Below are 144,179 nucleotides of genomic sequence, written 5' to 3' on the forward strand. Positions count from 1 at the left end.
ATAAAGATTTTGAAATCAACAACTATTTTTTTATGACAAATTGGCAAAATATTCCTAAAATCCTTGGTGAAAGAAATCACTTGAGATCTAAATGACACATCCGTGGCTAGATTCTCCTCTCCTTTCCCCAAAGGAGAGACTCAGAAATTGGAAATAGGATATTGGATGACCTGGAGATCAAAATTGTGATTTGGTCTACTGGAAGCGACATGGGTTCTGTAGGGATTCATCCTAAGAATGACATTGGTTCACTGGGAACAACATGAGTTCGATAGGTATTCAGCCTAAGAATGACATTGGTTCAATTGAGAATGACATTGGTTCACTGGGAACGACATGGGTTCAATAGGGATTCAGCCTAAGAACGACATTGACTCAATTGAGAACGGCATTGGTTCACTGGGAACGACATGGGTTCAATAGGGATTCAGCCTAAGAACGACATTGGTTCAATTGAGAACGACATTGGTTCACTGGGAACGACATGGGTTCAATAGGGATTCAGCCTAAGAACGACATTGGTTCAATTGAGAACGACATTGTTTCACTGAGAACGACATGGGTTCAATAGGGATTCAGCCTAAGAACGACATTGGTTCAATTGAGAACGACATTGGTTCAATTGAGAATGACATTGGTTCACTGGGAACGACATGGGTTCTATAGGGATTCAGCCTAAGAACGACATTGGTTCAATTGAGAACGACATTGGTTCACTGGGAACAACATGAGTTCGATAGGTATTCAGCCTAAGAACGACATTGGTTCAATTGAGAACGACATTGGTTCACTGGGAACGACATGGGTTCTGTAGGGATTCATCCTAAGAACAACATTGGTTCAATTGAGAACGACATTGGTTCACTGGGAACAACATGAGTTCGATAGGTATTCAGCCTAAGAACGACATTGGTTCAATTGAGAACGACATTGGTTCACTGGGAACGACATGGGTTCTGTAGGGATTCATCTTAAGAACGACATTGGTTCAATTGAGAACGACATTGGTTCACTGGGAACAACATGAGTTCGATAGGTATTCAGCCTAAGAACGACATTGGTTCAATTGAGAACGACATTGGTTCACTGGGAACGACATGGGTTCTGTAGGGATTCATCCTAAGAACGACATTGGTTCAATTGAGAACGACATTGGTTCACTGGGAAGGACATGGGTTCAATAGGGATTCAGCCTAAGAACGACATTGGTTCAATTAAGAACGACATTGGTTCACTGGGAACGACATGGGTTCAATAGGGATTCAGCCTAAGAACGACATTGGTTCAATTAAGAACGACATTGGTTCACTGGGAACGACATGGGTTCTATAGGGATTCAGCCTAAGAACGTGGATCAGGAGGACTTCAACCTACAAAACATATATCTAAAAAATACCAATCCAAAAGGAGTTCGACCTAAGGACTGTAAAGAATATTGGATCAGGAGGACTTCAACCTACAGATCAAAATTTTTGAGAACGAGATTGGTTCGAAAGGGGTTCAACCTATGAGCCGTATTGGTTTGACAGGCGTTCAACCTACAAATCAAATTGACTCTGCGGGGGTTCGACCTATGAACTATCAATTCCATAGGGATTTAACATAAGGATCACAATTTAAGAAGGAAGGGTTCAACTTATGGGTTTTGAATTTGGAAAATAAAAATTCTTGGTTCATGATTTGAATGGACCATCATAGTTAGCTTTTCAAAGCCTGTTTTCAGGATTAACCCCTTCTCCTGAGCAAGGAAGCTTGATGCAAATACAAATGAATGCGAATGAATGCCTGCAAATGCAAATGAATGCAAATGTATGTAAAATGATATAAATGGGTGCACATGCGTGCAAAATGAGAGATTTGTTTGATCCTGCCTGCATACAGGATGTTTTGAAGACAATTTCCAAAGTAATGCCTCAGTGTAATGGGGGCATAAGAAAGGATAAGTAATTGATATTTGATGAGAATTCTATCAGGATAACGAGGTAAAACTGACAATGAGCTTCTTGGTTGATCAGAGAGGCACTTTGAAAAAGGTTACCCCTTATAAGAAGACATTTAAACATTTGCAAATGAAGAATATAAAAGATGACGCCAGGCCATAAGGAAGATTGACAAATTTATTAATGCATTGAAGAAAGAAATAACAAATTGATAGAAGAACTGAGACTATATTGTCGCTTCAAAATGACAAAATGATGAAAGTGACATAGTCTCGACATTGTCAATTTTTAGAAAACTCGCTCAGGATGGTCGACTGGTATTTTCCTCATCTTCAATAAGGATATTCTTGTCGATGCAATCTTGAATGATATTTTTCAAGACGAAACAATTCTCAGTGTCATGCCCTACTGCCCAATGAAATTTGCAAAATCTTTCTTTGAATCTACCCATGATTGTTGCGGGATAAGCTGCTTTAGGTAAACGGATCATATCTTTTGCAAGCATGTATTCCAGAACACTCTCTAGTGTTTGGTCCAGAGGGGTGAACTTTCGATCCGTACTCCAATCCTTGCGCTTTGGCTTTTCTTGATCATTCTCTTTATGCTGAGCACTAGATTGAAGAGGCCTATCATTGTTAGAGAACTTTCCTTTTTGGCCCTTGGATCTCTCTGAATAGTGATCATGATTTTTCTTGTTGCTTTTGCTATCATTGGCAGAAAGAGTGAAGTGAGCCTTCTTCTTCTGCTCACTCTGATTGTTACCTTGTGTAAAGATGAAGCCTTCATAAACTCCATTTTCCATGCTTAGCTCGAGCCACTCGGCTCGTTCTGTCAGTTCGATGAATGTTTTTGACGGTGCCGTGGAAATGAGACCTTTCAAGGGTTGTGAAAAATTATTCAAGATTAGTGACAATGCATGCCCTTCTGATATCGGGTCTCTCATCTTATTGCAAGCTGACCTCCATCGGTGGATAAAATCTCGAGCCTTCTCGTTTTCTTTCTGCTTGAGGCCGCAAAGATGACTGAGAGTCGGGAGTGCTTCAGCATTGAATAGAAAGCGCTCAATAAATAAATTGACCACTTTATCGAACTCTTTCAGCTCTATCGGGTTGATATGCTCTACAAACCACTTTGCCGCAATACCCTCCAAGCTGCGAGGGAATCAGAGAAATAAGGCACGATTGTTCCTCTTGAACCTGGAACATTCTGCGAAGAATAGGGCGAGATGTGCTTTTGGGTCACCCGAACCATCAAACTTGATAAATTTCTTGGGGAGATTATCAAGATCATCATCCCCATCCAGTCCATCATAGAAGTCTTCACTTGTAAAGACTCTTTTGCCCTTGTCACGAGTTTGAAGATCCTTAACTATTTTCATCACATCTTTGAGTTGTGACTGCGTAGGGTCGTCAACAGACTGATTCTTGGATTTGTAGGCCGACCCCTGCCCCTGAGTCGACCTTTTGAATTCTTGCTTGTTTTCATACTCTTTGTCAGTATCATCTGCTGATTCTGACTCATCAGACATTTCCTCATGACGATTCTGCTTTTTACTGATCTTCACATTCTTGACGGCATGACCCTTATCTTTCTGGTTGATCTGAGTCTGTTCAGCACTGACTTCAGCTTGTTCTGCCAGCATCTTGGTCATCATCTTTTTGAACATGACGTACATTTGGGGATCGATGCCATCATCCGCCTGCTGACCCTGACTCTGGATTGATCGAGGTGAGTCCATCTCTTCTTCTGAAGCTACTGAGTACGCGACGCCTTCAACTGATGCGGCTTTCTTTCTGGATCTTGTATCAACCATCGGGTATCGCAAATGTTCTCTTGAATATTACTGATGCTCTCTGCAGGGCAGAACTGATGGTTAGGTTTCTGAAGGAAATTTGGTTTAGAGGAAAATATTTGTTGAGAATTTTGGTAGACAATTGAAATAATATCCCATTACTAGGGATTGAGTCGTCGCTGGGATTACGACAATTGCGTTGCTATTCTTTGCAAGATAAACAACTGAAAATATGCCTTGTTACCTAGGCAAGGTCGTCAAACCAATGTAAAATAAAAGAATTTTTATAGAGAGGAAAAACATGATTTTATCAATAATACACTTGACAGAGGGGAGGGGGACAGACAATTTTCCACCACTCCAGATAATCAGAAGATACACGAGGACCAGGAAAAATAGTAAGACTGACAAAAGAATCCCAGCCATGTCTGGCAGAATGGTATGCTCCGGACCACTGATCTGATGCGAGGTTGAATTTTGGCAGAACCCCGACTAGTGGACGAATCTCTACGCGCTTCTGCCTCTGAGAGAACTGCCTGACACACCGCTCTGGATGATAATATGCGCAGAAAAATGGGCCAAGTAGCCTGAATCGCTTGCCGTATGCATAAGTATATCTGGGAGGTGATTCCTGGCGATCAAAGTAGTCCCATACGACCTCTTCCTCCTGAAGGTTGTCGATCAAGAACCGGTATCGCGCAACTAGAAGAAGATTCTCTCTATTGTATCTGAATGAACTGGCTCGGACTGGCACATGTCGGAGGAACCAAGATTGCAAGGCATAGGTGCACCCTTCGACTAGAATCGATTCTCCGAGTGCGAAATGAGTCAACCCTCGGTATAGAAAAGCGAGTGCGACCATGGCTATCGAGAGGCGGCTGGTCTGTCGACTTCCCCATCTCCTCATAAGCTGAACTATTCTGATATCCATGTAATTTCGTCCGTCGGGAAAGAAAGCTAATCCCACCGTGCACAGAACCATCGCGTGTTGAATTCTCTCTTGAGCTGTCCTAGACAACGAACTGACTTCCACAAATGCCCCATACTGTCTGTAGATTTCGAGCAGGTCCACATATTCGTTTCCATCCTCTTCAATCAGAGGCCAAGACTTGCGTCCTATCATGCGGGCTAAGGCATCCTTAGGGTCCAGACCCTTAACATTAATCAAAAACTGTTTCTCCAATGGATCTCCAGGCTGACCGGCTGGCTCGGGCAATCCCATGATCTCTGAAAATTCATCCATCAGCACTGTCATCTCGCCCCACGGGAACCAGAAGGTAGAAGTGCTCGGATTCCACCGCTCTGCTAGTGCATGGATCAAGTTGCCGTTGACTGTCTGCTTTCCCACTGCGGACGCCAGTTCCAATCCACACTCATCCAGATGGTCCGGAAACATACGAGAGAAGTTTTTGAACCATGAATAATACCACCGGGGAAAGAAGGATCCGGTGCTGAGGACTCGATGTTCGGGAAGACGTTGTCGCACCTCGTAGGAGATGTGACCCTCAGGGAAGACTGAATCAAGTTGACTGGATGCCATCGGACTTGGAAGACATGGAAATTGGAATAAGATTTGAGAAAAATATAGGAATTTTGAGAAAAATGCAGGCAGGATAAAAATAAAGCAGGAAATTCGAGATTCAGAAGACAGGAAAAATGGGAAATCACCTGGAGTTTTGAAGAAAATGGAGGAACTTTATGAAAATCGTCCAGGGTTTAATGAAATATAAGGAAGTACTTTATAAAATGAAGTATTTTGAAAATCATCCAGGATTTAAAGCATGGACAGTACATGGACATGGACTGGGGAATTTTAAAAAAAATCGTCCAGTATTTTAGAAAATTGGGAAAAATATGGAAAATAAAAGGAGATGACTATAACATATTCAATCACATGCTGCACAAACAAGTATGCACAAACAGCATTCTCTAAAAGCTTACTCTAGATGCACAAATTTTGAAATAGCTGTAGGACCTTAATCCTAACTCTAAGGTTCAGATCAACTGTATCCAATCCAGTTATGCCTATATACTCAAGCCAAGGCTCAATGTACGTGGCATAAAATCAATTTCTCCGGTTCTAGGTTCAAGTTTTCCAACATCCTTGAGCACCTGCCGATATACGTTGGACTATGGCCCTTGGTACGTGGCAGGGGGGGTTTTCACCCAAATAGGTGGCCCAGTTGTGAGGCTCTGTCCTGAACTATGGTTCTGGAAGAGAGCCCAGCAACGTGAAGACCGGGACAATATAGGTGGGGTGGTTTTTGAAAACATGAGCACATGCAATCAAATCAGAAGGCTCTAAAACCTAAAGAGATAGAGATTTTGAAAATTTTGAAGGAGCAAACATTGTTTTCAATCAAGCCTAGATTGAGGAGGGTTGTATTAGACCTAAGTCTATGTGAGCATGAATAATTCTCCTCAATATGGTCCTACCAAACCATACCTAGTGTATATGCATTCCATGTCAGCTGGGTTCAAGTCTAGGCTCCTAGGTTCACATGATATCATAAAGCAAAGCTGACATTCCATGGAAATCGATTTTGACAATTTGAACTAAGTAGAGCATTAGATTGATCAGGCAAAGACAGGTCCCATCTCGGTCGCCAAACCTGTTATCATCGCAAAATTTTTAACTTTTTGCGAGTCAAACTGACCTTTGAAAAAGTTTTTGAAAATAACTCGCCTCCGTTTTTTAAAATGCGGGAAAATTCCGAAGAATGGGACTCGCCTGTCGGTACGAGGTTCAACCGTTCCTGCCACCTTTAACAGGGGTAATTGAACCAAGGATCAATCTTATGCTCTACTCTATTCAACTTGTCTAAATCATATTCTAATTTCTAAATGCACATAGAATCAGGCATGTGCTATGAATTTTCAGAAAATGCACATTTGAAAACATGATGTTTGCTTTGAATGATTGAAATATTCAGAAAATGTAAATCTTGAAAATGATATCACATGAGAAATCGTGAATTGGGATTTGAAATATACTTCTGAGAGAAATAAAAATCGATTTTGAGAAATCCTTGACATTTAGTGAAAATCGATTCTGAGAGACTTGGTTTCTCTGAATTCAAACTTGGAAATTGAAATTCTAACTTAGAAAATTTGAATTTGGAACTTGGGAAATACTTGAAATATCCTTTGAAATTCAATGTCTTTGGGAAAATTGATTTTGCTATAAGACTTAGGAGATTTTGAGGAAATGAACTTCTTTGAATTGAGATTGGAATTGGCAAATGCATGAAATGAATGAATATGATTTTGAGGAATTGAGAAATACTTTTTGTATTTTTGAGAAATGCAGTGCATTTTTGAAGTTAGCCTAAGAGTGTAGGCTTAATGTGGCTAATGTGAAGATCATAAATCTAAGTATCATTCATATTCTGACTATGGCCATAAATACAAATTCCACCAAGTTTATAAACTTCATAGAAGCTAGTGCATATGCCATTCGTGGAGACCATGGTGAATTTGTAAAAATATGCATGAATCATCATCCATCACACATTAAAATTATAAACTATATGCAATGCAACCTAAGCTAAGCAGGAAATATAAATTCTTATTCCAAAGTTTAATTACAAGTTACATCACTATTGAAATTTAAATACATGAAAAATAAAGTCTTCAATGTACCTGGAAAACTAGAAAACTTGTTAATGAATATATGTTGGCTTCTCTAGATTTATCCAACAATATCAGGAAATTGTTGGATTTTGCTAGATATAAGCCTTTTCCTTGATTCCCTTAAATCAAAATGATAAAGTATGAAATAAAATTGAATAAATATGAAAAAGAAGATATGAAATTTCGAAATTGGGGTCAAAATGACCAAAATACCCCTAATAACAAGACTATGGCCTTGAAATTAGGGTTTTTAGAAAGATATTTTGATAAAATGCAAATTTTGAAATTTGAATGGAATAAACCCAAACCAAATATGCTATGACATGATTAAAAATATGAAATTAGGGTTAGGGATTTCGAAATTTAGGTCAAATGACCAAATTACCCCCGATAGCAAGACTATGGCCTTGAAATCAGGGTTTTCTGAAATAGATTTTGGTAAAAACCTAGGTTTTATGCACTAAATGAAATCAAATGAGCATCAATTTAAACCTAAAGTATCCTAACATGATTATGAACATGATTAAACCCTAAAAATATATGCTTATGCACGAAAATCCAATAATATCACAAATTTTGTGATTTTTGCAGTGTTTTTAGATCTTTCAGGAACCCGGTTTTGCAATTTGCTTAATTCAGCAATCAAATGGATTTCAAAATCCATAAAAATTGGTACCTGTACTTGTTATAACCCTAATGTCGAATTGGAATTATAAAAATAATTTTTTGACATTAAATTAATCCGAAAATTGCATTAAACCCTAAAAATATGCTATTTTTGACCTAATTCACCAACCAGTTTCAATCCAAGACCTGAATCAGGGGTCAAATCTCCATAGAAATTTATGAAATTTTACAGAGACTAACTAGAAAGGAAAACAAAGATTTCCCAATTTACATATAGGAAAAATCATCTCCGGTTAGGGAGAAACCCTTCCGGCAACCTGGGCTAAAATATATCACTCTTAACAGGGATTAAAACGGCTACTTCAGATTGAAAATACAGGAATAAATAGAAAACCTTAACAAAAATCTCTGAAATTTTTGTGATGAAAAGTAGACAGAAAAATAACAATACTCACTTTTTACAGATCTAAAATCGGATCTGTGGTTTGGGATTTATGACTAATACAAGTCTGATTAGGGTTTTGGTAAACCCCAACGAGTTTAAACTTTAAAAACAGATTCTCTAAAAGGGGAAAAATACTAAACAGTGATCAAAAAATCCGAAAATTTCACAGAAGAAAGATCAACTCAATGTGAATCCATAGCACTTTATATATCTAAAATCGGATATAAGATGAGAGAAATATCATAACAGCAAGTTACCTTCTTGATTTTAACCACGATTTTAAAGCTTTAAAAACTCGATTTGATGTCTGATTTTTTTGATAGGGTTCCCGAGATCCAAAACATCTAATTTTTCTACAGTAACTCAATAACTCATGTATGCACCACATATAAAAAAATCAAAACTAAACAATGAGAACTTCAATCCGAAATAACATTATCTTTACTGTTCTAAACCTAAAACACACAGAAATTTAAGAAACATGACAAACCATGCATTAACTAATGTAAATAAATAAAATAAACCTTAAAACAGTAAATAAAAATTATTTTTATGCTGTAGAACGTAAAACAAACATGAATAAACCATGAAAATAAATTAAAAACAGGGAATCAATGGCTGGAATTTGATATCACCTTTAAAACATAGATTTAACCCATTAAAAAGGGTAAATCATATATTTTATTGGTTAATAATGCAAAGAATCATGTTAAAATCAATTCTAATGGATTAAAATCTCTGTAAATCATCCAAAACAGGGTTAGATCACCTTCTTGGAGTGTTCTTGCTGATTCTTGATGGTTCTTGAGGTTGAATCCATGGTTTAATCCATGAAGGGGATGACACCAATGGCTAAAATTGATTTAAAACATGAAAAAGTATTAAATAAAACTAACAAATATTAAAAATATTACCTTGGTGCTTGCAGCTGCAATGGAGGAAGGTGGAGGTGCTGGAGAGGAGAGAGAGGCCACGAAAATTTGAGAGAAAAGAGCCCTCCTTTTGGCCCCCCTTAGGTCCCTTTTTATAGTTTTTCAAAAAGTCACTTAATTAGGGTTAGATAAGAGGTTTTTCATTTTTTTAGGACTCTTTCTAATAAATCCACTAAAGGCAACGATTTTTTGTGGTTTTCTAACCTAGGTGGGACTCTAATTAATCCCTAATTAGCCCCTAACTAAACCTAGAAAACCCCCAAATGTGATGCCACTTGGCATCTTTCACATTTGGGTTTTTAAAACACCTTTAAAAACATTTAAAAACACTAGTTTTAAAAACTAATTTTCAAAATGAGTTTTCAAAATGGTTTTGACTCTTCTAAACCTCTAACACTAACCAAGACATCAACTAACCCTAGTCTAGCCCTGACTTACTCGAATATGGCGCCACCCCGAGTGGGCCCTACTTGAGTTTTTCAAAAAAAACGATTTTAAAACTTGAAATTGAAGGAGTTTTCAAAAGATTTTCAAAAGTAAACTTAAAATTAGGATTTTTGAAATGGCATAAGGTCCTAACTGAGTTAGAATTCCTCTGGATATGGTGCCAACTGAGTGGGCCCACATCGAGTTTTAGAAATTTTGAAATAAACACTGAAAATGGCTTTGAAAAAGGGTTAAAATTGACATTTGAAATTCAAGATTTTTGAAAATAGGGTCTCATGCGAACTGGAACTCCGGGTTAGAGTCTTGAACCCTTAGGACTCTGAGTTTTTAGATTTTAAAAGCTAAATGAAAGAATTTTCAAAAGATTTTATCAAGAAATGATGAAATAAGTCAGAAAACACAGTCAGGGTTAGACTCCTAACTCGACCGAACTCTAAAATAGAGTCCTGAACTAACTGGACTCTGTAAAATGACCTAAATTTCGAAAACAAACGAAAAAGATTAAAAATGGAAGTAAAACAGACTTCAAAACAGACTCCTGACCGGATCAGGTCTTTGAGACAGAGTCCTGATCGGACTGAAACTTTCAAAATTTTGAGAAATTTGATGAATAGAGGAATTTAGAAGCGACACCACCTCAATGGGTCTCATCTGTGAATTGAAATCGATTAAAATTTGAATTTGAAATGAATCCAGATTGTTTCCTTGAGAAAATATTTCGAAATATAAAGTCCTGGGGTTGGAAAATGACAGAGTATTGAATAAAAACCCAGGTTTTGAAATTGATTTTGGAATAAAAGCTTTAAAATTCAAATCTGGATTGAATGTTTTGAAATAGGAGTGTTGGATCTCGAAAATAAGATGCAATGACATGCAATGCTATGCAGAATACATGCAATGATCTGTAGTGACTTATGAAATGGACAAACACTGGATGAGGGTGAAAATTTGGGGTGTTTACAGATGCCCCTCTTTGCTGCTAAGCCGGTTGAAAGCCGAGCTTAGTGGCAAATAAAACACACCAAATTTGGATCATAAAAATGCCCCAGTTAGATGAATCTGACTGGGTATGAAAGGATTAATTCAAATGATGATGATAGATATGAAATGGGGAATAAGGAGAAAATTTTATTTCAAAAAGAAGTGAGATTCAGGTTTTGCCCTTAACCTGGATGGGACAGGAAATACCTCGTCTGGAACGAAGCTCAGGCTTAACCCTTAACCTGAAAGGGGACGATACCTCATGGAAAAACGAGGCTCAGGCTTAACCCTCAACCTGAAAGGGGACGATACCTCATGGAAAAACGAGGTTCAGGCTTAACCCTTAACCTGAAAGGGGACGATACCTCGTGGAAAAACGAGGCTCAGGCTTAACCCTTAACCTGAAAGGGGACGATACCTCGTGGAAAAACGAGGCTCAGGCTTAACCCTTAACCTGAAAGGGGACGATACCTCGTGGAAAAATGAGGCTCAGGCTTAACCCTTAACCTGAAAGGGGACGATACCTCGTGGAAAAACGAGGCTCAGGCTTAACCCTTAACCTGAAAGGGGACGATATACGGAGTCCTCGAATGAAGAAACCATGATGGGACCTTCGAATTCTGCACAATAAATCCGAGAGGGGTTTGCAAAAGGAAGAAAGGGGGTTCCCTAAAGCTTGAAAAGGGATTGATCTTGGACGTCTCATTGCTAAGACTGAATGGCTTTTAAGACAGATGACCTTTTGCGGAAAATTCAGGTTTAACCCTTAACCTGAACGGGAAATGTCTATGGTGGGATAGTGGGGAGCACAGGGAAGTGTGCGAATCTGAGAGCCCAGGCACTCAGATCAAAACAAGAAGGGAAGGATCTTGGACAACTTCCGTCATCCAATCCTAAAAGGGATAACAACAACGCCTGGATACATCAAAATAGACATCAAGCTCTCACTTCATGTCGGGATAACTTGAAAAGATTGTCAATAAGATAAAAATTGTAGTTAATTCAAGAATGATAAGCACATATATATATGAAAAATATTCCCTCTTTTCTACACGAAGTATTACTTTCGACTGGGCTTAACTCCGTAGAATCAAGATTCGAATTCAAATTACTTGTAATTGACTTTCCTTCAAGGAGGCTATCAATTTCATTGATATGGACGGAAAAGAATGTATTCTTGATATTGCGAGAGCTATTAGCGAAAGGATATTGATAAAAGAATTTCACAAAATTAAAGAAAATTCATGATAGATTCGGCAGTCTGATATCCTGGGATTCTTTTCTCATGATGATCTTTCTGCACTCTTTTTTTTGACAGAATTGGAGCTCTCTTGGATTTTTCGGGAATTACATCATCCTTCATTTTGGAGATGTCCTAGCTTTTTCTCTCTTTATTTTTTTGAAGGGGTACGTCACAAACTCCTTCATCTCAGAGATGTTCCGATCCTTCTTTTCTCTCAGGGATTATATTGACGGTTATTGGCTCATTGGCTGGGAATCTCTTGATGATAGCAGAAATTAAATATCTTTTAGGGTTTGTCGGTAGGCTCATCACACTCGCTTTCATCTCGACGGTGATCTGAACTTTCCCTGGAAGGATCCGTCACAAACTCCGTCATCTTGGAGATGATCCAAATCTTCTTTGGCCCCGGGGGTCGACTCGTCTAATTCGCCTTCATCTTGACGACAGTTGAGAGATCCCTTTTGCAGATATTTAATTGCAGCTTAGGTGATGGAGGAGATGTAGAGATGGTATGGATTTTTCTGTATCACCCAGGATATTTTGACTGCTTATTTTCCAAGAATGGTCTTTAAAAATATGCCATTGACTGCGATCAATATCAATCACTTTTGGCTTTGCAACAACATTGAATTTTCTTTGCTGGCCATATCGCGGATTTATTCTTCATCCTTTTGGTTGGCCAATAGAAAGATTTTGAATTTTGAATCCTTTTTCGCAAAAGCTTTGTCACTTCGGAGGTAATACTGAAGGTATTCTGAGGCACAATTTTATGCGATAAAGATTTTGAAATCAACAACTATTTTTTTATGACAAATTGGCAAAATATTCCTGAAATCCTTGTTGAAAGAAATCACTTGAGATCTAAATGACACATCCGTGGCTAGATTCTCCTCTCCTTTCCCCAAAGGAGAGACTCAGAAATTGGAAATAGGATATTGGATGACCTGGAGATCAAAATTGTGATTTGGTCTACTGGAAGCGACATGGGTTCTGTAGGGATTCATCCTAAGAATGACATTGGTTCAATTGAGAATGACATTGGTTCACTGGGAACAACATGAGTTCGATAGGTATTCAGCCTAAGAACGACATTGGTTCAATTGAGAACGACATTGGTTCACTGGGAACGACATGGGTTCAATAGGGATTCAGCCTAAGAACGACATTGGTTCAATTGAGAACGGCATTGGTTCACTGGGAACGACATGGGTTTAATAGGGATTCAGCCTAAGAACGACATTGGTTCAATTGAGAACGACATTGGTTCACTGGGAACGACATGGGTTCAATAGGGATTCAGCCTAAGAACGACATTGGTTCAATTGAGAACGGCATTGGTTCACTGGGAACGACATGGGTTCAATAGGGATTCAGCCTAAGAACGACATTGGTTCAATTGAGAACGACATTGGTTCAATTGAGAATGACATTGGTTCACTGGGAACGACATGGGTTCTATAGGGATTCAGCCTAAGAACGACATTGGTTCAATTGAGAACGACATTGGTTCACTGGGAACAACATGAGTTCGATAGGTATTCAGCCTAAGAACGACATTGGTTCAATTGAGAACGACATTGGTTCACTGGGAACGACATGGGTTCTGTAGGGATTCATCCTAAGAACGACATTGGTTCAATTGAGAACGACATTGGTTCACTGGGAACAACATGAGTTCGATAGGTATTCAGCCTAAGAACGACATTGGTTCAATTGAGAACGACATTGGTTCACTGGGAACGACATGGGTTCTGTAGGGATTCATCCTAAGAACGACATTGGTTCAATTGAGAACGACATTGGTTCACTGGGAACAACATGAGTTCGATAGGTATTCAGCCTAAGAACGACATTGGTTCAATTGAGAACGACATTGGTTCACTGGGAACGACATGGGTTCTGTAGGGATTCATCCTAAGAATGACATTGGTTCAATTGAGAACGACTTTGGTTCACTGGGAACGACATGGGTTCAATAGGGATTCAGCCTAAGAACGACATTGGTTCAATTAAGAACGACATTGGTTCACTGGGAACGACATGGGTTCAATAGGGATTCAGCCTAAGAACGACATTGGTTCAATTAAGAACGACATTGGTTCACTGGGAACGACATGGGTTCTATAGGGATTCAGCCTAAGAACGTGGATCAGGAGGACTTCAACCTACAAATCATATATCTAAAAAATACCAATCCAAAAGGAGTTCGACCTAAGGACTGTAAAGAATATTGGATCAGGAGGACTTCAACCTACAGATCGAAATTTTTGAGAACGAGATTGGTTCGAAAGGGGTTCAACCTATGAGCCGTATTGTTTTGACAGGCGTTCAACCTACAAATCACATTGACTCTGCGGGGGTTCGACCTACGAACTATCAATTCCATAGGTATTTAACCTAAGGATCACAATTTAAGAAGGAAGGGTTCAACTTATGGGTTTTGAATTTGGAAAATAAAAATTCTTGGTTCATGATTTGAATGGACCATCATAGTTAGCTTTTCAAAGCCTGTTTTCAGGATTAACCCCTTCTCCTGAGCGAGGAAGCTTGATGCAAATACAAATGAATGCGAATGAATGCCTGCAAATGCAAATGAATGCAAATGTATGTAAAATGATATAAATGGGTGCACATGCGTGCAAAATGAGAGATTTGTTTGATCCTGCCTGCATACAGGATGTTTTGAAGACAATTTCCAAAGTAATGCCTCAGTGTAATGGGGGCATAAGAAAGGATAAGTAATTGATATTTGATGAGAATTCTATCAGGATAACGAGGTAAAACTGACAATGAGCTTCTTGGTTGATCAGAGAGGCACTTTGAAAAAGGTTACCCCTTATAAGAAGACATTTAAACATTTGCAAATGAAGAATATAAAAGATGACGCCAGGCCATAAGGAAGATTGACAAATTTATTAATGCATTGAAGAAAGAAATAACAAATTGATAGAAGAATTGAGACTATATTGTCGCTTCAAAATGACAAAATGATGAAAGTGACATAGTCTCGACATTGTCAATTTTTAGAAAACTCGCTCAGGATGGTCGACTGGTATTTTCCTCATCTTCAATAAGGATATTCTTGTCGATGCAATCTTGAATGATATTTTTCAAGACGAAACAATTCTCAGTGTCATGCCCTACTGCCCGATGAAATTTGCAAAATCTTTCTTTGAATCTACCCATGATTGTTGCGGGATAAGCTGCTTTAGGTAAACGGATCATATCTTTTGCAAGCATGTATTCCAGAACACTCTCTAGTGTTTGGTCCAGAGGGGTGAACTTTCGATCCGTACTCCAATCCTTGCGCTTTGGCTTTTCTTGATCATTCTCTTTATGCTGAGCACTAGATTGAAGAGGCCTATCATTGTTAGAGAACTTTCCTTTTTGGCCCTTGGATCTCTCTGAATAGTGATCATGATTTTTCTTGTTGCTTTTGCTATCATTGGCAGAAAGAGTGAAGTGAGCCTTCTTCTTCTGCTCACTCTGATTGTTACCTTGTGTAAAGATGAAGCCTTCATAAACTCCATTTTCCATGCTTAGCTCGAGCCACTCGGCTCGTTCTGTCAGTTCGATGAATGTTTTTGACGGTGCCGTGGAAATGAGACCTTTCTAGGGTTGTGAAAAATTATTCAAGATTAGTGACAATGCATGCCCTTCTGATATCGGGTCTCTCATCTTATTGCAAGCTGACCTCCATCGGTGGATAAAATCTCGAGCCTTCTCGTTTTCTTTCTGCTTGAGGCCGCAAAGATGACTGAGAGTCGGGAGTGCTTCAGCATTGAATAGAAAGCGCTCAATAAATAAATTGACCACTTTATCGAACTCTTTCAGCTCTATCGGGTTGATATGCTCTACAAACCACTTTGCCGCAATACCCTCCAAGCTGCGAGGGAATCAGAGAAATAAGGCACGATTATTCCTCTTGAACCTGGAACATTCTGCGAAGAATAGGGCGAGATGTGCTTTTGGGTCACCCGAACCATCAAACTTGATAAATTTCTTGGGGAGATTATCAAGATCATCATCCCCATCCAGTCCATCATAGAAGTCTTCACTTGTAAAGACTCTTTTGCCCTTGTCACGAGTTTGAAGATCCTTAACTATTTTCATCACATCTTTGAGTTGTGACTGCGTAGGGTCGTCAACAGACTGATTCTTGGATTTGTAGGCCGACCCCTGCCCCTGAGTCGACCTTTTGAATTCTTGCTTGTTTTCATACTCTTTGTCAGTATCATCTGCTGATTCTGACTCATCAGACATTTCCTCATGACGATTCTGCTTTTTACTGATCTTCACATTCTTGACGGCATGACCCTTATCTTTCTGGTTGATCTGAGTCTGTTCAGCACTGACTTCAGCTTGTTCTGCCAGCATCTTGGTCATCATCTTTTTGAACATGACGTACATTTGGGGATCGATGCCATCATCCGCCTGCTGACCCTGACTCTGGATTGATCGAGGTGAGTCCATCTCTTCTTCTGAAGCTACTGAGTACGCGACGCCTTCAACTGATGCGGCTTTCTTTCTGGATCTTGTATCAACCATCGAGTATCGCAAATGTTCTCTTGAATATTACTGATGCTCTCTGCAGGGCAGAACTGATGGTTAGGTTTCTGAAGGAAATTTGGTTTAGAGGAAAATATTTGTTGAGAATTTTGGTAGACAATTGAAATAATATCCCATTACTAGGGATTGAGTCGTTGCTGGGATTACGACAATTGCGTTGCTATTCTTTGCAAGATAAACAACTGAAAATATGCCTTGTTACCTAGGCAAGGTCGTCAAACCAATGTAAAATAAAAGAATTTTTATAGAGAGGAAAAACATGATTTTATCAATAATACACTTGACAGAGGGGAGGGGGACAGACAATTTTCCACCACTCCAGATAATCAGAAGATACACGAGGACCAGGAAAAATAGTAAGACTGACAAAAGAATCCCAGCCATGTCTGGCAGAATGGTATGCTCCGGACCACTGATCTGATGCGAGGTTGAATTTTGGCAGAACCCCGACTAGTGGACGAATCTCTACGCGCTTCTGCCTCTGAGAGAACTGCCTGACACACCGCTCTGGATGATAATATGCGCAGAAAAATGGGCCAAGTAGCCTGAATCGCTTGCCGTATGCATAAGTATATCTGGGAGGTGATTCCTGGCGATCAAAGTAGTCCCATACGACCTCTTCCTCCTGAAGGTTGTCGATCAAGAACCGGTATCGCGCAACTAGAAGAAGATTCTCTCCATTGTATCTGAATGAACTGGCTCGGACTGGCACATGTCGGAGGAACCAAGATTGCAAGGCATAGGTGCACCCTTCGACTAGAATCGATTCTCCGAGTGCGAAATGAGTCAACCCTCGGTATAGAAAAGCGAGTGCGACCATGGCTATCGAGAGGCGGCTGGTCTGTCGACTTCCCCATCTCCTCATAAGCTGAACTATTCTGATATCCATGTAATTTCGTCCGTCGGGAAAGAAAGCTAATCCCACCGTGCACAGAACCATCGCGTGTTGAATTCTCTCTTGAGCTGTCCTAGACAACGAACTGACTTCCACAAATGCCCCATGCTGTCTGTAGATTTCGAGCAGGTCCACATATTCGTTTCCATCCTCTTCAATCAGAGGCCAAGACTTGCGTCCTATCATGCGGGCTAAGGCATCCTTAGGGTCCAGACCCTTAACATTAATCAAAAACTGTTTCTCCAATGGATCTCCAGGCTGACCGGCTGGCTCGGGCAATCCCATGATCTCTGAAAATTCATCCATCAGCACTGTCATCTCGCCCCACGGGAACCAGAAGGTAGAAGTGCTCGGATTCCACCGCTCTGCTAGTGCATGGATCAAGTTGCCGTTGACTGTCTGCTTTCCCACTGCGGACGCCAGTTCCAATCCACACTCATCCAGATGGTCCGGAAACATACGAGAGAAGTTTTTGAACCATGAATAATACCACCGGGGAAAGAAGGATCCGGTGCTGAGGACTCGATGTTCGGGAAGACGTTGTCGCACCTCGTAGGAGATGTGACCCTCAGGGAAGACTGAATCAAGTTGACTGGATGCCATCGGACTTGGAAGACATGGAAATTGGAATAAGATTTGAGAAAAATATAGGAATTTTGAGAAAAATGCAGGCAGGATAAAAATAAAGCAGGAAATTCGAGATTCAGAAGACAGGAAAAATGGGAAATCACCTGGAGTTTTGAAGAAAATGGAGGAACTTTATGAAAATCGTCCAGGGTTTAATGAAATATAAGGAAGTACTTTATAAAATGAAGTATTTTGAAAATCATCCAGGATTTAAAGCATGGACAGTACATGGACATGGACTGGGGAATTTTAAAAAAAATCGTCCAGTATTTTAGAAAATTGGGAAAAATATGGAAAATAAAAGGAGATGACTATAACATATTCAATCACATGCTGCACAAACAAGTATGCACAAACAGCATTCTCTAAAAGCTTACTCTAGATGCACAAATTTTGAAATAGCTGTAGAACCTTAATCCTAACTCCAAGGTTCAGATCAACTGTATCCAATCCAGTTATGCCTATATACTCAAGCCAAGGCTCAATGTACGTGGCATAAAATCAATTTCTCCGGTTCTAGGTTCAAGTTTTCCAACATCCTTGAGCACCTGCCGATATACGTTGGACTATGGCCCTTGGTACGTGGCAGGGGGGGTTTTCACCCAAATAGGTGGCCCAGTTGTGAGGCTCTGTCCTGAACTATGGTTCTGGAAGAGAGCCCAGCAACGTGAAGACCGGGACAATATAGGTGGGGTGGTTTTTGAAAACATGAGCACATGCAATCAAATCAGAAGGCTCTAAAACCTAAAGAGATAGAGATTTTGAAAATTTTGAAGGAGCAAACATTGTTTTCAATCAAGCCTAGATTGAGGAGGGTTGTATTAGACCTAAGTCTATGTGAGCATGAATAATTCTCCTCAATATGGTCCTACCAAACCATACCTAGTGTATATGCATTCCATGTCAGCTGGGTTCAAGTCTAGGCTCCTAGGTTCACATGATATCATAAAGCAAAGCTGACATTCCATGGAAATCGATTTTGACAATTTGAACTAAGTAGAGCATTAGATTGATCAGGCAAAGACAGGTCCCATCTCGGTCGCCAAACCTGTTATCATCGCAAAATTTTTAACTTTTTGCGAGTCAAACTGACCTTTGAAAAAGTTTTTGAAAATAACTCGCCTCCGTTTTTTAAAATGCGGGAAAATTCCGAAGAATGGGACTCGCCTGTCGGTACGAGGTTCAACCGTTCCTGCCACCTTTAACAGGGGTAATTGAACCAAGGATCAATCTTATGCTCTACTCTATTCAACTTGTCTAAATCATATTCTAATTTCTAAATGCACATAGAATCAGGCATGTGCTATGAATTTTCAGAAAATGCACATTTGAACACATGATGTTTGCTTTGAATGATTGAAATATTCAGAAAATGTAAATCTTGAAAATGATATCACATGAGAAATCGTGAATTGGGATTTGAAATATACTTCTGAGAGAAATAAAAATCGATTTTGAGAAATCCTTGACATTTAGTGAAAATCGATTCTGAGAGACTTGGTTTCTCTGAATTCAAACTTGGAAATTGAAATTCTAACTTAGAAAATTTGAATTTGGAACTTGGGAAATACTTGAAATATCCTTTGAAATTCGATGTCTTTGGGAAAATTGATTTTGCTATAAGACTTAGGAGATTTTGAGGAAATGAACTTCTTTGAATTGAGATTGGAATTGGCAAATGCATGAAATGAATGAATATGATTTTGAGGAATTGAGAAATACTTTTTGTATTTTTGAGAAATGCAGTGCATTTTTGAAGTTAGCCTAAGAGTGTAGGCTTAATGTGGCTAATGTGAAGATCATAAATCTAAGTATCATTCATATTCTGACTATGGCCATAAATACAAATTCCACCAAGTTTATAAACTTCATAGAAGCTAGTGCATGTGCCATTCGTGTAGACCATGGTGAATTTGTAAAAATATGCATGAATCATCATCCATCACACATTAAAATTATAAACTATATGCAATGCAACCTAAGCTAAGCAGGAAATATAAATTCTTATTCCAAAGTTTAATTACAAGTTACATCACTATTGAAATTTAAATACATAAAAAATAAAGTCTTCAATGTACCTGGAAAACTAGAAAACTTGTTAATGAATATATGTTGGCTTCTCTAGATTTATCCAACAATATCAGGAAATTGTTGGATTTTGCTAGATATAAGCCTTTTCCTTGATTCCCTTAAATCAAAATGATAAAGTATGAAATAAAATTGAATAAATATGAAAGAGAAGATATGGAATTTCGAAATTGGGGTCAAAATGACCAAAATACCCCTAATAACAAGACTATGGCCTTGAAATTAGGGTTTTTAGAAAGATATTTTGATAAAATGCAAATTTTGAAATTTGAATGGAATAAACCCAAACCAAATATGCTATGACATGATTAAAAATATGAAATTAGGGTTAGGGATTTCGAAATTTAGGTCAAATGACCAAATTACCCCCGATAGCAAGACTATGGCCTTGAAATCAGGGTTTTCTGAAATAGATTTTGGTAAAAACCTAGGTTTTATGCACTAAATGAAATCAAATGAGCATCAATTTAAACCTAAAGCATCCTAACATGATTATGAACATGATTAAATTCTAAAAATATATGCTTATGCACGAAAATCCAATAATATCACAAATTTTGTGATTTTTGCAGTGTTTTTGGATCTTTCAGGAACCCGGTTTTGCAATTTGCTTAATTCAGCCATCAAATGGATTCCAAAATCCATAAAAATTGGTACCTGTACTTGTTATAACCTTAATGTCGAATTGGAATTATAAAAATAATTTTTTGACATTAAATTAATCCGAAAATTGCATTAAACCCTAAAAATATGCTATTTTTGACCTAATTCACCAACCAGTTTCAATCCAAGACCTGAATCAGGGGTCAAATCTCCATAGAAATTTATGAAATTTTACAGAGACTAACTAGAAAGGAAAACAGAGATTTCCCAATTTACATATAGAAAAAATCATCTCCGGTTAGGGAGAAACCCTTCCGGCAACCTGGGCTAAAATATATCACTCTTAACAGGGATTAAAACGGCTACTTCAGATTGAAAATACAGGAATAAATAGAAAACCTAAACAAAAATCTCTGACATTTTTGTGATGAACAGTAGACAGAAAAATAACAATACTCACTTTTTACAGATCTAAAATCGGATATGTGGTTTGGGATTTATGACTAATACAAGTCTGATTAGGGTTTTGGTAAACCCTAACGAGTTTAAACTTTAAAAACAGATTCTCTAAAAGGGGAAAAATACTAAACAGTGATCAAAAAATCCGAAAATTTCACAGAAGAAAGATCAACTCAATGTGAATCCATAGCACTTTATATATCTAAAATCGGATATAAGATGAGAGAAATATCATAACAGCAAGTTACCTTCTTGATTTTAACCACGATTTTAAAGCTTTAAAAACCCGATTTGATGTCTGATTTTTTTGACAGGGTTCCCGAGATCCAAAACCTCTAATTTTTCTACAGTAACTCAATAACTCATGTATGCACCACATATAAAAAAATCAAAACTAAACAATGAGAACTTCAATCATAAATAACATTATCTTTACTGTTCTAAACCTAAAACACACAGAAATTTAAGAAACTTGACAAACCATGCATTAACTAATGTAAATAAATAAAATAAACCTTAAAACAGTAAATAAAAATTTTTTTTATGCTGTAGAACGTAAAACAAACATGAATAAACCATGAAAATAAATTAAAAACAGGGAATCAATGGCTGGAATTTGATATCACCTTTAAAACATAGATTTAACCCATTAAAAAGGGTAAATCATATATTTTATTGGTTAATAATGCAAAGAATCATGTTAAAATCAATTCTAATGGATTAAAATCTCTGTAAATCATCCAAAACAGGGTTAGATCACCTTCTTGGAGTGTTCTTGCTGATTCTTGATGGTTCTTGAGGTTGAATCCATGGTTTAATCCATGAAGGGGATGACACCAATGGCTAAAATTGATTTAAAACATGAAAAAGTATTAAATAAAACTAAAAAATATTAAAAATATTACCTTGGTGCTTGCAGCTGCAATGGAGGAAGGTGGAGGTGCTGGAGAGGAGAGAGAGGCCACGAAAATTTGAGAGAAAAGAGCCCTCCTTTTGGCCCCCCTTAGGTCCCTTTTTATAGTTTTTCAAAAAGTCACTTAATTAGGGTTAATTAAGAGGTTTTTCATTTTTTTAGGACTCTTTCTAATAAATCCACTAAAGGCAACGATTTTTTGTGGTTTTCTAACCTAGGTGGGACTCTAATTAATCCCTAATTAGCCCCTAACTAAACCTAGAAAACCCCCAAATGTGATGCCACTTGGCATCTTTCACATTTGGGTTTTTAAAACACCTTTAAAAACATTTAAAAACACTAGTTTTAAAAACTAATTTTCAAAATGAGTTTTCAAAATGGTTTTGACTCTTCTAAACCTCTAACACTAACCAAGACATCAACTAACCCTAGTCTAGCCCTGACTTACTCGAATATGGCGCCACCCCGAGTGGGCCCTACTTGAGTTTTTCAAAAAAAATGATTTTAAAACTTGAAATTGAAGGAGTTTTCAAAAGATTTTCAAAAGTAAACTTAAAATTAGGATTTTTGAAATGGCATAAGGTCCTAACTGAGTTAGAATTCCTCTGGATATGGTGCCAACTGAGTGGGCCCACATCGAGTTTTAGAAATTTTGAAATAAACACTGAAAATGGCTTTGAAAAAGGGTTAAAATTGACATTTGAAATTCAAGATTTTTGAAAATAGGGTCTCATGCGAACTGGAACTCCGGGTTAGAGTCCTGAACCCTTAGGACTCTGAGTTTTTAGATTTTAAAAGCTAAATGAAAGAATTTTCAAAAGATTTTATCAAGAAATGATGAAATAAGTCAGAAAACACAGTCAGGGTTAGACTCCTAACTCGACCGAACTCTAAAATAGAGTCCTGAACTAACTGAACTCTGTAAAATGACCTAAATTTCGAAAACAAACGAAAAAGATTAAAAATGGAAGTAAAACAGACTTCAAAACAGACTCCTGACCGGATAAGGTCTTTGAGACAGAGTCCTGATCGGACTGAAACTTTCAAAATTTTGAGAAATTTGATGAATAGAGGAATTTAGAAGCGACACCACCTCAATGGGTCTCATCTGTGAATTGAAATCGATTAAAATTTGAATTTGAAATGAATCCAGATTGTTTCCTTGAGAAAATATTTCGAAATATAAAGTCCTGGGGTTGGAAAATGACAGAGTATTGAATAAAAACCCAGGTTTTGAAATTGATTTTGGAATAAAAGCTTTAAAATTCAAATCTGGATTGAATGTTTTGAAATAGGAGTGTTGGATCTCGAAAATAAGATGCAATGACATGCAATGCTATGCAATGACATGCAATGCTATGCAGAATACATGCAATGACATGCAATGATCTGTAGTGACTTATGAAATGGACAAACACTGGATGAGGGTGAAAATTTGGGGTGTTTACAATGGTTAGTGGAATGTTAGTAATGCAGGTAAAGATAACTAGTGGTTAATGAATGTTAGTGATGGGATGCCCTGTGACAGGGAAATGTATCGGAATTCAGCTGCTTTTATTGCAGGAAATGGAAATCAACATCCCGCATCATATCTGCAGCATGGAAATTTAATCACAATTCATCCTTATACATTTTCTTGATGGTAAAGGCAAAACATAGATGCATAAAATCAGACAGACCCCTTTCCACTGTAAGCCTTTACAATGGCAGAAAAGCAATATCATACTAATCTCACAACAATAATATTAGCAAGTCCATTCATCAGTATAGACTTCGCTCATTTGCCTATCAAAATCTAAGCATAAGAAAGAAATACCATGAAAATGAATGTTTGGTAAGAAAAAAAAAGAATTTCAAATGTTGGAGCAGGAAATCACTCATCATATAAATGATCTGGTAAAAGAAGAAATGTGAAAATGGAATAGACAAAACCACTCTCCGCTTTTGAGGACTAATCTGTCATATCTTTCTTCAACGGGTCACCAGGTTGTAATCTTCTGAGGATAGCTTTCTCTTCTTGGCTCTTGTTCAGGAAAACTGAATTCTACCCACAAGAACAACTCTAAATAGGATTATAATCTTTATTCCATGTTCTGATGCAGACAAGCAGATGAAGAATATGAAGTTACTCACCAGGGTAGACAAAATCATAATCTAAAGACTGAAATGAACATTTTGCTAGTTGCATCCTTTCAATCTTCAGGAAGCTCTTCTGTAACCGATGTTAGACAAATAAAACAGGGTGTCATATATGCTCAGTGTCAGCCACCAATGTCGGAGCCTCCGCAATCCGTATTGAGCAATGATCAGAATAAAGGTTTTCGGCAGTATATGCTTGTTGTCAATTTCGATGCTGGGAATTGATGAAAATATCGGTGGCCTAGCATTTGATGCATCGCCTAAGATAGTATTTATAGTCTTGACAGAAATCACAATATCCACAACATGGTCAAGCATAATACTCTTTATTGTAATACAAAGGAGGTCATCTGTATTGCAACCGGACATAGAAGGGAAATTTCCACAGGATAGGTTATTTCGAGCTCCCTTCTCCATCCACGACCTAGTGTATATGGATCATACAACACTAGATAAATACATAATAAAGGTTTTTTTTTTTTTAAAGCTCTTCTCATTATGTCTCTAGGCAACTTACAGAGGTCACTTAAACCACCTCTACATTCTCATTCTTACTTATCCTGCAGATTGGAACAAGTGGAACAAAACAAACAACAAAAATAAAAATGTGCATAACAGAGAAATAATGGATTGAACTGTGAAATATACAAATGGGAAATGGTAAAAGAAACTTATATGACAGATCATCAACCAGAATTCTAATGGCAGTAGCTGATTGACATAAATTGATTATTAAACTCAGGTTTGAACAAGAGATAGATATTCTAAGAGGAATACCATCTAATCATGTGTTCAATATCATGAAACCAAAGTAAATCGCCGAGAAAATAGAGACAACACAAAAGGAATGTCGGGATGGTGAATGGGTATTACTGATGTTTCCTTATATAGATAAGAATGAATTTTAAGAGATTTAGCATTATATGAACACATATATGAAATAAACTGCAGAAAGAAAGAAAAGAAAGAAAGAAAAAAAGAAAAACAAATTGTTGGAATGATAGACTCATCCCTATTACTATCGCGTGTCTGTAGATCAATTTTGCTATGAGCAAAACGATGCTATCAGGATGCCCAAAAAAAAAAAAAGATGAAATCAACAAAGAAATAGAAGGGATGAGGTAAAGTAGAGGCAGAGAAATAGGTTTTTGCAGAAAATCTAAAAGGAAAGAGTCACTGTCACTCACTTGTAGCTCTGCTTGATGGAAGGTCGACCTTTGATGACTTGAAGAGGAGGCTCTCTTGGGCAGGAAGATGGGGATCCAAGGCAGAGGAGAGGGATCGAAGGTGACTATCGACAATGAAAAGGAGCAGAGATAGGCTCAGCGCTCTATGCGTAAAAAGGAAATGAAGACTGATGCGAGATCCCCCTTTAGTGTGAGGGAGGGCTTCCCTTTTAAAGAAGAAGAAGAAAAACTCCAGAAGGGCTTCTGTTAGAGATGAAGGGTGGATGCAGGTGATTGTTACCAATCAATGGTCGAGGATGGGGACTGGGATTCTGTTGGCGATGAAGGGCTTAGGGAGGAGAGGTTGTTGGTAGATGAGGGGTGAAGGAAGCCATGGGGGAGTTCAGTGATGAAGGGGAGAGTGAGAGAAGGCGGTAGAGAGTGCGATATCGGGAACCTTCTAGAGGAAGGGTCTGCGAGAGGGGCGATCGCCATGGAGAGAGAAGGTTCTCGAATGAGAGGGCATGCGATAGGGGATTTTGTTTACGGGGGGGGGGGGGAGGAGGGGTTTCCGAGATTTTCCAAAAGGGGGCTCCTAAAGAAAACACTTTTCAAAAAGGGTTTTTTATAAAACCACATTTTTGCAATTTTCTTTATTTTATTTTTTTCGTTCTTTTCTCAGTTTTTTTTGTGATTTTTTTTTTCTTTCTGTTGTTTTGGAAATAAAAACCTAAGAAAATATGAGGGACAAAAACCATTTTTTGTATATTTTTTATTTATTTTTTTGGTAAGAATTTACAAAATAGGGGTTTTCTAAAAGTTTGGGTTTTGTTTTCTTCAGAGAATGAGTTTGGATTCAAAATTTAAGAAGATTTTCGGGTTTTGAACCTCGAATTGAGAAATATATAGCAATGAATCCAAATGGATGCCGGATGGACTGTCCGAGCCGTTCAAAACTATTTTTTGGTATTTTTATAATTTTAATTTGAAAGTTGGACAACGAGGCTCAGACTTGGATTTTGACAATGGATCCGGAGCCGAAACTGAGTCAGATGTATAAAAATGAACTTAATTTCAATAAAATCTGAGAGATAGCTGGGATTTAGATTTTAAAACTGACTCAATTGCTCAGAAAATTGGGTCAGGGGCAAAAAGAGAATATTTACAACATTTTGAAAATTTTGGGGTGTTCACAGATGCCCCTCTTTGCTACTAAGCCGGTTGAAAGCCTAGCTTAGTGACAAAGAAACACTCCAAATTTTGAAAAATGCCGCAGTCAGTGGATCTGAGCTGGGTGCAGAAGAATTATTTTGGAAAGACATGATTTCAGACTTAAAACCTTAGTCTGAATGGTTATGAGGGGAGGACGAAATCCTTGACAATGATATGACTGAATAATAGAAATGAGGAAATCGTGATGGGACTTTGGATGAAGATCCCGAAATGATGAAAGATAAGCATTTTGATCAAGTCTCATGGGTGAGACAAGATCGACCTTTTGAATGATTCAGGTTTATCCCTTAACCTGGATGGGGAAAGGAATATAAGCGGATCTCGATGAGACATTTTTGAGAGAAATGATCCGTGAGATGAAACTCAAGTATGATCCTTTCCCGGATGGATATACAGAGCATGAATTCCTTTGTGGGGAAAAGCACGATGGGACTGGGAGGATTACCTCAGGTTCAGGTTTAACCCAAACCTGAACGGAAGGTACCTCGTGGAACGAGGTTCAGGCTTAACTGTGATCATCGCAAAATTTTTCCTCTCTTGTGATTTCTCTCGCTTCTTTCTCTTTTACTTTTCTAACCTCTATTTTCCTCCTTTTTGAAGGGAGAGAAAATAAAAGAAAGAAAAGAAGAGAAAAGAGAAAAGAAAGAAAAGAAGAGAGAGAGAGAAACTCTTTTGCGGGGTCTCACTTGACCTTAATTTTGAAAGTATTTGAGAAAATAACTCGCCTCCGTTTTGAAATATTTGCGGGAAAACTATGAGACAGGATCCGCTCGTCAGTACGAGGTTCGACCATTCCTGGCGCCTTTACCAGGGGTAATCGAACCAAGAGTCGAATTCATGCCTTTTGCTTTGCTAAGAAATTATCTAACAATTTATTCTAAGTCTAAATGCACAAAGAATCATGCTTGTGCGAATGCAAAGATGTATGTTCTTTTTTAAAATGATTTGAAATTTTCCAAATGTTTCTGAGATGAATCTGATGATAGAGTGAACAAAGGGTTTCTAACTTAGAACTTAAGATTTAAAGTTCTATGTTTTTGGAATAATCAGAGTTTGAGAATAAATCTTTGACTTTGAAAGGAATGATTATGAAGTTGAGATAAAAGGAGAAGAAAGGAAATTTCAAAGTCATAAATGGACTTTGAATCAGAATAGAGATGAAATAGAATTGAATTCTAACTTTGAAGTTTGAAATCAAAATGAAATGTGGGAAATCTAAATAGAATTGAGAAATGAGATTGATTTGAAAGTCAGAATTCAAGATGGAATTTGAATCCAAAGTCTGGATTTTAAAATTGAGATCAAAATTGAATTCTAGATTTAGAATCTGAAAATGGGAATTGGAGTTGAAATCTCGGATAAAAATGGAATTGGATTTAAGAATTGGAATTGAAAATAGAAGTTGATTTGAAATCGGGAATTCAAAATGGAAATTGAATTCAAAGTCTGGATTCTAAATAGAGTTGAGATTTAAAATTGAATTCTAGATCCTTAACTATTATGCATACATGACAGAGATGTTTGTGGGTAGCATCACTGCAAACCCTCACGAGACCTTACTCGTCCACTGGGGTAACCCAGGGGTTGAAAGGGCTTGTTGCATGAGCTAAATGCAACCGTGATTCCTACGAAAGTGAGTTAGGTGATAGTTTGATTTTGTGCATTTTTCTAGTTTGCTCGAGGACTAGCAAAACATAAGCATGGGGGTATTTGATCATGCATATAATTCAGGGTTTATTAACATTAAAATATGCATGATTTTATGAAATAATGTTTCAAAAACCCAATTTTATGTTAGTTTTTGAGTAAAAGTGCTAAAATGATTTAAAAATAGAAAATGCATGAAAAATAGTTTTATTTTACATTTTTATACATATTTTAGTTTTTGTTATATTCATAGTAGTCTAGTGTTAGTTTTCAATTAAAAAAAAAATAATAATAAATAGAGAAAATAGTTTTATATTCATTTTAAGTGTTTGTTTTTTTTTAGAAAAGAAAAAAATATATAGTTAGATTAGTTTTTGAAGTTTCTTTATAAATAAATAGTTTTGTTATTGAAAATTTTCATAATAAACCGATTTATACGGTTTTCTTGATTTTTGAAAATGAAAAAAAAAAATACTAATAAACACAAACCATTACATGGTTTGTAATTTTTGAAAATTGAAAAATAACTGAAAAAAAATAATAACACAAACCGGCTTGAACCGGTTTGCATTTCTGAAAACTAAAACTATAATAAGCAAACCGGTTCTAGCCAGTTTGGATTTTGTTAAAACAAACAGCAAACCGGTTCAAAAACCGGTTTGCTTGTTTATAAAAACCAGAAAAAACGAGAAGGGGGGCGTCTCCCCTGTACGCCTAAACCTTGCCCTCTTTCCCTTCTTTCCCTCTCTTTCCCTCCCTTCTCCTTCTCCTCCACCAACACCGGCTCCTTCTTACCTCTTTCTTCCTCTTCTACCTATTTCTCTCATCTTCCTCAACCGGTGGTGGTGATGGAATCTCAATCCAGCGACGGCGCACGGTGGATGACCGACTTCTTTTCTAACCATTCCAGGTGTGATTCACGGTAAGTTCTTCTTCTTCTCCTTCAGATCTCCTTCTTCTTCTTCTTCTTCTTCTTCTTCTTCTTTATTTCTTCTTCATCCGAATCTTCATCTTCTGCAGCTTCTTCTTCTTCTACTTCTTCAGATCTTCTTCTTCTTCCAATTTCTGCAGTTTCTTTTTCTTCTTCCTCCGATTTTTCTTCATCCAATCCTCTTCTTCTTCTTCTACTTCTTCCTCCTCTTCATCTTACTCCAATTCTTCATCTTCTTCTTCTTCTTTGTTTTTTTTTCTGTTTTCTTTTTCAATCGATCATCTGTGTGTTTCTGTTTTGTTTCAAAAAGAAAAAAAAATGGTAGTTGTTTCAAATTTGTCTTCATCATCCGATCTGCTGTTTCTTTTATTTGGATTTCTTTAATGCATTAGATTTAATTGTGTGTTAACATTTACGTTTCATTAGTTTAGTTCATTAAGTAATTGTTAAATCATGTCTTTGTTCATTGCATTAAGTAAATTTCTGTGTTCAGTTTTTTTTTAATTTCTTGCTACCGATTATTCATGTTGTGTTACATTTTTCATTGTAATTTCCTGTTTTTTTTTATTGTATCTTTTATTTTCTTTTTAGTGTAATCAATCATTTTCTGTATTTCCTGTTTTGCTTAGTATTCTTTGTTTTTCTATTTGTTTTTTTTACTTACGAATTTCTTGTTTCAAGTGTTCTTCATTTTCTGTATTTCCTGTTTGATTTGTTTGTTACAACATTGCAGTTTATCTTCATAATTTTCATTCATTAGTTGTTTGCATCATGTTTTCATTATCACATTAAATTTCTGTTTTGCATCATGATAAATCTTTCATTATATTGTTTTAGTTTTAATATAGATTTCATTTTACTGTTTTAGCTTTTGCACTGCATTGCATCTAGGTTCTTGAGTTGATTACATATAGTATAGTTGTTGTATAACGTTTCATCATATCTTAGATCTTTGGTCAGTTCTAGATTTACATTGTTCATAATACACTTTTTAGTATCTTGTACTGCTTGTGTTCATCTGAATTGTGCAGGATAGCACAGGACTGGAGTGGAAGCGATTACGTGACACGAAGTACGATGAATAAAGCTTCGTTTACTTTTTAGTTTAGAATTAGAAATTTGAAATTGGGTTTGTAAATATTGCACTTTACGCCCTCTGCGAAGGGTATTCATTTGTTGTAATAGCTAGTTGTTTTTACTTTTCTGAACATTTTACATTTCAATAATTCGGCAATAAAGATTAGTTTAGATTTGCATGTTTGAATACGAAATATTCCCGTTCCCTGAGTTCGACCCGGTCTCATCCACTAGTGAGAACCGGTTTTTATTATTTGATGTCTGGTTTTCACATGTTTTTCATATAAAAATCTTTTCAAAATTACAACGATTGCAAAAAGACATCAATAATCCTGCAAAACAGGGTTAACAAGTTATGACATTCACAAAGTATAGAAATATAGGAGAAAATCATGTTGAAAGCGATATATACATGATCACTATTAAAAAAAATGCCTATGCTATATATAATACATGGTGAATATGTGATGTAGGTGATGGAAAAGGGAAGGATTGTTGTGTAAGAACTTGCTAGAGATGGTGAAATTTAGCAGATGGATTGGGGAAGTGTAGGGGCCATAGTAGGAGGAACACTATGCCTGCCACAATCTTGTGGCAAGTGGCAGCAGTGGGGAGTGTTGCTGCTTACATGTATGTGTGCTGCAGTCAAAAGATGCAGTAACAAATGCTGGTTTATGCCTAAATGCAGACCACAGGAGTGTGGAAATGCAAGGAAATGCGTGAGATGCTAAGGAAAGGAACTGGAATGGCAGGTAAGATGTCGTGTGACAATAGGTGGGGAAGAGGCATATGCACAGTGAAGGATGCAACAAGATGGAGTGCTGGAGCTGGGTTATGGTAGTGACTATCTTATGAGGAAGGTAATAGATGCAATGAAAGGTAAAGTGTTGGTGGACTGGATGTGAACACGTGGGCAGCTGTGATTCCAGCAAGTAAGTAGAATGTAGCGATGGTGACAGGGGATATGTTATATATATAGTGGATGGTTTGAAGATGTTGCAGTGGTGTTGCTGCTGGACCCTTTTGAGGTGGTTGAGGCTGGAGTAAATGGTCTCTAGAATGGGGTTCTGGCAGATTCATCTTTGGGAATGGTCAGGAGATTGAGACTTCATGTTACATACTTGTTGAAGTGTCCAAAGATTTGATTGATGAGACTACAACATAGAATTTGTTTTCAGATTAGACAGAAACCCAAGAGAATTCAAATTCTGGTCATTTCCTATAGGTCCAAAAAGACTTTCAAACCCAAAGATATCAGTGCTATTAATTGTATAACCACCACTCTGTTGTCACTGGTGATCAGATTGCTGCTGGTGGAGGTCTTTGGGAATTCATATGAGCAAGGGAATTTAAATAATTCTCAAAGGGTGCAGTCCCATGCTATTCTCCACTGCTGCCAACCCACCATTCAGAACTCCACCTGAGAAACCATAAGCTGAAGGTTTTTGGATTCATACTAGACCTCATCCCCATACCCATATCGATTTATCTACTAATATTACACATCATACAACTATTTTGACCATCAACATATTGCCTAAGTTGTTGTGGATATATGGGATGCATAGATGCAGAACATGATCCTGCTATGAGGGATAATGATACATTGAGAGACTACAAATGTATATTATATGGAAAGTGCAAATGTTTAGTGGTATTGTGTTGGGTGAGTGTAGCAGAGCACTACTGAAGGGTGAAAGGTGGGTGTGGTTTGTAACAAATATATGGGGCCTATGGGTATTGATAGTGGTGTGCTTAGGTGGTGATGGAGTATTTGTGGAAGGATGTGGAGACATGAAGATGCAGGGATGAAATATTACACTGGTACTTCAGTAGGGAAGGGAGAGTGAGGGGTGATATATGCCAAATGGTGTGGCCAACAGGTAGTTGAATATAGACAATAGATGCTCAACTATAGTGTAGGGAGTGACATACTGTATGTATAATGCATTTTGCAGGAAAAAGAAATGAATGTGTGGTGGTTGCATTATAGTGAAATAAAAACAAGCTACCAATGGCCTTTACAGCAACAACAAAGAAAGAAAGAAGAAAAAAAAAATAAAAAAAATAATGAAACAAAGAGGAAAACAAAGATCAGAATCATGACAATAAAGAAGGGATTGGGACTATTGTGGAGGTTTGTGCATAGTAGGCGTAGCAAGTCACCAACGTGGATCAATCAGGATATAATACAAAAATCAAAGCAAATTGAAGAGGAATCCCAACATGATATGCTGAAACTATTGACACCATGAAATGGGAGACTGATAGGAGGACCTTTTGCTAAAATAAATTCACAAAATCTTTTATATGGAGTTTATTAGATAGCAAACAAGAAGGGTGATCAAAGACAGACTGGTCGTGAATCTCATCCATAGAGGGCTCACGTCTTTCCACTTTAACCTGTGAAATATTGGTTGGCAGGAGTGTTAACCACAGAAATGCAGAGGGGTTCTTACCAATAACACTGTGAGGCCGTTCCATCAACAAGAGCTGGTCGATCTTGGCAGCAGGGGAGCCAACGTATCGATTTTAGCATAAGTCCGTAAGTAGAATTTTTTTTTTTTTTAGAACCATAGAGTGTCGACCAAGCCATTTCATGATGATCATGTTCTCCTTTTGTTTAAGAATCCAGACTTAATGCACAGAGATCAACATCGAAACACATCCAATGCAATGTACAGGGGTATATACATGAAATTTAAAGAGAGAAAAGCAAGGATCATTAATAAAAAAAAATGGTGTTAACAAACAATCAAGAAAAAAAAATGAAAACAAACTATTCGTGATAGATAAGATGTGATCCCCACTGATCAGGGCCTTTTACGGCAGATGCCAACATCTACAAAATATTGATGCTACACCATTTGGGCTTAAATCCAAATTTCATATTACAGTGGATCGATACAATTAAGATTAAATACTAAAAAAAAATGAAATATCGAGAAATGCTACCAATGGGAGGATTAAGATATAATTGAAAACAAGGAAGAAAAGGGGAATGCTGTGAGTGCAATCCATGGCATATTCCTACAACACCACCGATTATACAATAAGGAATCCGATGTGAATCAGAAATGTAAACCCACCATGACAGTCAAGATTAAACAGGTCATCAGAATGAAAACAGACATTTACAAATCGACAAAAGAGGAATCTGAACATCAACATGTGATTGAAACATAAAATTCATTATTAAAAAGAAGTCTGGAAATCAAATGCGAGAGAAAACAAAAAAAAATCGGGATAAAATAGGATATAAATCGGAACTCAGGTAAACTATAAGGGATCGTTGAATCCAAGTAGCACAAATGGAGAGAAAACTCAAAATAAATTATAAAATTAGAGAAGAGATGTGGGAATAAGAGTATTCCTGTTATTGTGGCAACAGGTAGGTCGGTCCTGCTACGAGCAGGTCGATCCTACCCTTTTGCTTTATGAGAAAAAGAAAAAGAAAAAAAAATGAAGAAGAATGGAAATTAAAACGAAGGGATGCTATGAAAGAGAAAAAAAATTCTATAGAGAACCAAAGAAAGAGTTACTTACCTGTAACTGCAACCGGGGTGATCGATCTTTTCTCTACTAATTGAAGAGAATCAGAGGAAATAGGGAGATGAAGAAGAAGAAGAGGAAAAAAAAGGGAAAAAAGGGGACGAAGGAAGAAAATCATGTGTAGATAGGTGGAAGGGTGGTGACGATGAGGAGGAAGAGGCGATCGGCTTCTGTTTTATAATAGAAGGCCGTTAGGCCTTCTTCCAGATCGACCCATACGATTTTTCAGAATTTCCAACTAGGGGCTCATTTTCAAGAATTTTCAAAAAAGGGGTAAAAGGGCTATTTCCTTTTTTGGAATTTTTTATGTTTTTGTTGAAAACTCTAAGATACGGGGTTTTTAAGAGGGATTTTGAGAGAAACGAGACCCGAATGAGGTTTTTATGAAAAATGCAAGACTTGTTTTTAGAACATGTACCTCAAAAATTGATTTGGATCCTAAATTGGGTTTGAATCTCAGATTATGATTTGATCTAGACAGAAACATCCGATAAAAATTCAAAAATGAATTTTTTGAACAATAAGAGATCCGGGACCAGAATTGGATCCGGATATCCGATTTGGATCAGAATTTGGGTCAGAAAGAAAATTTTAAGTCTGGATTCCAACGAATCCGAAAAATGAATGGGAATTTTATAAAAAATTGACCTGATTATTCAAAAGAGGGAGGTCAGGGGCAAAGAAGGAATTTTTGGATTTTTTGTAAAATTTGGGGTGTTCACAGATGCCCCTCTTTGCTGCTAAGCCGGTTGTATGTCGAGCTTAGTGGCATAGATAACACTCCAATTTTTTTTTTTTTTTAAAATGCCCGAGTCTGCAGATCCGAACTGGGTGTGGAAGAATTAATTTTGAAAATATGGCTTCTCATGCTTAGAACCTTATCCTAAATGGTTTTGGGGAGACGAAATCCTTGAAAATGATATGATTAAGTAGAAAATGAGGAAATTGTGATGGGACTTTGGGTGAAAATCCCGAAATGGTGGAAAGTCAAAATTTTGATCAGGTCTCATGGGTAAGACAAGATACTCTTTTTGGAATGATCCAGGTTAAGCCCTTAACCTGGATGGGACGAAGATATATCAAGATGAATTGGATGAGGAAAGGAATACATGAGGATCTTGATGGGACATTTTTTGGAAAATGTCTCGTGAAGTGCGGCTCAAGTAGGATCCTATCCTGGATGGATATACAAAGCATGGATTCCTTGATGGGAAGAACCATGATGGGACTGGAAGGAAACATCTCGTCAAAATGAGGAATCTCATTGGAACGAGACTCAGGTTTAACCCAAATCTGCAAGGAAGATACCTCGCGAAGCGAGGTTCTGGGTTAACTCTTAACCTGAATAGGAAATCTACCATACGGGTTTCTCAAATGGAGAAACCATAATGGGACCTTCATAATTTGGACGAACAAATCCGATAGGGTTTTTTGCGAAAGGAGGAAAATAGGGTTCCCTAAAGCTTCGAAAAGGGGAAGAAATTGGGCGTCTCATTGCTGAGACTGAAATAGCTTTTGAAATAAATGACCTTTCGCAAAAAATTCAGGCTTTATCTTTAACCTGAGTAAGAATCTACCATATGGATTTCTTAATGAGAAAAACCGTGATGAGACGGGAAGAGATATTTCAACTAAATGAGGCAACTCTTCTAGAAGATATAAACAACACTAGGTTGCATCAAAATTGATATTGAACATTTATTTCATTTTTGGAATAGCTAGAAAATTTTGCCAATCAGATAAAATTGTAGTTGATTCAAACACTTGAAAATGTGCACATATGTGCAAAAGATATTCCCTCTTTTACCTAGAGTATTTCCTCCAATGAGGTTAACTCTTCGGTTCTAAGAGTCAAATTCAAAATTTTAGCGCTGATGATTTTATTCAAGGAAGCTATCCATTTCCCTGATATGAGAAGAGAAGAAATATTCTTAATTTTATAAAAGCAAGTAGTGAAGAGATATTGATAAAAGAATTTTGCATGAGCAAAGATGACTTCTGGCAATTTCGGCAGTTTGATATCTGGGTGTTTTCCCATGATGATCTTTTTGCACTCTTTTTGAGTCATTGCACTTTTCTCGGGTTTTTAACATCATCCTTCATTCAGATGTATCCTGACTTTTCTCTCTTTTTCAGGGAAGGGTACGTCACAAACTCCTTCATCTTGGAGATGTTCCGATCTTTCTTCTTGTCTCAGGTATTATATTGATGGTTTTGGCTCAAAAAGGTCTTTAGATGATAGTAGAAATCAAATATCCTTTAGAGTTTGTCGGTAGGTTCATTGCACTCGCCTTCATCTCGACGGTGATCCGAACTTTCTCTGGAAGGATCCTTCACAAACTCCTTCATCTCGGAGATGATCCAAATCTTCTTTGGCCCCGAGGGTCTAACTCGTCTATTTGTCTTCATCTCGACGACAGTTGAGAGATCCCTTTTGCAGATATTTGATTGCGACTTTGAAAATGAATATGAAGACATGAATTAAGTGGATTCTTTTAAAGCTCAAGATATTTCCACTGCCTGATTGCCAGATAGTCATTTTTAAACATGCGCCATAGCCATAATCAATATCAATTCGCTTCTGGCTTTTCAACATCATTGAAGATTTCTTTCACTGATCATATCGAGGACATTTCTTACATCCTTTTGGTTGATCAACAGGAAAAGATTTGAATTTTACCTCTTTTCCGCAAAGAATTTCACCCTTTTGGAAAGAATTACTAGAGGTAATCTGAGGTAATTCTTTCGTGTAGTAAGAATATTGGAGTCAACAACTGTTTTTAGCAAATTGGCATAATGTTCCAGAATTCGTTTGTGAAATAATCACTCAATATAGATTTTGATACATCCTTTAGCTGAAATTTTGGAAGAAATAACATAAAGATATTGAGTTTTATCACACAACATTGGCTCAACAGGGACTCAATCTAAGAGCCGTAAAGAATATTGGATCCGTAGGGATTCATCCTACAGATTGAATTTTTGAAAAATGAAGTTAATTTAATAGGAATTCAACCTAAGAATTTGTAAAAGAATTTTTGACTAGTAAGAATTTATATATAGACTGAATTTTTAGAAGAATAAATTTGGTTCAATAGGATTTCAACCTAAGAACCGCAAAAGAAATATGGATCGGTGGGAATTCAACCTACAAATTGGATTTTTTGAAAAATGAATTTTGGTTTAATAGGAATTTAACAAAAGAATATAGATCAGTAGGAATTCAGCCTACAAAAAAATAAATTTGGTTTGATAGGAATTCAACCTAAGAACTGCAAAAAGAATATGGATTAGTAGGAATTCAACCTACAGATCTACTTTTTAAAGAATGAATGTGGTTCGACAGGAATTCAACCTAAGAACCGTAAAAAGAATATGGATTAGTAGGAATTCAACTTACAGATTTTGGAAAAACGAATTTTAGTTTAATAAAAGTTCAACCTAAGAACCGCAAAAGAATAAAGATCGGCAGGAATTCAACCTACAGACTGAAATTTTGGAGAAAAATGAATTTTGGTTCAGTAGGAATTCGACCTAAGAACCGCCAAAGAATATAAATCAGTAGGTTTTCAACCTACAAGTTTACTTTTTGAAAGATGAATGCGGTTCGATAGGAATTCAACCTAAGAACCGTGAAAAGAATATAGATTAGTAGGAGTTTATCCGACAGATTGACTTATGAATGGTCTGAAGGGGATTCAAAATGAGAACTGCAAATTAGTAGGAGTTCAACCTAAAGATCGCGGATCAGTAGGAGTTCAACCTAAAGATCAACTGAAGGAAAGGGTCGTAAAGGATTTCAACCTAAGAACTGCGAACCAGTGGGATTTCAACCTAAAGCTCACTGATCAGTAGGAGTTCAACCTAAAGATCGGAATAAAATGTCCTAAAGGATTTCAACCTAAGGACTGTGAATCAGTAGGATTTCAACCTAAAGCTCACTGATCAGTAGGAGCTCAGCCTAAAGATCGATGGAAGAAATGGTCCTAAAGGATTTCAACCTAAGGACTGCGAATCAGTAGGATTTCAACCTAAAGCTCGTTGATCAGTAGGATTTCAGCCTAAAGATTGATGGAAGAAAAGGTCCTAAAGGATTTCAACCTAAGGACTGCAAATCAGTAGGATTTCAACCTAAAGCTCGTTGATCAGTAGGATTTCAGCCTAAATATTGATGGAAGAACAAGTCCTAAACGATTTCAACCTAAGGACTGTGAATCAGTAGGATTTCAACATAAAGCTCGCTGATCAGTAGGATTTCAGCCTAAAGATCGATGGAAGGAATGGTCCTAAAGGATTTCAACCTAAGGACTGCGAATCAGTAGGATTTCAATCTAAAGCTCGCTGATCAGTAGGAGTTCAGCCTAAAGATCGATGGAAGGAATGGTCCTAAAGGATTTCAACCTAAGGACTGCGAATTAGTAGGATTTCAACCTAAGGCTCGCTGATCAGTAGGAGTTCAGCCTAAAAATCGGTGGAAGGAATGGTCCTAAAGGATTTCAACCTAAGGACTGCGAATCAATAGGATTTCAACCTAAAGCTCGTTGATCAGTAGGAGTTCAGCCTAAAGATCGATAAAAGAAAAGGTCCTAAAGGATTTCAACCTAAGGACTGCGAATCAGTAGGATTTCAACCTAAAGTTCGCTGATCAGTAGGAGTTCAGCCTAAAGATCGATGGAAGAAAATATCCAAAAGGATTTCAACCTAAGGACAGCGAATCAGTAGGATTTCAACCTAAAGCTTGCTGATCAGTAGGAGTTCAGCCTAAGGATCGATGCAAGAGAAGGAATTTTGGTTCAAGAAGGGATTTAACCTATGAGCCATATTGGTTTGGCAGGGGTTCAACCTACGGGCTTTTGATTCTATAGAAATTCAACCTAAAGATCTCAATTTAAGAAAAAAGGACTCAACTTGTGGATTGAAATAGACTATCATAGTTAGCTGTATATGGTCCGGTTTTCAGTATTGCCCCCTTATTTTGTCTGGGGAAGAAATAAGATTTGTGAAGAACTGGCGAGAAAAGATAGAAATTTATGGAAGATTTGACTAAAGAGGAGAATCAAGGAAATTTATGAAAATCATCTTTGTAAAAGAATTTTCACAGGTAGCATTGTTGCTTCCATGAGTGGTCTCAGGATTATCCCTTATTCTGAATGGGAAAGGAATAAAAATTTTGGCAAAAAAAATTGATAAAAGGCTTGATAAAGAATCAACGAAGTTTGATAAAGAAATAAAATTGATAAAGAAAAAGATTTGGCAAATTAATGAAGCTTTAAAAGATGAAAGAAGACATTCAGGACTATCCCTTATCTTGAAGAAAGAAGGACCTTGTAGGACGAGGTTTCAGGTTTATCCCTTATCCTAAAGGGGGAGAAAGAAAGAAAAGAAGGAAAAAGAAATACCTCATGGGAAAGAGACATCAGGTTTATCCCTTAACCTGAAAGGGTAGGCAAAGAAGGAGAAAGAAATACCTCATGGGAAAGAGGCATCAGGTTTATCCCTTAACCTGAAAGGGTATTTTTGAAATAAGAATTGACAAGAAGAATTAATAAAATGGATGAACAAAAATGAATAAAAGTTGATAAAACTGATAAAGATTGATAAACAAAAAGTTGATAAAAATTGAGAAAAAGAGTTTGATCCTGCCTGCATGTGGGATCTTCAAAATGAGAGAAGAATATGAGGAAAACATTTTTGGGAAGAAAGATTATCCTCGAGAGCTGATCTTTGAAAGGGGATCATTCACGAGAGATCATCATGAGGGTTAATTTTTTGAAGCAATGATTTGAAAACCATTTTTTTAGAAAATATGATCAACATGAGGGTTGATCTTTAAATGCAATGATTCGAAATCAATTTTTTTAGAAAATATGATCAACATGAGGGTTGATCTTTGAATGCAATGGTTCGAAACCAATTTTTAGAAAATATGATCAACACAAGGGTTGATTTTTGAATGCAATGATTCGAAACCAATTTTTAGAAAATATGATCAACACAAGGGTTGATCTTTTGAATGCAATGGTTCGAAATCAAATCTTAGAAAAATATGATCGACACAAGGGTTGATCTTTGAATGTGATGGCTTAAAAAAAACCGATTTTGGAAAATATGATCAACACAAGGGTTGATCTTTGAATACAATGGTTCGAAACCAATTTTTAGAAAATATGATCAACACGAGGGTTGATCTTTGAATGTAATGATTCGAAATCAATTTTTAGAAAATATGATCAACACGAGGGTTGATCTTTGAATGCAATGATTCGAAATCAATTTTTAGAAAAATATGATCAACACGAGGGTTGATCTTTGAATGTAATGGTTCGAAACCAAATTTTGGAAAATATGATCAACACAAGGGTTGATCTTCGAAAAAGGTCAGACTAAAATATGAAAAATTTTCATAATTTTTGAAAGACCCTCATAGGCAATATCATTTCTCTCATGAATAGGATTGTCCCACATTTTGAAAAGAATGGGAATCTGATGGCAAAAGAATATTTTGAAGTGTAAATGAAAATTTAAACAATAAAATATGCCTCAATATTGCGAAAAGAAATAAGAATTGAACCTCAAAGATAGGGATGGAAATTGACATTTCATTTATAAGCAAAAATTGATAGCAAAGACTGAAATATTTACAGGTATTTTTGACCAAAAGGTCGCAAAAGACTCGGGCTGACTTGCCCTTATAGGATGGTTTGGTAAAGAAGATGGAGGATAACAGAAAAGACTCTAGTATCATTGGCTTTTTGAACGATCTGGAAAAAGCTATGCCAGGACGGCGGGCTGCTCTTCAGTTTTCTCTTCTATCAGAAAGTGTTTATCGATGCAGTCCTGGACGATATTTTTCAGAACGAAGCAGTGCTCTGTGTCGTGCCCCACTGCTCGGTGATACTTGCAGAACTGTTCCTTGAAGCTGCCCAAGACTACTGGAGGATCGGCAGCTTTTGGCAGATGAATCATATTCTTTGTGAGCATATATTCCAGAACCTCATCGAGTGTCTGCTCCAAAGGGGTGAATTCGCGGCCAGGACTCCAATCTTTGCACTTTGGTTTTTCCTGATTCTTTTCCCACTGCTGAGAATTGGGTTGGGAAGGCTTATTGTTGTTGGAAGACCTTTTTTGACCTCTGAATCCTTCTGAATTGCTGACATGATCATCCTTGTTACCCTTGTTGTCGGATGAGGGACCAGTGGAAAGAGTGAAATGGGCTTTCTTCTTTGCATCTTGATTTCCCCTTGCCAGGGTGGTACCGTCATAGATTCCGTTATCTATTCCCATCTCGAGCCATTCAGCTCGCTCAGTCAACTCAATAAATGACTTGGAAGGGTATGGGAAAATGAGGCTTTTCATGGGTTGAGAGAAGTTATTGAGGATGAGTTGAAGGGCATGTTCCTCTGAGATGGGGGTTCTCATCTTGTTGCAGGTATCTCTCCACCTACAAATGAAATCTATGGCCTTTTTCTTGTCATCCTGCCTCAAATTGCATAAGTGATTGAGGGTTGGTGGTGCCTCAGTATTGAACATGAATCTCTCTACAAACAGGTTGACAACTTTATCGAAATCTCGCAGCTCGACAGGGTTGATGTGCTCCGTATAGCACTTAGCTGCTACGCCCTCCAAACTGCGAGGAAAGCACAAGAAGAGGGCCCGACTGTCTTTACTGAACCTGGCACATTCGACGAAGAACATTGCAAGATGGGCCTTTGGGTTGCCGGACCCATCGAACTTAATAAACTTTCGGGGGAGATTTTCCAAGCTGCTGTCCCCATCTAAACCAAGGTAGAAGTCTTGTCTGGTATATACCCTCTTTCCTTTATCTCGGATCTGCAGATCTTTGACCATCTTAATCAATATTTGAACTGAATCTTCTGTCGGGACCCCATCTTTAGGTTTGTTGACTGATTCAGATTCTTCTGCCACTTTCTTGGGTTGTCGCAGATGTTTTGGGATGAACACAAACTATTCTTCCTCGGAATCCTCTTCTGCTGATTTTGTGCCCTCAGATGTGTTGTCCTGATGGACACTCTTCTTGTTAATCCTGACATGCTTCTTTATTGGCTTTCTCTTGGTCTGACTTTTAGAGGATGTCTTCTTTGAACTTGCCCCCAGCTTGCTCGAACATCATTTTTGCCATCATCTTTTGAAAGATCTTATACATTGCCGGGTCAACATCATCTTTCTCTGAATTATGTTTTCGGGACAATCTGGAAAAGTTTATTTCTTCCACTTCGTTGTCATTGTGTCGCTGAGCTGCCCTTCTTCCCGCTCTTGTTTGAACCATGATGAAATGTTGATGTTTTCTAAAGAAATAAATGAAGGGTTTAGGACAAAGAATTTTTTTTTAAAGGAAGAGGGATAGTGAAAGAGAATTTTTTTTTTAAAAGATCTCTCGATAAAAAGGATTTTATACGGAGAAGATGGAATGTGCGAAGAAGAATATCTTGAAGATGAATGACAAGACCTTGAATACTTTGAAAAATTGTAGGCAGGATCAAAAGATTTAAAATAAGTAAGAAGAAAAGAAAGAAATATGCCTGGACTTTTTGAAAGATAGGAAGACTTAAAAGACATGTCCAGATTTTTAAGAAATGAAAAATATACGATCCTGGATTTGAGAAAATAAAAGAATTTTTATGAAATACATATCCAGGGTTTTGAAAAATAAGAATTTTCAAGATAATATCTATAAAAGAATTAATTTATACAAGCAATAATGCACAAAATAACACTCCCTAGAAGCTGACTCTAAATGCAATATTTTGAAATGGCTTATAGGACCTTAAACCTAAGTTTAAGGTTCAGATCATCTGATTTTAATCAAGATACACTGATATACTCAAGCTGAAGCTCGAAGTACGTGGCATAGAAATATTCCTCCGGTTCTAAGGTAATGGTTTCCCAACATCCTTGAGCACCTATCGATATACCTCGGACTATGGCCCTTAGGTACGTGGTAGGGGGGCGCAAACCCAAATAAGTGGTCCAGTTGTGAGGCTCTCTCCCGAACTATGGTTCAGTGAGACAGCCCAGCAACGTGAAGACCGAGACAATATAGGTAGGGAGGTTTTCAAAAATATGCTCAATATGCAAGAAATCAGATGGCTCTAATGCAAGTCCCAAAGAGATAGATTAAAATGAAGAGAAGCATACACTTGCATACATTGTTTTCATGCAATCCCTAAAATTGAGGAGAGTTGTATTTCAGACCTAAGTCTAATGTGAACATGGAATAATCTCCTCAATATGGTCCTACCAAACCATACTTAGATCCTATATGAAATGATGTCAGCTTAGGACAGAGTCTAGGCTCCTAAGGTTTGCATGGAAATGAAGCTGACATTTGAAGAATAAAGACTTAGATAATATCAAAGCAAAAGAAAAAGGCATTAAATTCGACCGGACGAAGACGAAAGTCCCATCACGGTCGCCAAAACTGTGATCATCGCAAAATTTTTCCTCTCTTGTGATTTCTCTCTCTTCCTTCTCTTTTCCTTTTCTAACCTCTATTTTCCTCCTTTTTGAAGAGAGAGAAAATAAAAGAAAGAAAAGAAGAGAGAAGAGAAAAGAAAAGAAAGAAAAGAAGAGAGAGAGGAACTCTTTTGCGGGGTCTCACTTGACCATAATTTTGAAAGTATTTGAGAAAATAACTCGCCGCCGTTTTGAAATATTTGCGGAAAAACTGGGAGACGGTATCCGCTCGTCGGTACAAGGTTCGACCGTTCCTGGAGCCTTTACCAGGGGTAATCGAACCAAGGGTCAAATTCATGCTTTTTGCTTTGCTAAGAAATTATCTAAGAATTTATTCTAAGTCTAAATGCACAAAGAATCATGCTTGTGCGAATGCAAAGATGTATGTTCTTTTTTAAAATGATTTGAAATTTTCCAAATGTTTCTGAGATGAATCTGATGATAGAGTGAAGAAAGGGTTTCTAACTTAGAACTTAAGATTTAAAGTTCTAAGTTTTTGGAATAATCAGAGTTTGAGAATAAATCTTTGACTTTGAAAGGAATGATTCTGAAGTTGAGATAAAAGGAGAAGAAAGAAAATTTCAAAGTCATAAATGGACTTTGAATCAGAATAGAGATAAAATGGAATTGAATTCTAACCTTGAAGTTTGAAATCAAAATGAAATGTGGGAAATCTAAATAGAATTGAGAAATGGGATTGATTTGAAAGTCGGAATTCAAGATGGAATTTGAATCCAAAGTCTGGATTTTTAAATTGAGATCAAAATTGAATTCTAGATTTAGAATTTGAAAATGGGAATTGGATTTGAAATCTGGGATGAAAATGGAATTGGATTTAAGAATTGGAATTGAGAATAGAAGTTGATTTGAAATCGAGAATTCAAAATGGAATTTGAATTCAAAGTTTGGATTCTAAATAGAGCTAAGATTTAAAATTGAATTTTGGATTTAGAATCCGAAAATGGGAATCGGATTTGAAATCCGGGATGAGATGGATTCTGAATTTTAAATGAAATTGGATCCGAAATTTGGAATCCAAGACGGCATTTGGATCTGAAGTTTGAGATCCAAGATGAAGTTGGTTTCTATATCCTAGAAATGGATTTTGGATCTGTAATCTGAGATCCAAGATAGAGTTGGACTTTGGATCCTAAGATGGATTTTGGATCTGAAGTCTAAGATCCAAAGTAGAACTGGGTTCTGGATCCTAAAATGGGTTTAAATCTAAAGTCTGAGATCCAAAGTGGAATGGGGTTCTAGATCTAGAATGGATTTGAATCTAAAGTTTAAATTTAGAAGATGAATCAAGAATTTCAAAGTTTTTAAATGAAGCTTTGAAATTTTGGGATGTTAATTTGAATTTGAATTTGAAGCTTGAAAATGAATTTAAGAATTCCAAAGAACTTTGAAATTTGATTTGAAATTTTAGAAATTGAATCTTGCATATACAAGTGAATTTCGAAGTCAAATTAGACTTCGAATTTGAAGTTGGAATTTAGAAGATGAATTAGAGATCTCAAAGTTAAATTGAACTTTGAAATTGAATTTGGAAATGGAATTTTGAATATAAAATTGAATTTTGAAATCTCAAAGTCAAATTGGACTTTGAATTTGAAATCTAAATCTTTTGAAATAAGATAGAAGAATGAATTGAAATAGAGATTGAGGAAAGATATTTGAGATCACTTGGATTTTGAAAAAGAATTTTGAAAATATGATGCAGTTCTATCCTAAAAGATGAATGAATTTAAATAATTTTTTAAATTGAATTTGAAGATCATATCTCATTCTTTAAATGAATTTAAAATAAGATTGAAAATATAATACACCCCTGACTATGGTCATTGAATGTATTATATAATAATCTATATTTAAGTTTAAATGAAGAATAAAACACATTTTGGTGCTTTTATAGAGTTTAAAATGAAATTAACTCTCAATATACCCTGACTATGGCCATTGGTATATATATTGACTTAATTTTAAATTAAACTCTGATAAAAGAGGAAAATATTTAAAGAAAATATGATGAGTTTTGAAAAAGGATCCAGTGTGGATCCAGTGTTATTTTATAAAAGATAAAAATACTAAGTTTTGTTTACATCCTGACTATGGCTATTGATGTAAATCATCAACTTAGAATCAATTACCTCTTACGAAATAGTGCACATGCCATTCGTGTTTCACCATTGTGAGATTTTGAAAAATAAAGATAAAAAGCATGAAAATAAGCAATTTATGATATTTACAATGCACATTCATTCTATCTAAAACAGGAAATGTAAATTCTCATTAAGATCTAACTATTACAATACATAAAATTGAATTTACAACTCCCAATGATGATATCTTCCATATATTTCCTGCAAAACACTTGATTAATATGAAAAATAGAAAGAAATCGCACATATCACAAGGAAATCAATGGTGAAATGCTCATATGTCAAGATATATATGATGAAAAGCATGGAAAATGACATACATACCTACACATATACGTATATATACATATATGAGAGCTTATACATGTACTTACATATGCATGGGTACATACGTATACATATATACATATATATATATTCATATATACATGTATATATGTATATATATATATATCATATATAACATGCACTTAGTGTAGATAGATGAGAATGAAAGCTAATGAAGGAATGAAAAAACATCTAATTTTGAAAAGAAATCTATAATCCTGCAAAACAGGATTAACAAGTTATGACATTCACAAAGTATAGAAATATAGGAGAAAATCATGCCGAAAGGGATATATACATGATCACTATTAAAAAAAATGCCTATGCTATATATAATACATGGTGAATATGTGATGTAGGTGATGGAAAAGGGAAGGACTGTTGTGTAAGAACTTGTTGGAGATGGTGAAATTTAGCAGATGGATTGGGGAAGCGTAGGGGCCATAGTAGGAGGAACACTATGCCTGCCACAATCTTGCAGCAAGTGGCAGCAGTGGGGAGTGTTGCTGCTTACATGTATGTGTGCTGCAGTCAAAAGATGCAGTAACAAATGTTGATTTATGCCTAAATGCAGATCATAGGAGTGTGGAAATACAAGGAAATGCGTGAGATGCTAAGGAAAGGAACTGGAATGGCAGGTAAGATGCCATGTGACAATAGGTGGGGAAGAGGCATATGCACAGTGAAGGATGCAACAAGATGGAGTGCTGGAGCTGGGTTATGGTAGTGACTATCTTATGAGGAAGGTAATAGATGCAATGAAAGGTAAAGTGTTGGTGGACTGGATGTGAACAAGTGGGCAGCTGTGATTCCAGCAAGTAAGTAGAATGTAGCGATGGTGACCGGGGATATGTTATATATATAGTGGATGGTTTGAAGATGTTGCAGTGGTGTTGCTGTTGGACCCTTTTGAGGTGGTTGATGCTGGAGTAAATGGTCTCTAGAATGGGGTTCTGGCAGATTCATCTTTGTGGAATGGTCAGGAGATTGAGACTTAATGTTACATACCTGTTGAAGTGTCCAAAGATTTGATTGATTTGACTGCAACATAGAATTTGTTTTCAGATTAGATAGAAACCCAAGAGAATTCACGTTCCGGTCATTTCCTATAGGTCCAAAAAGACTTTCAGACCCAGAGATATCAGTGCTATTAATTGTATAACCACCACTCTGTTGTCACTGGTGATCAGATTGCTGCTGGTGGAGGTCTCTAGGAATTCATATGAGCAAGGGAATTTAAATAATTCTCAAAGGGTGCAGTCCCATGCTATTCTCCACTGCTGCCAACCCACCATTCAGAACTCCACGTGAGAAACCATAAGTTGAAGGTTTTTGGATTCATACTAGACCTCATCCCCATACCCTTATCGATTTATCTACTAATATTACACATCATACAACTATTTTGACCATCAACATATTGCCTATGTTGCTATGGATATATGGGATGCATAGATGCAGAACATGATCCTGCTATGAGGGATAATGATACATTGAGAGACTACAAATGTATATTATATGGAAAGTGCAAATGTTGAGTGGTAATGTGCTGGGTGAGTGTAGCAAAGCACTACTGAAGGGTGATAGGTGGGTGTGGTTTGTAACAAATATATGGGGCCTATGGGTATTGATTGTGGTGTGCTTAGGTGGTGATGGAGTATTTGTGGAAGGATGTGGAGACATGAAGATGCAGGGATGAAATATTACGCTGGTACTTCAGCAGGGAAGGGAGAGTGAGGGGTGATATATGCCAAATGGTGTGGCCAACAGGTAGGTGAATACAGACGATAGATGCTCAACTATAGTGGAGGGAGTGACATACTGTATGTATAATGCATTTTGCAGGAAAAAGAAATGAATGTGTGGTGGTTGCATTACAGTGAAATAAAAACAAACTACCAATGGCCTTTACAGCAACAACAAAGAAAGAAAGAAGAAAAAAAATAATGAAACAAAGAGGAAAACAAAGATCAGAATCATGACAATAAAGAAGGGGTTGGGACTATTGTGGAGGTTTGTGCATAGTAGGCGTAGTAAGTCACCAACGTGAATCAATCAGGATATAATATAAAAATCAAAGCAAAGTGAAGAGGAATCCCAACATGATATGCTGAAACTATTGACACCATGAAATGGGAGACTGATAGGAGGACCTTTTGCTAAAAAAAATTCACAAAATCTTTTTATATGGAGTTTATTAGATAGCAAACAAGAAGGGTGATCAAAGACAGACTGGTCGTGAATCTCATCCATAGAGGGCTCACGTCTTTCCACTTTAACCTGTGAAATATTGGTTGGCAGGAGTGTTAACCACAGAAATGCAGAGGGGTTCTTACCAATAACACTATGAGGCCGTTCCATCAACAAGAGCTGGTTGATCTTGGCAGCAGGGGAGCCAACGTATCGATTTTAGCATAAGTCCCTAAGTAGAATTTTTTTTTGTTTTTAGAACCATAGAGTGTCGACCAAGCCATTTCATGATGATCATGTTCTCCTTTTTTTTAAGAATCCAGACTTAATGCACAAAGATCAGCATCGAAACACATCCAATGCAATGTACAGGGGTATATACATGAAATTTAAAGAGAGAAAAGCAAGGATCATTAATAAAAAAAAAATGGTGTTAACAAACAATCAAGAAAAAAAAAATGAAAACAAACTATTCGTGATAGATAAGATGTGATCCCCACTGATCAGGGCCTTTTACGGCAGATGCCAACATCTACAAAATATTGATGCTACACCATTTGGGCTTAAATCCAAATTTCATATTACAGTGGATCGATACAAATAGGATTAAATACTAAAAAAAAAATGAAATATCGAGAAATATTACCAATGGGAGGATTAAGATATAACTGAAAACAAGGAAGAAAAGGGGAATGCCGTGAGTGCGATCCATGGAATATTCCTACAACACCACCGATTATACAATAAGGAATCCGATGTGAATCGGAAATGTAAACCCACCATGACAGTAGAGATTCAACAGATCATCAGAATGAAAACAGACATTTATAAATCAACAAAAGAGGAATCCGAACATCAACATGTGATTGAAACACAAAATTCATTATTAAAAAGAAGACTGGAAATCAAATGCGAGAGAAAACAAAAAAAAAAGAAAAGAAATCAGGATAAAACAGGATATAAATCGGAACTGAGGTAAACTATAAGGGATCGTTGAATCCAAGTAGCACAAACGCAGAGAAAACTCAAAATAAATTATAAAATCAGAGAAGAGATGTGGGAATGAGAGTATTCTTGTTATTGTGGCAACAGGTAGGTCGGTCCTGCTACGAGCCGGTCGATCCTACTCTTTTGCTTTATGAGAAAAAGAAAAAGAAAAAAAAATGAAGAAGAATGGAAATTAAAATGAAGGGATGCTATGAAAGAGAAAAAATTTTCTATAGAGAACCAAAGGAGTTACTTACATGTAACTGCAACCGGGGTGATCGATCTTTTCTCTACTAATTGAAGAGAATTAGAGGAAATAGGGAGATGAAGAAGAAAAAGAGGAAAAAAAAGAAAAAAAGGGGGACGAAGGAAGAAAATCATGTGTAGAAGGGTGGAGACGATGAGGAGGAAGAGGCGATCGACCTCTGTTTTATAACAGAAGGCCGTTAGGCCTTCTTCCAGATCGACCCATATGATTTTTCAGAATTTCCAACTAGGGGCTCATTTTCAAGAATTTTCAGAAAAGGGGTAAAAGGGCTATTTTCTTTTTTGGATTTTTTTATGTTTTTGATGAAAAATCTAATATGTGAATTTTTTAAGAGGGATTTTGAGAGAAACGAGACCCGAATGAGGTTTTTATGAAAAATGCAAGACTTGTTTTTAGAACATGTACCTCAAAAATTGATTTGGATCCTAAACTGGGTTTCATTCTCGGATTATGATTTGATCTAGACAGAAACATCCAATAAAATTCAAAAATGAATTTTTTGAACAATAAGAGATCCGGGACCAGAATTGGATCTGAATATCCGATTTGGATCAGAAAGAAAAATTTTAGTTTGGATTCCAACGAATCCGAAAAATGAATGGGAATTTTATCAAAAATTGACCTGATTATTCAAAAGATGGAGGTCAGGGGCAAAGAAGGATTTTTTGGATTTTTTGTCAAATTTGGGGTGTTCACATTAACCCTTAACCTGAAGGGAACGACCATACAGAACTCTCGAGCGAGGAAGCCGTGATGGGACAACAAAATGCATTGCCAAAGCGAGATTCAGGTTTAACCCTTGACCTAAGTGGGGGATGAATCACATGAATTCTTTAAATGAAGAATCGTGGTGGGACTAGAAAGGATATCTAGTCGGAATGAGACTCAGGTTTAACCCTAACCTGAATGGAAAGGTACCTCATGGAACGAGGTTCAGGCTTGACCCTTAACTTGAAAGGGATGACCATACGGAATCTTCGGATGAAGAAACCATGATGGGACCTTCAGAATTTGGATGAACAAATCTGAAAGGGGTTTGCGAGAAGAGAAAAACAAGGGATTCTCTAAAGCTTGGAAAAGGGATGCTCTGGGGCGTCTCATTGCTGGGATTAAATTAGCTTTCTAAAAACAGACGACCTCTCGCAGAAGGTTTGGATGATACCTCGAGGAGCGAGGTAACAGGTTTTAAATCCTTAGCCTGAATGGATACAAGATCCTCAAAGAGCGGGGAAACTATGATGGGACCTCTAGACTTCGCACAACAAGTCCAAGAGTGGTTTGCAAAAGGATGAAAATGGGGATCCCTAAAGCTTGAAAAGGGGTTGATCTTGGGTGCCTCATTGCTGAGACTGAAAATAGCTTTTGACAATAACAGACCTTTTGCAGAAAGTTCAGGTTTAACCCTTATCCTTGTTACGACAATGAAGTCATACATGATACTTCAAGTACAAGGTTTTGATGATGAGCAAGTGAAATCAACTGCATTTCAGCTAAGGCAATGAAGACATTGAAGAATTCGATAAACAATCTTTGAAGACTAGTGTGCAAATGTTAAATTCATTAAAAGTCTTAGATTCTTGTAAGAGCCTTACTTAGAGTGCATATTTAGGTTGCATTTTACCTAAAAAGTCTTTAGAAAAACTTTTCTAAAAGAACCCCTCTTGAAAATCTTTTTAGAAAACTCTTTTCTTTAATTCTCATGTTTATTAGTCGACCAATAGACTCACCAGTCGACTAATCCTTTTGCGCCATATTTTCTAAAAAGTCATTTTTATTAAGTTAGTCGACCAAAGTTTTTATCAATCGACTGGACAAAATGTCTGTTTTCTGAAAAATTAGCAGCAGTCGACTAATGGTTTTATCAGTCGATTGAACAAAACATGTGTTTTCTGAAAAATTAGCAGCAGTCGACTAATGCTTTTATCAGTCGACCGGACAGAATGTATGTTTTTCAGAAGATTTTAGCAACAGTCGACTAAAAGGTTTTTCAGTCTACTGATGATATTATCAGTCGACTAATTTTATCTCTAGTCGACTAAGTTTCAAAAGTTCAAATTTTCAAACGGCTCGATTAACATATCAGTCGACCGACGATAACTGTCAATCTACTAATAACTAACTATTAATCGACTAACTACTGTTCCAGTCGACTAATTTTGTCATTTTTCTTGAAACTTCAAAAAGACATGTCTTTTCATTTTTCAAACGTTTTGATTATTCAAAATGGACTGTTTTGACACCCTTTCCTACGCTCAACGTATGGAAACTTTCAACTATAAATATGAGTGCATTTTACACTCAAAAGAACTTCAATTCAATCAATTTGAATCAATTACTCTTTGCTTTTCACTCATATTCATTTTCTCACTCACGTGATATTTTCACTTCAGTTTTTCACTCAAAATCCTTTGAGAGATAGTGAATTCGTGAGTAGAGTATTTCAACAACCTCAAAAGCCAATTGCATCTTATTTTCATTCAAAAGAAGGGCTCATAGGTTGTATTGTAAGTTGTTACTTATTTTCTGTAAAATGAAGGACTCCTTGGTTTAAAGGAGTTGTTTGCTTTCAGTAGGAGTGTTACTGGAAGTGAGATCGGATTTTGTCTGTATGATCTTGTAGTTACACAAGGTTGATAGTGGAAATCTCAAGCGGGTTTTGCTTGGGGACTGGATGTAGGTCGGGAAAGACCGAACCAGGATAAATTATTGTGTTCCTTTGTATGATTGCTTTTCAAATTGCAAAATACGTTTATATTTCGCAGACAATTTTTAAAAGCACTATTCACCCCCCCTCTAGTGCTCGTTGCCTCGATCCTACTACACTTTCAATCCTGAGCAGGAACTGTCTATGGTGGGACAGTGGAGAACACATAAAAGTGTGCAAATCTGAGAGCGCTCAGATCAGACGGAAGGAAAAGACTTTTCAGTCCTAAGGAGGGATGATGTCAGAATACGTCAAAACGAACATCAAGTTCTTGCTTCATGTTGGGATAATGAGAAAATATTACCAATAAGATGCCAAAAATTGTAGTTGATTCAGAATGATTGAATTTTGCATATATGTGAAAATATCACCTCTTTCTACCTAGAGTATTAGCTCCAATTGGGCTAACTCTGTAGAATCAAGAATCAAATTCAAATTTGTTGGTATTGAGTTTCTTTAAGGAAGATATCAATTTCCTTGATATAATAAGAGAGAAAATATCCTTAGCTTCATAAAAGCAATTGAGTGAAAGGATATTGATAGAAGAATTTCACATAAATAAAGATGATTCCTGACAGTTTTGGGCAGTTTGATATTTTGGGCATTTCCCATAATGATCTTTTTGCACTCTTTTGAGTCATGGAGCTTTCTTGGGCTTTTACATCCTCCTTCAGTTTGAAGATGTACTGACTTTTCTCTCTTTTTAAGGGAAGGGTACATCACAAACTCCTTCATCTTGGAGATGCTCCGATCCTTCTTTTCCTTTTTCAGGAATTAGGCTTGATGACATTGGTTCATTGGTCAAAATCTCTTTAGATGATAGTAGAAATCAAATATCTTTTAGGGTTTGTCGGGAGGTTCATCGCAGTTGCCTTCATCTTGACGGTGCTCAAAACGTTCCCTGGAAGGATCCTTCACAAACTCTTTCATCTCGGAGATGATCCAAATCTTCTTTGGCCCCGGGGGTCTAGCTCGCATATTCGTCTTCATCTTGACGAGAATTGAGAGATCCCTTTTGCGGATATTTGATTGCAGCTCAAATGACTGAGGGGATATGGATTGGGTAGGTCCTTTATTACTGCCCGGGATATTTCCACTGTCTTACTGCCAAAAGAATGATCTTTAAGAATGTGCCATAGCTATGATCATCATCAGTTCACTTATGGCTTTTCAACATCATTGAATTTTTCTTTTGCCGGTCATATCAAAGTTTTTTCTTTATCCTCTTGGTTGTCCAACAGAAAAAGCTTGAATTCAGTTCTTATTTCGCAAAAGTCTTGCTCTTTTGGAGATGATACTCAAGGTAGTTTGAGGTAATTCTTTTATGTGATAAAAACTTTGAGATCATCAATGACTTTTGATAGCAAATTGGCAAAGTATTCTATAAATCCTTGATGAAAAAAATCGCTTGATATCGAATTGACATGTCCGTGACAAAATTCTCCTCTCTTTTTCCCCAAAAGTGAGACTCAGGCTTAGCCCTTACCTGAATGGGAAGTTGGAAATACTCCTCTCTTCCCCAAAGAAGAGGTGTTTGCAAAATGGAACTTTTGAAGAGAAATTAAGTTTTCGTCAAAACTCTCTATCTCTAGGCTTCTCTTATGGAAAGGCGACCGAAAAACAAAGTTGAGAAAGTATCACAGAGGAACGAGTCCATCACACTCTCCCTAGAAGAGGGTCCTCTGTGAAGGGGTTGGCCAAAGATGAGAAACAAATGGGGGCCACAAAAAGAAACGAGCTTCCGTCGAAGCTCTTCCTGAAAAAAGGGCTCTTTTGTGTAAAGTTGGTTGTTGTTTTGCAAACTGTTCGCGAAGAAAACAAGTCACTTCAAACTCTCCCTGGAAAAGGGTTCTTGCGAACGAAAGATGGTTGCATGCGAAAGGAATGAGCTCCCTCAAACTCTCCCTTGTTATCATCGCGAAAATTTTCCCGTCTTCCCTACCTTGCGTAAGAGAGAGGGAAATGCTTTCGCGCTTCAAACTTGACCGGATTTTGGAAATTGTTTTGAAATACACACCTCTGTTTTTGAAATTTGCAAAAAAATCCATGGGATGGGGCTCGACCTGTCGGTACGAGGTTCGACCGTTCCTGCGGCCTTTAACAGGGGTAATCGAACCAAGGACCAAAATTGTGCTTGACTTAGTTAAATTATCGAAATTGTGTTCTATCCTAAATGCACAAAGAATTCAGGTATGTGCTATGAAATTTTGTAAAATGCCAGTTGGAAAACATGATGCATGCTTGAAAATATTTGGAGTTGAAAGATATTTCTCAAGGAAAGTCAATTTCTCAGGAAACTCAGATGAAAGGGGTTTTGAAATCATGAGAAAATTCATAAAGGTGTGGGAAAATCATGAATGGATGAAAATCCTAAGAAATGGAAAGAATTCTTGAGAAAAGGCTAAACATTTGAAGGGAAAATGCTTGTCAGGGAAAATCCCAACTTTGAAAAGTTTCTTTGGAAAATGATTGAAATTCATTGGAAAACCCTTGTGGAGACGGAAAATTGAAACTTCGGAAATTGAAATCTTGAGAATCTTAACCTTGAAACACTTGGAAATTGATTTTGATCTTTGAGAAAGATGAGAGACTTCTTTTTTAAATCTTGGGAAAATAACCATTTCCATGGAAAACTGTGGAAAAACTTGACTTGGGAAAACCGATTTTGAAAAATTCTCAGAGTTTCTTGAGAAATCGATTTCTTGAGAATGAAATTTTCTTAAGAAAATCATGAGAAAACCAATGATTTCATGATGCAAATGATATGAGTGAATGAGTGCACTTTGAAAAGATTTTCTGAGAAATTTGTTGGAAAAATGTGTATTAAGTAAAAAAAAATCCTTTACATATCCTGACTGTGGCCATGAATATGTTCAGAGTTTATTTGAGTTAATTCACAATATTTTGAAAACATTGGAAATATGATGTGCATTTTAAGATAGCCTAAGAGTGTAGGCTCAATGTGACTGGTAGAGAGATGATGGATCTAGGTCTCGTCCATATTCCGACTAGGGCCGTAAATATGGATTCCGCCGAGTTCATCAACTCCCTAAGAGTTGGTGCACGTGCCATTCGTGTACATCCATAGTGCTTTTGAAATAAAATGCATGAATCACATAAACAGGATATTGCATAAATTCAAACTATATGATATGCATCCTAGTCTAAGCAGAAAATCAAATCTCTTATTCCAAAATTTACATTATTACATCACTAAATAAATGAAAGAAAGGGAAATTGCAGACTTCATCTCCTTCTTTTGAATGTCCCTGCCAAACTTGAAATAAGGTTAGCTCAAATATGTGAGTTTTTTCAAGATTTTCCAATAATATTCTGAAATTATTGGATTTAATTGGATATAAACCCTATTATCATGCTTCCTTGATATTTAAAATGATGAAAATGCAAGAAATTCAGTAGAAATAGTTTGAAATTCGAAATAGTGGTCAAAATGACCAAAATACCCCTAATATCAAAGTTATACCTTTAAAATCAGGGTTTTTGAAGGAAATTTTGGTAAAATTGAGATTTTGAAATTCAAATTGAATCAAATGATGATGAAATGCAGTATGAGACATTATGACATGCTGCTTAACACATTAGGACTGTAAAATCAGAATTTGACATGTTGCAATTTATCCAAAATAACAAATTTCGCTTGTTTTTTGCTTGGATTCAGGTCCCGCGGGGCCCTGTTTTGATGATATGGCTAAACCGAGCCTCAAATAAATTCCAAATTACACCAAATTCGGTATGAAGCATCTACCTACTCTCCTAGAATGCTAAAAATCATGAAATGATATGATTTGAATGCTAAAATTTAAAGAAAGTCCTAAAAGGGGTGGATTTCGTCTACGGACCCGAACCAAATACAATGCTTAGTATAATAATGCAAGAATTACACCATAAAAAACTCTGATATTTTGCAGACTGCTAAAGGACCTGAAATTAAACATTTTTGGTTTTTAAAGCCTTGGGATTTTAACTACGGTGAGTTCGGTAACGGGCATTTGGTTCTAACGGAGGTAAAATCGACCTAATCTAATACAAAATGCTAAAAAAATAGAAAAAAACCATGGAAATTTCTGATATTTAACTGAGCTACTCATGACACATACAAAAAACAACTTTCATGTTTATGAATTTGGCATTTGATCAACAGAAACATAAATAAAAATACAACTTTTCATGCCTGAAGCAACAGAACAGACAAATGTGACAAAACAGAAGACTGACAAGAAAAATCCAGAACAGATCTTAAAACTGTTCTAAAAATCAGAAGCTTTCAGATGCAAACAGAGGACATCCCGAACATGACATTCACTTTTTATAGATTTGGATTTGGAGCAATACCCAAAGATAACTCATCTCCTTAAGTCGATCAAAGATCTCAGAGGCCCAAATCAGGCTCTGACACATGTCCCGAACTCTTGGATTTTTGTCAGACATAAAAAAAAATCATAAACATCTGAGAAAATCATGTTAAAAACTAGACATCCTCTCAAGTTCAGAACATCTTTCGTATTGAAAATCGGACCTCACATGAGAGAGATATTGATTTTACAAGTCGGAAATGAATTTTTAAAACGCATCCCGGGTAACAAAACCCGACTTACCATTTTGAATGTTTACCACAGTAAACAAATTCAAATCCTTCCGAATTTTTGGCACATTTCTAGGGACATCTAAGGGCGCATTCCATGATTTTTTTTAAAATTTTTAACGAAAAATAAATGCATAAAATAACGTATAGTCTGACTGACAAAAACAGAGAGTTACTGAAACTGAGCAAAATTGAAATAAACACCGAATTAAACCTAATTAACTTATAAAAACATGCTAAATTAACGAAATAAAAATTAAATCTAACTAAATGCATGAATGCTAGAAATCATCAAAGAAGCATGATTATATTTTTTTTGATATATGTCGTTTTATGAGAATAGCTCGATCCATCATTTGGACGAGCCTTTTCTTCAAAACGAAAATACAAATAAAGACAAAGGCATTATTTCGATAAAATCAATTAGAATAGAGACTCACCTTGTGTTCTTTTGCTGCTTTGACACCTTAGAGACATGCGACTACCTTGATGAGGGACTCCAGAGAGGGCGTGAATTCAGAGGGAAACAGAGAAAGGAAAAATTGGCATTCTAAATTGAAGTTCAGATCTCAAGCAGGGCTCTCTTTTAGGCTGGGCGTGGAGCCTTGTTTTTATAGAATTTTTGGAAAATTTTAAAATTCAAAGAGGCTTAATTTGAGCCCTCCATGTGGCGCCATCTCAGAGGGTGCCACTTGGATTTTTGAGAAAATAAAAAATGAGAATTTTGTGGGTGCGACACCTCAGCAGGGGAATTTGGAATTTTTTAAAAAGCTTGCTTGATTTTCTCTGCAGGAGGCTCCCAAATGGCGCCACCTCAAAGGGTGCTATCTGGGGTTTGAAATTCAAAATTTGCCTTTTTGCAGGGAGCCCTCATGTGGCGCCACCTCATGGTGGGCTACTTTTATTTTAAATAAAATAAAATTAAAAAATGAAGCCAAGTGGGAGCTCTGGAATGGCGCCTGTAAAACCCGTGAAATTTATGAAATTCTAAATGAATAAAAGGGATCCGTTATGTGAAATAGTAAGATTTTAAGTTAGATAGTACAATTTTTATGACTTGTGGTTTCTAGAACGAAACTGATAACAAACTCTCACAAGTGGTTTTGGATCCGGATCTTGGCGAGATCCGATGATCCGACCCGGTTCACGAGTCCAAGTAAGGAAACCCGATGCTTTCGGGATGATAGCGTGAGATCCGAAACACATTTAAAGTAAGCAAGTGCAAGTTTAAAACCAACGGGTGAAAAATCCACTTGAAAATGGAAGAAATCCATCAACAAGGAAAAATGCCCCAATATGACATAAAAAGAATATTTTCGCAAAAGTAAACAATAAGTGGTGAAGTGGAGTTATGGTAGGACGCACAGAGTTGTAGAGTTGCAACCTCAATTCAAAACCCCCTGTGCACAAATTATTTTTTTCACAAGAAAGTGATGTTTTCTACCTTGGTGAAAAGGGTAAAAACGTGGGATTATGTTAAGCCTAAATTTTTGGCTTTTCCATCTAGCTCTACCAAGGATTGAGGAGAATCCCAGGTGACATGGAAGAGGGGTACCCATAAAGCAAATAGTGAGGAAAGTTAGAGGAAATCATGCCAAAGACAGGAGGGGGCATTGTTGAAAATAGACATCACCCACCAAAAATGTAAGATTTGGGTGAAGTTTTAATGCCTTGAAAATTTGGTAACTTCCCCCTAAATAGAGGAGTTAAATGAGAGATTTTTGGTAAGGAGTTACATTAGATGTCTCTCTCTCTCTCTCTCTCTCTCTCTCTCTCTCTCTCTCAGGTGGTGGTCGACCTCCATTAGTGGACTGTGTGGACCTCCCTTGCTGAACGCGTGAACATCCATTATCGACGTGGGTGAAATTCCACTAGAGGGGGGGGGGGGTGAATAGTGAAATATGAAAATGATCGATAAAATAAAATAACTAAGCAATAAGGCACAACACATAAACACAGAAGTTATACTGGTTCGGTCAATATCCAGACCTACATCCAGTCCCCAAGCAAACCACTTGAGATTTCCACTATAACATCCGAGTCACCGGATAAATAGTACAACACCCTCTTCCCAAGAGGTCTTCTTCTCTCAACAGAGAAGGGGCACACCCTCTTCCCAAGAGGTCTTCTTCTCTCAACAGAGAAGGGCAACACCCTCTTTCACAGAGGTCTACTTCTTTAAACAAAGAAGGAATACAGTGGATAAACAGAGTTACAATACTTCCTATAGAACCTTCAGAATGATATGAATGCACGAATGAAGGATTCTAAGAATGTTCTGTTTGTCACTCAGAGGATACTCTTTGTCAAAGAGCTGGACTTGACTTTTTCTCTTTTCTTTCTTTTTCTTTTTCTTTTTCTTTTTTCAAGGCTCTCTTTTCAAATCACGAATAGAAAATTTTTCTCTTTGTAAGCTCACACGTCTATTTCATTCCCCTTGTCTGAATAGTTTATGTGAGTGTGTTTTTATAGCTTATAAAAAGTAGTCGTTATATTTTGGAATTGTAACTTTTTTGAAATGTGAAATGTTAGGTCATTTCAAAAATATCTTTTAGAGAAGTTCGAGAATGCCTTTTTCCATAAAGGTGAAATAGAGGGTACACTAGTCGTTGTAATATTTTCAGGTAATACATATTTTATGTAAAGAGTCTATTTCTTACAATAGTACATTTGAACGTTGGGTTGTAGTTTTGTCTTTATTCTAATTAATGATTTGAGGTACATTAGTACTTCTTTACTTTAAATGAGTGTAAGTACTATGAGTGCTTTGAGATATTTATTTGTATATAGTCATGTCAAGTGTATTCTTTATGTAGTGTATTTCAAAGTCTCCAGAGAGAATGAGGACCAAAAAGAAGGTTGACATTCTTTGGGAAGGATATTTAGAAAGGATTTGTTACAGAAGGCATTTAATGCTTTGTAGAGAGAATGATGACTTCAAGTAAGTCGACATTCTATGGTTATGAAAAAAGGTAACTAGAGTCCTTTTAAAACCATATTTTATTTGTTTTTTTTATGTGTAGCCGATTTATGTTTTTGTCTTCTTCTTTGTATTAAGAAACATTTCATTAGAGAAGATAACTAAGGTCTTTTCAAAAACATATTTTATTTGTTTTTCTTATGTAGTCGATTTTATGTTTTTGTCTTCTTCTTATATTAAAAAACATTTCATTAAAGAAGATAACTAAAGTCTTTTCAAAAACATATTTTATTTGTTTTCTCCATGTAGTCGATGTTATGTTTTTGTCTTTTTCCTACATTCCTTTTTTTCATGTTGTCTTGTATATAGTGTAAGGTACAATGATTATATGACAAAAAGTCTTTTTCATAAAAGGTTGTAAGAAGGTATACTTATTGGTTTTCAAAAAAGAAGCTTTTTGAAACTATCGTATACTTTTATGATATAGTATGTATGAATGAGTATGTAATATGCAAAATGCAAGTTCCTGAAGGTTCTGTTACATATGACTCTAAAGAAGAAAAAATCTTCATCTTGAGGTAGCCGATTTCTTCATTTGAGCTTTAGGAAAGCATGGCTCATCAAGCTTTTTCTTCAAGGAGTATGATTGCACCATAGTTGTACTTGAACAGGAAGTCTCCATCCTTATTGGGTGAGATATCCTTGCATCAAATACTCGTTAGATTTAATGCAAAACATATTCAGTCATAATATAACATTATTTCAAGAGAACATATTATCATATCATATAAAATCAAATAAGACAGTGTATCATATTATGTGACATCAAAACCGAGTTTCTCAACATTCTCCCCCTTTTTGATGATGACAAAATATGCTCCCCCTGTCAAAAAGACATTATGCATAGAAATAATAATATGATAAAAAAGTGAAATAATGTTTAAAGAGAGAATATTTCTCCAATAATGGAGACAGGTTTTCTCCCCCTTTGTCATTGACAAAAAGGAGGGATCAGAGTAAGAAAGTTATTGCAGACCAAATATAATAAAAAGTGAGTCTATCTTGAAGGTGGAGAAGGTGAAGGTGTCTGGGTGGCACGATTCCGCTTGCGAGTCTGCTGCAACAGGGCTTGATTACGAAGGATTCGATCCTGAGTTTGCTCGATATCCATCATAGCAGAAAAGTAATTGAAGGAGGACATTGGATCTGCTTCATCAGAGCCGGGCATGTGCAGGGACCTTATATTGAAGGTGGTACCATCGAGGACGTGAGAGGGATGGAGGATGACTTCGTTGTGAAGTGGTACTTGGAAGTATTTGAGAATGGGAGTTATAAAACACCCAAAAAGAAGAGGCTCAAATTTCTGATAACGAATAAAGAGGTCGAAAATAATGGATGACCAATTTATCGGAAGAGAAGAAAGGATTGCGTAGATAAGAAGAGAGATTTTTCTAGGAACTAATCCCTGGCGGGGATGCTTGGGATAGATGTTGTGGAGAAGAATCTGGGCAAGGAGCTGAGCATGAGGTTGGAGATTCCTCATGTGCCACGGAAGTTGGTAGCAGTTGGTGCAGAGAAGTATTTTTCGAAGTACCGATCGGTCGATTGGTACTATGGTGTTAAGGTCGGTACCGGTGGAAGGTAGATTTAGAATTCTACCTAGGTCGGAAGCATCGAAAATCATCAGCTGTCCTCGGACTTTGCTGGTGATTGAGGTTTGTTCATGATCAGAAGAGAAGTTGGTATAAAACAGTCGGACTAGTTCGGGATAATAGGCAGCTGAGGATGAAGATCTTATGAGAGGTTTGAGTTCGGGGAGATAGGTGTCTAAGTCGAAGAACATGAAGTCGTCAAAGTTGATCAATTTTCCTTCATGAATGGGGCGAGAGCAGAGTGAGTTGTAGGTGTGAAACAAATCAGGATACCTTAGATCGGCGGAGGTGATCAGATTGGTGGAGGAGGAAGCCATTTTCGAGTGTCTTGAAAATAAATCACTAGGAGAGAAAGGAGCTAGAACCGAGAGAAAGTTTGTATAAGGATAAAAAAGTTCAAATGGAATGGTAAGAGATGAACCAATTGATTAAATAGAAGGAAGAAAATAATTGTTGATATGAAATGAATGACATTGGAAGTGAGTAACTTTTAGATTTTAGTCAAATAAGGAAATCCGTGAGGAGTAAGTTAAGAGACTTGTGAATGAAAAATCAAATCAATGTGTGAGGATAGTGTATTATATTAGATTGAGGAGGACATAGTTATTGAAAAATATAGATTTTACTATGGATGAGTTTATCGGCTAGTGAGGGAAACCATTAATAGAGTATGGGGTGTCATGTTTTTACAAAAGGATTGATCTTTTTTTTAAAAATAATGGCCTAACAAGACAAACAACTTGTTACTCTATGTGAAGGGATTCAAAATTCGTGAATGGAGAGTTAAAGACATAAAAAAGGTGATGTGGATATCTAGAGAGGAGAGAGAAGGTAAAGGACAACATTTACTTGATTTAGATATGACATAAAGTAGAGATAGAATAAATAAAGGTTTGCTTGGAGGTAAGACTTTAAAGGTTCTCGATTTTAGAGAGATATACAATAAGAGAGAGACAAGGTCACGGATGGAAAGAAAGGTCATAGGGTGATCATGTGATGTGTACTTTGAAAGATATGACATTTTAAAGAAAAGAGTGCCAAAAAAAATGTTTCATGATTACTATTTGTAATTTTTTAAGAGTATACGTGGATATGAGAAGGACATATTTTGACTTAGACTAGTGGTGAGAGAGATGATGAGACAAAAAAGGAGAAAGAGTTACAAATATATAAGAATTGAAATAAGAATAGACATGGAGGAGTCGGATTCAAAAATATATAAGAAAAATGAATTCGAGAGATGAAATGAGGAGACAAAGAAATATTTATGAATGAAGGGTAATAAATGTGAGTTGTCATAGAGAGAAGTGAGATGACATATATGGATTTTTGTGAAGGATAAAGAAGTAATAAAAGTTGATGAAAGACATAAAGTTATGATTGATATGAATTATTATTTATATTCTTAAAGAAACTCGACAAGGTTAAGTTTTAAACAAGAGTTGACAAGAATGGAGGCTTAATTTGTATACGAAAGAGATGATAATAGATAGTTTGTAGGGCTATGATATAACAGATGATATAGTAAAAAAAATAATTTACGTGAGAATATAGCAACTAGATCTTTTAAAGGAACTAAATAGTCATTCAATTTTAACTAATAAAGAGTATGAGTTCTCATAAACTAAGTAGAGAGGTGAAACAATTTACCGTAAGACAAATTTTCATAAAGGACAAAAAAAAAATATTAAAGGAGTTGAGTGATGTGATCATTGTTTAATATAATTAGTTTTTATGGATATGAGAGAAAGGAGATAGGACAAGGAGTTATAATGGATGTGTACTTGAAAGATGACAAGTTGAGTGACATAAAGAATGTGTCTTATAAGAATACGTGAATATGGAAACTTAGTTTGACTTACTAAAATCGATAAGAAGGAATGCAAATTAAAATAAGATTTAAACAAGACTTATAAGAAGTATTATATTAAGTGTAATTAATTCATAAGTCACTTAGTTTGCATATTCCTAGTTCTCTTCTAATTCGTGTGAAGTCTTCATGTTTTAATGGTTTGGTGAATATGTCTGCTAACTGTTGATTAGTGGGTATGAATTCTAATTTAATTATGTTGTTTAAGACTTGTTCTCTTAAGAAGTGGTGTCTTATTTGAATGTGCTTCGTTCGTGAGTGTAAAATAGGATTCTTAGATAGGTTTATAGCACTCGTATTATCACAGAAAATAGTTGTATTTTCAAAATTTAAACCAAAATCTTTTAAAGTTTGTTTCATCCAGATGACTTGAGTACAAGCTAGGCTAGCAGCAATGTATTCGGCTTCAGTAGTTGATAATGATACACAGTTTTGTTTCTTACTGAACCATGATACTAGTGAGTGCCCTAGCATGTGACATGTTTCACTTGTGCTTTTTCTGTCAGATTTACTTCCAGCAAAGTCAGCATCGCTGTATGAGATTAGATCAAATGTATAGGATTTTGAATAGAATAATCCAAAATCAACTGTGTCTTTTAAATATCTCATTATTCTTTTTACAGCTTTAAGATGTGATTCTTTTGAATTTGACTGAAATCTAGCACACAAGCAAACACTAAACATTATATCTGGACGGCTAGCAGTTAAATAAAGAAGTGATCCTATCATACCTCGGTATACCTTTGTATCAACAGACTTACCATCTTCATCTTTGTCCAACACAGTAGTAGTGCTCATAGGAGTGGATTTTGAAGCAGTTGAGTTCATGTTGAACCTCTTCAGAAGTTCACGAGCATACTTAGATTGATTGATGAAAACTTCATCCTTGGTTTGCTTAATATGCAGTCCAAGAAAGTAGGTGAGTTCTCCCATCATACTCATTTCGAATTCCTTCTGCATGGACTTAGAAAAATCTTCACAGAGAGTGCTGTTAGAAGATCCAAAGATGATGTCGTCGACATAAATTTGAACAATTAGGGTATGATTATTCACTACTTTGACAAATAGTGTAGAATCTGCTTTGCCAACAGAAAAACCAGATTTTAATAAAAAGGTTTTAAGTCTTTCGTACCAAGCACGAGGTGCTTGTTTTAAACCATATAAAGCACATTTGAGTTTAAAAACATGATCTGGGTATTGTTCATTTTCAAATCCTGGAGGTTGTTTTACATAGACTTCTTCATTTATAAAACCATTTAAGAAAGCACTTTTAACATCCATTTGAAATAATTTGAAATCCATATAGCTTGCATATGCTAAGAGCATTCTAATAGATTCAAGTCTAGCAACAGGAGCAAATGTTTCATCAAAGTCAATACCTTCCTCCTGGTTGTATCCTTGAGCTACTAGTCTGGCCTTGTTTCTTATAACATTACCTGTTTCGTCTAGCTTGTTTCTGAAGATCCATCTTGTCCCAATGATTGGATGATCCTTTGGTCTAGGTACAAGATTCCAAACGTCATTTCTTTGGAATTGATTCAGTTCTTCAGTCATGGCTAGCATCCAGAACTCATCAATGATGGCTTCATCAATCTTCTTTGGTTCAAGTTGAGAAATGAATGCCATGTTTGCAATCCGTTCTAGCTGAGCTCTAGTTTGAACCCCCTTTGTTAGTTCTCCCAAAATCTGCTTTTGAGGATGATCTTTGATATCGACAAAGGTTCTTTGGTGATCATCTTCATTAGACTTAGCTGTGTTATCTAAAAATAAATTTGTACTTTCAACATCATCATCATTAGTTTGTATATGAACAGATTGATCAATAGATTCACAAAAACTAACATGCATAGATTCTTCAATAGTATTATGACTCTTATTGAAAACTCTGTATGCTTTACTATGACTTGAATATCCTAAGAATATGCCTTCAACAGATTTAGCATCAAACTTATCCAAGCTATCTTTTGTGTTTAGGATAAAGCATTTACATCCAAAGACTTTGAAATAGTCTATTCTTGGAGTTCTGTCATAGAATAGTTCATAGGGAGTTTTATTTAATAAGGGTCTAATGAGAACTCTATTTGTTATGTAGCATGCAGTATTAACAGCTTCTGCCCAAAAAGATTTTGCAAGATTATTGTGTTGGAGCATGGTCCTGGCAGATTCCTGAAGGGTTCTATTCTTTCTATCTACTACACCATTTTGAGGTGCAGCTCTAGGAAAGGCAAAGTTATGAGAAATACCATGCAAGTTACAAAAATTTTCAAAGAGTTCATTTTCAAATTCTCCTCCATGGTCACTACGAATTTTAACAATAGAACATGATTTTTCGTTTTGTAATTTTTTACATAAGATTTCAAACTGACAAAACGTGTCACTTTTGTTTTTCAAAAATATTACCCAAGTAAATCTTGAGTAATCATCTACAATGACAAAAGCATATCTATTATGATTAAGGCTAGCTACCCTAGAAGGACCAAAAAGGTCCAGGTGGAGAAGCTCTAAGGGTCTTTTACTTGAAATGACATTCTTTGATTTAAAAGAAGATTTTGACAATTTTCCTAATTGACATGCATCACAAAAATAATCCTTTTTAAAAGATATGTTGGGTAACCCACGTACTAACTTATTTTTAGCTAGTTTAGACATGTATTTAGAATTGACATGGCCCATTCTCATGTGCCATAGATGTTGAGTGTCATTATTAGCTATGAGGCAATGTTCTGTGATGTTTTCTAGGTATAGTTCATATATATTATTCTTTCTTATACCTTTTAAGATGATGTTTTCATTTGTGTCAGCTATGAGGCATGCATCATGATTAAAGCTAACATTATAACCTGTGTCACACATTTGACTGATACTTAGTAGGTTATGTTTTAAGCCTTTAACAAGGAGAACGTCTTTGATAAGAGGTTTGTCTATGTTACCAATATTTCCAATACCAATTATCAAACCTTTGTTGTTATCTCCAAAGGTGACGGTTCCTCCTTCTTTATGATGAAGAACAGCAAAAAGGTCTGGATGTCCTGTCATGTGCTTTGAACATCCACTATCTAAAATACATCTGTTCTTCTTCTTTAGAGCCTGCAAAACATTAAGTAAATCTCCTTTTTGGTACCCAATCGGGTCCTTTTTTGTTAGACTTTGGAACCCATATCCATTTGGATTTGGGTTTGTCTATCTCTTTAGAGGAGTTAAAAAGATTAACATTGTAATACTCCTTATTTAGTTCAGATGAACTTTTCACAAACGTGGTCTTTTGATTTATACAAGAAGGTTTTTTGAAATGAGAGTAGCCAATACCATTCTTGTAAAAAGAGACCTTCTGAGAGGATAAGAGTTTATCCAAGTTCTCTTTACCTTTAGTAAACTTGAAAACCGTTTTCATGAGGTTCTCAGTTTTACTTTTTAGCTCTGAAATCTCTAATTGCATATTTTTAGTTTTGGAGCTAGTAGAAGAAATTTCAGACATAAGCAAAAGATTTTTCTTTTTCAACTCAGAATTTTTACTGCTGAGTTTTTCATTCTCTTGAGAAAGCTTTAAATTTTCAGATTTTAAAACTTTATTTTTGAAACTCAATTTTCTAGATTCTTCAAATAGATCTTGAAAAGCATCTAGAAGTTCTTCAAAGAAAAAATCAGAGATTTCACTTACCGAACTTTCGTTTGCCATGAAGCACATATTTGCAGTTTCGGCTTCATCATCACTTGACTCTTCACTAGTGGATGGTTCTGAATCATCCCATTGAGCATGCAGAGCCTTTTTCTTGAAGAACCTCTTCTTTGGTTCCTCAGTTTTGGACTTTCTTTTGAGAAGTGGACAGTCACGTTTTAAGTGGCCTGGCTTATTACACTGAAAGCACATGGGATCTTCTTTAAGATCTTTTCTTTCCTTGTGCCTGTTTGGAAGCTGGTTCCTTCTCATGAAGCGCTGGAATTTTTTGGTAAGTAGCGCAATTTCTGATTCTTTATCTGAGTCTTCATTCTCAGATAGGGCTAGGAAAGCTAGAGTTTTCTTTACTGGTTGCTCTTCTTCCCTTCTTTCTTTCATGTGGACTTCATAGGCCATAAGATTGCCTATTAAGTCGTCCAATGTAAGTTTAGATAGATCTTGAGCTTCTTCAATAGCAGTAGTCTTTTTCTCCCAATCAGTTGTGAGAGATCTCAAGATTTTCTTCACCTTTTCAGTCTGGGAATATGTTACACCCAGAGATTTCAGATCATTGGTGATGTTGGTGAATCTGGTAAACATCTCTGTGATGGGTTCATCTTTGTTCATTTTGAACAACTCATATTTTCTAACAAGAGATGATATTTTGGCTTCTTTTACTTTGTTGGTTCCTTCATGAATAACCTCCAAAGAATGCCAAATGTCATATGCAGATTCACATATAGATATTCTGTTGAATTCATTCTGATCAATGGCACAATATAAGGCATTCATAGCCTTTGCATTTAGGTTTGCCATTTTCTTTTCTTCATCAGACCATAAGTTATAGTCTGCGGATGGGGATGTGTATGGATGCTCAACAATTTTCTATACAGCAAAGTCTATGGATTTGAGAAAGATAGCCATTCTGCACTTCCAATATCCATAGTTGGAGCCATTGAAGAAGGGAGGACGAGATGCGTGTTGACCTTCAATATCACGAGCATAAGAGGTAGATGCCATTTGTGCTGGAAGACTTGTTATGTCGAAACCAGCAAACCTGCTCTGATACCAAATGAAATTCCACTAGAGGGGGGGTGAATAGTGAAATATGAAAATGATCGATAAAATAAAATAACTAAGCAATAAGGCACAACACATAAACACAGAAGTTATACTGGTTCGGTCAATATCCAGACCTACATCCAGTCTCCAAGCAAACCACTTGAGATTTCCACTATAACATCCGAGTCACCGAATAAATAGTACAACACCCTCTTCCCAAGAGGTCTTCTTCTCTCAATAGAGAAGGGGCACACCCTCTTCCCAAGAGGTCTTCTTCTCTCAACAGAGAAGGGCAACACCCTCTTTCACAGAGGTCTACTTCTTTAAACAAAGAAGGAATACAGTGGATAAGCAGAGTTACAATACTTCCTATAGAACATTCAGAATGATATGAATGCACGAATGAAGGATTCTAAGAATGTTCTGTTTGTCACTCAGAGGATACTCTTTGTCAAAGAGCTGGACTTGACTTTTTCTCTTTTCTTTCTTTTTCTTTTTCTCTTTCTTTTTTCAAGGCTCTCTTTTCAAATCACGAATAGAAAATTTTTCTCTTTGTAAGCTCACACGTCTATTTCATTCCCCTTGTCTGAATAGTTTATGTGAGTGTGTTTATATAGCTTATAAAAAGTAGTCGTTATATTTTGGAATTGTAACTTTTTTGAAATGTGAAATGTTAGGTCATTTCAAAAATATCTTTTAGAGAAGTTCGAGAATGCCTTTTTCCATAAAGGTGAAATAGAGGGTACACTAGTCGTAATATTTTCAGGTAATACATATTTTATGTAAAAAGTCTATTTCTTACAATAGTACATTTGAACGTTGGGTTGTAGTTTTGTCTTTATTCTAATTAATGATTTGAGGTACATTAGTACTTCTTTACTTTAAATGAGTGTAAGTACTATGAGTGCTTTGAGATATTTATTTGTACATAGTCATGTCAAGTGTATTCTTTATGTAGTGTATTTCAAAGTCTCCAGAGAGAATGAGGACCAAAAAGAAGGTTGACATTCTTTGGGAAGGATATTTAGAAAGGATTTGTTACAGAAGGCATTTAATGCTTTGTAGAGAGAATGATGACTTCAAGTAAGTCGACATTCTATGGTTATGAAAAAAGGTAACTAGAGTCCTTTTAAAACAATATTTTATTTGTTTTTTTTATGTGTAGCCGATTTATGTTTTTGTCTTCTTCTTTGTATTAAGAAACATTTCATTAGAGAAGATAACTAAGGTCTTTTCAAAAACATATTTTATTTGTTTTTCTTATGTAGTCAATTTTATGTTTTTGTCTTCTTCTTATATTAAAAAACATTTCATTAAAGAAGATAACTAAAGTCTTTTCAAAAACATATTTTATTTGTTTTCTCCATGTAGTCGATGTTATGTTTTTGTCTTTTTCCTACATTCCTTTTTTTCATGTTGTCTTGTATATAGTGTAAGGTACAATGATTATATGACAAAAAGTCTTTTTCATAAAAGGTTGTAAGAAGGTACACTTATTGGTTTTCAAAAAAGAAGCTTTTTGAAACTATCGTATACTTTTATGATATAGTATGTATGAATGAGTATGTAATATGCAAAATGCAAGTTCCTGAAGGTTCTGTTACATATGACTCTAAAGAAGAAAAAATCTTCATCTTGAGGTAGCCGATTTCTTCATTTGAGCTTTAGGAAAGCATGGCTCATCAAGCTTTTTCTTCAAGGAGTATGATTGCACCATAGTTGTACTTGAACAGGAAGTCTCCATCCTTATTGGGTGAGATATCCATGCATCAAATACTCGTTAGATTTAAGGCAAAACATATTCAGTCATAATATAACATTATTTCAAGAGAACATATTATCATATCATATAAAATCAAATAAGACAGTGTATCATATTATGTGACATCAAAACCGAGTTTCTCAACAGTGGGGTGCCGCTCTAACGAACAAAAGGGATTGCAGCCTTGCCGTCGTGAGACTCCAAAGAGGTAAGGAGCATTGTTATTTGTATGTAAGTGGTTGATGCCTTGATGCACATCTATGTTGCAATATCATGGAGTTTACGTGACCAGCACCACCTATATGTAGGTAGGATTTAGGGCCTCGAGACCCAGGTGGCATGAGTTGAAACACCTACTCGCCAATAGGTCAATATGTAGTGGTTCAGCCAATGGTTCTCACCCTCGGCCAACGTTGGGGCACTGTGGTGTTCATGGTAAGGGCGTTATGTTCCTATGTGTATGCCTGGTGATATGTAGTACTCATGTCAAAACCTACAGTCCAAATCTATGTAGGAAAAATGCATATATTTTTGGTGTGGGTGTTAGCCATGACAGATTCAAGATCGAAACACAAATAAAGTAGGTAAATGGCGTGGAACCTTAAGTATCTCAGATTATTATTTATGAAATTATTTTTTGGTTGTATTTTCTTGTTCAATACACCTTTCATACCTTGTAGATTGAATGGTTTTAATCAAATCTGAAGTTATGTATACGTGATTGCTATTTCACATCATGGTAAAATAAAGATATATCATTCCTATTGGGTAATTCGATTGGATTCGATGTTTTTGAGTGTGGAATGCACTCATATTTATAGTTGAACGATTCCATACATTGAGGATGAAAGGGGTGGCAAAACAGTCCATTTAGAATGATCAAAATGTTTGAAAAATAAAAAGATACACCCTTTTAAAAGTTACAGAAAAACGACAAAATTAGTCGACTGAGACAATAGTTAGTCGACTGATAATATGTTCAGTCGACTGATAAAACCTTCAGTCGACCACTGCTAAAATTTCCAGAAAACAGATATTCTGATCAGTCGACTGATAAACCCTTCAGTCGACTGATGCTAAAATTTCCAGAAAACAGATATTCTGATCAGTCGACTGATAAACCCTTCAGTCGACTGATGCTAAAATTTTTCCAGAAAACCGATATTCTGATCAGTCGACTGATAAAACCTTCAGTCGACTGATGCTAAAATTTTCAAAAAATTGATATTCTGTTCAGTCGACTGATAAACCCTTCAGTCGACTGATGCTAAAATTTTTCCAGAAAACAGATATTCTAATCAGTCGACTGATAAAACCTTCAGTCAACTGATGCTAAAATTTTCAGAAAATTGATATTCTATTCAGTCGACTGATAAACCCTTCAGTCAACTGCTGCTAAATTTTTCCTGAAAACGGACATTCTGTCCGGTCGACTGATAAAACTTTCGGTCGACTGATAAACCCTTCAGTCGACTGCTGCTAAATTTTTCCAGAAAACGGACATTCTGTCCGGTCGACTGATAAAACTTTCGGTCGACTAATTTTATGATCAGTCGACTGATAAACCCTTCAGTCGACTACTGCTAAAATTTCTAGAAAACAGACATTTTGTCCGGTCGACTGGCTAATTCTTCGGTCGACTAATTTTAAAAAAAAATAACGTTTTGCTTAGAAGATTTGAAGCCAAAAAGGTTGGTCAACCGATGAGCCTATTGGTCGACTAATAAACATGAAAAATTGAGTAAAGAGTTTTTCTAAATTGATTTTTTTATGAAGGGTTTTTTTTTTAGAAAAGTTTTTATAAAGACTTTTTAGGTGAAATGCAATTGAAATATCAATGAAGGAAATAGTTTCGATGATAAACTAAATATATGATTCACATATGAACTTTAGGATTATGTCCAATACATGGTACACACATGATAAAGTTGGATAATGCCATGTTGCGGCATAACCAGTGGGGGTACGAAACGTACACTCGAGCTCATAAACAAAACTGAAAATGTTGAATGTTTAAGTACTCAACACAAAGTTGAACCAGAATTATGAGAAATTGTGGTTGGTGCCTTTGAGGCATTCGATGGATAATGTGCATATACTAAGATCAACCTGAGTATGAGTTGGGGTTTTGAAAATCCCCTGTGGTGCAATGACTTGCACATGAGAATAAATAAAAAAAAAAAAAATGCACAGATAACCTAAATATGGGATTCTGGGTATACCTGAAAGATGGTATATGTTACTGGTTTCCCAGGGTTCTGGGTACATCTGAAAGAAGATGTATGTTACTGGATCCAAACAAACAAGAATGAAAATTTATACACATATAAATTAAATATGTGGGATTCTAGGTATACCTGAAAATGGTATATGTTACTGGTTTCCCAGGGCTCTGGGTACACCTGAAAGATGGTGTATGTTACTGGACCCATGGTCTACCTTGGAGAGGGTAGGTGGTACAAGCTTCGTAGACATTCTTGTTCTTGTGAGAGCTAGGCGTCTCACCAGGTCCCCAGTTCACGAAGTTAGGGGACCAGGACTACCAGTATGTCCTAGGTGGTAGATCCAAGTCTTCTGCAGAAGTATAGGGTGCATCCTAATTTTTGTTCTAGCCACTGGGGAGCTCTCTCTCGGTCACGGACTGTCCCCTTTGGATATCCGTATGGCTAGTCATACGGGTTATTAAATAATAGACCCCCGTATGGTCTCGGTCCGCTACGAGGTCTATGCCTGTGTGTTCCCACAGGGTAAGAGTAAGATAAGCATTAAATAATTTAAGTTGACTAGAAACTTATCTCTGAAGAATTATATTCTATTGAGTTGACTTTAGAAAAACTTGTGGAATCTACAGCTTGTACTAATGTGGATAAACATACCTCTAGTTCAGTCATCTTTTGCATTGTATCATGAATTAGAAAGCATAATCATCTTCTTAGAATGTTATAAACTTCCATGCTAGTTATATCTGCAGTATTTGCACATATTTGTACAGAGGTCACTGAGCACCACATATAAATATAATGCTTCTTACGCAGACGGAGGAGTCTGACCCTTCTGCTTTAAATGTTTTTCAGGTAGCAACTAATTGGAGCATCGGGGTGTCGTTTTGGATAAAGCCAAGAGATCTCATTTATTCAGTATTTTATGTTTGAACTCTAATTAGTAGATTTACAATTCTGTTATGGGATGTAATTAATGACATTAATGTTTCAATTAATGAATGGTATGTTTAGTACTTCTCTGTTTTACCCTGTAATGCGCCCGACTTGTATTTTACGCACTTCCGCTATTTCAAAAAAAAAAAAAATTTACTCCAAAATTTTTACTATAAAAAGTTGGGGCGTTACAGCTTTGGTATCAGAGCAGGACTGAATAATTTGAGATCTTGGCTCTTCCAGCGACCGCGATGACTCTGTAAGTATGTAGAAAAGTTGTTTTGTAATGTAGAAACAAGAAACATATGAGTGTGTACGATTAATTCACAAAATCATAACTCAGGTTATAATGAATTTTATTTGCTCAAATAGATGGCGTGGGCAAATCGTTGCAACAATATTATGGAAACTCTACATAACCTGGCCGAAGTAGTAGGCCAGCAAGCTATGACAATGCAACAGATGGGCGACAATCTACAACATGTGGCCCATGAGAAGAGTACAAACGGTGGGACTATGTCCTACAAGAAATTCATGGACATGGATCCTCCTGCTTTCTCCGGAAAGACAGATCCTGAAGCTGCTGAGGGTTGGATCCGGGAGATTGAACGTATCTTTCGTGTACTGGAGGTGCCCGAGGAGCGTCGGGTGGACTTTGGGACTTATCGTCTCAAGGATCATGATGAAAAGTGGTGGGAAACCACCAGGGCGGTCAAGTTCCAGGATGGTCCTGTATCTTGGACGGAGTTCGTAGAGGTTTTTAACGCTGCCTACTTTCCGAAGCACGAGAGGGCAAAGAAGATGCAGGAGTTCTTGGACCTACAGCAGGGTGAGATGTCCCTCGCCGAGTACATCACTAAGTTTCACACTTTGAAACGATATTGTCCAAATGTGTATACATTGGATGAAGATCGAGCAATGAAGTTTGCTCGATGCTTGAAGACGGGCTTGAGAAACCGTCTGTATACTCGAGGCCCAAAGGTATCTCCGTCGGGGAGATATGGCTTTCCTGGTTAGTATGATCGGAGGTGAAACAAAACTAACTCGGCTAGAGAATTTGGAAATTGTCCGTGATTTTGCCGATGTATTCCCTGAAGAACTTTCTGGACTTCCTCCTCAGCGGGAAGTCGGGTTTGGGATTGAACTAATGCCAGGTACAAATCCAATATCAAGAGCACCTTATCGGATGGCACCAGCAGAGTTGGAAGAACTGAAGAAGCAGTTGCAAGAACTGATGGAGCGTGGTTTTGTACGACCGAGTATGTCTCCATGGGGAGCACCGGTCCTGTTCGTGAAAAAGAAAGACGGGTCTATGAGACTATGCATAGACTATAGAATGCTGAACCAAGCAACTGTGAAGAACAAATATCCTCTACCCCGTATCGAGGACCTATTTGATCAATTGAAAAGAGCAAAAGTCTTTTCTAAGATTGATTTGAGGTCAGGTTATCACCAGTTGAGAATAAAAGATGAAGATATCCCAAAGTCAGCATTTCGAACCAGATATGGGCATTTTGAGTTTGTGGTAATGCCATTTGGACTCACTAATGCCCCAGCGGCATTTATGGACCTGATGAATCGGGTATTCAGGCCATACTTAGACTCCTTTGTCATCATCTTCATTGATGACATACTGATATACTCGGAAAATGTGGAGGAACACAAAGAACATCTGAAAATCATTTTAGAAACCCTCCAGATGCGAATTCTGGCTTGAAGAAGTCATGTTCCTTGGACATGTGATCTCGAAAGATGGAGTTTTAGTAGATCCTGCCAAAGTTGAAGCTGTGATGAATTGGTCACAACCAAAGAATGTCAGCGAAATCCGAAGCTTCCTAGGATTAGCTGGCTACTATAGGCGATTCATCCAAGACTTCTCCCGAATTGCTATGCCAATGACAAAGCTTCTACGAAAAGGGGTAAAGTTTGAATGGAATGATAAAAGTGAAGAAAGTTTTCGAACCCTAAAAGCTAAGCTTACCACAGCTCCAGTGTTAGCCTTATCGTCTCGAAGCGGGGGATTCGTGGTGTACACGGACGCTTCTGGTACTGGATTGGGGTGTGTATTGATGCAGCACGACAAGGTCATTGCCTATGCATCACGACAACTGAAGATTCATGAGAGGAATTACCCCACGCACGACCTGGAGTTGGCAGCGGTGGTTTTTGCTTTAAAGGTTTGGAGACATTATCTATATGGAGAGCAGTTCGAAGTCTTCACTGATCACAAGAGCTTGAAGTATCTATTTTCTCAGAAGGAACTTAATATGCGACAAAGAAGGTGGCTCGAGTTCATCAAGGACTACGAATTTACAATCTTGTACCATCCAGGGAAAGCAAATGTTGTTGCTGATGCCCTTAGTCGTAAGGCTGGGGGAAATCTTTCTAGCCTAGTAAATCTTGGATGGAAGATGATTTCTGAGTTCACAAAATGGAGACCTTTCTCCGATGATCAAGGCGTACTTAGGCTGTCTAGCCTGACTGTACGATCAGAACTACGAGAGCGGATGGTGATTAAGCAAAAAGAAGACTCGCAGTACAGAAAGATGGAGGCATTGGCGTTGCAAGAAGACACTGCTTTCCAGCGCAAGGAGGATGGAAGTATATGGTTTAAAGATCGACTATGGGTACCGAGTGATCCAGAGACCAGAGAAGAGTTATTGGGAGAGGCACATAAGAGCAAGTATACCATTCACCCGGGCAATACCAAGATGTTCAAAGATCTTCAATACTGGTACTGGTGGAATGGTATGAAGCGCGATGTTGCAAGGTAACCAATTCACGAGAAAAATTTTTGGTGTTCTAATTAGGTTGCTCTTTCTATGATATAAGATCGGGATTATGCTAATTCTTGCTATCATTCTAGATACGTCGCAAAGTGCTTGATATGTCAACAAATCAAAATCGAGCATCAAAGGCCAGGAGGAACGACGCAGCTGATGGAAATTCCTCAATGGAAATGGGAACATATCACGATGGATTTTGTGATGGGGTTACCGCGAACCCGAAAGAACCATGACTCTATTTGGGTAGTGGTTGACCGACTCACTAAGTCAGCACATTTCCTACCAATGAGAAAGAATCCGTCACTTGAGAGCTTGACTGACCTGTATATCTAGGAGATAGTACGACTACATGGGGTGCCTGTCTCGATCATATCCGATAGAGACTCTCAGTTTACCTCACGACTGTGGGGGCAGTTATAAAAGGCGTTGGGAACTAAGTTGAAGTTCAGCACTGCCTTTCATCCACAAACCGATGGACAGTCAGAAAGGACCATACAAACACTGGAGGACATGCTACGTGCCTGTATGTTGGATTGGAAAGGCGAATGGGATGCTCACGTGGTACTAGCAGAGTTCGCCTACAATAATAGCTACCATGCAAGTATTGACATGGCGCCCTTCGAAGCACTGTATGGGCGGCCTTGTAGGTCACCAGTATATTGGGATGAAGTTGGTGAAAGAACAGTTGAGTCACCAATGGTACTTCAACATTACACTAAACAAATACAGAAGATACGAGATCGACTTAGAGCAGCACAGAGTCGACAAAAAAGCTATGTGGATCAGCGACGCAGAGAGCTTAGCTTCGAAGTGGGAGATGCAATGTTTGTCAAGGTATCGCCGACCAATAGCGTTTTCAGATTCGGAAAGAAGGGAAAGTTGAGTCCTAGATATGTCGGACCTTTCCCAATATTAGAGTGGATCGGTGAAACGGCTTATCGAGTTGAGCTACCATCTCAACTTGCCAAGATTCATAATGTATTTCACGTATCGATGTTGAGAAAATACATTCAAGATCCATCACACGTGATTCAGTTTGAGGACATCAGTGTGCAAGAAGATCTGACCGTAGAAGAGAGACCGGTCGAAATCGTAGATCGCAGTGAGCGGGTGATGCGAAACAAGAACATCCCACTAGTCAAAGTGAGATGGAGACATCATGGCTTAGAAGAATGCACGTGGGAACCGGAAGCAGCAATGAAGGACAAGTACCCTCAATTGTTTGATTGATATGTATTACAAATTTCGCGGACGAAATTTCTTTTTAGAGGGGAAGGATGTAAAACCCGTGAAATTTATGAAATTCTAAATGAATAAAAGGGATCCGTTATGTGAAATAGTAAGATTTTAAGTTAGACAGTACAATTTTTATGACTTGTGGTTTCTAGAACGAAACCGATAACAAACTCTCACAAGTGGTTTTGGATCCGGATCTTGGCGAGATCCGATGATCCGACCCGGTTCACGAGTCCAAGTAAGGAAACCCGATGCTTTCGGGATGATAGCGTGAGATCCGAAGCATATTTAAAGTAAGCAAGTGCAAGTTTAAAACCAACGGGTGAAAAATCCACTTGAAAATGGAAGAAATCCATCAACAAGGAAAAACGTCCCAATATGACATAAAAAGAATATTTTCGCAAAAGTAAACAATAAGTGGTGAAGTGGAGTTATGGTAGGATGCATAGGGTTGTAGAGTTGCAACCTCAATTCAAAACCCCCTGTGCACAAATTATTTTTTTTCACAAGAAAGTGATGTTTTCTACCTTGGTGAAAAGGGTAAAAACGTGGGATTATGTTAAGCCTAAATTTTTGGCTTTTCCATCTAGCTCTACCAAGGATTGAGGAGAATCCCAGATGACATGGAAGAGGGGTACCCATAAAGCAAATAGTGAGGGAAGTTAGAGGAAATCATGCCAAAGACAGGAGGGGGCATTGTTGGAAATAGACATCACCCACCAAAAACGTAAGATTTGGGTGAAGTTTTAATGCCTTGAAAATTTGGTAACTTCCCCCTAAATAGAGGAGTTAAATGAGAGATTTTTGGTAAGGAGTTACATTAGACGTCTCTCTCTCTCTCTCTCTCTTCTCTCTCTCTCTCTCTCTCTCTCTCTCTCTCTCTCTCACGGTGGTGGTCGACCTCCATTGGTGGACTGTGTGGACCTCCCTTGCTGAACGCGTGAACATCCATTATCGACGTGGGGTGCCGCTCTAATGAAGAGAAGGGATTGCAGCCTTGCCGTCGTGAGACTCCAAAGAGGTAAGGAGCATTGTTATTTGTATGTAAGTGGTTGATGCCTTGATGCACATCTATGTTGCAATATCATGGAGTTTACGTGACCAGCACCACCTATATGTAGGTAGGATTTAGGGCCTCGAGACCCAGGTGGCATGAGTTGAAACACCTACTCGCCAATAGGTCAATATGTAGTGGTTCAGCCAATGGTTCTCACCCTTGGCCAACGTTGGGGCACTGTGGTGTTCTTGGTAAGGGCGTTATGTTCCTATGTGTATGCCTGGTGATATGTAGTACTTATATCAAAACCTACAGTCCAAATCTATGTAGGAAAAATGCATATATTTTTGGTGTGGGTGTTAGCCATGACAGATTCAAGATCGAAACAAAAATAAAGTAGGTAAATGGCGTGGAACCTTAACTATCTCAGATTATTATTCATGAAATTATTTTTTTGTTGTATTTTCTTGTTCAATACACCTTTCATACCTTGTAGATTGAATGGTTTTAATCAAATCTGAAGTTATGTATACGTGATTGCTATTTCACATCATGGTAAAATAAAGATATATAATTCCTATTGGGTAATTTGATTGGATTCGATGTTTTTGAGTGTGAAATGCACTCATATTTATAGTTGAAAGATTCCATACATTGAGGATGAAAGGGGTGGCAAAACAGTCCATTTAGAATGATCAAAATGTTTGAAAAATAAAAAGATACACCCTTTTAAAAGTTACAGAAAAACGGCAAAATTAGTCGACTGAGACAATAGTTAGTCGACTGATAATATGTTCAGTCGACTGATAAAACCTTCAGTCGACCACTGCTAAAATTTCCAGAAAACAGATATTCTGATCAGTCGACTGATAAACCCTTCAATCGACTGATGCTAAAATTTCCAGAAAACAGATATTTTGATCAGTCGACTGATAAACCCTTTAGTCGACTGATGCTAATTTTTTTCCAGAAAATCGATATTCTGATCAGTCGACTGATAAAACCTTCAGTCGACTGATGCTAAAATTTTTAGAAAACTGATATTTTGTTCAGTCGACTGATAAACCCTTCAGTCGACTGATGCTAAAATTTTTCCAGAAAACAGATATTCTGATCAGTCGACTGATAAAACCTTCAGTCGACTGATGCTAAAATTTTCAGAAAATTGATATTCTGTTCAGTCGACTGATAAACCCTTAAGTCGACGGCTGCTAAATTTGTCCTGAAAACGGACATTCTGTCTGGTCGACTGATAAAACTTTTGGTCGACTAATTTTATGATCAGTCGACTGCTGCTAAATTTTTCCAGAAAACGGACATTCTGTCCGGTCGACTGATAAAACTTTCGGTCTACTAATTTTATGATCAGTCGACTAATAAACCCTTCAGTCGACTATTGCTAAAATTTCCAGAAAACAGACATTCTGTCCGGTCGACTGGTTAATTCTTCGGTCGACTAATTTTAAAAAAAAATAACGTTTTGCTTAGAGGATTTGAAGCCAAAAAGGATGGTCGACCGGTGAGCCTATTGGTCGACTAATAAACATGAAAAATTGAGTAAAGAGTTTTTCTAAATTGATTTTTTTATGAAGGTTTTTTTTTTTAGAAAAGTTTTTATAAAGAGTTTTTAGGTGAAATGCAATTGAAATATCTATGAAGGAAATAGTTTCGATGGTAAACTAAATATATGATTCACATATGGACTTTAGGATTATGTCCAATACATGGAACACACATGATAAAGTTGGATAATGCCATGTTGCGGCATAACCAGTGGGGGTACGAAACGTACACTCGAGCTCATAAACAAAACTGAAAATGTTGAATGTTTAAGTACTCAACACAAAGTTGAACCAGAATTATGAGAAATTGTGGTTGGTGCCTTTGAGGCATTCGATGGGTAATGTGCATATACTAAGATCAACCTGAGTATGAGTTGGGGTTTTGAAAATCCCCTGTGGTGCAATGACTTGCACATGAGAATAAATAAAAAAAAAAAAAATGCACAGATAACCTAAATATGGGATTCTGGGTATACCTGAAAGATGGTATATGTTACTGGTTTCCTAGGGTTCTGGGTACATCTGAAAGAAGATGTATGTTACTGGATCCAAACAAACAAGAATAAAAATTTATACACATAAATTAAATATGTGGGATTCTGGGTATACCTGAAAATGGTATATGTTACTGGTTTCCTAGGGCTCTGGGTACACCTGAAAGATGGTGTATGTTACTGGACCCATGGTCTACCTTGGAGAGGGTAGGTGGTATAAGCTTCGTGGACATTCTTGTTCTTGTGAGAGCTAGGCGTCTCACCAGGTCCCCAGTCCACGAAGTTAGGGGACCAGGACTACCAGTATGTCCTAGGTGGTAGATCCAAGTCTTCTGCAAAAGTACAGGGTGCATCCTAATTTTTGTTCTAGCCACTGAGGAGCACTCTCTCGGTCACGGACTGTCCCCTTTGGATATCCGTACGGCTAGTCATACGGGTTATTAAATAATAGACCCCCGTATGGTCTCGGTCCTCTATGAGGTCTATGCCTGTGTGTACCCACAGGGTAAGAGTAAGATAAACATTAAATAATTTAAGTTGACTAGAAACTTATCTCTGAAGAATTATATTCTGTTGAGTTGACTTTAGAAAAACTTGTGGAATCTACAGCTTGTACTAATGTGGATAAACATACCTCTAGTTCAGTCATCTTTTGCATTGTATCATGAATTAGAAAGCATAATCATCTTCTTAGAATGTTATAAACTTCCATGCTAGTTATATCTGCAGTATTTGCACATATTTGTACAGAGGTCACTGAGCACCACATATAAATATAATGCTTCTTACGCATACAGAGGAGTCTGACCCTTCTACTTTAAATGTTTTTCAGGTAGCAACTAATTGGAGCATCAGGGTGTCGTTTTGGATAAAGCCAAGAGATCTCATTTATTCAGTATTTTATGTTTGAACTCTGATTAGTAGATTTACAATTCTGTTATGGGATGTAATTAATGACATTAATGTTTCAATTAATGAATGGTATGTTTAGTACTTCTCTGTTTTACCCTGTAATGCGCCCGACTTGTATTTTACGCACTTCCGCTATTTCAAAAAAAAAAAAAATTTACTCCAAAATTTTTACTATAAAAAGTTGGGGCGTTACAGCGCCACCTCAAAAGGTGTTTGAGATTTGAATCTAGAAGCAGTAGGAGCATGCCATGTGGCGCCACATTAGAGTGGCTCTTGACACGTGTCAGAAGAACAGGGCAGTGGGCTCAGAAGGTGACACCTCAGAGGAGTTTGAATTCTACTTTTTCTGATGAAAGGAGATCTGGACATGTGGCAGTCCAAGATGGTTCCATACCTGACAAGTGTTAGCTTGATGGAGGAGGTTCTTCAGATGGTGCCACCTCAGAGAGAGTTTGAAATTTAAATTTCTGCTTTTTCTAGAGGAAAGGAGAGACTGACATGTGGCGCCACCTCAGGGTGGCTCCACATTGACATGTGTCAGGAGGCAGGAGCTGAAGAAGCAGAAGATGCCACCTTAGAGGGGAGTTGTTTCTACTTTTTCTGATGCTGGGAGGTCTGGCCATGTGGCGCCACCTCAGGGTGGCTCCTACAATGCCATGTGGCAGGAGGGAGGAAAAGGAGGGAAAGGGACACGTGGCCCCATCTCAAAAAATGAATTTAGGGAGGAGACTTCAGGATTTGCGCCACCTCAGCCTGGAGTTTGAATATTTGAATTGTTGCTTTTTCTGAAGGAGGCAGAAAATGACATGTGTCATTTGCTTTTTCTGAGAAGAGCAGAGAATGACATGTGTCATTTGCTTTTTCTGAGAAGAGCAGAGAATGACATGTGTCATTTGCTTTTTCTGAGAAGAGCAGAGAATGACATATGTCATTTGCTTTTTCTGAGAAGAGCAGAGAATGACATGTGTCATTTGCTTTTTCTGAGAAGGGCAGAGAATGACACGTGTCTGCTGCAGGAGAGAATACCTCAGATGGCGCCACCTCAGAAGGAGACAACTCTACCTTTTCTGGACAGGACAACACATGACACGTGGCATCTCAGGGTGACCTTTGAATGACACATGGCACAGGGTGAAGATGGTGGACATTGACACGTGGCATAAAATGAAGAGGATGTCTAATGACATGTGGCAGCATCTTAATGTGGCCCCACACTGACACGTGTCAAAGGATGGCAAAAGAGAGAAGGTGACATGTGGTGCCACCTCTAGGTGAACCCTATGCTGACACATGGCAGGTAAATGGGAGGAGAGAGAAAAGACAAGTGGCGCCAATCCAGGGACAAGGCTCCTATATTTTTGGGTTTTTCAAAATTCAGTTTTTTCAAAAGAAAAGTCTATGTGACACCACCTCAGTGTGGGTCCCACATTGCTTCTTTATTGAAATAAAGACAAGACAACAAAACCTCTTTTTTTTTGAATTTTCATAAAATTTTGGACTAATTGGCAAAACAGAAATTTTGAAAAGAGTTGGCCCCTGTAGGGCGATTTTGTAAAAGGAAGATATTTGAAATTGTTTGACAAAAGGGCAAAATCTGAGATGAAGTGGCTGAAATCCATATTAAAAACTATCCAGATCGTTTTTCTGAGGAAATATTTTGAAATTTGGAGCCCTGGGGGTAAAATGGGAAGAATTGATAACTTTGAAGACCCGGGGTATTGAAATCAATTTTGAAAAGAGTTGAAATTCAAATCTGGATTGAAAATTTTGAAACCGAGAGTTCTGGACCTCGAAATGACATGTTGTGCAGTGCAGTGATATGAAATGCTTATGCAATGATATGCAATGCCATGTCTTATGCAATATACTCTTGAACCAAGACTTGGAGATTCCTGTCTTCTGTCAGGAATGAAAATTTTGAACATCTGAGCTAAAAATAGAGAAATTTTGAGAGTTGCAGATGAAATTTAGACTTTTGCAAGGTCCGGGTTCAGAAAATGACCATTTTGCCCTCCGGCGATTTCAGAGGCTGGATGCTGATGCTGGGTGGAAATGTCGGGGAGGTGAGTGAAGATTTGGGGTGTTTACATCCCTGAAGAGGGTCCTTCGCAAGAGAAAAGGATTGATTTTGGACAAAAATGGTAACCCGAAGGTTGAAATTGAGAATTTAGAGCTTGATTTATTGATGATTGGCTAGTACAAAGACTGAACCTGGAGGGCTTAACTTGATCAGTCAGCCAGACACTAGCATGAGCGCTAGGTGTACCAGCAAGAGCGCTGGATTTGGAAAATGTACCAGCACGAGCACTGGATTTGGAAAAACACACCAGCATGAGCACTGGATTTTGAAAAAAATACCGCAGTACGAGCATTGGGTTTTTAAAGATGCACACCAGTACGAGCACTGGGTTTTGAAGATGCACACCAGTACGAGCACTGGGTTTTGAAGATGCACACCAGTACGAGCACTGGGTTTTGAAGATGCATACTAGCACGAGCACTAGATTTTCGAAAATGCACCTGTACGAGCACTGGTTTTTCTGAGGAAGAGACCGACATTTGAAGACACTTGAGAATTCAGCGAGAATGATTGTCGGCATTTCAGGATTATCCCTTATCTTGAAGGGGAAGTTCAGGTTTGTCCCTTAACCTGAAAGGGAGAAAGGCAAGGAGAACTTTTGGTCCAATATGAGCATTGGATCAATAGAGGAAACTTGAGTCAGAACTCGAGAAAATAAGAATATACAAAAGCGAAAATCCGAGTCGGAACCTAGTTTTTCAAAATAAAAAAAAGAGTGTGAATCGAGATTGAGAACTCGCATTCTTGACGCAGCAATTGGTTTCAATACAAGCATTAAATCCAAAAGGAAGTCTGAGTCGGAACCTGGAAAAAATTAAGATTATATAAGAGGGAAAATCCGAGTCAGAACCCGACTTTTAAAAAATAAAGATAAACAGAATGAACGAGAATCAAGTTTGAAAACTCGAATTCTCGACATAACAATTGGTTCCAATACGAGCATTAGATCCAAAAAAAAGTCCAAGTTGGAACCCGGAACTTCAAAAATAAGAATATACAAAAAGGGAAAATCCGAGTCGGAAACCGATTTTCAAAAATAAAGATAAAAAGAATGAATGAGAATCGAGTTTGAGAATTCGAATTCTCGACGTAACAATTTGTCCCAATACGAGCATCGGATCCAAAAGGAAGAACGAGTCGGAACCCGGAAAAAATAAGAATATATAAGAAGGAAAATCCGAGTCGGAACCCGATTTTCAAAAATAAAGATGAAAAGAATGAACGAGAATCGAGTTTGAGAACTCGAATTCTCGACGTAACAATTGGTTCTAATACGAGCATCGGATCCAAACGGAAGTCCGAGTCGGAACTCGGAACTTCAAAAATAAGAATATACAAAAAAAAGAAAATCTGAGTCAGAACTCGGTTTTCAAAAATAAAGATAAAAAGACATTTTGTCCGGTCGACTGGCTAATTCTTCGGTCGACTAATTTTAAAAAAAAATAACGTTTTGCTTAGAAGATTTGAAGCCAAAAAGGTTGGTCAACCGATGAGCGTATTGGTCGACTAATAAACATGAAAAATTGAGTAAAGAGTTTTTCTAAATTGATTTTTTTATGACGGTTTTTTTTTTTAGAAAAGTTTTTATAAAGACTTTTTAGGTGAAATGCAATTGAAATATCAATGAAGGAAATAGTTTCGATGGTAAACTAAATATATGATTCACATATGGACTTTAGGATTATGTCCAATACATGGTACACACATGATAAAGTTGGATAATGCCATGTTGCGGCATAACCAGTGGGGGTACGAAACGTACACTCGAGCTCATAAACAAAACTGAAAATGTTGAATGTTTAAGTACTCAACACAAAGTTGAACCAGAATTATGAGAAATTGTGGTTGGTGCCTTTGAGGCATTCAATGGGTAATGTGCATATACTAAGATCAACCTGAGTATGAGTTGGGGTTTTGAAAATCCCCTGTGGTGCAATGACTTGCACATGAGAATAAATAAAAAAAAAAAAATGCACACATAACCTAAATATGGGATTCTGGGTATACCTGAAAGATGGTATATGTTACTAGTTTCCCAGGGTTCTGGGTACATCTGAAAGAAGATGTATGTTACTGGATCCAAACAAACAAGAATGAAAATTTATACACATATAAATTAAATATGTGGGATTCTGGGTATACCTGAAAATGGTATATGTTACTGGTTTCCCAGGGCTCTGGGTACACCTGAAAGATGGTGTATGTTACTGGACCCATGGTCTACCTTGGAGAGGGTAGGTGGTACAAGCTTCGTGGACATTCTTGTTCTTGTGAGAGCTAGGCGTCTCACCAGGTCCCCAGTCCACGAAGTTAGGGGACCAGGACTACCAGTATGTCCTAGGTGGTAGATCCAAGTCTTCTGCAGAAGTATAGGGTGCATCCTAATTTTTGTTCTAGCCACTAGGGAGCTCTTTCTCGGTCACGAACTGTCCCCTTTGGATATCCGTACGGCTAGTCATACGGGTTATTAAATAATAGACCCCCGTATGGTCTCGGTCCGCTACGAGGTCTATGCCTGTGTGTACCCATAGGGTAAGAGTAAGATAAGCATTAAATAATTTAAGTTGACTAGAAACTTATCTCTGAAGAATTATATTCTGTTGAGTTGACTTTAGAAAAACTTGTGGAATCTACAGCTTGTACTAATGTGGATAAACATACCTCTAGTTCAGTCATCTTTTGCATTGTATCATGAATTAGAAAGCATAATCATCTTCTTAGAATGTTATAAACTTCCATGCTAGTTATATCTGCAGTATTTGCACATATTTGTACAGAGGTCACTGAGCACCACATATAAATATAATGCTTCTTACGCAGACAGAGGAGTCTGACCCTTCTGCTTTAAATGTTTTTCAGGTAGCAACTAATTGGAGCATCGGGGTGTCGTTTTGGATAAAGCCAAGAGATCTCATTTATTCAGTATTTTATGTTTGAACTCTGATTAGTAGATTTACAATTCTGTTATGGGATGTAATTAATGACATTAATGTTTCAATTAATGAATGGTATGTTTAGTACTTCTCTGTTTTACCCTGTAATGCGCCCGACTTGTATTTTACGCACTTCCGCTATTTCAAAAAAAAAAAAATTTACTCCAAAATTTTTACTATAAAAAGTTGGGGCGTTACAGCGCCACCTCAAAAGGTGTTTGAGATTTGAATCTAGAAGCAGTAGGAGCATGCCATGTGGCGCCACATTAGAGTGGCTCTTGACACGTGTCAGAAGAACAGGGCAATGGGCTCAGAAGGTGACACCTCAGAGGAGTTTGAATTCTACTTTTTCTGATGAAAGGAGATCTGGACATGTGGCAGTCCAAGATGGTTCCATACCTGACAAGTGTCAGCTTGATGGAGGAGGTTCTTCAGATGGTGCAACCTCAGAGAGAGTTTGAAATTTAAATTTCTGCTTTTTCTATAGGAAAGGAGAGACTGACATGTGGCGCCACCTCAGGGTGGCTCCACATTGACATGTGTCAGGAGGCAGGAGCTGAAGAAGCAGAAGATGCCACCTTAGAGGGGAGCTGTTTCTACTTTTTCTGATGCTGGGAGGTCTGACCATGTGGCGCCACCTCAGGGTGGCTCCTACAATGCCATGTGGCAGGAGGGAGGAAAAGGAGGGAAAGGGACACGTGGCCCCATCTCAAAAAATGAATTTAGGGAGGAGACTTCAGGATTTGCGCCACCTCAGCCTGGAGTTTGAATATTTGAATTGTTGCTTTTTCTGAAGGAGGCAGAAAATGACATGTGTCATTTGCTTTTTCTGAGAAGAGCAGAGAATGACATGTGTCATTTGCTTTTTCTGAGAAGAGCAGAGAATGACATCTGTCATTTGCTTTTTCTGAGAAGAGCAGAGAATGACATATGTCATTTGCTTTTTCTGAGAAGAGCAGAGAATGACATGTGTCATTTGCTTTTTCTGAGAAGGGCAGAGAATGACACGTGTCTGCTGCAGGAGAGAATACCTCAGATGGCGCCACCTCAGAAGGAGACAACTCTACCTTTTCTGGACAGGACAACACATGACACGTGGCATCTCAGGGTGACCTTTGAATGACACATGGCACAGGGTGAAGATGGTGGACATTGACACGTGGCATAAAATGAAGAGAATGTCTAATGACATGTGGCAGCATCTTAATGTGGCCCCACACTGACACGTGTCAAAGGATGGCAAAAGAGAGAAGGTGACATGTGGTGCCACCTCTAGGTGAACCCTATGCTGACACATGGCAGGTAAATGGGAGGAGAGAGAAAAGACAAGTGGCGCCAATCCAGGGACAAGGCTCCTATATTTTTGGGTTTTTCAAAATTCAGTTTTTTCAAAAGAAAAGTCTATGTGACACCACCTCAGTGTGGGTCCCACATTGCTTCTTTATTGAAATAAAGACAAGACAACAAAACCTCTTTTTTTTTGAATTTTCATAAAATTTTGGACTAATTGGCAAAACAGAAATTTTGAAAAGAGTTGGCCCCTGTAGGGCGATTTTGTAAAAGGAAGATATTTGAAATTGTTTGACAAAAGGGCAAAATCTGAGATGAAGTGGCTGAAATCCATATTAAAAACTATCCAGATCGTTTTTCTGAGGAAATATTTTGAAATTTGGAGCCCTGGGGGTAAAATGGGAAGAATTGATAACTTTGAAGACCCGGGGTATTGAAATCAATTTTGAAAAGAGTTGAAATTCAAATCTGGATTGAAAATTTTGAAACCGAGAGTTCTGGACCTCGAAATGACATGTTGTGCAGTGCAGTGATATGAAATGCTTATGCAATGATATGCAATGCCATGTCTTATGCAATATACTCTTGAACCAAGACTTGGAGATTCCTGTCTTCTGTCAGGAATGAAAATTTTGAACATCTGAGCTAAAAATAGAGAAATTTTGAGAGTTGCAGATGAAATTTAGACTTTTGCAAGGTCCGGGTTCAGAAAATGACCATTTTGCCCTCCGGCGATTTCAGAGGCTGGATGCTGATGCTGGGTGGAAATGTCGGGGAGGTGAGTGAAGATTTGGGGTGTTTACATCCCTGAAGAGGGTCCTTCGCAAGAGAAAAGGATTGATTTTGGACAAAAATGGTAACCCGAAGGTTGAAATTGAGAATTTAGAGCTTGATTTATTGATGATTGGCTAGTACAAAGACTGAACCTGGAGGGCTTAACTTGATCAGTCAGCCAGACACTAGCATGAGCGCTAGGTGTACCAGCAAGAGCGCTGGATTTGGAAAATGTACCAGCACGAGCACTGGATTTGGAAAAACACACCAGCATGAGCACTGGATTTTGAAAAAAATACCGCAGTACGAGCATTGGGTTTTTAAAGATGCACACCAGTACGAGCACTGGGTTTTGAAGATGCACACCAGTACGAGCACTGGGTTTTGAAGATGCACACCAGTACGAGCACTGGGTTTTGAAGATGCATACCAGCACGAGCACTAGATTTTCGAAAATGCACCTGTACGAGCACTGGTTTTTCTGAGGAAGAGACCGACATTTGAAGACACTTGAGAATTCAGCGAGAATGATTGTCGGCATTTCAGGATTATCCCTTATCTTGAAGGGGAAGTTCAGGTTTGTCCCTTAACCTGAAAGGGAGAAAGGCAAGGAGAACTTTTGGTCCAATATGAGCATTGGATCAATAGAGGAAACTTGAGTCAGAACTCGAGAAAATAAGAATATACAAAAGCGAAAATCCGAGTCGGAACCTAGTTTTTCAAAATAAAAAAAAGAGTGTGAATCGAGATTGAGAACTCGCATTCTTGACGCAGCAATTGGTTTCAATACAAGCATTAAATCGAAAAGGAAGTCTGAGTCGGAACCTGGAAAAAATTAAGATTATATAAGAGGGAAAATCCGAGTCAGAACCCGACTTTTAAAAAATAAAGATAAACAGAATGAACGAGAATCAAGTTTGAAAACTCGAATTCTCGACATAACAATTGGTTCCAATACGAGCATTAGATCCAAAAAAAAGTCCAAGTTGGAACCCGGAACTTCAAAAATAAGAATATACAAAAAGGGAAAATCCGAGTCGGAAACCGATTTTCAAAAATAAAGATAAAAAGAATGAATGAGAATCGAGTTTGAGAATTCGAATTCTCGACGTAACAATTTGTCCCAATACGAGCATCGGATCCAAAAGGAAGAACGAGTCGGAACCCGGAAAAAATAAGAATATATAAGAAGGAAAATCCGAGTCGGAACCCGATTTTCAAAAATAAAGATGAAAAGAATGAACGAGAATCGAGTTTGAGAACTCGAATTCTCGACGTAACAATTGGTTCTAATACGAGCATCGGATCCAAACGGAAGTCCGAGTCGGAACTCGGAACTTCAAAAATAAGAATATACAAAAAAAAGAAAATCTGAGTCAGAACTCGGTTTTCAAAAATAAAGATAAAAAGACATTTTGTCCGGTCGACTGGCTAATTCTTCGGTCGACCAATTTTAAAAAAAAATAACGTTTTGCTTAGAAGATTTGAAGCCAAAAAGGTTGGTCAACCGATGAGCGTATTGGTCGACTAATAAACATGAAAAATTGAGTAAAGAGTTTTTCTAAATTGATTTTTTTATGACGGTTTTTTTTTTTAGAAAAGTTTTTATAAAGACTTTTTAGGTGAAATGCAATTGAAATATCAATGAAGGAAATAGTTTCGATGGTAAACTAAATATATGATTCACATATGGACTTTAGGATTATGTCCAATACATGGTACACACATGATAAAGTTGGATAATGCCATGTTGCGGCATAACCAGTGGGGGTACGAAACGTACACTCGAGCTCATAAACAAAACTGAAAATGTTGAATGTTTAAGTACTCAACACAAAGTTGAACCAGAATTATGAGAAATTGTGGTTGGTGCCTTTGAGGCATTCAATGGGTAATGTGCATATACTAAGATCAACCTGAGTATGAGTTGGGGTTTTGAAAATCCCCTGTGGTGCAATGACTTGCACATGAGAATAAATAAAAAAAAAAAAATGCACACATAACCTAAATATGGGATTCTGGGTATACCTGAAAGATGGTATATGTTACTAGTTTCCCAGGGTTCTGGGTACATCTGAAAGAAGATGTATGTTACTGGATCCAAACAAACAAGAATGAAAATTTATACACATATAAATTAAATATGTGGGATTCTGGGTATACCTGAAAATGGTATATGTTACTGGTTTCCCAGGGCTCTGGGTACACCTGAAAGATGGTGTATGTTACTGGACCCATGGTCTACCTTGGAGAGGGTAGGTGGTACAAGCTTCGTGGACATTCTTGTTCTTGTGAGAGCTAGGCGTCTCACCAGGTCCCCAGTCCACGAAGTTAGGGGACCAGGACTACCAGTATGTCCTAGGTGGTAGATCCAAGTCTTCTGCAGAAGTATAGGGTGCATCCTAATTTTTGTTCTAGCCACTAGGGAGCTCTTTCTCGGTCACGAACTGTCCCCTTTGGATATCCGTACGGCTAGTCATACGGGTTATTAAATAATAGACCCCCGTATGGTCTCGGTCCGCTACGAGGTCTATGCCTGTGTGTACCCATAGGGTAAGAGTAAGATAAGCATTAAATAATTTAAGTTGACTAGAAACTTATCTCTGAAGAATTATATTCTGTTGAGTTGACTTTAGAAAAACTTGTGGAATCTACAGCTTGTACTAATGTGGATAAACATACCTCTAGTTCAGTCATCTTTTGCATTGTATCATGAATTAGAAAGCATAATCATCTTCTTAGAATGTTATAAACTTCCATGCTAGTTATATCTGCAGTATTTGCACATATTTGTACAGAGGTCACTGAGCACCACATATAAATATAATGCTTCTTACGCAGACAGAGGAGTCTGACCCTTCTGCTTTAAATGTTTTTCAGGTAGCAACTAATTGGAGCATCGGGGTGTCGTTTTGGATAAAGCCAAGAGATCTCATTTATTCAGTATTTTATGTTTGAACTCTGATTAGTAGATTTACAATTCTGTTATGGGATGTAATTAATGACATTAATGTTTCAATTAATGAATGGTATGTTTAGTACTTCTCTGTTTTACCCTGTAATGCGCCCGACTTGTATTTTACGCACTTCCGCTATTTCAAAAAAAAAAAAATTTACTCCAAAATTTTTACTATAAAAAGTTGGGGCGTTACAGCGCCACCTCAAAAGGTGTTTGAGATTTGAATCTAGAAGCAGTAGGAGCATGCCATGTGGCGCCACATTAGAGTGGCTCTTGACACGTGTCAGAAGAACAGGGCAATGGGCTCAGAAGGTGACACCTCAGAGGAGTTTGAATTCTACTTTTTCTGATGAAAGGAGATCTGGACATGTGGCAGTCCAAGATGGTTCCATACCTGACAAGTGTCAGCTTGATGGAGGAGGTTCTTCAGATGGTGCAACCTCAGAGAGAGTTTGAAATTTAAATTTCTGCTTTTTCTATAGGAAAGGAGAGACTGACATGTGGCGCCACCTCAGGGTGGCTCCACATTGACATGTGTCAGGAGGCAGGAGCTGAAGAAGCAGAAGATGCCACCTTAGAGGGGAGCTGTTTCTACTTTTTCTGATGCTGGGAGGTCTGACCATGTGGCGCCACCTCAGGGTGGCTCCTACAATGCCATGTGGCAGGAGGGAGGAAAAGGAGGGAAAGGGACACGTGGCCCCATCTCAAAAAATGAATTTAGGGAGGAGACTTCAGGATTTGCGCCACCTCAGCCTGGAGTTTGAATATTTGAATTGTTGCTTTTTCTGAAGGAGGCAGAAAATGACATGTGTCATTTGCTTTTTCTGAGAAGAGCAGAGAATGACATGTGTCATTTGCTTTTTCTGAGAAGAGCAGAGAATGACATCTGTCATTTGCTTTTTCTGAGAAGAGCAGAGAATGACATATGTCATTTGCTTTTTCTGAGAAGAGCAGAGAATGACATGTGTCATTTGCTTTTTCTGAGAAGGGCAGAGAATGACACGTGTCTGCTGCAGGAGAGAATACCTCAGATGGCGCCACCTCAGAAGGAGACAACTCTACCTTTTCTGGACAGGACAACACATGACACGTGGCATCTCAGGGTGACCTTTGAATGACACATGGCACAGGGTGAAGATGGTGGACATTGACACGTGGCATAAAATGAAGAGAATGTCTAATGACATGTGGCAGCATCTTAATGTGGCCCCACACTGACACGTGTCAAAGGATGGCAAAAGAGAGAAGGTGACATGTGGTGCCACCTCTAGGTGAACCCTATGCTGACACATGGCAGGTAAATGGGAGGAGAGAGAAAAGACAAGTGGCGCCAATCCAGGGACAAGGCTCCTATATTTTTGGGTTTTTCAAAATTCAGTTTTTTCAAAAGAAAAGTCTATGTGACACCACCTCAGTGTGGGTCCCACATTGCTTCTTTATTGAAATAAAGACAAGACAACAAAACCTCTTTTTTTTTGAATTTTCATAAAATTTTGGACTAATTGGCAAAACAGAAATTTTGAAAAGAGTTGGCCCCTGTAGGGCGATTTTGTAAAAGGAAGATATTTGAAATTGTTTGACAAAAGGGCAAAATCTGAGATGAAGTGGCTGAAATCCATATTAAAAACTATCCAGATCGTTTTTCTGAGGAAATATTTTGAAATTTGGAGCCCTGGGGGTAAAATGGGAAGAATTGATAACTTTGAAGACCCGGGGTATTGAAATCAATTTTGAAAAGAGTTGAAATTCAAATCTGGATTGAAAATTTTGAAACCGAGAGTTCTGGACCTCGAAATGACATGTTGTGCAGTGCAGTGATATGAAATGCTTATGCAATGATATGCAATGCCATGTCTTATGCAATATACTCTTGAACCAAGACTTGGAGATTCCTGTCTTCTGTCAGGAATGAAAATTTTGAACATCTGAGCTAAAAATAGAGAAATTTTGAGAGTTGCAGATGAAATTTAGACTTTTGCAAGGTCCGGGTTCAGAAAATGACCATTTTGCCCTCCGGCGATTTCAGAGGCTGGATGCTGATGCTGGGTGGAAATGTCGGGGAGGTGAGTGAAAATTTGGGGTGTTTACATCCCTGAAGAGGGTCCTTCGCAAGAGAAAAGGATTGATTTTGGACAAAAATGGTAACCCGAAGGTTGAAATTGAGAATTTAGAGCTTGATTTATTGATGATTGGCTAGTACAAAGACTGAACCTGGAGGGCTTAACTTGATCAGTCAGCCAGACACTAGCATGAGCGCTAGGTGTACCAGCAAGAGCGCTGGATTTGGAAAATGTACCAGCACGAGCACTGGATTTGGAAAAACACACCAGCATGAGCACTGGATTTTGAAAAAAATACCGCAGTACGAGCATTGGGTTTTTAAAGATGCACACCAGTACGAGCACTGGGTTTTGAAGATGCACACCAGTACGAGCACTGGGTTTTGAAGATGCACACCAGTACGAGCACTGGGTTTTGAAGATGCATACCAGCACGAGCACTAGATTTTCGAAAATGCACCTGTACGAGCACTGGTTTTTCTGAGGAAGAGACCGACATTTGAAGACACTTGAGAATTCAGCGAGAATGATTGTCGGCATTTCAGGATTATCCCTTATCTTGAAGGGGAAGTTCAGGTTTGTCCCTTAACCTGAAAGGGAGAAAGGCAAGGAGAACTTTTGGTCCAATATGAGCATTGGATCAATAGAGGAAACTTGAGTCAGAACTCGAGAAAATAAGAATATACAAAAGCGAAAATCCGAGTCGGAACCTAGTTTTTCAAAATAAAAAAAAGAGTGTGAATCGAGATTGAGAACTCGCATTCTTGACGCAGCAATTGGTTTCAATACAAGCATTAAATCCAAAAGGAAGTCTGAGTCGGAACCTGGAAAAAATTAAGATTATATAAGAGGGAAAATCCGAGTCAGAACCCGACTTTTAAAAAATAAAGATAAACAGAATGAACGAGAATCAAGTTTGAAAACTCGAATTCTCGACATAACAATTGGTTCCAATACGAGAATCAAGTTTGAAAAGTCCAAGTTGGAACCCGGAACTTCAAAAATAAGAATATACAAAAAGGGAAAATCCGAGTCGGAAACCGATTTTCAAAAATAAAGATAAAAAGAATGAATGAGAATCGAGTTTGAGAATTCGAATTCTCGATGTAACAATTTGTCCCAATACGAGCATCGGATCCAAAAGGAAGTCCGAGTCGGAACCCGGAAAAAATAAGAATATATAAGAAGGAAAATCCGAGTCGGAACCCGGTTTTCAAAAATAAAGATGAAAAGAATGAACGAGAATCGAGTTTGAGAACTCGAATTCTCGACGTAACAATTGGTTCTAATACGAGCATCGGATCCAAACGGAAGTCCGAGTCGGAACTCGGAACTTCAAAAATAAGAATATACAAAAAAAAGAAAATCTGAGTCAGAACTCGGTTTTCAAAAATAAAGATAAAAAAAATGAATGAGAATTGAGTTTGAGAACTCGAATTCTCGATGTAACAATTGGTTCCAATGCGAGCATCGCATCCAAAAGGAAGTCCGAGTCGGAACCCGAAACTTCAAAAATAAGAATATACAAAAACTGAAAATCTGAGTCGGAACCCGATTTTCAAAAATAAAGTTAAAAAGAATGAATGAGAATCGAGTTTGAGAACTCGAATTCTCGATGTAACAATTGGTTCCAATACGAGCATCGGATCCAAAAGGAAGTCCGAGTCGGAACTCGGAACTTCAGAAATAAGAATATACAAAAGGAAAAATCTAAGTCGGAACCCGGTTTTCAAAAAATAAAGATAAAAAGAATGAATGAGAATCGAGTTTGAGAACTCGAATTCTTGATGTAACAATTGGTTCCAATACGAGCATCGGATCCAAAAGGAAGTCTTAGTCAGAACCCAAAACTTTAGAAATAAGAATATACAAAAGGAAAAATTCGAGTCGGAACCCGGTTTTCAAAAAAATAAAGATAAAAAGAATGAATGAGAATCGAGTTTGAGAACTCGAATTCTCAACGTAACAATTGGTTCCAATACGAGCATCGGATCCAAAAGAAAATCCGAGTCGGAACCCAAAACTTCAAAAATAAGAATATACCAAAAAGGGAAAATCCGAGTCGGAACCCAATTTTCAAAAATAAAGATAAAAAGAATAAATAAGAATTGAGTTTGAGAACTCGAATTCTCGACGTAACAATTGGTTCCAATACGAGCATCGGATCCAAAAGGAAGTCCGAGTCGGAACCCGGGACTTCAAAAATAAGAATATACCAAAAAGGGAAAATATGAGTCAGGATCCGGTTTTCAAACGAAAGATAAAAGGGGAAAACCTGAGTCGGAACTCGGATCTTCCAAAAATAAAAATAAAATGAAAACAAAGCCTGAGTCGGAACTCAGACGGGAGGGAAATAGATCCTTCCCAAAAGTTAGATTTCAGAAGGATTGACAAAAAGCATGAATAGATTCTGACGACGAGGATGAGAAACTTATTCAAGGTCCTTGACCCAAGATGGCCTAAAATCTGAATTTATTTGTGATGGTTTCCAGGATTATCCCAAATCCTGAAGAGAATTTGACAAAGTCTAAAAAGATTGATAGAAATTGATAAAGGAAAAATGAGTTGATAAAAGAAATAAATTAATGCAGTTGACGATAAAGATTTAGTAGAAATTGACAGAAATTTGAGAAAAATTGATGATAGAAGGATTTAGGATTATCCCCTTTCTTGAAAATAAAAGGGCCTCGTGGGACGAGGTCAGGTTTTATCCCTTAACCTGAAAGGGGAATACCTCATTGAAACGAGGCATCAGGTTTGTCCCTTAACCTGAAAGGGTTAAGAATAAAGGAATAAAATTTAATAAAATTGATAAAACTTGACAAAATTGATAAAATTGACAATAAATTGATAAAAATTTGATTGAATTGGAAAATGAAATAAATGTAATTTAATAAAGATAACAAGACTAACCAAAAAGTTGATAAGATTTTTAGAAAGAGATTCATCTGATCCTGTCTACATATGATGAAGGAAGACAAGTATAGATCAAGATAAAAATGCCCTAGTATCAGGGAGAAAATTGTGAGAATTCAATAGAAGATTATTACTTTATTGAAAAAGACTTTTCAAGAGTACAAAAGGCTATGATGAACAATTCAAGTGTAAAATCTCTTCAAATGCAGAGCATTGATAGGATCTGACAGTTCCACTCCATCTGTGTTGATCAGACGATAGGAATTGCGAGGCAGCGCTTCCTTAACCACATAAGGGCCTTCCCAATTGGGTGACCACTTGCCCTTCGGTCGGTGCTTGAGATGAGTTGTTGATCTGAGCACAAGTTCACTGACTCAGAATCTTCTCTCAATTACTGATTTGGCGTAGTGTCGAGCTATCCTCTGACGATAGGCTTGAGTATGCTCTGCTGCCTTGAGTATTCTCTCGTCTAGCAGATCTAGTTGTACTAACCTCTGTTGCTGGTACTGATCAAGCGGGAGTTCAATGAGTGACACAAACTTGAGTGTGGGCTTCTGAACGTGGAGAGGTAATACTACTTGTGTTTCATAAATAAATTCTGAAGGAGTAGTGTTGGTTGGGGTCTGAATGGTGGTTCGATACGCCTAGAGTGCATCATGCATCTTCTCATGCCAATCATGGCCCGTTTCGACAGTTCTTTCTAAAATGTTGATCAAAATTTTGTTGGTGGCCTCTGCCTAGCCATTTCCTTGAGGATAATAAGGAGCCGAGAAGTGATGATGAATCCTAAACTTCGAGCAGAAGGTGTTCATACTCTCATTCTTGAAGTGACTGCCATTGTCTGACACGATATCATGTGGGACATCGAATCGGCAGAGAAGATTCTTGTGAATGAAGGAAATCACATGCCGGTCTTCTACTGTTCGCAGAGTTACAACTTCGACCCATTTGGTGAAGTATTCTGTAGCTGCGAGGAAATATCGGTGGCCATTAGAAGTTGAAGGAGTGATCGGACCCACTACATCGAAGGCCCGCATTGAAAAAGGCCAGGGAAAAACCACGGACTGTAAGTATGCGGCTGGCGCATGAATGAAAGGTGCGTACATTTGGCATTTCATGCACTTCCTCACAAAATGATGGCAATCCTGCTGCATGGTTTTCCAATAATATCCTGCCCGGATAATCTGTTTAACGAGTGTTTGGTAGCCGACGTGGCCACCACAAATTCCCTCGTGTGCCTCTTGTACAACTTCCATGGCTTCATCCTTATCTAAGCATCTGGCATACTCAGAACTGAACTCACGGCGATAAAGAGTATTGGTCAGGATAAAATAACGGGCTCACATGCGCTGAATCGCGCGTTGCTCCCTTCTTGGCATTTTCGATGGAAATTCACCAGTTTCGATAAAGTTTTTGATATCTTGATACCAAGGCTTCTCTTTCTGAGTGGCTTGGTTTACTTGTTCAGCTGAAATGTAGGCAGGTTGATCAAGTCTGCCGATCTCGAAGAAACGATAGGATTCACTGTCTTTGAATGACAAAATAGACCCTAAAGAGGCTAGGCCATCAGCTATATGATTGTATTCCTTCTTGACATGGTTGAACTGAAATTCTTCAACGTTGCCTATGAGAGCCAAGGCAATCTTCTGATAAGGAATCAATTTTGAATCCTTGACTTGTCATGCAGCATTAACTTGGCTGACAACAAGCAATGAATCACCAAAGGCATGTACTCTCTTGTGTTATGACAATGAAGCCATACTTGATACTTCAACTACAAGGTTTTGATGATGAGCAAGTGAATCAACTGCATTTCAGCTAAGGCAATGAAGAAATATGACAAGCATTGAAGAATTCGATGAAGAATCTTTGAAAACTATTATGCAAATGTTATATTCATTAAAAGTCTTAGATTCGTGTAAGAGCCTTACTTAGAGTGCATATTTCGGTTGCATTTCAGCTAAAAAGTCTTCAGAAAAACTTTTCTAAAAGAACCCTTCATGAAAATCTTTTTAGAAAACTCTTTTCTTAAATATTCATGTTTATTAGTCGACCAATAGACTCACCAGTCGACTAATCCTTTCGCGCCATATTTTCTAAAATATCATTTTTGTCAAATTAGTTGACCGAAGGTATTGTCAGTCGACTCGACAGAACATGTGTTCTCTGGAAATTTAGCAGCAGTCCACTAATGCCTTTATCAGTCGACCGGACAGAACATGTGTTTTTTAGGAAATTTTAGCAGCCGTCGACTGAAAGGTTTTTCAGTCTACTGATGATATTATCAGTTGACTAACTTTTCACTAGTCGACTAAGTTTCAAAAGTTTAGATTTTCAAATGACTCGATTAACAGATCAGTCGACCGACGATAACTGTCAGTCTACTAATAACTAATTATTAGTCGACTAACTATTGTTTCAGTCGACTAATTTTGTTGTTTTTCCTGAAACTTTAAAAAAGGCGTGTTTTTCAGTCAATGAATGAGAATTGAGTTTGAGAACTCGAATTCTCGATGTAACAATTGGTTCCAATGCGAGCATCGGATCCAAAAGGAAGTCCGAGTCGGAACCCGAAACTTCAAAAATAAGAATATACAAAAATTGAAAATCTGAGTCGGAACCCGATTTTCAAAAATAAAGTTAAAAAGAATGAATGAGAATCGAGTTTGAGAACTCGAATTCTCGATGTAACAATTGGTTCCAATACGAGCATCGGATCCAAAAGGAAGTCCGAGTCGGAACTCGGAACTTCAGAAATAAGAATATACAAAAGGAAAAATCTAAGTCGGAACCCGGTTTTCAAAAAATAAAGATAAAAAGAATGAATGAGAATCGAGTTTGAGAACTCGAATTCTTGATGTAACAATTGGTTCCAATACGAGCATCGGATCCAAAAGGAAGTCTTAGTCAGAACCCAAAACTTTAGAAATAAGAATATACAAAAGGAAAAATTCGAGTCGGAACCCGGTTTTCAAAAAAATAAAGATAAAAAGAATGAATGAGAATCGAGTTTGAGAACTCGAATTCTCAACGTAACAATTGGTTCCAATACGAGCATCGGATCCAAAAGGAAATCCGAGTCGGAACCCAAAACTTCAAAAATAAGAATATACCAAAAAGGGAAAATCCGAGTCGGAACCCGATTTTCAAAAATAAAGATAAAAAGAATAAATAAGAATTGAGTTTGAGAACTCGAATTCTCGACGTAACAATTGGTTCCAATACGAGCATCGGATCCAAAAAGAAGTCCGAGTCGGAACCCGGGACTTCAAAAATAAGAATATACCAAAAAGGGAAAATATGAGTCAGGATCCGGTTTTCAAACGAAAGATAAAAGGGGAAAACCTGAGTCGGAACTCGGATCTTCCAAAAATAAAAATAAAATGAAAACAAAGCCTGAGTCGGAACTCAGACGGGAGGGAAATAGATCCTTCCCAAAAGTTAGATTTCAGAAGGATTGACAAAAAGCATGAATAGATTCTGACGACGAGGATGAGAAACTTATTCAAGGTCCTTGACCCAAGATGGCCTAAAATCTGAATTTATTTGTGATGGTTTCCAGGATTATCCCAAATCCTGAAGAGAATTTGACAAAGTCTAAAAAGATTGATAGAAATTGATAAAGGAAAAATGAGTTGATAAAAGAAATAAATTAATGCAGTTGACGATAAAGATTTAGTAGAAATTGACAGAAATTTGAGAAAAATTGATGATAGAAGGATTTAGGATTATTCCCTTTCTTGAAAATAAAAGGGCCTCGTGGGACGAGGTCAGGTTTTATCCCTTAACCTGAAAGGGGAATACCTCATTGAAACGAGGCATCAGGTTTGTCCCTTAACCTGAAAGGGTTAAGAATAAAGGAATAAAATTTAATAAAATTGATAAAACTTGACAAAATTGATAAAATTGACAATAAATTGATAAAAATTTGATTAAATTGGAAAATGAAATAAATGTAATTTAATAAAGATAACAAGACTAACCAAAAAGTTGATAAGATTTTTAGAAAGAGATTCATCTGATCCTGTCTACATATGATGAAGGAAGACAAGTATAGATCAAGATAAAAATGCCCTAGTATCAGGGAGAAAATTGTGAGAATTCAATAGAAGATTATTACTTTATTGAAAAAGACTTTTCAAGAGTACAAAAGGCTATGATGAACAATTCAAGTGTAAAATCTCTTCAAATGCAGAGCATTGATAGGATCTGACAGTTCCACTCCATCTGTGTTGATCAGACGATAGGAATTGCGAGGCAGCGCTTCCTTAACCACATAAGGGCCTTCCCAATTGGGTGACCACTTGCCCTTCGGTCGGTGCTTGAGATGAGTTGTTGATCTGAGCACAAGTTCACTGACTCAGAATCTTCTCTCAATTACTGATTTGGCGTAGTGTCGAGCTATCCTCTGACGATAGGCTTGAGTATGCTCTGCTGCCTTGAGTATTCTCTCGTCTAGCAGATCTAGTTGTACTAACCTCTGTTGCTGGTACTGATCAAGCAGGAGTTCAATGAGTGACACAAACTTGAGTGTGGGCTTCTGAACGTGGAGAGGTAATACTACTTGTGTTTCATAAATAAATTCTGAAGGAGTAGTGTTGGTTGGGGTCTGAATGGTGGTTCGATACGCCTAGAGTGCATCATGCATCTTCTCATGCCAATCATGGCCCGTTTCGACAGTTCTTTCTAAAATGTTGATCAAAATTTTGTTGGTGGCCTCTGCCTAGCCATTTCCTTGAGGATAATAAGGAGCCGAGAAGTGATGATGAATCCTAAACTTCGAGCAGAAGGTGTTCATACTCTCATTCTTGAAGTGACTGCCATTGTCTGACACGATATCATGTGGGACATCGAATCGGCAGAGAAGATTCTTGTGAATGAAGGAAATCACATGCCGGTCTTCTACTGTTCGCAGAGTTACAACTTCGACCCATTTGGTGAAGTATTCTGTAGCTGCGAGGAAATATCGGTGGCCATTAGAAGTTGAAGGAGTGATCGGACCCACTACATCGAAGGCCCACATTGAAAAAGGCCAGGGAAAAACCACGGACTGTAAGTATGCGGCTGGCGCATGAATGAAAGGTGCGTACATTTGGCATTTCACGCACTTCCTCACAAAATGATGGCAATCCTGCTGCATGGTTTTCCAATAATATCCTGCCCGGATAATCTGTTTAACGAGTGTTTGGTAGCCGACGTGGCCACCACAAATTCCCTCGTGTGCCTCTTGTACAACTTCCATGGCTTCATCCTTATCTAAGCATCTGGCATACTCAGAACTGAACTCACGGCGATAAAGAGTATTGGTCAGGATAAAATAATGGGCTCACATGCGCTGAATCGCGCGTTGCTCCCTTCTTGGCATTTTCGATGGAAATTCACCAGTTTCGATAAAGTTTTTGATATCTTGATACCAAGGCTTCTCTTTCTGAGTGGCTTGGTTTACTTGTTCAGCTGAAATGTAGGCAGGTTGATCAAGTCTGCCGATCTCGAAGAAACGATAGGATTCACTGTCTTTGAATGACAAAATAGACCCTAAAGAGGCTAGGCCATCGGCTATATGATTGTATTCCTTCTTGACATGGTTGAACTGAAATTCTTCAACGTTGCCTATGAGAGCCAAGGCAATCTTCTGATAAGGAATCAATTTTGAATCCTTGACTTGCCATGCAGCATTAACTTGGCTGACAACAAGCAATGAATCACCAAAGGCATGTACTCTCTTGTGTTATGACAATGAAGCCATACATGATACTTCAACTACAAGGTTTTGATGATGAGCAAGTGAATCAACTGCATTTCAGCTAAGGCAATGAAGAAATATGACAAGCATTGAAGAATTCGATGAAGAATCTTTGAAAACTATTATGCAAATGTTATATTCATTAAAAGTCTTAGATTCGTGTAAGAGCCTTACTTAGAGTGCATATTTCGGTTGCATTTCAGCTAAAAAGTCTTCAGAAAAACTTTTCTAAAAGAACCCTTCATGAAAATCTTTTTAGAAAACTCTTTTCTTAAATATTCATGTTTATTAGTCGACCAATAGACTCACCAGTCGACTAATCCTTTCGCGCCATATTTTCTAAAATATCATTTTTGTCAAATTAGTTGACCGAAGGTATTGTCAGTCGACTCGACAGAACATGTGTTCTCTGGAAATTTAGCAGCAGTCCACTAATGCTTTTATCAGTCGACCGGACAGAACATGTGTTTTTTAGGAAATTTTAGCAGCCGTCGACTGAAAGGTTTTTCAGTCTACTGATGATATTATCAGTTGACTAACTTTTCACTAGTCGACTAAGTTTCAAAAGTTTAGATTTTCAAATGACTCGATTAACAGATCAGTCGATCGACGATAACTGTCAGTCTACTAATAACTAATTATTAGTCGACTAACTATTGTTTCAGTCGACTAATTTTGTTGTTTTTCCTGAAACTTTAAAAAAGGCGTGTCTTTCATTTTTCAAACGTTTTGATCGTTCAAAATGGACTGTTTTGACACCCTTTCATACCCTCAATGTATGAAAACTTTCAACTATAAAGATGAGTGCACTTTACACTCAAAAGCACTGCAATTCAATCAATTTGAATCAATTACTCTTTGCTTTTCACTCATATTCATTTTCTCACTCACGTGATATTTTTACTTCAGTTTTTCACTCAAAATCTTTTGAGAGATAGTGAATTTGTGAGTAGAGTATTTCAACAACCTCGAAAGCCAATTGCATCTTATTTGCATTCAAAAGATGGGCTCATAGGTTGTATTGTAAGTTGTTACTTATTTTCTGTAAAAGGAAGGACTCCTTGGTTTAAAGGAGAGTTTGCTTTCAGTAGGAGTGTTACTGGAAGTGGGACCGGATTTGGTCTGTATGATCTTGTAGTTACACAAGGTTGATAGTGGAAACCTCAAGCGGGTTTTGCTTGGGGACTGGATGTAGGTCACGAAAGACCGAACCAGGATAAATTATTGTGTTCTTTATGTGTTTGCTTTGCGAATTGCAAAAACCGTCAAAAATCCACAGACAAATTTTCAAAGCACTATTCACCCCCCCCCCTCTAGTGCTCGTTGCCTTGATCCTACTGCACTTTCATTTGGTATCAGAGCAGGTTTGCTTTTATTTTGATTTGACCATCATCTAGCATGACAACTACAACATCTCAGCACAAAGAAGGATGCTCCTCTGTTTGTCCTCCTCTCTTCGACGGAACAAACTATGGATACTGGAAAGTGAGAATGACAATATTCTTACAATCCATGGATCTCGAAATTTGGAAAGTTGTTTCAGAAAAGTACCAAATGCCATCAACTAATTTCAGTCGATGGACCGATGAAGAAAAGAAGACTGCTTCACTTAATGCCAAGGCTATGAATGCATTGTATTGTGCCGTTGACAAGGTAGAGTTCAATCACATCTCTCAATGCTCTACAACAAATGAAATATGACATACTCTTCTCGTGACTCACAAAGGTACGTCAAAGGTAAATGAATCTAAAATTGTTTCTTTAGTTCATAAATTTGAATTGTTTAAAATGAAGCAAAATGAATCTATATCGGACATGGTAACAAGAATGATCGATATCACTAACACTCTGAAATCCCTTGGAAAAGAATATTCACAAGTAGATTTAGTCAGAAAGATCCTAAGGTGTTTAACTCCTGAATGGGAGAGAAAAAACACAACTATTGAGGAAGCAAATGATTTAAACACTCACTCTTGAAGATTTGGTTGGTAACTTAATGGCATATGAACTCCAACTTCAAGACAGACAAGAAGAAGAACCCAAGAAGAAATCTCTTGCTTTTAAGGCTACTTCTGACTCTTAAAATTCAGAAGAAGATGAAGATGAAGATATTTTCCTCGTCACAAGGCAATTCAGAAGATTCATCAAAAAGGAAATATTTCAAAGAAAGGTAAAGAAAGCGGATTCTTCCAATCCCAATGAAGTCAAGTGCTTTAACTGCAAAAAGGCAAGACATATCAAGAAAGATTGTCCTCTTCTCAAAATCAAGCCCAAGGACCAATTCAAGAAGAAAAAGGCATTTCAAGCATGTTGGGATGATAGTGACTCCTCTTCCGATGAAGAATCAAATGAAGAAGTCGCCAACATGTGCTTTGTAGCACAAGAAGATTGAATAAGTCAATTTGAATATAATGATTTATTAGAAGCATTTAATGATTTATATGCTAAATTTAAGAGTCTAAGTTCTAAAAACAAAGAGTTAAAAACTGAAAATTCAACTCTTGACTCTCAAAACAAAGTGTTACTTCAGGAGATAGAAGATCTCAAGAAGGAAAACTCTTGCCAAGCATCTGAGATAAAAGAAATTGGAATTAGAACCAATCTCTTACAAAAAGAAATAACTAGTCTAAAAGAAAAATCAAATGATCTTCTTTCTATAGTGACCGAATTCACAAATGGTCAAGAGAATCTAGAAAGACTTCTTGGTTCTCAAAGATGCTCGGTTAATAAAACCGGATTGGGATATAGCTTCTTTGATACTAAAAATAGACCAAACTATGTGGTAAGAATCAAAGACAATATTCTCAACCATTTGTTCATAGAACTAAATTTTCCAGTTCTAATAGAAATGCATCTAATCATGAAACTTATAATGCTTATAAGCCTAGACATGATTACTCTAGAAATGCTAAATCTTTTTATAGAAAGAATATTTATTATCAAAGGAAACCAAAATCCAAATGGATATGGATTTCTAAGACTAACTCTCATGGACCCAAAAATAGAAAGGGGTCAAATGCTTTGTCTTCTAATTTTGTTGTAGGTACACAAAATAAGGAGCAAATGGATATTGGACAGCGGTTGTTCCAAACATATGACTGGAAGGCCGGAGTTATTTTCCACCCTCCAAAGTAAGGATGGAGGAACCGTCACCTTTGGTGACAATAACAAGGGAAAAGTAATAGGTATTGGTAATATTGGTAATCCAAAATTTCCCTTGATAGAAAATGTTCTTTTAGTAGATGGTTTAATGCATAATTTATTATCCATTAGTCAATTATGTGATAAAGGTTTTCTTGTTTCTTTTGAACATGATTTATGCTTAATTTCTGATTTTCAATCTAAAAAGATCATTTTTAAAGGTATAAGAAGGAACAATGTGTATGAACTTTATCTAGATGAGTTACCCATTTTTAATGAAAAAAGTCTTATTGTTTCAAATGAAATTCAATGGTTATGGCACAAGAGACTTGGACATGTTAACTTTAAAATTATTTCCAAGTTATCCAAGAATGATCTTGTAAGAGGCCTACCTAGAATACCATATAAAAAAGATCACTTATGTGATGCTTGCCAAAGGGGTAAACAAATCAAGAGTTCTTTTAAAGCAAAAGATATAGTTTCAACAAAACGTCCTCTAGAACTTTTACATTTAGATCTATTTGGACCATCTAGAATTCAAAGTTTGAATGGTAGCAAGTATGCTTTTGTTATAGTAGATGATTATTCTCGATTTACACGGGTGATTTTTCTAAAAAGAAAAAATGATGTTTTTTCTGAATTTTCCAAACTTTGTAGAAGAATTACAAATGAAAAATCTACATCTATTATTAAAATTCGTAGTGATCATGGTGGTGAATTTGAAAATTAATTTTTTCTAAAGTATTGTGATTTACATGGTCTATCTCACAACTTTGCTTTTCCTAGAGCGTCTCCACAAAATGGAGTTGTTGAAAGAAAAAATAGAACTTTGCAAGAATGTGCTAGAACCATGCTTCAAGATAAAAATTTACCAAAATACTTTTGGGCTGAAGCAATAAATACAGCATGTTATGTTTTAAACCGTGTTCTTATTCGACCAATTTTACATAAAACATGTTTTGAATTATATTATGATCGTATACCAAAGATCTCATATTTCAAAATTTTTGGTAGTAAATGCTTCTTGTTAAATACCAAAGATAATCTTGATAAGTTTGATTCAAAATCAGATAAATTAATATTTCTTGGATATTTTTCTAGAAGTAAAGCTTATCGTGTTTTTAATAAAAGAACATCTTGCATTGAAAAATCTTTACATGTTGCATTTGATGAGAATTGTGAGCAGGTTATACCTCTAAGCGAAGGAGAAGAAGTAATACTTCAAGAAGAACCTTTGATAGAGAGTACTTCTCAAAATAATGTTCCTCTTCAACTGGTTTGGAAAGAAGTTCGCAACCATCCACATGAACAAGTTATTGGAGAAATAAAGAGTGGTGTCCAAACTAGAAGGCAATTAGAAAAATATATTGCAAATATTGCTTTCATATCTAAAATAGAACCAAAAAATATCAATGAGGCTTGTGATGATGAATTTTGGCTTTTGGCCATGTCTGAAGAACTTAACCAATTTACTAGGAATGATGTTTGGGATCTAGTTGATAGACCAAAGGATCATCCAGTAATTGGAATAAGATGGGTCTTCCGAAATAAGCTGGACGAAAATGGCAAAGTCATTCGAAACAAAGCAAGGCTAGTAGCACAAGGCTATAATCAAGAAGAAGGCATAGATTTTGATAAAACCTATGCACCAGTGGCTCGATTAGAGTCAATTCGAATAATGCTTGCTTTTGCTAGTTACATGAACTTTAAGTTATATCAAATTGATGTTAAGAGTGCATTCTTAAATGGACACATCAATGAAGAAGTTTATGTAGAGCAACCTTCAGGCTTTGAAAATGATAAATATCCAAAAAAAGTCTACAAATTAAAAAGAGCTTTGTACGGACTTAAACAAGCACCAAAAGCGTGGTATGAAAGACTACAAAATTTTCTAGAACAATCTGGTTTTTCCATTAGTCGGGTAGACTTCACTTTATTTATTAAAAATCTTAATTCAGATATTCTTATTATGCAAATTTATGTTGATGACATAATGTTTGGTTCTATTAATGATTCTCTTTATAAAGAGTTTGCTAAAGCTATGCAGAAAGAGTTTGAAATGAGCTTGATGGGCGAATTAAACTACTTCCTTGGACTTCAAATAAAACAAACTGAAGAAGGAATCTTCATCAATCAGGCTAAGTATACAAAATAACTTCTCAAGAGATTTGGGATGGACTCATCAAAATCAAGAAGAAATCCTATGAGTACAACTACTTCTCTTGATAAAGATGAAAATGGTAAAAATGTAGATACTAAGCTCTACAGAGGTATGATCGGATCTCTATTATACTTAACTGCTAGTCGACCTGATATTATGTTGAGTGTTTGTATATGTGAAAAATTTCAAGCTAATCCAAAGGAATCTCATTTAACTGCAGTAAAACAAATTCTTCGTTACTTGAAAGATACTTCAGATTTTGGTTTGTTTTACCCAAAATCATCTTCCTTTGATTTAGTTTCATATAGTGATGCAGATTTTGCAGGAAGTAAATCTGATCGCAAGAGTACTAGCAGAACTTGTCATTTCTTAGGAAATTCCTTAGTCTCTTGGTTTAGTAAAAAACAAAATTCAGTGTCACTCTCAACAACTGAAGTAGAATATATAGCGGCTAGTTTAGTGTGTTCACAAGTACTATGGATGAAACAGACCTTAAAATATTTTGGTTTGAATTACTCCACAACAACTATTTATTGTGATAACACTAGTGCTATAAATCTTTCAAAAAATCTTGTTCAGCACTCAAGAACTAAGCATATTGAAGTTAGACATCATTTCTTAAGAGATCATGTGTTAAAAGGAGACATTTCGTTAAATTTTATTTTCACTAATGAACAACATGTGGATATCTTCACTAAACCACTTAAAAATGATGATTTTATGAGAATTAGGAAAGAACTAGGCATTTGCTCATTTTTGGATTTATAAAATGCTGATTTTTTGAACAAAATCTCAAAATTGCACCATATTAGTCGACCGATAAATTTCTAGTCGACTGATGCTTTAAAAAAATTTTAGAATGAGTCGCATCTTATTAGTCGACCAATAAATTGAAAGTGCACTAGGATCGAGGCAACGAGCACTAGAGGGGGGGTGAATAGTGCTTTTAAAAATTTCTGCGGAATATTGAAGGATTTTGCAAATCTCAAAGCAAACACACAAAGAACACAAGATTTTATCCTGGTTCGGTCAAACCCGACCTACATCCAGTCCCCAAGCAAATCCCGCTTGAGATTTTCCACTATCAACCTTGTAAACTACAAGATCACACAGACCATAACCGGTCCCACTTTCAGTAACAATCCCACTGAAAGCAAACAACTCCTTTACACCAAGGAGTCCTTCTTTTTACACAAAAGAAATAACAACTTACAATACAACCTATGAGCCTTCCTTTTGAATGCAAATGAGATGCAATTGGCTTTTTGAGGTTGTTGAAACACTCTACTCACGAATTCACTATCTCTTAAAGTGATTTGAGTGAAAAACTGAAGTGAAAATATCACGTGAGTGAGAAAACAAATACTTGAATGAATAGGAGTGAAAAGCAAGATTCAAATCGATTGAATTGTTGTTTTTGAGTGTAAAATGCACTCATATTTATAGTTAAAAGATTCCATACGTTGAGAGTATGAAAGGGTGTCAAAACGGTTCATTTCGAACGATCAAAACGTTTGAAAAATGAAAAGACACGCTTTTTTGAAGTTTCAGGAAAACGGCAAAATTAGTCGACTGAAACATCAGTTAGTCGACTAATAGTTAGTTATTAGTAGACTGACAGTTATCGTCGGTCGACTGATCTGTTAATCGAGCCGTTTGAAAATCTGAACTTTTGAAACTTAGTCGACTTAAGAAAAGTTAGTCGACTGATAATATCATCAGTAGACTGAAAAACCTTTTAGTCGACTGCTGCTAAAAACTTCTGAAAAACAAACATTCTGTTCGGTCGACTGATAAAAAGCATTAGTCGACTGCTGCTAAATTTTTCAGAAAACACATGTTATGTTCAGTCGACTGATAAAACCATTAGTCGACTGCTGCTAATTTTCCAGAAAACAGACATTCTGTCCAGTCGACTGATAAAACCTTCGGTCGACTAATTTGACAAGAATGACTTTTTAGAAAATATGGCGCGAAAGGATTAGTCGACTGATAAGTCTATTGGTCGACTAATAAACATGAAAATTTAAGAAAAGAGTTTTCTAAAAAGAGTTTCAAAAGAGTTTCTTTTAGAAAAGTTTTTCTAAAGACTTTTAAGATGAAGTGCAACCTAAATATGCACTCTAAGTAAGGCTCTTACAAGAATCTAAGACTTTTAATGAATTAAACATTTGCACACTAGTCTTCAAGGATTTTTCACTGAATTCTTCAATTTCTTCATATCCTTAGCTGAAATGCAGTTGATTCTACTTGCTCATCATCAAAACCTTGTACTTGAAGTATCATGTATGGCTTCATTGTCGTAACATAAATTTCTAGTCAACTGATGCTTTAAAATTTTTTTAGAATGAGTCGCACCTTATTAGTCGACCGATAAAATTTTAGTCGACTAAAATTCTTTTTAAATTTCAACTAAAGGGACCCGATACCCCTTGGATTTTTTTTTAACACCCGATTTTTTAAAAAAAAAGGCATTGTTTCATTTCATTTTTTACGCACCTTTTCGTTTTTCTTAAAAACAAAACCCTTTGAAACACAAAACCCTCTCTCTCTCTCCTCTCTCTCTTCCGAAAAACCCTCGGAGTGTCGTTTGAACCTCTCCTCGCCGAAATCTTCTAGCCGTGACAGGGAGTCGCCGGAATCCTCTTGCCGTGACCGGTGCATCTTTAGTTCTTGGAATCCCCTTGTGGAAGCCTTCTCACCCGTCGTCAGCCATCGTATCTTCCTCTATTTCTGTTGCACGATGCACGACAACATTTTCCTCCCGCTGAACGTCATTTGGAAGCCGACATCAACTGTTCTTCTCAACAACTATGTTGATCAATCATTCTCTGTAACTGAATTTTTTTTTTTGGGTGAATTTGTTTCAACCATGCCTCGTCAAAAGACTGCATCTACAAAAGGTTCTCCTCCTCCTACACCTTTAGCAAAATATGGATTTTCTCTCAGATTACTCTGAAATCCTCTTTTATATGATACCTTTGGATCGGTTTCTGCACTTCCTATTTTACCAGGCTGAAATGTCCTCTTTCACATGTTTTCTCATTACAAAATCAGAGAATTATTTTCAGGAATTTCACATATTTTTGATGCCTGTGCAGACACCCTTTATTATCCTTTTCTGATCCACTTGTTTTATACAAATTTACAAATTGATCATGAAACTGGGGTTCTTTCCTCTCTTATTCATGATGTTGAAATTGAGTTTGATTCTAAACTACTTGGACAAATCCTAGAAATTCCACCCTCAGACACTCTTTTCAATACTATTAAACTTAATGATGAAAGAATTTTTGAACAAATTCTTCTTCTCGGTGCACCTCATTGTCCTCTTTTCAAAAATACTAATCTTCAAACTCGTGCACGCATTGCTGGACGAATTCTTGCCCACAATGTTCTACCTAAAACTGGTTCTTTTGATTATTATTCCACAGATCTTTCTACGGCTCTTTATGTCTTATTTGGAAATACTTCTTTAAATTGGGCCAACATGTATTTTACTAATTTGTGGAAACAAAAACCATTTCTTCCTTATGGATGTCTTCTTACTCGTATTTTCAGACATTTCAAAGTTCCCTTAACTAATGAAAAATATATTGAGCAAAAGGAGTTCTTTGATCAAACTATTTTTAAACGAATGAAAATCAAATATCTACCTCCTTTAAACATTGATCAAACTGAACCATCTGATCCTACTGAACCATCAATTTATGAACCCTCACCATCTTCTGCAACACCTTCATCTCAAGCAAAACAAAAGAAATTTTCTACTAGTCAAGGCAATGATGAAGTTTTGCAGCGACTGAAAGCTTTGGAGCTGCATCAACACACTTTTCGTGAAGATGTGACTCAAAAACTTTCTTTGATTCAGAAAGATATTACTGCAATCAAGGACTTGCTCAACTCACTTTTCTGATCTTTGTTTTCTGTCTTTACTAAACTTTGATACTTTATGGGTCATAATATTTTGAACTTGAATTTACATTTTGCTTATGCTATTTCTGCCCTTATTCTTTTTTATTATGACAAAGGGGGAGAAAAAGATAGAATTTGGTAGACACATGCATGGAAATTGCAGGAGAAAAAGATAGACCTTGCATGAGAAATATGAGAGATTAAGAGAAATAGAAATAATTTGCAAAAAATGCATGAAGTAATGATGGAAATGCAAACCAATCAATATGTGATATATGTGCTTTGAATGTACTAACTTTTAATGTTTTACAACATATTGATAGGGGGAGTAAAATCTCCATCTATGCATCTAAATGCTTCATCTTTGATTAAGTTTGTCATCATAAAAAAGGGAGAGATTGTTACGACAATGAAGCCATACATGATACTTCAAGTACAAGGTTTTTATGATGAGCAAGTGAATCAACTGCATTTCAGCTAAGGTAATGAAGAAATATGACAAGCATTGAAGAATTCGATGAAGAATCATTGAAGACTAGTGTGCAAATGTTATATTCATTAAAAGTCTTAGATTCTTGTAAGAGCCTTACTTAGACTGCATATTTCGGTTGCATTTCAGCTAAAAAGTCTTTAGAAAAAGTTTTCTAAAAGAACCCTTCATGAAAATCTTTTTAGAAAACTCTTTTCTTAAATATTCATGTTTATTAGTCGACCAATAGACTCACCAGTCGACTAATCCTTTCGCGTCATATTTTCTAAAATATCATTTTTGTCAAATTAGTTGATCGAAGGTATTGTCAGTCGACTGGACAGAACATGTTTTTTCTGAAAATTTAGCAACAGTCGACTAGTGCTTTTATCAGTCGACCGGACAAAACATGTGTTTTTCAGGAAATTTTAGCAGCCGTCGACTGAAAGGTTTTTCAGTCTACTGATGATATTATCAGTCGACTAACTTTTCTCTAGTTGACTAAGTTTCAAAAGATCAGATTTTCAAATGGCTCGATTAACAGATCAGTCCACCGACGATAACTGTCAGTCTACTAATAACTAATTATTAGTCAACTAACTACTATTTCAGTCGACTAATTTTGCCATTTTTCTTGAAACTTTAAAAAAGGCATGTCTTTTCATTTTTCAAACGTTTTGATCGTTTAAAATGGACTGTTTTGATACCCTTTCATACCCTCAACATATGAAATCTTTCAACTATAAATATGAGTGCATTTTACACTCAAAAGCACTACAATTCAATCAATTTGAATCAATTACTCTTTGATTTTCACTCATATTCATTTTCTCACTCACGTGATATTTTTCACTTTAGTTTTTTCACTCAAATTCCTTTGAGAGATAGTGAATTCGTGAGTAGAGTATTCCAACAACCTCAAAAGCCAATTGCATCTCATTTGCATTCATAAGAAGGGCTCATAGGTTGTATTGTAAGTTGTTACTTGTGTCAATTTTCTGTAAAAGAAATGACTCCTTGGTTTAAAGGAGTTGTTTGCTTTCAGTAGGTGTGTTACTGGAAGTGGGACCGGATTTGGTCTGTATGATCTTATAGTTACACAAGGTTGATAGTGGAAATCTCAAGCGGGTTTTGCTTGGGGACTGGATGTAGGTCGGGAAAGACCGAACTAGGATAAATTATTGTGTTCTTTGTGTGTTTGCTTTGCGAATTGCAAAATTCCACAGGCAATTTTTAAAAGCACTATTCACCCCCCCCTCTAGTGCTCATTGCCTCGATCCTACTGCACTTTTATCTTGACGTTAAAGTCTTGCAAAATCTTAAGGCCTTGTATTAGAGCTTCATACTCGGCCATATTATGAGTACATTGGAAGATAAGCTTGAGGGAATAAGGGATCATCTCCTTTTAGGGAGTGATCAACAAGATCCCAATCTATATGCCGGATATATTTTTGGCTCCATCAAAGAAAAGGGTCCAAACTGGGGACTCCTGAATACTGCAGATGCGATCATCGGAAAAATCATCTTCTGCTTTGATCTCTTCTGTCAACGGGAAATCTGCCAACTGATCTTTGTTGGACTGACCCTTGACTGACTTCTGAGACACATACTCTAAATCATATTGCATCAGGAGAACTTGCCATTTTGCAATCCGTTGTTCAAGGATGTACTTGAGAGGATTGAGTCTTGACAGAATTTTAATTTCTGAGGCCAACAGATAATGCCTCAGCTTGTGACACATCCATACCAAGGCTAAACATGTCTTCTCCATCTGAGAGTATCTTTTCTCATAACCGATGAAGGTCTTGCTGATGTAGTAGATGACGTGCTCTATCCGGTTGCCTTCCTCATACTGCGCAAGAAATCCGCCACAAGCATTTTGATTGACAGAAATGTATAAGAGAAGTGACTTTCCAAGTTCTGGTGGCTTTAGAATTGGTGAATTGAGGAGATACTACTTGATGCGCTCGAACAAGAGCTGACATTCTGGTCTCCACTCAAATTTCACTTCTTTTCTCAATAAGTGATTGAAGGGCTCGCATCTCATGGCCAAATTTGAGATGAAGCGTCGAATAGACTGAATGCGACCTTGAAGGCTTCGCAGTTCTTTAAGATTGGTGGGAAGCGGCATATCAATGATTGCCTTTGCCTTGGCAGGATCCACCTCTATGCCTTTCTTGCTGATCATATAACCAAGTAATTTGTCTGACTCTACTCCGAAGACACACTTCTGCGGATTGAGTCTCAACTTGTAAAGGATGAGTCTTTCGAAGACTTGGCCGAGAGCATCGAGATGATCCTCTCCTTCTTTTGATTTGACCAAAATGTCATCCACATAGGCATCCATGTTCTTGTGCATCTGGTCATGAAAAATAACTGCCATTGCTCTCTGATAGGTTGCCTCAGCATTCTTGAGTTCAAATGACATGACTGTGTAGCAAAATGTGCCCCAAGGCATGATAAACGAGGTTTTAGATTGGTCACAAGCAGCCAATTTGATCTGATTGTAGCCTGAGTATCCATCCATAAAGGAAAACATGGCATGGATTGTCGTGCTATCGATCAAAAGATCGATGTTGGGAAGTGGATAATCATCCTTTGGGGTGGCCTTGTTCAGATCTCTGAAATCAATACAAATTCAGACTTTGCCATTCTTTTTGGGAACTGCCACAATGTTCGCCAACCAGTCTGGGTATTCGATAGTCCAGATGAATCCTGCTTTTAACAACTCCTCAAGTCCTTCTTTAACTTGTGGTGCTACGCGAGGATCCATTTTTCTCAACTTCTGCTTGATTGACTTGCAATCTGGCTTCAGCACGAGACGATGCTCGACTAACTTGGGGTCTAAGCCTAACATATCCTCATAAGTCCAAGAAAAGACTTCTTGGTGTTGTTTAAGGAAATGGATGAGCCTCTCCTTCTCATCTAAACTTAGGTTAGAACCAATTTTGAGGATTTTTGGATCATCTTCTGAGCTGATGTTGACATCCTCTGTCGGATCTTGAACCAATGGTGATGGTTCATCCTACTTCTGAATACTGGCAAATTCTAGCAATTCTTGAATCGCTAAATTGAACTCTGCTAACTCTTTGATCTGCTCTGTTACCTTGCCGACTTCTGCCCCTGCCTTTGCCTTGCAGTTTTTTGGCCGGTTTGAATTTATTTTGAGAAAAGTTGGTATTGATAATGAGCTTTTTAAGCGATTTAAGAGCCATGATTTCGGCAATCTTGAAAGCGCAAAGAAGGTTTTTGAGAAAAGGGTAAAACGTTCAAAAATAGCCTTTTGTACAGAAACAGAGAATGACAATATAGACAAGGATATAAGCAAAGAATTTGTGTGCACCAAGATGAGAAATAGAAAATCAAAATTTCATTGATTGAAATATTCCTGATATTTACATATGACTTGAAAAAAGAAAGAAGAAACTGAGGCAGATTTTTGCCCCTACAAGATGACATTAAAGAGAAGAAAGCAGAAAACACTGGCATTGTCTTCTTCATTCTGCTCCCTTGACAAAGGTGGTCTTTCTGCGTGAAGACTGACCGGTAAAACCCATGCTCGTATTATCAACATGCCGAGCGGGGATGATTGGCTCCAGAATGCCGTCTTCCTTTCTACCCAGGCCCCTGAAGGGCTGATAATCGTGCTTCATCAGAAGATCAAACCCTTTCTTAGCTTTTGAGAACTGAGGGAAAAGAGGGTGATCTTTGAATGAAGTGTAATTGAGGCGCCCACCTAGCTTGAAGAAGCGAGGTCCCTGCCACTGAACCACTACGGTGACATTTTCTGTCGGCTGGACTTCTTTCAATTTCAGCATGTCCAGGCTTTCACTTAAATTGATTTCATCGATTTCCCGGATGCTCGGAATGTCAGCAATGAAAGTAGGATGAGAAATCATTGGTTGTGGGAGTCTTTCCTCCAGATCTTCTCCTAGGACCATGGTAATCATGCCTCCCTTCGACCATTTGATGCATTGGTGAAGGGTTGAAGGAACAGTGTTGGCGTTGTGGATCCAAGTGCGCCCGAGCAAAAGATTGTATGTAGGCGGCACATTGACCACATGGAAGAGCACAGTATGCACCGAGTAGTTCATGAAAATTTCGAGAAAGATCTTCCTTCTGGCCGTCTGTCCGTGGTTTTCGAAACCATAGATCATGATCAGATCTGGGGTATATTCTTCTTCTTTCAGACCCAATGCTTTGGCTGTCATCTCGAGACAAATGTTGAGGTTGTTGCCTCCATCTACTAGCACATGAGGAACTGTCATGCCCCTGGTCCGCACCACTATGTAGAGAGCGTTGTTGTAGAAAGAATGATGTTTCGGCAAATCCTCATCAGAAAATGTGATAGTGTATTTGTCATGGCCTGATTGACGATTTCAGCCATATCTTGCGGTGTTGTGGTAGGTTTGACTTTGATCTTTATGAGCAGATCTTCTAGCACTTGTTGGTGCTCTGGGGAAGCATGGGTCAGATCCAGGATAGAGATGTTGGATAAAGCAGTAATTGGCTTCTGAACAGACCCTGAAGTTTCACCCTTCTTTGAAGCTGCCTTGACGAAGCGCCTTAGAATCCTGGGGATTAGCTTGGCAATGTCTGTCATTACTTTTGCTGGCTCCTTGCTTGGTTTCTTGTTACTAGAAAATGCAGTAATATCCACCCTTTTGGCGGAAGACTGCGTTTGACGAAGGACGGGGACTTGATGTTGATCCTGAATGTCCTGACTGGAACATGGCTGGATACTGCTTTGCAGAGAAAATGGTTGTTCTGTGATGACTGAAACTGAATGCTTAGGAAATGGTTTAGACAAGATTTTCGATTGTTGCTCATCCTCATCCTCGATCAACAAATTATTGTCAATACAGTCCTGAATGATGTTTTTAAGGACGAAACAATGCTCGGTGTCATGTCCAACAGTCCGGTGAAACTTGCAAAATTTATCAATCCACTTTCCCATAGCTACTGGAGAATCTGCCACTTTGGGGAGTTTGATCATTCCTTTCGACATCATATATTCCAAGATGTCTTTGTGGGACTATTCTAGAGCTGTAAACTCCTGATCATAACTCCAACCTTCATGTTTCGGCTTTCTGGCTGCTTTGCTTCAGGCTGCGGTGCCGATTGGACGGGTTGTGGCTTAACAAACTTTCCCTTCTGAGCTGCAGAGTTTGTTCTTTCGGCCCTGGAGTATCTGACATTCTTTTTGCGGTTTTTCTTTCCCTTCTTGCTGCCAGAACTACTGCTATTGTCAAAAAAATTCGTAGAGTAAGCAACGTGTGCTTTTTTCTTTTGATCAGGATTCCCTCTGACAAAAGGGTACCCTTCATATAGGCCATTGTCCAATCTAGTCTCGAGCCACTCGGCTCTCTTAATCAGCTTGATGAATGACTTCGCAGGAGATGTAGAAATGAGGTTCCTTAGAGGTTGAGCAAAGTTATTCAAAATGATCTGCAGGGCATACTCTTCTGAAACGAGAACCTTTATTTTGTTATAGGTGCTTCTCCACCTGTGAATGAATTTGCTAGCCCTCTCATTCTCGTTCTGCTTCAGATTGTACAGATGGTTAAGAGTTGGTGAGGCTTCAACATTGAACATGAAACGCTCAATGAACAAGTTTACGACCTTATCGAACTCTCGTAGTTCGATAGGATTGATGTGGTCTGCATACCACCTGGCCGATGTTCCCTCAAGGCTGCGAGGGAAGCAAATGAATAATGCCCGGTTATCTTTCCTGAAACGGCCGCACTCAGCATAGAATGTGGCCAAATGTACCTTGGGATTGCTTGTTCCGTCAAACTTGAGGAACTTCTGAGGGAGATTCTCCAAATTGTCATCCCCATCTAGGACATTGTAAAAATCTTCACCAGAGTAAGTCTGCTTGCCCTTGCTTTTGGCCTGGATGTCCTTAATTGCCCGATTCATTTCTTTCATTTGCTCGCACATCAGATCATTAGCCGGAATAGGTTTGTTTATTGATTCGGGTTCTGCAGCGATCTTCACGAACTGCTGCGGAGGATTCTGATGGTAGGCAAACTGTTCTTTTTCCTATGATTCTTCTTCGGCTGATTCTGATTCCTCAGAAGTGGTGTCAGGCTGAATTTTCTTTCTGATGATCCTAACTAGCTTTTTCATAGCTTTCTTCTTTGGTTTGCTCTTTGAAACAACCTTCTTCTAACTGGCCTCAGCTTGCTCTAACATCATTCTGGCCATCATTCTTTGAAACAGACTGTACATGGCAGGATCTATATCATCGGTTTTGCCCTGACTCTGTCCTCTGACCGACTTGGGAGAATCCATTGCTTCTACTTCGCTGTCACTGTGCTGAGGAGCAGTCTCTTTTCCGACTCTTGTCTAAACCATCTTGTCAATGCCAATGATTTCTGTGGAATAAAAGAATCGTTAGAGCTTGGAAGAATTTTTAAAAACACGACTTTTTGAGAAAAAGATAAGAAAGAAGGAATTGATAGACAATTAAACAAGTTATCCCATTACCAGGGATCAGGTCATCACAAATTTTGTGATAATTGTGTCACCATTTTGTGATAACGGAATAATATTCCTTGTTACCTAGGTGAGGTCGTCCATCATGATAAGATATAATTTTGAGGAAAAATATAAGGAAACAGTCTCATCACTAAGGATGAGGTCATCACGGGAATCGTGACCACATAAAAATAAAAAATAAAAGAACAAAATTTTGGCCACAAAGAGCTTTTTTAACAAAACATAAAGTTGCATTTTTATTGATGACAAAATTCAAATACACAGAGAAGGTGGGCAGACAGTTTGCTACCATTCTCGATATTCCGAAGATACATTAGGACCAGGAAATACAGACAAAGGAATGATGGAGTCCCAAGTGTATTTGGTTACATGGTATGCCCTAGACCACTGATCCAACTGCAGATCAAACTCTAGCATGTGCCCCATCGGGAAGCAAGTGTTGATACGAACCTGCCGCTGCGAGAATTGTCTGAGACACCTCTCTGGCTGGTAGTCAGCACAAAAGAAAGGGCCAAACAACCTGTAACGCTTGCTACGAGCATAAGTGTAGCGAGGAACTAACTCTTGCCTATTGAAGTAATCCCAAAGGATCTTTTCCTGGTGTAGACTCTCAATCAAAGTTCGATACTGAACAACAGACTTCGGCTTCTTGCTGCTGAACCTGAAGAAACTGGCTTTTGATGACACATGTCGCAGGAACCAAGACTGCAGAGCATACATGCATCCTTCCACCAAAATGGTTTCTCCGAGAGCAAAACGAGCTAAACCTCTGTAGAGAAAGGCTAGAGCTGCCATGGACACTGAAAGCTGACGGGTCTGCTTGCTTCCCCATCTTCGAAAGAGTTGGACTACTTTGACATTGATAAAATTCTAACCGTCTTGAAAAAACGCTAATCCTACTATGCATAGGACCATGGCGTGCTGAATTCTTTCTTTCGCTGCTCGGGACAAGGTGTCAACTTCCTCGTAGGCTCCATACTTGTGATAGAGTCCGAACAGATCGATGAACTGACTCCCGTTGATCTGAGTGAGAGGCCAAGATCTGCTCCCTGTTGCCCTGACTAACGCTTCTCGAACATCTATCCCCTTGACATTGATCAGAAACTGTTGCTCGACCAGATCATCTGGCTGACCAGCTGGCTCTGGCAATCCCATAATGTCACTAAACTCGTCCATTAGCAGAGTTATCTCTCCCCATGGGAACCAAAAGGTGCAGGTACGTGGATTCCACCGTTCTGCCATAGCCTGAATGGGACTGTCGTTGATGGTTCGCTTACCCACTGCTGATGCCATCTCCAATCCACAATCATCCAAGTGGTCTGGGAACATAGGTAAGAAGGTGGCGAACCAAGAATAATACCACCGCGGGAAGAAAGAATGCGACTAGATGACCCGATGATCCAGGGTTCCATCCTTCATTTGATAGAAGACATGATCTTCGGGAAAGACAACATCGGGAGAATTGGACGCCATTGGAATGATACTGAGGCAAAGAGGAAGATGATTAGATAGAATGCAGGACTTACGGATAGACTTTTGATGAAAAGAAGAAGATAAATCCTAGAAAATTTGAAAGATCAAGGGAAATTTTAGAAAAAAAGGATTTTCAGGGTTTTAAAAAGAAAAGAATGTAGGTAAAGGAAAAGTATATACCTGGGGTTTTTTTAAAATAAACAAAATTTTTGAATAATATACCTAGTGGTTTCGAGAAGGTTTGTTACATATAGAAGAATACAAGGAAACATTGCACAATCAGAGCTGCACAAACAAAGATGCGCACACAGCACTCCCTAAAGGCTGACTCTAAATGCAATATCTGAAATGGCTTGTAGGACCTTAATCCTAACTCTATGGTTCAGATCATCTGATTCCAATCAAGGTATGTCGATATACTCAAGCCGAAGCTCGAAGTACGTGGCATAGAAATATCTCTGGTTCTAAGGTAATGGCTTCCCAACATCCTTGAACACCTACCGATATACCTCAGACTATGGCCCTTAGGTACGTGGTAGGGAGGTGCGAACCCAAATAAGTGGTTCAGTTGTGAAGCTCTCTCCCGAACTATGGTTCAGTGAGACAGCCCAGCAACGTGAAGATCGGGACAATATAGGTAGGGATATTTTCAAAAACATGATCACCATGCAGATAAAACCAGAAAGCTCTAATGCAAGTCCTAAAAGAGATAGATTTAAATGAAAAGATGCATACACTTGCATACATTGTTTGCATTCAATCCCTAGAATTGAGGAGGGTTGTATTTCAGACCTAAGTCTAATGTGAACATGGAATAATCTCCTCAATATGGTCCTACCAAACCATACTTAGATCCTATATGCAATGATGTCAGCTTAGGACAGAGTCTAGGCTCCTAAGGTTTGCATGGAAATGTAGCTGACATCGAAAGAATAAAGACTTAGATAATATCAAAGCAAAGCAAAAGCATAAATTCAACCGGACGCAGACGAGTCCCATCACGGTCGCCAAACCTGTGATCATCGCAAAATTTTTCCTCTCTTGTATCTTTCTCTCTTTTCCTTCTCTTTTCCTTTTTAATCCCTATTTCCTCCTTTTTGAAGGGAGAAGATAAAAGACAGAAAAGAAGAGAGAAGAGGAGCTTTTTTGCGGGGTCTCACTTGACCTTGATTTGAAAATATTTAGCAAATAACTCACCTCCGTTTTGAAAATGTTTGCGGGAAAATGGAGAGACGGGATTCGCTCGTCGGTACAAGGTCCGACCGTTCCTGGTGCCTTTACCAGGGGTAATCGAACTAAGAATCGAACTTTATGCCTTTTGCTTTGCCTAAATATTATCTAAGAATTTATCCTAAGTCTAAATGCACAAAGAATCATGCTTGTGCAATGCAAGGATGTGTGCTTTCTTAAAAAAATGATTTTAAAAATTTCCAAGTTTTTCTGAGATGAATTCGATAATAGAATGAAGAAATGGTTGAATCTAAACTTAGAGATGGATTAGGAGAGACATCTAAGTCTTTGAAATAATTAGAGTTGGGAAGATAACTCTTGAATTTGAAAAGAATGATTTGAAGTTGAGATACAAAGGAAAAGAAAGGAAATTTCAAAGTCAGAAATGGACTTTGAATTTGAACTTTTAAACTTGGATTTAGGAGAGGGAATGAATACTTAAAAATGGAATTGAATTTCGGATTTTGAATTTTAAAATCAGGTTGGAATTTAAATTCAAGCTGTGGATTCTAAATAGAGTTGAAATCCAAGATGAGATTTGGATTTAGAATCCTAAATAGTAATTGGATCTGAAATCTGAGATCCAAGATGTAATTGGATCTGAAACTTCGGAATGGATTTTGGATCTGAAATCTGAGATCCAAGATGAAATTGAATTCTGGATCCTAAAGGGAATTTGGATCTGAAGTCTAAGATCCAAGGTGGCATTGGATTCTGGATCCTAAAATGGATCTTGGATCTGAAGTCTGAGATCCAAAGTAGAATTGGGTTCTGAATCCTAAAATGGATTTTGGATCTGAAGTCTGATATTCAAAGTAGAATTGGGTTCTGAATCCTAAAATGGATTTTGGATCTGAAGTCTAAGATCCAAGGTGGAATTGGATTCTGAATCCTAAAATGGATTTTGGATCTGAAGCCTAAGATCCAAAAAGTGGAGATTGTATTTGAAGAATTGGAATTAGGATCTAACTTTGGTTTTGAATTTGAAGACGAGAAAATTAAACTTTGACAGAAGATGACTTCAAAGTTAAATTGGACTTTGAAGTTTGGATTTTGATTTGGCAATTGGAATTTGAATACAAAATTATTTTGAAATTTCAAAGTCAAATTGGACTTTGAAATTGAATTTTTGAAATTTTGAAATGAGATAGAATTGAGTTTGAATATATAAATGGGATTTGGTCTGAGAAATGAAGAAAAGGAATCACTTGGAATTTTGAAAAGGAAGTTTTGAAAATATGATACAATTCTATCCTAAATGATGAATGAATTCAAATAATTTTTGAAATTGGATTTTGAAAATCATATTTCATTTTTTAGATGAATGTAAATAAGATTAATGATATAATACACTCTTGACTATGGTCATTGAATGTATTATACAATAATCATATCTAAATTCAAATGAAGAATAAAATACATTTTGGTGCTTTTATAGAGTTTAAAATGAAATTAATTCTCAATATACCCTGACTATGGCCATTGATATATGTATTGAATTAATTTTAAACTAAACTTTGATAAAAGAGGAAAATATTTAAAGAAAATATGATGAATTTTGAAAAGGATCCAATGGAGATCCAATGTTATTTTATAAAAGATAATAATCCTAAGTTTTGTTTACATCCTGACTATGGCCATTGATGTAAATCATCAACTTAGGATTAATTACCTCTTACAAAATGGTGCACGTGCCATTCGTGTTCCCATTTGTGAAACTTCGAAAGGAAATGATGCAACAAATGATATTTACATGCTTATTCATTCTAATCTAAGACTGGAAATGTAAATTTTTCATTAATCATCTAGCTTATTACAATATTGAGTTACAATTAAGAAAAGAAATAATGTTTCTTGTATGTTCCCTGCAAAAGATAAGGTTTAACCATAAAGCAAAATTTACATGAATATGAATAATGAAAAAGAAAGAGGAAAAAAAAAAAGATACCAAATCAAATTCAAAATACCACGATTATGCTATATGAGAAATGTGCACATGAGTATAATCATCTAAATGTATATGAAGATGTCGTGTGATGCTATGCCATGGTGTATGGATAAATGGTAAGGTAAGGTCACAGAGATACAAGTGTTTTAACATACATGTACTATCATGACAGATGATGGAATTGAAGGCTAATGTGAAGAACTAATATATCATGGTAGGTATAAACAATGCAATACACAAATAACAGACAGAATATCAAGGTGCTGCAAGTTGACAGCCCAGTTTTTTTTATAAACAGGTAGAAAGCTTCTGAGAAAGACGATGGACACAATTAGGAAATCTGCCCCTTTGCAGAGAGTCTGCCCTCCTGAAAAACTGGCAACTATCCAAAAACCTATAGATTATAAGCCGAGAAACTGTGTAAAAAAAAAATTGCATGGGACCGTCAGGGCTAACATGGGAGGCATTGCTTTCCCCCAAGAAATGACATACTGGGAATGCAGTATTCGTGAATGGGCAATAACAAGATGCTGTTGAGACACCTACAACAGATGATATGAAGTAGAAAAAAGGCAACAGGGACCTGTATGCCATATTATTATGCTTAGATGTTGTCTACACAAACCATCAATGCCTATATTGACCGATGAATGATGCTAACAGAGGTTGTTAATACTGCTGCAGGTTATTGAAAATAAAAGATGCTTCCTAGTATTAGATTAACCATCCACATCTATTGCCAAGTACAGACTAGTTAGTAAGAATCGACACACCTCCTATTAACACCTTCCCTAACTTGCTAATGCAAACCATATAAACTCATTAGCTAACTATATACCATCTAATCTAAGATCTAACCAGTCCATTAATAACGATTGTTTTTAGAAGATGGCATCTGATCCAAATTTTACTTTATTCAGAATGAATTGAGCATCAAGCTAATCTGACAACACAACTATTAGTAGGGCTGGTATGGTTGGTGGTGGTGAGGTGCAATATATGGTGAATATGTGCAACAGTGAAATGAATGGTTAGTGGAATGTTAGTAATGCAGGTAAAGATAACTAGTGGTTAATGAATGTTAGTGATGGGATGCCCTGTGACAGGGAAATGTATCGGAATTCAGTTGTTTTTATTGCAGGAAATGGAAATCAACACCCCGCATCATATCTGCAACACAATTCATCCTTATACATTTTCTTGATGGTAAAGGCAAAACATAGATGCATAAAATCAGACAGACCCCTTTCCATTGTAAGCCTTTACAATGGCAGAAAAGCAATATCATACTAATCTCACAGCAATAATATTAGCAAGTCGATTCATTAGTATAGACTTCGCTCATTTGCCTATCAAAATCTAAGCAGAAGAAAGAAATACCATGAAAATAAATGTTTGGTAAGAAAAAAAAAATGATTATAACAGATCATGGGACTATAAGCCAAAAAAAAAGAAAAAAAAGAAAAGAATTTCAAATGTTGGAGCAGGAAATCACTCATCATATAAATGATCTGGTAAAAGAAGAAATGTGAAAATGGAATAGACAAAACCATGCTCCGCTTTTGAGGACTGATCTGTCATATCTTTCTTCAACGGGTCACCTGGTTGTAATCTTCTGAGGATAGCTTTCTCCTCTTGGCTCTTGTTAAGGAAAACTGAATTCTACCCACAAGAACAGCAACTCTAAATAGGATTATAATCTTTATTCCATGTTCTGATGCAGACAAGCAGATGAAGAATATGAAGTTACTCACCATGGTAGACAAAGTCATAATCTAAAGACTGAAATGAACATTTTGCTAGTTGCATCCCTTCAATCTTCAAGAAGCTCTTCTGTAACCGATGTTAGACAAATAAAACAGGGGTGTCATATATGCTCAGTGTCAGCCACCAATGCCGGAGCCTCCGCAATCCGTATTGGGCAATGATCAGAATAAAGGTTTTCGGTAGTATATGCTTGTTGTCAATTTCGATGCTGGGAATTGATGAAAATATCGGTGGCCTAGCATTTGATGCATCTCCTAAGATAGTATTTATATTCTTGACAGAAATCACAATATCCATAGCATGGTCAAGCATAATACTCTTTATTGAAATACAAAGGAGGTCATCTGTATTGCAACCGGACATAGAAGGGAAATTTCCACAGGATAGGTTATTTCGAGCTCCCTTCTCCATCCACGACCTAGTGTATATGGATCATACAACACTAGATGAATACAGAGTAAAGGTTTTTTTTTTCTTTTTTGTTTTTTTTAAAGCTCTTCTCATTATGTCTCCATGCAACTGTAAACACCCCAAATTTTCACTCACCTCCACGACATTTTCACCAAACATCATCATCCAGCCTTTTGAAATTGCCGGAGGGCAAAATGGTCATTTTCTGAGTCCGGACCTTGCAAAAGTCTAAATTTCATCTGCAACTCCCAAAATTTCTCTATTTTTAGCTCAGATGTTCAAAATTTTATTCCTGACAGAAAACAGGAATCTCCAAGTCTTGGTTCAAGATTATATTGCATAAGACATGGCATTGCATATCATTGCATGAGCATCCCATATCACTACACTGCACAGCATGTCATTTCGAGATCCATAACTCTTGATTTCAAAATTTTCAATCCAGATTAGAATTTCAACTATTTTTAAAATCGATTTCAAAACCCTGGGTCTTCAAAATTATCAATTCTTCCCATTTTACCCCCAGGACTCTGAATTTCAAAATATTTTCTCAGGAAAACGATCTGGATAGTTTTCAATATGGATTTCAGCCACTTCACCTCAGATTTTGCCCTTTTGACAATTTCAAATATCTTCCTTTATACAAAATTGCCCTACAGGGGCCAACTCTTTCCAAAATTTCCTGTTTTACCAATTAGTCCAGATTTTATGAAAATTCTAAAAAGAAATTATTGTTTTATCCTTATTTCAATAAAGAAGCAATGTGAGACCCACACTAAGGTGGTGTCACACAAGCTTTTCTTTTAAAAATTTGAATTTTGAAAAACCCAAAAATATAGGAGCCTTGTCCCCTAGATTGACACCACTTGTCTTTTCTCTCTCCTCCCATTTCCATGCCAAGTGTCAGTGTGGGGCTACCTTAAGAAGCCGCCACATGTCATCCCATTTATCTGCCATGTATTAGTATCCACCATACCTATCATGCACCATGTGTCATTTCAAAGAACACCAGGAGATGCCAAGTGTCATAGGTTGTCCTGTCTAGAAAAGGTGGAGGCTTGTCTCCTCTGAGGTGGCGCCACTTAAAGTGTGTCTCCTGCAGAGGACACGTGTCAACCTCTCCCTCCTTCAGAAAAAGTAGCCTGACACATGTCTCTCCCTACCTTTCTCAGAAAAATAGGAGACACGTGTCACTCCTAGCTTCCTCCAGAAAAGGTAGGCTTGTCCCCTCTGAGGTGGCGCCATTTGAAGAGTGTCTCCTGCAGAGGACACATGTCATTCTCTGCTCTTCTCAGAAAAAGTAGATTCCATGTGTCATTTCCTGCTCTCTTCAGAAAAAGCTAGAATTCAAATATTCAAATCTCTCCATAGGTGGCGCAAATCCTGAACTTCTACCTTTTTCATTTTGTCTGAGATGGCGCCACAGGGCTTGGGCCTCCTTCTCTCCCCTCTGCCACGTGTCATTCTCTGCTTCTTTCAGAAAAAGTAGGTGACACATGTCTCCTTCTACCTCCTTCAGAAAAAGTAGAGGACACATGTCACTCTTGGCTTCCATCAGAAAAGCAACCATTCAAAAATTTTAAGACAAGAGCTAGGTGGCGAAAATCCTGGAGTTCTACCTTTTTCTACTTGGCCAAGATGGCGCCACATGTTCCTTGCCTTTCCTAATTGCCACATGGCATCGTAGGAGCCATTCTGAGGAAATGCCACATGTTCATCCTTCATTCCTCCTGAGCCAACCTCCATTTGAAATTCAAGTTCACCTTCTGAGGTGGCGCCATTTGAGAAGACTTCTCCAGGCAACTGACACTTGTCTGCCACATGTCCAGACCTCCCTGCATCAGAAAAAGTAGAAAAACCCCCCTCTGAGGTGGCGCATTTTGCTTCCTCCATTCATGTTCTCCTACCACATGGCATCGTAGGAGCCACTCTGAGAAAATGCCACATGTCAGCCTCTCCTTTCCTACAGAAAAGTAGAATTTGAATTCCTCTGAGGTGGCACAGCCTGCTTCCTCCACTCCTGTCCTTCTGACACATGTCAAGAGCCTCCAGAGGTGGCACCACATGGCATGCTCCCATTGTTTCAAGCTTTACACCTCAAATCACCTTTTGAGGTGGCGCCAATCCAGAGTCCCACTTGGCTTCAAATTTTATTTTTATTTTATTTTTAATAAAAGTAGCACACCATGAGGTGGCGCCACCTGAGGGCTCCCTGCAAAAGCCAAATTCGAATTTCAAACCCTCAGATAGCACCCCCTGAGATGGCGCCACATGGAGGGCTCAGATTGAGCCTGTTTGAAATTCAAATTTTTTCAGAAAATCTATAAAAAACAAGGCTCCACGCCCAGCATGAGGAGACCATCTTTGAGAACTTTTTTTTGGACTTGGAAATTCGACCTAGCCTTCTTGAGAATCTGATTTTTGCACTTTGGAATTCACGCCCCCTTTGGCTCAGTGAAGAAGGCACGGTGGGTCGATTTTGGTGAATCATCCGAAGCTCGGATCGAAGGACGAACGAAGCCCGTGATAGCCGCCCCTTTCAAGAGCTTCAACGCTTCCTGTCGAAGCAAGGTGCACTTCTTTTTCTCTTGATTTGATTTCATAATTCGATTCGGGAGTCGTTTGAAGAAAGAGCTCATCCGAGAGATGGATTGAGCTATTCTCATAAAATGACACATATAAAAATATTCAATTATGATTCCTTGATTATTTTTAGCATTCATGCATTTAGCTAGATTTAATTTGCATTTTATTTCATTAATTTAGCATGTTTCATGAATTAATTAGGATTAATTTAGCATTGATTTCAATTCTGCTCATTTTCAGTAGTTCTCTGTTTTTGTCAGTCAGTCCACACGTCATTTCATGCATTTATTTTTTATTAAAAATCCCATAAAAATCACGGAATGTGCTCTTAGGTGTCCCTAGAATTGTGCCAAAAATTAGGAAGCATTTGAATTTGTTTACTGCGGTAAACATTCAAAATGACAAGTCGGGTTTTGTTACCCGGGATGCGTTTTAAAAAGTATTTTCTGACTTGTAAAATCGAGATCTCCCTCATAGGAGATCCGATTTTCAATCCAAAAGATGTTATGAACTCGAGAGAATGTCTAGTTTTTAACCTGATTTTCTCAGAGTTTTCTATATTTTTTCATGTCTGAAAAAAATCCGAGAATTTGGGACACGTGTCAAAGCCTGATTTGAGCCTCAGAGACTTTGGATCGACTTAGGACGATGGGTTCTCTTTGTGTGTTCTCCAAATCCAAAACTGTAAAAAATGAAAGTTATTTCCGAGGTGTTCTCTGTTTGCATCTGAAAGACTGTAAGTTTTAGAACAGTGTTGATACCTGCTTCGGATTTTTCTTGTCAGTCCTCTGTTTTGTCACATTTGTCTGTTCTGTCAATTTAGGATTAAAAAGTTATATTTTTATCTATGTTTCTGTTGATCAAATGCCAAAGTTATGAACATGAAAGTTGTCCATGTAGGCGTCGTGAGTAGCTCTGTTAAATATCATAAATTTCCATGGCTGTTTTTTATTTTTGTTAGCATTTTACATCAGATTAGGGTGATTTTTACCTCTGTCAGAACTAAATCCCTGTTACCGAACTCACCATGGATCAAATCCCGAGGCTGTAAAAACAAAAAATGTTCCATTTCGGGTTATTTAGCAGTCTGCAAAATATCAAAAGTTTTCATGGAGTAAATCTTGCATTATCATATTAGGCATTGCATTTGGTTCGGATCCATAGGCAAAATCCACCATTTTAGGATTTCCTTTAAATTTTAGTATTCAAATCATGTCATTTCATGATTTTTAGCATTCTAGACTGTTTATCAGAGTAGGTAGATGCTTCATACCGAATTTGGTGTAATTTGGAATCCATTTGAGGTTCGGATTAGCCATAATACCAAAACAGGGTCCCGCGGGACCCGAATCCAAGTGAAAAACAAGCGAAATTCGTTATTTTGGATAAATTGCAAAATGTCAAATTCTGATTTTACAGTCTTAATGTATTTAGCAGCATGTCATCATATCTCATACTGCATTTCATCATCATTTGATTCAATTTGAATTTCAAAATCTCAATTTTACCAAGTTTTCCTTCAAAAACCCTAATTTTAAAGGTATAACTTTAATTTTAGGGGTATTTTGGTCATTTTGACCCCAATTCCGAATTTCAAACTATTTTCCACCGAATTTCCTGCATTTACATCATTTCAAATATCAAGAAAGCATGAGATTAGGGTTTATGTCCAATTAAATCCAATAATTTCAGAATATTATTGGAAAATCTTGGAAAAACCCACAGATTTGAGCTAACCCCATTTCAAGGTTTGGCACGGACATTCAAAAGAAGGAGCTGAAGTCTGCATTTTCCTTTTATTTTATTTATTTAATGATGTAATAATGTAAATTTTGGAATAAGATTTTAATTTCCTGCTTAGACTAGGATGCATATCATATAGTTTGAATTTATGAATATCCTGCTTATATGATGCATGCATCTTATTTCAAAAGCACTATGGATGTACACCAATGGCACGTGCACCAACTCTTAGGGAGTTGATGAACTCGGTGGAGTCCATATTTACGGCCCTAGTCGGAATATGGACGAGACCTAGATCCATCATCTTTCTACTAGTCACATTGAGCCTACACTCTTAGGCTATCTTAAAATGCACATCATATTTCTAATATTTTCAAAGTATTGTGCATTAAATCAATTAAACTCTGAACATATTCATGGCCACAGTCAGAATATGTGAAGGATTTATTTTGACTTAATGCACATTTTCCAACAAATTTCTCAGAAAATCTTTTCAAAGTGCATTCATTCACTCATATCATTTGCATCATGAAATCATTGGTTTTGCCATGATTTTCTTAAGAAAACTTCATTCTCAAGAAATCGAGTTCTCAAGAAACTCTGAAGATTTTCCAAAATCGGTTTTCCCAAGTCAGGTTTTTCCACGTTTTTCCTTGGAAATGTTATTTTCTTAAGATTTTCAAAAAGAGTTTTTCAATCTTCCTTAAAGATCAAAATCGATTTCCAAGTATTTCAAGGGTAAGATTCCCAGGATTTCAATTTTCCAAGTTCAGTTTTTCTTCTCCAATGTGTTTTTCTATAAACTTTTCACCATTTTCCTAAGAAAATTCTCAAAGTCTGAGTTTTCCCGAGAAGTGTTTCCCTTTTCAAATGTTCACCTTTTTCTCAAGAATCACTTCTATTTTGCCAGAACTTTCAACTATTCATGATTTTCCCACAACTTTATGAACTTTCCCGAGATTTCAAATCTTTTCCATCTGAGTTTTCTTGAGAAATTGATTTCCATCATTTGCCTTAGAACTATTTCAAACTCCAAAGCATTTTCCAAGCATACATCATGTTTTTCCAACTTTCATTTTCTAAAATCTCATAGCACATGCCTGAATTCTCTGCGCATTTAGGATAGAACACAATTTCGATAATTTCACTAAGTCAAGCACAATTTTGGTCCTTGGTTCGATTACCCCTGTTAAAGGCAGCAGGAACGGTCGAACCTCGTACCGACAGGTCGAGCCCCATCCCATGGATTTTCCCGCAATTTTCAAAACGAAGGCGAGTATTTCAAAACAATTTCCAAAATCCGATCAAGTTTGAATCGCGAAAGTGTTTCCCTCTCTCTTCCGCAAGGAAGGGAAGACGGGAAAAAATTTCGCGACGATAACAGCAACATACAAAGGTCACTTAAACCACCTCTACATTCTTATTCTTACTTATCCTGCAGATTGGAACAAGTGGAACAAAACAAACAACAAAACGAAAAAAAAAATGTGCATAACAGAGAAATAATGGATTGAACTGTGAAATATACAAATGGGAAATGGTAAAAGAAACTGATATGACAGATCATCAACAGGAATTCTAATGGCAGTAGATGATTGACATAAATCGATTATTAAACTCAGGTTTGAACAAGAGATAGATATTCTAAAAGGAATACCATCTAATCATGTGTTCAATATCATGAAACCAGAGTAAATCGCCGAGAAAATAGTAACAACACAAAAGGAATGTCAGGATAGTGAATGGGTATTATCAATGTTTCCTTATGTAGGTAAGAATGAATTTTAAGAGATTTAGCATTATATGAACACAAATATGAAATAAACTGTAGAAAGAAAGAAAAGAAAGAAAGAAAAAAAAATGTGTTGGAATGATAGACTCATCCCTATTACTATCGCATGTCTGTAGATCAATTTTTCTATGAGCAAAACGACACTATCAGGATGCCCCAAAAAAAAATAAAAAAATAATAAGATGAAATCAACAAAGAAATAGAAGGGATGAGGTAAAGTAGAGGCAGAGAAATAGTTTTTTGCAGAAAATCTAAAAGGAAAGAGTCGTGGTCACTCACCTGTAGCTCTGCTTGATGGAAGGTCGACCTTTGATGACTTGAAGAGGAGAGGGATCAAAGGTGACTATCGACAATGAAAAGGAGCAGGAATAGGCTCAGCGCTCTATGCGTAAAAGGGAGATGAAGACTGATGTGAGATCCCCCTTTAGTGTGAGGGAGGGCTTCCCTTTTAAAGAAGAAGAAAAACTCCAGAAGGGCTTCTGTTAGAGATGAAGGGTGGATGCAGGTGATTGTTACCGATCAATGGTCGAGGATGGGGACTGGGATTCTGTTGGTGATGAAGGGCTTAGGGAGGAGAGGTTGTTGGTAGATGAAGGGTGAAAGAAGCCATGGGGGAGTTCGGTGATGAAGGGGAGAGTGAGAGAAGGCGGTAGAGAGTGCGATATCGGGAACCTTCCAGAGGAAGGGTCTGCGAGAGGGGGGATCGCCATGGAGAGAGAAGGTTCTCGAATGAGAGGGCATGCGATAGGGGATTTTGTTTACGGGGGGGGGGGGCTTTTTCGAGATTTTCCAAAAGGGGGCTCCTAAAGAAAACACTTTTCTAAAACGGGTTTTTTAGAAAACCATATTTTTGTAATTTTCTTTATTTTCTTTTTTTAGTTATTTTCTGAGTTTTTTTGTGATTTTTTTTCTGTTGTTTTGGAAATAAAAACCTAAGAAAATATGAGGGACAAAAACCATTTTTTGTATTTTTTTTTGTAAGAATTTACAAAATAGGGGTTTACTAAAAGTTTGGGTTTTGTTTTCTTCAGAGAATGAGTTTGGATTCAAAATTTGAGAAGATTTTCGGGTTTTGAACCTCGAATTGAGAAATATATAGCAGTGAATCCAAACGAATGTCGGATGGACTGTCCGAGCCGTTCAAAACTATTTTTTGGTATTTTTATAATTTTAATTTAAAAGTTGGACAACGAGGCTCAGACTTGGATTTTAACAATGGATTCAGAGCAGAAACTGAGTCAGATGTATAAAAATGAACTTAATTTCAATTAAATCTGAGAGATAGCTGGGATTTAGATTTTAAAACCGACTCAATTGCTCAGAAAATGGAGTTGGGGGAAAAAAGAGAATATTTACAATATTTTGAAATTTTTGGGGTGTTTACAACTCCACGTTAAATCAGAGGTTGAGTCTTGAACCAGATGACCAGTGTATCATGTAATAGCAATGGTTTCAGCACAAGTGATTCTAGATAGCTCCTTGAGATGATTTCAAAAGTGGCTCGCGGGTGATGCCACACGACCAACTTTCATACTAGCAGTAGTTGGCAATGAATGGCCAGAACTAGGCCCAGTTGGAGGATGAGGATAGCAGATATCAGTTCCGCGGTTTTGTTGATGCATAGCTATGAACCATATGAGATAATATACAGAAATAGAGAACAATGATATACAAATGTTGTATGCTAGAGAAAGTGCAAGTGTTGTGCATTGACGATACATAAAATCACAGCAATGAATAATGAAGTGAAATGGCAGGGTGGCGTGATGAATTTTCTACTGAAGTTCGGCTCATTATGAAAATGAAAACCATACAAACAGTTGTTTTAAATTAACAACCGCGACTCTCAATATGCATGGCTCAATAGAGCCTCTGTTCATATACAAATTCCACCAAATCAATAACCCTATTAAGAATCATCCACAACTAAAATCAGAATGAGGGAATCAATAGGATCAGGGACAACCATGATGAAGAAACAAGTCCTTGCCTCACATACTGTGCAACCAAAATCATGTTCTCCAACCTCTTACCAATCCTCATTGTACCAACACTCAAGGAAAGATTGCAATCTTGCAGAGTATCGGAAGAACTTTTGCAGTGGCAGGTGCAACCAAAGTGCACATACAACATTTTAGCAGGCTAGTGATTTATATATCGCATAACTGTAATCTGCCAACAATATGCAGAAGACCTGAAAGACCTAAATATGTATCATGATAATAAGCTTGCCAGGAATACAAGTTGTACCAAAAATAAGCTAAACAAATGTTGCGATTTAGCTGACATTCTTTAAGCTGGCAAAAGCACCTTTTGCTTTCTCAAAACATTTTTAGATGCACTTTCCTGCTTTGACTTGCGATGTAAGTTCTTGTAAGATTGATACATATCACAAACCCCCAATGCGACCTTAGGGTGCTGACAAAGCTAGAATCCACCAGTGACTGTTTGAAAGAGGAATGTGAAGGTAGCTGGAAGAGTACAGGGATGCTGTAGGTGACATGCGACAGGTACTGCATGATTGGATGCTTCTTATCAGACTCAGATCAATCTTGTTAAGTTAGATGGACCTCTCTGTAAAAAGGTGGTGTAGGTTGTGCATACACAGAGCTTGATCACACAGATGCAGGATATCTTCATTGAAAGGTTCGGATCTGCAATAATGATTGAAGAAAGATGGCAATGGCAAGGGAATGGAGATGCTTATAGCAAAATTTACCCTGCGCTGTATGTGAGGGACTCACTCTGTAACCAATATGGGTGCTAAGTGACATCCCAATTGACATCAAACAACATGGTTATATACGCAAGTTAATACAGCAATACAAATTGACATATGCAATACAGTTAATAAATAGAAGCTAAACATAAGCAATGTATACTTCACCTTGTCCTGCTAAGCTCACCTTTTCACTAGCGTAACACCTGGTCCCTTACCCAATTCTTGGCTCTGAGGTTTTGAGGATGATGACTCACTGCAAACACCCTGTCCAGAGTTTTATTCATTATGGTAGCTTTTCTATTTTTAAAGCCCGTGGGTAATGCCTCAAGAGGAGGCCTCTTCAGATCATTCGATCAACTTTTATCCCCTTCTCATATAACCTGTCATTTAAGCCAAATTAGTTGACAGTATGAACCTCAAAATGCAAGGTACAAGCTGTCATGCATGTCTTTCACTATATAATTCTCAAGTCTCCGATGTATGACCAATGTTACAAAAATCATTTATAAAAGAATTGTAATAAAATTAGATGATACCACCTGAATATTTCAAACTGATTTAGGGGATTGCTAACATGGCTTCGCTGGTAAGCCAATCGTAATGAAGACGGAGACCAGGCTACAGAAGCATTCAAATGCTTTCTTTCATAGACAATTTTCCTGTAGATATGTGCGCTTCCTGCAAATACATCACATTCACTAAATCGACTACTTGACTGCCCATCCTTGTATCGGTTGCTTGTCTGATCAATTTATTTTATGCACCATTCTTCTTCAGTGAACAAATTCCATTCTCTTTTGCAACAAAACCGATAAAGAGGGACTTTTGATAACCTTCCCTCAATTTGAAGTTGACATGCACGACTATAGTTCCAAAGAACTTTGAAAGAGGACATTTATAACAAGCACATGGATAAACAAATAACAAAAGGCAGATTGAAATAATAAGAGAAAATCAGCCCAATGGAGAGTGAAGGTTAAGACATGAGGTGTAACGCCCCAGATTTCCAAAACAAAGCTAAGTTAAAATTTCATGATTTTTTTTTCTTTTGCAGCGGAACTTAAAAAGAGTTTTAGCAACGGAATTAGACGATAATGAGTCGCTGTGAACACCCCAAATTTTTCAAAATGTTGTAAATATCTTCTTTTTGCCCTTTTCCCCCTTTTTTTTTGGGTAATTGAGTCGGTTTTAAATCTAAATTCCATTTTGTTTCTCAAATTTTGTTGAAATTAAATTCATTTTACATATCTGACTCAATTTCGGATCCGGATCTACATCAAAATCCAAATCTGAGCTTCATTATCCAATTTTAAATCAAATTCTCAAAATTATCAAGAATAACTTTTTGAAAAGCTCAGACACTTCATCCGGTATCCGTTTGGATCCATTGTGTTATAGTCCTCAAATCCAAGTTTAAAACTCGAATATTTTCTCAAAACTTGGGTCCAAAACCCATTTTCTGAAGAAATTTTCCCAAGATAGCCTTGAAAACCCTTTTTTTGTAAATATTTATCAAAAATACAAAAAAATGGTCTTGTCCCTCGTATTGTTTAGGTTTAGAACCTTAATGCCCAAAAATGACAAAAAATCAGAAAAATATAGAAAAGAAACAAAAATTGGTTTTTGAAGAATGAGCCTTTTTACTAGAAAAAAAAAATAGCTTTCGTAAAAGCTTTTTGGAAAACTGCCAGTCTTTTGAAAATATCTAAAATAAGAGGGCTTCACCAAAAATTTTCTGTTAGGGTTACGAAACCCCTCCTGCTCGGCCTTCCGAAGGCACCCGTGGCCTCCACCCGCCCAAGCCCTTCATCACCAGCCTCCACGAGCCTCTCAATGGCCTCCGTCCATCTGCAACGGAAATCTCCACTCTCCTCCTCCTTCACGAAGCTTCCACCGAACACCCCCATGTGCAATCTTCCTCCAAAACCCTCACACGCCTCATCCCCAACGGCCTCCTCCCCTCTCGCTTACTCGGATCACACTCGATCCCTAAGCGACCTCCCACAGCCATCGGATCCCCAACCTCCTTTATCACCTTCCAGAGCCTTCTTCCTCCTGTTTAAAAAGGGCACGCAGGAGGAAGGTGGGCATCAAATTTTTGGCGACCTCCCCATTATACACTCTCCAAACCATCTCCAACCTTCCCCTCATCATCCATTTTTTTTCTAACCACTGATTTTACTTCGAGAAGATCGGTCTCTTGCTTCTCCAGCATCCATCGGATTTCCCTTCTGAGATATCGAGTTTTCCATCATCGCCTCATTCTTCTTCCTTCTCAAGGTTTTTTTTTCAGCCAGGCACTGCAGAGCAATTCTTCTTTGAAGGCATTTCCTCTGCAAGCAACCGAAGATCGACTTTCTTCTGAAGGATCAGCCATTAAAGATCGAGTTTCCTTCTGATTGATTATCAACATCACCCATCTTCTTCACATTGTCCATCATCGTGAGGCATCCATTTTTCATTCTGTGGGTCTCATCCTGACCTCCATACAACATCTCCTCTGCAAGGGTCCGAAGGAAATCGACCTCTGGAAGTAAGTGCCTCATCCTTTTCTTTCTTCTTCTTTCTCATCGTTTGTCTTTTTTTCGTTACTGCATTTCTCTTTTGTTTTGTTCCATTTCCTTTTTCTTCCTCTTTTCAACGCGTTTTTTTTTTTTTTTTTGTGCTTTAATTCGGGTCCATTGATGCACGCTTTGTAGCATCAGTTTGTAGATAACAAACTGAGTTACAAACAAGCAAAATCAAAGGGGAACAATCATGTTCCAACATCCTTTTTCGCATTTTCTGTCTCTTTTACGATTTCATTTTGGCTAAGTTCAGAACATCGAAGACAGTAATTTATCCCAGTTCTATCTGTCGCTTCTCCTTTCTCTCCAAGACTGGGTTTAGTTCTGGTGATTTCATTTTTTTTTTTAGTCCGATTTGCATTTATCAGTTCTTATTCTATTCCATCCACTTTTGCTTTATTTTGAATCCACATCTCCTTAATTGCCATAGAAGTAGACTGGACCCATTGCAAACTCACGATGTGTTTTTAGCTATGAATCAACATGTAACCGCCACAGGAAGTGATGCCCATGTGTCTGCCTTTGAATTACGGTAAAATGTTTGGGCTAACCTCTAAGACTAGATCTCTGAGTTGTTGTGGAAAGCAAAGACAGGTCTGCAAGTTCACCCATCTCATGGGTAAGATTTTTGTTGATCCGGCGATCAACGATTCCTTGTTACTAGATCTGGCTCGAAGATGGTTTTGCTCTGCGCTTACTGGGAGATCTACTCTCATCCGATTCTCAGAGCACTTTGTTTTATTTTTTTACCATTCATTTTGTTGGGTTTCATCAATCAGGTAAGTATAAACATCAGTTTACGTTAACCTTAAGTTCAATGCTCGATTGGATCATTCATCGTCTCATTCTATGCATTTTTTTTTTATTTTATGCTATCTCTTGTTACCATTATGTCATGTCTCTTTTAAATTCCTTAAGGTTGATCCTCTGTTTCATGGATATATGTTATGTTGGGTATAGCCTACATCAGTTCCTCTCTATGTATGCACTTCCATGCCTTTGATTTCCCTGTAATTCACATACGTCATTAGCAATTCTGCTAAAGCAACCCACTATGCAACAATATTTTTATTACAGATTACCCATAAGACTTGCCATAGCAGTGCCCACTGCTGCAACCCATTTCCAAATCCTACTGTGCATTCATTAATCATCAACAGACTATTCAAGCCCTAGTTAAAAAAAATAAAAAAAAAGGGGGATGATAATGGAAGAGAACATCTGGGCCTAAAAAAAAATCTGGACTAAGTTTTCAAGCTAAATCCAGATTCATGAAGTATGTCTGACCCTTATTAGTTTACCTGCTAAACTATTGGAGGGGTTATTGAGTTCCTAGGACAAAAAAAGTTTGCATTTCAGGATGCTTACACACTCATTTTTTTCATTTGTTGGGTGTTTTAAAAACTCCATCAATTGAAGATCCGATGAACAAAAGTGTTCAAGGATGGTTGAATAATTTTATTCATACTTTATGGATCAGTAAAACCCTTGAATGTTATTGCCAGTACTCAGCAATTCCTGAGTATTACTAATATTGAGCATCTAATTTGTTTGGTGTCTTTCAACTCCCGGAGATTTTAATAAGGAAATCAGACTGTTGGCTTCTCTGTGGAAAATATTGAGGTATCATTTGGGAATCAAATTCTGAGTCACTGTAAGTTGCGTTCTGTCCAACTTTGGTTTGAGGTACACTAGAACCGGCACCTTGATGTCATCGTCTGCATATATATATATATATATATATATATATATATATATATATATATATATATATATATATATATATATATATATATATATACATATATGTATTTTCTTCTTCCTATGCACAGTTATTGCACATGCACATATTAACCATGTCTTTCTCAACACTTTTACCCAGCATTTATGTCCAACTGTCAGGATATGATATTTGTTCCTGTATCAATTACATCTCTATATTTTCATTATCGTCCATATCTAGCTTTTTTTTGCATCAATGAATGGTGTCTGTACCCACTCATTGCACATTTTACCTATTGCATCCTTCACTGGCAACATTAGTCAGTACACCCTCTATAGCATCACACCTTCAGCTCAAAACCCCTCCATCTGCTGACATAAAACCAAGCTTTTCATTCTCTGCATCATATTACCTGTCATCATGTCACAACAAGGCAATTCTTTCCTCTAGATGCACAGCTACACTCATGCTTTCACCACATGTTCATCACCTACAGGATCACAATACCCCACATTTGCTAAACTAACCTCCATAAACACTCCCTATCAATGGCTTTTTTACGGTTAGCATGTTACCACCTGTGAATTCCTACTTATAACATCTAATAGCACTTAGTGTGTTATTATAAATTTAACCTACCTGCATATCATTTCCATTGATAGCAGCACCTTGCTGCCTCTCATAGCATCTTCACTAGTCATCCCCACCTTTGCCTTACTTCACCACACTTACCACTGTCTACAGTAATAACACTTTCACAACCTATTGTTAACGCATCCTGGGCTGTCATAATGGTTCATATATTTAATATCAGTCCGGCCCTTGAGCAAACCTTAGGTACATTTTTCCTTCAGTCTTAGTCTGGTGTGAGCCTAAGAGTTATCATCTTTTAGTCAAATACAAGCTTTGTAGGTTCATTTAGATGATGTGTCATATTCGGAATATCATTCACATACTTCAATATCTTAGGATATCATTCATATCCTTCCTACAAGTCTACTACATTTAGTATATCATATGTATATGCTAGTACGCACCCCATGTATAATTTCAGTATAGAAGTGGTCATTCATATTGCATTTTCATTAAAGTAAGATATATACATTTCATTAATTATATCTTAAGTCCCATATGACATATATGAATCGTTTTCCATGCCTAATACTAACTTACATTTCGCAGGAAATACATGAAGAGTGCTATCTTTCTTCTTGGATTAAGATTTCAATTTCCATTCAATAATGTAATAAGTTAGATATCAATGAAAAATTTACATTCCCAGTCTTAGATTAGAATGAATGAGCATTGTAAATATCATAAAATTGCTCGTTTTTTATGCTTTTTACCTTTATTTTCCAAAATCTCACAAATGGGAACATGAATGGCACGTGCACCATTTCGTAAGAGGTAAATTAATCCTAAGTTGATGATCCACATCAATGGCCATAGTCAGGGTGTGGACAAGACTTAGTATTTTTATCTTTTACAAAATAACATTGGATCCACACTGGACCCGTTTTCAAAATGCATCATATTTTCCTCAAATATTTTCTTCTTTTATTAGAATTTAACTTAAAATTAACTCAAAATATATACCAATGGCCATAGTCAGGGTATATTGAGAGTTAATTTCATTTTAAATTCTATAAAAGCACCAAATGTGTTTCATTCTTCACCTGAATTTAAATATAGATTATTATATAATACATTCAATGACCATAGTCAAGAATGTATTATATCTTCAATCTTATTTTGATTCATTTAAAGAATGGAATAGCTTTTCAAAAATCCAATTTCAAAATTATTCAAATTCATTCATCATTTAGGATAGAATTGCATCATATTTTCCAAAATTCCTTTTTCAAAACTCCAAGTAATGTAAATATCTTCCTCAATCTATTTTCAATCCTTCTCAAATCCAATTCATCCTTTCATTTTTCGAAATTCTATCTCAAAGTTCAATCCAACCTTGAGATTTCAAGTTTATTTTTATATATATTCAAATTCAAATCAGATTTCAAAGTTCAATTTGACTTTGAAATTTCAAATTCATTTTCAAAAGCTCTAATCAAACTCAAAGTTCAATTTAACTTTGAGATTCTTGATTCTTTTTTTTTTAAATTTCAAATTCAAACATCAAATCCAAGGTCCAAATTGACTTTGGGATTCATCTATATATTCAAAATTCATTTTCCAAGTTCAAATCCAAAGTTCTTGACTCATCTTCTGAATTTAATTCCAAATCCATTTTCAACACTCACATTGGATCTCAGACTTCAGATCCAATTTCTCCTTAGGGTCCAGAATCCAACTCTACATTAGATCTCAGACTTCAGATCCAAATCCATCTTAGGATCCAGAATTCAACACTCATATTGGATCTCAGACTTCGGATCCAATTCTATTTTAGGATCCAAGACCCAATTTCATATTTGGATCTCAGATTTCAGATCCAATTTCCCTTTAGGATCCAGAGTCCAACTCCACTTTTGGATCTCAGACTTCAGATCCAAATCCACTTTAGGATCTAGAATCCAATTCTACTTTGGATCTTAGACTTCAGATCCAATTTTCCATTCTAAGATCCAGAACCTAATTCTACATTGGATCTCAGACTTTAGATCCAAATCCATTATAGGATCCACAATCCAATTCTATATTTGGATCCCAGGCTTCAGATCCAAATCCATCTTAGGATCCAGAACCCAATTTTATATCGGATCTCAGATTTCAGATTTTAAATCTAGATCCAATTCCATTCCCAATTCTAGATTTCAAATCCAATTCTATTTTCAGATCTCATCCAAAACTCCCTAAATCCATTTCTATTCTTAAATACCATTTGATTATCTCAGATCCATTCCAAACTTAAAAATCCAAATTCAATTCCATCTCAAGTATTCATTTCCTTTTCTGAATTCAAATTCAAATTCGAAGTCCATTTTTGACTTTGAAACTTCAATTCCTCTCATTTTTAAAAAAACTTCAAAGTCGTTCCTTCTCATTTATTCTCCCAATTCCGATTCACTTCAAAAACTTAGAACTTCTCTGATCTATCTCAAGTTCTAAAGTTAGATTCAACCATTTCTTCACCCTATTATCAAGTTCATCTCAGAATACTTGAAAATTTTCAAAACATCTTTTTCAAAAGGAGCATACATTCTTGCATTGCACAAGCATGATTCTTTGTGCATTTAGATCTTTAGGATAAATTCTTAGATTATATTTAGGCAAAGCAAAAGGCACAGATTCGATCCTTGGTTCGATTACCCCTAGTAAAGGCGCCAGGAACGGTCGAACCTCGTACCGACGAGCGAATCCCGTCTCTCCATTTTTCCCGCAAATATTTTCAAAACGGAGGCGAGTAATTTTTTTTTAAATATTTTTCAAATCAAGGTCAAGTGAAAACCCGTAAAAGAGTTCCTCTTCTCTCTTTCTTTCTTTCTTTTTCTCTTCTCTTCTCTCTTTCTTTTCTTTCTTTTGTTCTTCTCCCTTCAAAAGGAGGAGAATAGAGATTAGAAAAGGAAAAGAGAAGGAAGAGAGAGAAACCACAAGAGAGGAAAATTTTTGTGATGATCACAGTTTTGGCGACCGTGATGGGACCCGTCTTCATCTGGTTGAATCTATGCCTTTGCTTTGCTTTTATATAATCTAAGTCTTTATTCTTTATATGTCAGCTTCATTTCCATGCAAACCTTAGGAGCCTAGATTTTGTCCTAAGCTGACATCATTGCATATAGGATCTAAGTATGGTTTGGTAGGACCATATTGAGGAGATTATTCCATGTTCACATTAGACTTAAGTCTTAAATACAACTCTCATCAATTCTAGGGATTGAATGCAAACAATGTATGCAAGTGTATGCTTCTCTTTATTTAAATCTACTCTTTAGGACTTGCATTAGAGCCTTCTGATTTTATTGCATGCTGATCATATTTTGAAAACCTCCCTACCTATATTGTCTCGGTCTTCACGTTGCTGGGCTGTCTCACTGAACCATAGTTCGGGAGAGAGCCTCACAACTGGGCCACTTATTTGGGTTCGCGCCCCCCTACCACGTACCTAAGGGCCATAGTCCGAGGTATATCGGTAGGTGCTCAAGGATGTTGGGAAGCCCTTACCTTAGAACCGGAAAAATATCTTATATGCCACGTACTTCGAGCTTTAGCTTGAGTATATCGGTATACCTTGATTGGAATCAGATAAATCTGAACCATAGAGTTAGGCTTAAGGTCCTATAAGCTATTGCAAATATTGCATATAGAGTCAGCCTTTAGGGAGTGCTGTGTGCGCATCCTTGTTTGTGCAGCTATGATTGTGTAATTTTTTGTATTCTCCTATATATATCGAACCTTTTTTTCAAAACCCTGAATGTATACTATTCAAAATTTTCCTCTATTTTTCAAAAACACCAGGTGTATATTTTTCCTTTACCTACATTCTTTTCTCTTTATGTGTCAAAAATTTTCTTAAAAGCCCTGGAAAATCTTTTCTTAAGCCCTTTGGTCTTTCAAAAATTTCCAGGAGTTGTGTATATCCTCTTCTTCCATCAAAAACTGTCTGTAAGTCCTGCATTCTATCTGATTCTCTTCCTCTTTTTGCCTCAGTGTCACTCCGATGGCATCCGAATCTCCCGATGGTATCTTTCCTTGGGATCATGTCTTCTATCAAATAAGGGATGGAACCCCAGATCATCGGATCATCTAGTCTCGTACCTTCTTCCCTCGGTGGTACTATTCTTGGTTCACCGCCTTCTCGCGTATGTTCCCAGACCACTTGGATGATTGTGGATTAGAGATGGCATCGGCAGTTGGCAAGCGAACCATCAACGGCAGTCTGATTCAAGCTATGGCAAAGCGGTGGAATCCGCGTACCTGCACGTTTTGGTTTCCATGGGGAGAGATGACTTTTCTAATGGATGAGTTCAGTGATATCATGGGATTACCAAAACCAGCTGGTCAGCCAGATGACCCGGTCGAGCAGCAATTTTTGATCAATGTCAAAGGGGTAGATGTTTGGGAAGCATTGGCCAGAGCTACGGGGAGCAGATCCTGGCCTCTCACAGAGATCAGCGGAAGTCAGTTCATCGATCTGTTCGAACTCTATCACAAGTATGGGGCCTACGAAGAAGTCGATACCTTATCTCGAGCAGCGAAAGAAAGAATTCAGCACACCATGGTCCTATGCACAGTAGGGCTGGCATTCTTTCAGGATGGTCAGAATTTCATCGATGTCAGAGTCGTCCAACTTTTTTGAAGATGGGGAAGCAAGCAGACCCATCAGCTTTCAGTATCCATGGCAGCTCTAGCCTTTCTCTACAGAGGTTTAACTCGTTTCGCCCTCGGAGAAACCATTTTGGTAGAAGGATGCACGTATGCCTTACAGTCGTGGTTTTTGCGACATGTGCCGTCAAAAGCCAGTTCTTTCAGATTCAGCAACAAGCAGCTGAAGTCAGCCATTCAGTGCTGAACTTTGATCGAGAAGCTGCATCAGGAGGAAATCGTTTGGGATTTTTTTGACAGAAGAGAGACCGTTCCTCGGTACACCTATGCTCGTGACAAGCGCTACAAACTGCTCGACCCTTTCTTCTGTGTAGACTATCAGCCGGAGAGGTGTCTTCGACAGTTTTTGCAGCGGCAGGTTCGTGTCAACACTCGCTTCCCGACAGGCCGCATGCCAGAGTTTGATCTACGGTCGGATTAGTGGTCTGGAGCATAACATGTCGCCAAATACACTTGGGACTCTTTCATTCCTTTGTCTATATTTCCCGGTCCTAATGTATCATCAGATATCGAGAATGGTGGCAGACTGTTTGCCCACCTTCTCTTTGTATTTAAATTTTGTCATTAATAAAAATGTGAACTTTTATTCTGATAAAAAGCTTTTGTGGCAAAAAAATCTTATTTTGTTTCATATAGTTACGAATTCATCCCCAGTGATGAGACCCATTTTTTTGTATATTCTTTCTTCGATTATCCCTCGTCATGATGGACGACCTCGCCTAGGTCATAAGGCGCATTTTGTTGCCACAAAAAGGTGACACAATCATTGCAAAAATGTGTGATAACCCATTCCCTGGTGGTGGGATAACTTACCTAAAAAGTTGTCTATCAATTCCTTCTTTCATGTCTTTTCTCAAAAATCGCACTTTCAAAAATATCTCCTTCGAACCCTAACCATTCCTTTCACCTCCACAGGAAATCACTGGCATTGGCAAAATGGTTGTAACAAGGGCAGGAAAAGAAATAGTTCCTCAACACAGCGACAGCGAGGCCGAAGGGATGGATTCTCCCAAGTCAGTCAAGAGACAGAATCAAGCAGATGATATAGATCCTGCCATGTATAATCTGTTCAAAAGAATGATGACTAAAATGATGGCTGAGCCGAAGCTAGTCAGAAAGAAATTGCTCCAAAAAGCAAGTCAAAGAAGAAGGCTGTGAAGAAACCAGTCAGGGTTGTTAGAAAGAAAGTACAACCTGACACCACTTCTGAAGAAACGGAATCAGTTGAGGTATCGAAAGAGGAAGAGCAGCTTGTTTATCATAATCCTCCAC

This window comes from Nuphar pumila, chromosome 11, assembly GCF_984573655.1.
Source record: "Nuphar pumila chromosome 11, dmNupPumi1.hap1.1, whole genome shotgun sequence".
In the NCBI taxonomy this organism is placed as follows: Eukaryota; Viridiplantae; Streptophyta; class Magnoliopsida; order Nymphaeales; family Nymphaeaceae; genus Nuphar; species Nuphar pumila.